The sequence below is a fragment of the Saccoglossus kowalevskii genome, chromosome 15 (genome assembly GCF_978046115.1).
Source record: "Saccoglossus kowalevskii chromosome 15, keSacKowa6.1, whole genome shotgun sequence".
Lineage (NCBI taxonomy): Eukaryota > Metazoa > Hemichordata > Enteropneusta > Harrimaniidae > Saccoglossus > Saccoglossus kowalevskii.
The window spans coordinates 10,877,352-11,002,579 of record NC_140655.1 but is presented as its reverse complement, the minus strand read 5'-3'; the positions used below and the strand labels follow the sequence as shown (position 1 = coordinate 11,002,579).

Below are 125,228 nucleotides of genomic sequence, written 5' to 3'. Positions count from 1 at the left end.
CTGCTATGGGGGTCAATCATTATCATTCGGACAGGCCGGTGATTAAAACAAAAAACATTGGGAAAAAAAAACGCTCTTCAAGCATAAACGATAAATATTTATGTCTACAGGTCACAACCACGGCTCACTGATTGTTCAAATCCTCGTAAAAAGAAAGTGGCCTGCTTTTACAATGTCTAAAAGTGACGGGTCAAGTAATTCAAACTTCAGTATTGACATGGATCTACAGTAACTTCTGTAAATTACGTACTAAAAATCAATAAAAAATATTTGTCAATGAATAGCAATCATTATTAAGGCGGTAAAACCTTTCACAAAATACAATACCAAAAAAGGTGGGCTGGAAATATGACCAGCTTGTAGACTTTAGAACAAGTCTTCAGAATAATTGTACTGGTTGTTGCTAATAAATTGTTATCCCGAGATTTAAATGACTATATTTCGATGAATAAATTATTCTATTTAAACTCACCAAAAAAATTAAACATGACAACTACTATATATGACGTAATTTTAACACGAGATTAAGATAATGATAACTCATGCAAAAAAAAAATTGTATATTACGTTTCGAGTATTCCGTTTATAAATTGAGACGTATTTGTTGATTTGTGAGATATTGACAAAGTATGCAAATCATTTTATTATGAATTATTTTATTCAGAACGTGTGGATTTCAGTCGCAGTTACACAAACAAGTAGAACTTGTAGAGATAATAAAATTGTACTAAGTACCCAAGTTAAGAAATGTTACATAATATTAACAAGATTCATATTAAACAATCCACATTGTGTCTTGTTTAGCAGAACATAATCATTACATTTCTAAATTCTAAATCTAATTAGAAACGTCATATTACGAGCTTAGCACGCAACACAGATTGAATGTTGTACTTGTCTCATTGGACGCACATGGAATCACATTTAACCACATGGATATTTAGATCATTATCCCCAAATAACCGCACGTTTACTAACACAACTAATAAGTAGGTGAATACTTATACAAAATATTTGGAATTAGAAATAACAATAACTGACTTTTTAAATGTTTCTGAAATTATTAAAATACGTGATTACAGGTGATATGCATAACATAATATGAGGTCATTACGAGAATACCTCAAACTATGCGTGAAGACGCGCACGCGCAGCGGAGATCGATGCGACGGCGTACTGTCCGAGTGCATACTTTGAGGTATCCTCGTAATAACTTTATTATTATACATCTTTTCCTTCCAAGGATACATCGTGGGAATGCCGAAATCCAAAAAGTTTAAACAGAATCCGCGAACTTCTTTGTGTGAGTCCGGTCAAACCCTGGTGGCAGCCATGTCTGTTTTTATTATAAGAGGACTCTTACGCGCGTAATCATTCCATATTTGGAATTCGCATTTCCTTATATGGTAGGATGAAAATACTCAGTAAACTACCGCAAAATTACGGCACGCTGTAACTTATGGCGTTACGGTGACAGATGTATAATAATAAAAAGCATGTACAGCAAGGTAAAATATAAAGTCATTTACTTTATATTTGTACTCATTTACTTAAAACACTAGGGTCAATCAAGATTGTACTTTGAGTCCAACTCTTCAATTTATTCATAAATGTTTTGCCTAATGCTTTCGATCTACGCACTTGCAGTCCCCAACACTAAGTAATAGTAAAGTCAGTTGCCTTTATGTGCAGACGAGATTGTAATCCTGTCTGAAACAAAACTAGGGATACAAAATTGTTCAGATCATCTCTCAATATATACACAACGATGGAAGCTAACTGTTAACACAGAAAAAACTTAAATAAACAAACAACAAAACTAATCGAAAACATATTTTTCTATGAAATAAAAAAATTAATATAAAGAAATAAATATAGCCAGGCACTTTAAATTCAATAAGGCGATAAATGAACAGAAATGAGCAAAAACTTTTGTTTCACTGAAATCAACCTTTAAAAACAATGTTGTCTCTTTTCGATAAATTAACTAGACCAATACTAGTATACGGTAGTGATATTTGGGGAGATGAGTGCTCTAAAATATCTGACATAAAAGAAAAGATGTACATTCACACTTTTTACGATTCATCATAGTCGCGAAGAAAAAAACTCCAATAATGAGAATAGATATTTTTATGTTATGGTATTGCGTAATAATATCCCAGCTAGACAAGATTAATGGAACGCAATTTAAACGACACAAATACTACAATTACAAGCTCGGGGAAAACAAACGGTCTCGGTTAGTAGTAGTAGTAACCACGGCCTCGTAATCGAAACAGGGGAGCATAGTAAATAGATATTACCAACAGAAAACAAAATCTTTGCTCAAAGAATTATACGAGGAATTCGGAAAGCTAATAAATGATTTCACAAATTTGACAGAAGAAAACAAATTTAATAATGATAATGGGAAATAAAAACATTGCAATGAATATTGCATTGAACAAATTTATAAAAAACTTGATTATGAGACGGCAACATCTCTTGTCCACTTGGCATAAACCACAAATCTTTTTAAACATTTCACAAAATAAGACCACAGAACCACATATATAATTATATTCATATATGTATTGTAATGTTTTTTCGTATGTTAATGGACAGGGAAACGTAATTTTGTGACTTGTATGTACTTTTTATTTTTTACTTTTAATCACTTTTCTTATTGTTTTGTAGTTTTAGTGACCTCACTGTTGTACTTTCTAGAGACAGTGTTGTGTAAATAAATAAATTCTAAGTATAAGTACAGATACAGAGTATTGTATTGTATACTGCGAATGTAATATGTAAATATAACATTGTTATGTTATGTAATGGGATTTCATCCGTTCACTCGGCACGCGCCGACTTGGTCCCGACATGTGCCGAGATCCCTAATCTGGCAGTGAATGACTTTGTTGTTTGTTCGAGGTATTATAATGCTGAAAATACATAAATGCATGCTCTGCAGTGAAAGGCCAGAGAACAAATTTACCACAAATACGTTGTTTCCTAATATATCAACAGTATTTCAGATATATTAAGAATCATTGTTGATCATTGTATTTCCTCCTAGCCAGGAAATGACCTACGAAATATTTTACTTGTATAAATTACTGTAAAACATGTTGAAAAAGCGACATGCAATTTTAGCGAATTGTGGTAAAATGACGTAATAGCAAAATGTTGATTTAGCGAATCTCTCTTGTCTATCGCGCGCCAAAACAAATGCGCAGTTATCACCTCCATAAAAACAAAGAAAAACTGTCCAGTGTAATTAGGAAGTGCCCCAGATTTTTATGTTTACTGTATACAAATCCCCCAAGCGTTGGCCATTTTGAATTTATAATAAAGTCATTAGCGACATCTTGAATTAGCGAATCAGTTCTCTAGCTAAATTCGCTAAAAATACATGCTCACAAATAAATATGACTCGGATTAGGGGGTTGTCCAGAAAAAAACTTGAGGTACGATGGTAGAAGTGAAAAATAAAAAATGCACAGAAAAAAATCACGGAAAAAGAAATCTACAGGGTTAAATAACAAGAAAAAATAAAATCTACAACAGTAAATGTATATAAAAAAATATTTCATCCAGCTCAATAATAAATAAAAACTAATAATAATAAACAAAAACAAATTATCACAAAAAAAACAGGTTGTACAGTTTTTCTGCCTTCTGCCCACCCAAAGTTCAAATGGTTCGTTCCTTTGTAGACGATAGGAACGGTTGAATTTTATATTCCCATTTTGCTTAGTAACATGGCTTGCACAGTGTTTAATTATTAAGGAAAATCACAAAAATAAACACAAAGCTGTATTAAAATTTAGGTCAAACCCTGTATGCAAACAAAGCAAGAGGGTCCATAACCTTGCTGGGAACAACCATTATCGATTTCAGGGGTGCTTTTGCAATGATGGGCCATTGATGTGGAGGGGACGCCATTGGATAGTGGGAGTGCCGCTAACTGCCGCTTCATCGACGTTCCTGTCTAATATAGAATCACCTTTGAATTGCCATTTGGTGGTCATCTATTATATAGTAAGCAACATGGCCGGTCGCTGTCTCGTTCTTGCTGTCGGTGTTGTGTCACTATTTTATAGTGTCCGTGGACAGGTCATATCACGTGGACCGTGTCCAACTGTTGTGGTACAACCAGACTTCAACGTTGACAAATATACTGGTTCGTGGTACGAGATTGAAAGATTTCCAGCCTCGTTTGAATCTGGTCTGAAATGCAATAATGCTACGTACTGGTTGAAACAAGACGGCACTATTGGGGTAATCAACAGTGGAATAGACATCGTGACCGGTGAACGAACCTCGGTTGAAGGCAATGCCTGGGTGCCAGACCCTAACGTGCCGGCTAAGCTGAAAGTGAAATTCCGATGGTGTAAGACTATATCAATCATTTATCAGTATTTGAGTATCAGTATCAGCGGAGTTGTATTTGAATACTGAATTTTAGTTTTTATGTGACTATTAAAATGGACTTTTTGTTTGTGTTAGAGCATAACCTCATGCCCGAGGACGAATATCACCATGCCTGTACCTGTATACAATTTTGTTAATTGGCTGCTGGCTTGGAGACTTGCTCCACAAACGTGCGCCAAATTGCATCGCAAATAAAAATCGATAAATGCAGAATATTTTCTCTAACGCCAATCAGTAATGTTCATTAAACATTAACCAAAACCGTGACAAATTACTTTGATGTCCTTTTCCCCGGAATTTAGTGCGCAGAACCTCACGCAACTCCGGTGGCAGCCATTTTCGCTAAGGACAATATGACGTCACGGAGAAGGTATTCCCGATAACTTGTTGGATACTCCCGTAAAGCGAGCGAACTCGTCGGTGTCTACTTAGTTGCATGCATACACTGCCTACATTTTTTGAGAGAATATTACAAATAAGTTTTCCCATGTATATATGATGCATATAATACATTAAATACTACGAAGTACATACTAAAAGCAGCAGACGACCATTTCCCGGCATTTTAGCCATTTCAAGGTTTGCTGTTCGAGCTTTTGGCGTTTAGCATTTTCATTGCTTATAACTCGCACAATGGCATTTGGGGTTGGAACACAATGTGAACATAGAACATCAATGCTGGGATAAGCTGATATAAAAAAATAGGTTCTGAATCTGAAACACTTGCAAGGGTTGATGCCAGCATGGTGGTACTATGCTAATAATTTTGGTGACACAGTTGTATGAGAACAGGATGTAGTAACGGATTGTAGCGGAAGTGTCGTTATGTTAGCCACAGTAACGTTACCATTGAGTGTATACTAGTAACCAATATTAAAGAGAAATGTGTGTATTATTTTTATAGGGGTGCCGGCGGGTGACTACTGGGTTCTGAGGACCGATTACAACACTTATTCTGTAGTGTACTCTTGTGACGATTTCATGTTCGGATTCATCAAAATGGAATTTGCTTGGATTCTTAGCCGTGATCGTATCCTAAATACTGGTACCCTGACAGACATCAAACGAGATATACAAGATCGTGGTATTGATATCAGTAACTTCCTATCCACTGACCAAATTGGTTGTGATGCTAAAGATAACACTTTGAAATATAAACCATTGGGCGAGGGTCAGTCAGTCATCTATACATAGAAGCCCGAAATTGTAGATTTCATAAGTCACATTATTTTACGTCGAAAGAAATACAGTGACGTCACGGTTAAGTTAGACGTTCCCTCCAATCTGTCTGTCATTGCCGTTCTGTCGTTTTCAGTGTTACTTTTTATTATACCCGAGAGCTTAGTAGCAGAGCAGCAAGAGATTGAAGTAGGCTCATTAATATATCATACACAAACTAAAACAGCATAAAACGTGGACTTGAAATTATCTGCGCAAGTTTTATATTCGGCTATAATAGTTATTCAAGTACAATGTCATTTTTTTTATAGAATTGTATTTGTTGATTCTCAATAAATCTATTGTTGATTCCTCGGTCTTTCACAATTACAATTACAAAGACTTGATTTTGCATTTCCCACATGCATTGTTGACTTTTTGTATTTTTTAATAATAAAAGAAATAATAAAAACTTCATCTTTTTTTGGAAAAGTTGTGTTACTAAGTTATTTATAACGCAGTAAGATGAATGGTGCAGAGTAGTTAGGTTGACATGAAATTTTATACTCAACGATGGCAGATTTACTATAGTGCCAACTTGCGCGATAGTGAACCCCCCCCCTTACCCCAGTTGATCATTCCACAATGTGCTTCATCGTAGTGACGGCGCGTTTGGTGGTCATAAGATTGGCTATACGATATTGATCAATTAGTTTTGCTTTTAATTCGCACTATGATCATCGGCCGGTAAAATAGAATATATATACGATTAAATATAAATACATTACTGATCGTTGAGAAATAAACACAAATCAAGAGAACTCGTACATGCCTCGAAAATTACTATTTTTGCAGGAATATCCATACTTGTCGTGTTAGTTTGTAATGATTGGCCTCTGTTGTGGGAATAGAACAGTATGTGGAGATAATTTTAACTCTCACATTGTTGTATTTTAGACTGAGTAGTGTATAATGCAACTCTTCCTTCCAGTCTTGCCATCGCAAACCTTTTTTTATGTTAGCCCATTACCCTGTAGCTACCATATAGTTAATTGTAATATTCAGGGTATTAGTACGGCAAGAAACTTAAAGCGAGGCAGTCGTCACCTGCGCATGCGCCAGATGGCCATAACCTGTCATTGTTTACAAACAAGCGTCTACACATGAGCCTCTGCGTTTTTAGTGCGTGTTGTTATCGTCGCTTGGAGACTCAATTCCCACGCGTGTGCAGGAGACGACCCTTCCGCTTTAATGCAAATGTGTGGAGATCTACAAAGGTTACACAAATTGAGAGGCAATACGTAACCTGAAATAATTTCATTGTGTTTAAATATTCGTTGAATTGTATGCTGCATCATGAGGAACATGGATCAATTAAAAAAATAATTCATTTTGAATTTAAATTTAAAACGGCTTACTTTTATCATATAAAATCAATACGATTCAAATAGTACTCAAATACAAAATAAAATAACGACACTACAGTCACGAATTTTGATGAACTTTATCTCCTGTGCGTATAGTTTTTTTATTAGAATTTTTATTGCGTGGTCTATTCATTTGGGTACAGCAACGCCGTTTTTTCAATGTACGTTGCATGCATACAAACATATTAGCAACATTTTAACTAAATTCTGGGCTTGTTCTATCAGCGGTCTTCAGCCACGTTAACAGTACATCGGCAAGCAGTAGTATTTAGGGTTGAATAAGAATGTTCTATAATGGAGTGTATTTTAACACGAGGTTCAATAAAAAGATGCAAGCCTCGACGCACAAGTCTGTAATCTCACTATGCGTTGCAGTGTTAACATTTATCGCATAACAATCGCAATTTCTTCAACATATGGGCTGCCCATTCGAAAATAGCTGGGTCACTTGGCAAAATTGAAAAACATGCTCAAGTATTTGGAGAGAAAAAAATTCACCCAGTTCAAAAATAAAATAAATTAGCAAAAAAGTGTTGCATAGTTTTTCGGTCACCTCTTTGTAGACAAAGGGAACGGTTGTAGTTTATAGTCCATAGTCAGACGACACTTGCATAGAATCTTTTGTTTGTTATTCAATAAAATTTTATGGGAATGTCAATGGCGAAAGCCGGGTTACCGCGAAACGCGCCGTTTTCTCCGTAGTCGATAACCTGGCTTTCGTGATAACCCGTCTCTCGCATAACATATTTTTAATTATGGAAAAAATAATGACTAAAAATGCAGGCATGACATTGCATACAGAGTCTGACTTCGTCTTCTTTACAAATACATGTATATCTCATATGAGAAGAAAAAAAGGCGGGGGTTCTTAACCTCGCTGGAAACAACCACTATCTTGTTAGGGGTGTTTTTGCACTGGTGGGCCATTGATATGGAGGGGACGCCAATGTGATGTCGCTAACCGCCGCTTCCTCTGCGTTCCTGTCTAACTTGGAATCGCCTTAAGCATTGCCCTCTTGGCTTTTAATGCAGAAACCCCTTGGAGTTGGCGGTTATCTATTACATGGTAAACACCATGGCTGGTCGCTGTCTTATTCTCGCTATCAGTGTTGTGTCACTATTTAATAGTGTCCGTGGACAGGTAATATCACGTGGGTCGTGTCCAACTGTCGTGGTACAACCAGACTTCAACGTTGACAAATATACCGGTTGGTGGTACGAGATTGAACGATTTCCAGCCTCGTTTGAAACTGGTCTGAAATGCATTAATGCAAAGTACTGGCTGAAACAAGACGGCACTATTGGGGTAATTAACAGTGGGACAGACATCGAGACCGGTAAACAAACCTCGACCGAAGGCGATGCATGGGCGCCAGACCCAAACGTGCCGGCTAAGTTGAAAGTGAAATTCAGTTCGTGTAAGATTATATCAATCATTTACTAGCAGTGCATTTTCATATTTCATTGTAATTTAGGTAGTTCATCTGTCGTATCGTGTCATGTTTGTGGCGCATTTTTATATGTCTGGCTTCACTGTCATCACAAATGAAAAGTTGAGTTGTTCATATACTAGTAGTCCTTTTGTCGACGTCGTCGTCTTGCGTCATATTTTCTTTAAGCGACTTTTTTGGATATCGCCAATTCTATTATTTTGTACCTTGTAAAAATGGTACACATTGGATGGAACTACGTTTGATTTAAATGTTTCTAGACGATATCTCCAATTTTGCAATTTCAGCGAGTGTTTTTTTCATTTTGGGTACAGACCCTTTATTAGTCCCCGTTCGGACGCAGTCCGAAAACGGGGACTTATGTTTTGCCCTGTGTGCGTCCGTGCGTCCGTGCGTCCGTGATCACCTGTATCTCGAACATGCATGGACCGATTAAGTTCAAACTTCACTCATGCATCACACATCACACATTATATGGGACATATGCACATGCATTTTTTTCATGATCCGATTAACGATAGCCGAATAGCGGCCATTTTAAGGCCGAAAATGCATCAAAATCGCACATTTTCACCATTCCGGACCCGGATCTCAGTTATGCATGGACGGATTTTGTTCAAATTTGGTACATACATTAAACATAATAGGACCTTGATGCACGTCATTTTTTTTTTGGATCGGGTTCGAAATGGCCGACTGGCGGCCATTTTGTTTTAAAGAATTCAGTTCTGGATCCGTATCTGAGACATGCTTGGATTGATCGAGTTCAAACTTCACACACACAAGGTACATCATGTCACAAATATGCATGTGCATTTGTTTCATGATCTCATTAACGATAGCCAAAAGGCGGCCGCTTTAAGGCCGAAAATGCATTGAAATCGCACATTTTCACCATTCCGGACCCGGATCTCAGTTATGCATGGACAGATTTCATTCAAATTTGGTACATACATTAAACATAATAGGACCTTGATGCACGTCATTTTTTTTTCGGATCAAGTTCGAAATAGCCGACTGGCGGTCATTTTGTTTTAAAGAATTCAGTTCTGGATCCGTATCTGAGACATGTCTGGATTGATCAAGTTCAAACTTCACACACACAAGGTACATCATGTCACAAATATGTATGTGCATTTGTTTCATGATCTCATTAACGATAGCCAAATGGGAGCCGCTTTAAGGCCGAAAATGCATTGAAATCGCACATTTTCACCATTCCGGACCCGTATCTCAGTTATGCATGGATGGATTGTGTTCAAATTTGGTACATACATTAAACATAATAGGACCTTGATGCACGTCTTTTTTTTTCGGATCAAATTCGAAATGGCCGACTGGCGGCCATTTTGTTAAAGAATTCAGTTCTGGATCCGTATCCAAGACATGTCTGGATTGATCAAGTTCAAACTTCACACACACATGGTACATCATGTCACAAATAGATATGTGCATTTGTTTCATGATCTGCTTAACAATAGCGGAATGATGGCCATTTTAAGGCCGAAAATGCATCAAAATCACGTATTTTCACAATTCCAGAACCGGATCTCAGTCATGCATGGATGGATTTTGTTCAGATTTAGCACAATGTGTTGTACATATGCAGGTGCATTTCGGTCATGATCTGCTTTGAATGTATATGTCACTCAAATATGAACGGAACGGGGACGTGTCATTGACAATGACTTGTTGGACAGTTAGATTGATTTAATACTTCGAGTACATGTACCATGGTTGGGCCTCCATTAGATTATTTCTTTTTGTGACATTAATAAAAAATCATGTCATATAACTGAAGTTGATGAATCCCAAACTGTGTTACTATTAAAGACGATGTTCAGCATGTTAATACATGTGAAGAAACAATCGAAGTCAGTCAACTACACGCACTGTGGTTTATGCTGCACACAACCCCAAATATAACTTACTGAATCAACCAATACGCAGCAGTAGTGGGTGAAATATTATCAGATAGAATAAAAAAGTATAGCATCATGGGTAATATTTCGTAATATTTTTTACTTGCACCATATTTTGAAAATGAGATGTACAAATTTGAAATGTGCACGTATGAAAACAAAATCGAAATTTGTGCAAGGATTAATACCAGCATGGGGGTACTATGTTGTCAGTGACTTTGAGTGACCAAATTATAAGGAGAGAATTGCAGTGAATGTGACGTAATTTAATCCATGCCCACATGTTCTGTTTGTAAATAACCATTATATTACAAATTTGAAAAGAAATGTATAGAGAAATATATGTATTATTATTTACAGGGATGCCGGCAGGTGACTACTGGGTTCTGAAGACTGACTACGATACTTACTCTGTTGTGTACTCGTGTGACGATTTCATATTCGGATTCGTCAAAATGGAATATGCTTGGATTCTAAGCCGTGATCGCACCCTAAATGCTCGTACCCTGACAAAAATAAAAAAAGATGTACAAGATCGTGGTATTGATATCAGTAACTTCCTATTCACTAACCAAACTGGTTGTGATGCTAAAGATAACACCTTGAAATATAAGCCCTTGGACGAGGGTCAGTCTGTCACCAATACCTAGAAGCCCGAAGTTGTAGATTTCAGAACACTTTCATTATTTCGCACTCGAAGGAGATCTCTTGACGTCACGGCTGAGTTAGACCCCCCGTCCAGTCTGTCAATTACGTTTGCTACACTGCTTATTACTTATTATGCACAGCGGCAAGAGACTGGAATTAAGTAAGCGCCACCATTGAGTTTTACAAGCGGAATGCTATTTATTTGTTTTTGTTTTTTTAGTAATGTATGTGTTGATTTTCAGTAAATATTATGGATTCCACAGTCGATCACAATTAAAAAAGAACGGATATCCCAATTACCTTTTTATCATTTATATGTTAAGGTAAAAGAGATTTATGATTGTGCATTTCCATTTTATTGTTATGACGTAGTTTGTATTTTTAAATAATAATAAAAATTAATAATAATAACTTCACCATCTCTTGTTTAAATTACACTGTAAATTTTCGAAATACTTTTTAAATTGAAAACGTGTGTATTATAATATTTCGCATTTGGTGAATGGTGGTTGTAGTTCAAATCACATCTGAGCATTCTCACATTTAATTTAAACATTTTTCTCGAAAACTTTTCAATTCAGAAAGCTGAATCGCCAACGATGTTTCAACTGAAAACACCAGGCTATAAACAAAGTGTATGTATAAGGCACATTTGTGTTAAACGGGGATATAACACTTCACTTTACAAATTGCTTTATCTTGAAACATTTCATAAACACACATGCAATGTTTTGAAGTAACACCCCTGACTATTCATGTTTCACAAGTGTTTCTGCATACGGCATGTATACAAAAGTACCTCAAACCTGTTTTATTTTGAAGCACTTCAGAAAACGCGCATGCAATTTGTTACGCTAAAACACCCAGCTATGTAAGTGTTCATATACAAAGGGTTTGTATACTGTCTATAATAGACACAATACTTATTATCTACTGAATGTAGCATATTTATTAGAATATATATTATTGTTACAAGTTAATAACCGATGAAATTAAACATGGACGGTGTTGTCACTGGATTACGCAGCGCTAGACAGACGTCAATACCTTATAATCTAATTGTTAGATTTTCTTATTATTCTAGCTATTATTTTTTTTGGAGGATCCTCAATGTTGAATCCCACCTAATATGGTGATTACCACACACCTGTGCAAATAATTATAATTATAATGCGTATAATTAAGTCTATAATAATAAATAACAATTTAACTGTTATTTAACAATATTTTTGCTACATCTTTGCAAATATTTTGAGACACCTTCAGTTTTGTTAACGAAGGTGTTCGCGACTAACTTATAAACACTTTAAATGGTTTACCCCAAGACAATAAAAATGTTTTATTTAAAAAAAATAGGTGTAATAGGTTGTTTAAAACGTAGCAAGTTATAAAAATGGTGCAAACCCAGTTTCACAGTACTCGACAATAATGACTGTTATTCATTGATACACGCTTTTTATTGATACGGTACTGCCGTACCAGTAGTTTGCTGAAGATAGATCCCTGTCAATACTTTTGTATGAATTAGTTGACACGGCACTTTTAATCATTAAAAAAAATGAACCCCTTTAGTGACGCACCCTTTTCAAATGTCGTTTTTACGACGATTTGAACAATCAGTGGTTATGACAAATACACAGAAATAGTTTTCGTTTAAAAGAAGTTTTTTTATCACCTAATTATTAAGTTAAAATGAATGGGCATCTTTTCAATTGAAGTGCTCGCTGTGTTGCTTTGATTGTGTGAACAATGACTGTCTGTGGTTGTGACATGTGTTTGCATCTCCATTGAGCTGTGTTAGCTACATAAAATGCAAACTCATCGCTCATATTATTCTCATTCACATATTGTCAAAATCTTGAAAATCTAATGAACCACGTCTTAGTAAAAACTGTTCAACAAGTTGACACAATATTATATGAAATATAAATTATATAACAGAAATTATTATATCTTTTTAATTATGATTTATTGGATTATCATTATTTAGTAAAAAATTACTGAAATGATTTATTATTATAAATATCTGCATTTTAGTATGTGAATAATCATATAATCAATAATATTTATTCAAAATTGTAGACAATAAGCGTATGAAAATTGTTGATAGTATGAAATACAAAATAAATATTTGTGAATACAAAATTGGTAACCAAAGATGAAAAAAATACAAAAATAACAACAAAACTGTTTTAAACTAACTGAAATACAGCAACAGCGAAACGGCGCGTAACACATCATGGTACAAATCTGAGTTAGTTACAATATTATTAACAAAATGATAATTTATTTTCATTTGAAGCAGGGCGGTCGTTAATGCGCACGCGGAAGATTTGAGTTCCAAGTGACGATAACAACGCATGTAAAAATCGTTAAAGCGGGGAGTCGTCACTTGCGCATGCGTCAGATGGCCATAGCGTGTCATTGTTTATAAACAAGCGTCTACCCATGAGCCTTTGCGTTGGTAGTGTGTGTTTTTATCGTCGCTTGGGACTCAATTCCCGCGCGTGCGCAGGTGACGACCATCCCGCTTTAAAGCGCGGTGGTCGTCGCGCAGCGCGTGTTCGAATTTCATGTAAATAAACAATGTGTTTTACACGCGTTGTATATGTCGCTATGAGTCACATATCAAGCAGGACGCAGTACGACGACTGCCGCCCTTTAAGGCTCCTATAGGTAGCCGCTTGTTTGTAAACAATCGAACGATAATGGCAGTTCGCCACATGCGAGGTTGACAACTCCGAGTCCACTTTGGTATTGTATTATTGTTTTCCTACCCGAATAATGATTGCTATTTCTTGATTGATACTTTTTATTGATTTTAGTGCCTTATTTTCAGCAGTGGGTACTGAACATAGGACAATACTGAAGTTTCAAATATTTGTCCCGGCCCTTAAAAAGCGGACCATTTTCCGCGACGCACCCTTCTATGCCTTTTCAAATGTCGTTTTTTTACGAGGATTTGAACAATCAGTGAGTCGTGGTTGTGACAAGTAGACAGCAATAGTTATATCGTTTTTTTTTATTATTATTATTTTCAATGTTTTTTTTTAATCGCTGGCCTTTCTGAATACTAATTGTTGACCCCGATAGTAGACCCCGTTAAAAGCTAAAAGGAAAATGGTGGCCACGATTGTATTCCTTTTCAATTGAAGTGCTCCCCGTGTAGAATTGCTTAGATTATGTAAACTGTCCGTGGTTGCGACATTTGTTTTATCTCCATTGAGCATTGGTAGCTAAAGGAAATGCAAACTCATCGCTCACATGATCGACTCATAATCGACAATAACAACGGGTAAAAACGCTATAAGGCTTCTAAGTAAACAACTATACGCTATGGTCGCTTGCCACATGACTACTGCCCTGGTTGCCTTTACCGAAATAGGACTAGTGTCATACTCTGCCCGAGAAGTACTTCAGATGTGTCTCAAACATTTCCAGACACTTTATCTACTAGTTTAAAACTAGTCTAATTTTGGACGACTTAAGCGAACACTTTCAGGAACATCAATGCGTTCGCTGCAAAAACACAGTTAGAGCATGTTTGGGACATGTTTGAAGCTTCACTGAAAAATTGTATGTAAACTTAACTAAAAAATGTAATATAATATGTTTCATACACACTTCGGCACAAGATGTGCCCACACACGAATTGATGACATCACAAATTACACGCTTCTCAGCCGGGTCGTTTGTTCGGTATATATGAATTGGTGTATAAATGGATCTTAGAAAACATAGTACTAGTATGTCGAAGCGCGTGATTTGCGGAAATGGAGGTGTTCACCGCTGATAAAAATGACTCGGACCATCATTCAAAGTTAAAAGTTGTTCATTCCGTAACTAGGAAACAATTATTTTATTATTCTGAATATGTGTTATCATGAACGAACTGTTTCGCTCCCATAATTTCCGGAAGTGCACAGTTTTCAAACTCTTAAGGAATCACTAGGGAACCGGTGAAATTCACATAGTAATTGTAAATAATTGTTAAGTCCCCCTAGGTGCATATTAAAAATTTGGCTGCCCCCCTTAGAAAAAGTACAAAAAAGATTTACACTAATCATGAAACAGTGTATGCTTTCACGTTCCAGCTCTTCTCCTACAGTTTCAGGCGCTAATTCATCAGGCTCTATCTCCTCCGAACTGCTGCTGGAACCTATCTCGCAATCAACAAGATCAACATCAAAATATTGAAATCTAGACCCTCTGAAATGCATTTTGAGGGACACATTTTGCTGACATACTAAATTGAAAGTGACCCGAGAAGTCAAATAATTGTAAACTGTCAGTCTATTTGTAAATGAAATCTCTTAAGTGAAAGGAAAGCACGAGCAAAAGTCCAAAGGTTGGAAACAATCATTGGATGTTTTGCAATGATGGGAGAATTGATACCGAGGGGATACCATACTTGATCATCTGATAGGTGATCGGAGATTAACTGTTGCAAACACCACGTGACAGAGGTTTATTGTTAGGGCGATTCCACGTGGTATTAGCTTCTCATACACGGGATGCTTTAATTGAATTTCAAGTACTAAAGTAGGTCAGCATACTTTCTCCAAACCATTCTCTTATTTACATTATATTGTATTTTGACGCAGATCATTCAGAAGTTTGTCGACTGTCTACAAAAATTCCCAAACAATATCACGTTCAGGCATAGATAGACCTTAAAAGACATGTCTTTTAAGGTCTATGGTTCAGGCCAGTGAAAGAATCGCAGTACCAACTGCGACGCGGTCGCTGATTGGCTGCTTTACTGTCAATTACTCAACAATACAAGACAGATACCGGTCGTCTCTCGGGCCTCATCCTGAGTGAGTTGAGTAACTATCACGTACTAGTCACGACATGGCGGGTCACTGTCTTGTCATTCTTACTGTCGGTGTTGTGTCACTATTTTACAACGTATGTGGACAAGTTATATCACGCGGTCCGTGTCCGAGTGTTTCGCTGCAACGAGACTTCAACATTGACAAATATACTGGTTCGTGGTACGAGATTGAAAGATTTCGAGCCTGGTTTGAATCTGGTCTGAAATGCATAAATGCGAAATACTGGCTGAAACAAGATGGCACTATTGGGGTAATCAACAGTGGGACAAACATCGAGACCGGTGAACGAACTTCGACTCAGGGGGATGCTTTTGTGCCAGACCCAAACGTGCCGGCTAAGTTGAAAGTGAGATTCCGGTGGTGTAAGTTTATATTAATCGATATCAATGTGATCAATTTGTAGTGTAGTGTTGTCAGGGTTTCTGTCATCAAGTGTTGTCAGGGTTTCTACCGAGTTTGGGGAACTCAGCAATCGTAGATTAGCTCAATAAGTTGGTAGACTAGAGGTACGTACGGGGATCGTTACCAGGCGGTAAGGGCGTACACAGAGAAGAGATACAGATACATGTAGTCTAGTATGTAACACTTAGTAGGTTTATTCTTAATACACAGTGAAAAAAATCACTAACTATAAACGAGTCTAGGGCGATGACTTTATCATAGTAGTAAGATTGGACTGTTTGCTGACAGCTCCCCTCGTCACCAATCGAGCTGATATTAATGTCGACTCACTGGTTGATGCTTTCATCTTCTTCTCCAAAACAGTTCTTATTCGTTATACACATAAGCAAACAAATTGCGTAGTTTCTATTCACTTCGTCATGAACTGTTCTGATTAAACAGTAAATAACAATAGCTCAAGGACTGTTAAATTAATTGAACAGTAAATAACAATAGCTCAAGGACTGTTAAATTAATTGAACAATAAATAACAATAGCTCAAGGACTGTTTTGATTGTACAGTAAATAACTAAGGTCCCTACTTATAAGGTAGCAGAATTCAATAAGCAATGGGGAACGACAATCATATTGCTGTCGTTGGGGGAAGTACACACGTGACGTAGACGTTTAGTTCTAAATACTAGTATAAAAATACGTAATTTTCCAGGTTTACAGTATCTTTCACGTAAACACTTTGAAAGAATTGGATTGTAACATGGAGCATGCACCAGTCAAAAGTGAAATTCCGAACATGTAAGAATATATTAATCATTAATTAGTTACATTTTTACATTCCAGAACGAGCAATGTGGACCCCTCCCGGCGTTCCCGATATAAATGTGACTAATTTATAGAGAGTATCTAAAAACGTGGTATAATTCCAGAAGACATACCTACACTTTATGCATTTTTAAAAATTATGCAATGTAGTTTCAGTGCTCATGAATATTCATTAATTTCTAGTTCGATAGTTCCCAAAGGGGATATATAAATTGGGGGGGGGGGTACTAGAGGATATTAGCAGCCCATTTAGAGAGCTTCAATGATTATCTCGTTATGTAACCATGCTCGTAGTTTGGCTTGCTTTCGTGAAAGTGGGATTTGAACCGAGGCCTTTATGATCACTAAACAGTACGTAGATTCACAAGACTATGTGGGAACCGCCAACAGTTTGGTTCAGTTGGTAAAACTTATATATCTTATCTGTTTATGTAAAGATTTACTCATAAATTTATTTATTTAGTGCAAGTGCACCGGTGCATACAATACCGCCAATTTGGTGTTTCTTGTTACGTAGTGAAATCTGGGCAAGCGATATTATTAATATGCACTCAACAGACTTGTTTAAACAATTCTTGCCTATGGAAAAATTACATCACAAAATGTGTAAGTACCTACTACAAGTAAACTGTAAAGCCACAAACTTGGCCAATCTGCCTAGGGCGGAATTTAAAAAAAATCAAAGTAAAATAATAAAATAAAAAGGCATTAATAACAAAAGTAATAAAACATAAAATTAAAATAAGTTTATAGCCAAAATAATTAAAGCCTGTACACTACATCAGATTTTAATCAGATTGAAACTTGGCATGTTTACTTGAACTGGGAAGATATCCACTTTTTATCTCAAGCATCAAACGTATGATTAACTACTGGCTGAAAATGAAACATATAGATAAAAACACTCTGATCTCTGAGGCTTATAAACTTGACACCAATTTGGACAAAGAAAACATCAGTAATTGGACCACAGGCATAACAAAATTACTGAACCTTTTAGAAATTAGTGATGTTTGCGAAAAGACCAGTATTATCCCATTAGCTACAAAAAAACTAACAAAATATGTTTGAAAAACACTGCACAGAAACAATACATAATGACAATAAAGGCACTAATCACAAAAATAAACTTCGTACCTACAGACAGCTGAAAACTGATTTTGCACTTGAAAAATACCTTGAAATTATTAAAAACCCCATCTACAGATCATCTATGACTAAACTTAGGATAAGTGCCCACATACTTCAGATTGAAGTTGGGCGATATCACAACATAGATATCTTAAATAGAACATGCTCTGTCTGTGACTCCAATGAAACTGAAGACGAAGAACACTTCCTCTTCAATTGTAACCTGTACAAATTTGAAAGAGATGCTTTGTTTGAAAACTTAAACTTATCCGGCAATCTGAAAGCACTTCTCAATAACAAAAATTCTGAAACTGTCCAATGCAATTGCCAAGTTTATCAGCGACTGTTTCACTAAAAGAGAGAACTTCATGAAAAGCAATTTACCAGCTGCCTCAAAATAACACCAAAAAAATATTTATATAATAATATTTTCACAGTATTACTATTTATTTATTTCCTTTTTTATTATTATTACTTATGTATTTTATTGTTCCTTATATCCTTGTTGTATTCTAATCTAGATCCCAGTAGGGATACGATATCAATAAAGGTTGTTATTATTATTATTACGTAAACTCTACCAGCACCCGATCCTAATGCCAAGACACGTTCATGATCACGTAAATCTCGAGACAGACTTTACCGCTAATTTGGTGTTTGTTGGTTTCGTAAACCCTACTTAAGCTAACTCAAAACATTTCAAAACACGTGTACCAGCATCTCAGGTGCAAAGCGTTAGCACCAATAAGGTTGTCGGTTGCGTTCACTATAGTACAGTATCTCAGTGGTTTGTGCATTCTTCATCGCTGTCTGCTAGTACTTATTCACTGAATTCCCCAAGTTACTTTGCAAGTTGTTAAAGCGAGAAAATAAATATCTCAACAAATATTGGCCATTGAGAGTAAAAAAACAAACTATTCTTTAATAATTATTTTTGACCATTACACGTTGTTAAATTGTGATCATAAATTTCTTGACAAATACTTTATACTTATTTCAATTAATCTCCTTCATCATTGCAAGTGTAAAATTAAAAAAAAAGTATTTGAGACTCGTTTTAAATACATTTCGTTTAATTAATTTCGCTGTATATGTTTTATTATTTGTAGGGCTACCGGCAGGTGACTACTGGGTTCTGAAGACTGACTACGACACTTACTCTGTAGTGTACTCGTGTGATGATTTCCTATTCGGATTCGTCAAAATGGAATATGCTTGGATTCTAAGCCGTGATCGCACTCTCAATACTCGCACTCTGACAAACATCAAGCGAGATGTACAAGATCGTGGTATCGATATCAGTAACTTCCTATTCTCTGACCAGACTGGTTGTGATGCTTAAGATAACACTTTGAATTATTAACCCTTGGACGAGGTTTAGTCTGCCATCTTCGCCTAGGAGCTTTGAGTTGTAGATTTTAAAATGTTGGAATAGTTACATTACAAGAACTGGACAGGGTTTTCCTAACGTTACTGTTAAGTTATACTTGATTTGGCGAGTCTCTTTCTTTTCTGCCTGTTATACTGCCCTCATGGCATGCATGGGGACACAGTCACACAGAGAGAAAAGAGGCCAGAATCGAAATACTAACACGGTAGTATATACCAAGGCTACCACTGAGGGCAATATTTACAAATAGACAAAACAGCACAAATAAAGATTTTGTATTCGATTCTCGGTAATTCTATATGTTGAGGTTAGATTTTGAAATAAAAATAGTAAAAATTATAGCTACAAAGCAACATTTAACAGCTTTCAAGAATAAAAGCAAAGGCTTTGCATATTGCATATTATCACAAATAATCAAAAGTTTTCCATAATAACAAAGTCACATGACCATTTAAGGTAATCTGATATTTTAGTCGTATTTTTATTAATGTCTTTATTATATTGGTTGCACACATATTTGAGCAATATTCTCGAGGTATGAAAGTTTGCATATTAATGAGATTACATGACCGTATCAGCGAGTCACGTCTTGTCCAATGTACCCATTATTGTGCTCCAGATATTAGTTATGCATGTTAAATACCACATACGCAGCCACATCTCTTGTCAATGCCTTTATTAATGTACTGGTTGTATTTTGCCGCAAATATTTCAAATATGTACCCATGTGCTAGAGTGCATAGGATGTTACTGAATATGCATATTAGTTAGGTCACATGACATCGTATGGTCGTTGGTATATCTTGCCAGTTGACATCATTATGGAACTAGTTGCAACAAGGTAGATATTGCAGATATGCATATTAATGAGATTACGTGAGATATTGCAGATATGCATATTAATGAGGTTACGTGACCATATATGGTCATATGTTATATTAGTTATATCTTTTGACCTTTCCATCATTTTGTCAATGGTTGCGTACCATGATAATTTGAAGTGGAATGATTCAGGAAATAACCTATGACCTTCCAATAGTGCGCATGACAGTCCCTACTGTAAATAAAGTTTAGGAGTCTCCTTGTCTCTTGTTGGAGATACTGAATCGTTCGAGTTACGTATATCGAGTTACGCAAACATCGAGTTCCAAAAAATACCACGCCCATATTTCAGAAACCACGCCCACTTTTTCGATCGATACTTTCTGAGGTGAATAACTTATTCTTAACAATTGTTGGTGGTCAACTGTTGTGTTATGATAACTAGATTCAAGTTGCCTTGGCAAAGTCTTCAACTTTTCTAAAATAAAATATTAGAACGCAAAATCTACTGCTAACAACAATGGCCCAATTCAACACCGGGAAGCCAGTATTCCGAGTTAATAGTTGTACAATGAGGCTTCATTCAATTCAAAACACCACGAGGCGACCCGATCAGAGCAGACCGACAATAGTAGGACAATTAAGTTTCCTAGTCCAACCACAATTTCAGAATGATTATGACATACAAATACAAATATCGCAACGCTGACTCCTATAGCTAAAGCCCAATTACAGTATTTAATATATGCCGATGTGTCACCTACATAAGTACTCCAAGACGGTCACTAAATATGCATGTGAACCCACAATACCTTACTAAAGAAGACAATATGGGATTCAAACTTTAATGTTTATCATACTTTTAAAATTTTGATCAATTTTCACAGAATCATATCGCTGGAACAATCTCAGTATATTTAACAAAATATACGACAATAATAGCAAGTAAACTAGTTCTACATCTCACATTATTAAGCAGAGCTAATTACACAAATAATAAATACATATCTTTTGTTTTACTTGGACGACTCTCGACACTTACCTCTAGGTACATCCATGGAGGTAAAAGAACACTTTTACCTCTATGGTACATCTTACAAAGCATCTGGTTCAGGTTCCCAAGCCTTTCCACCTAATAAGAGTTTTATTTCTGTTTTTCCTTGGCAGTGAATGTACTGATTGGAAGAATAATTTGCTTTTATTCGGAAAACCGTGTAGCTTTTTGTATCTTACCATATCTGTGATGTAGTCACTAAATGTAATTTTATCTTGGACTATCGTTGCATGTTGTAAATGCGTCTGGTACAGCAAATGTCACCAGGCCATGATAAAGCATGCCCAATGCAATAATTAACTTAGAGTATCAAAAAAAATAAAAGTTACAATAAATAACAGTTTTCATCCGTACTGTTTCTTCAAAGCAGCTCGTCCTAAAGTTTAAATTTGTTGAGTTATTTAAGCAGCGAAGTCGCAGAGCATATATCGAGGCAGTGCTGCTGAGAGGCCGGCAATAACAGAAGATGATAAAATATGAAATTGTTCGTTGCCCGGCATTTTGTGTGTTAAATTTGAAACACCCAGTGAATATTTGGATGGCAGCATGAGAAAACGTGATGCTGCCGCAACTAAACCGGAGTTTGTAGACACAGAATATAACATCAATTATTTTTGGGAATATCCGAAAACTAAAGTTAGAATACTCAGACTTACTTAATTACGTCGTTCTAGTCTGACATGAAATTATTTCTTAACTTTATGCCAAGTTAAATGGAAATTAGTTAAAATTAATTATTATAATAGTCGGGTCAAAGAACGATGGAAAATACAAATTTTGTCAATATAGTTTTTCAACAAAAATGAGGATAACCGAGGAGTCAAATATATGCGAAGTATACGTCAGTCAATATGCAAATTTATCGATTGTTTGAATAGGAACAAAAGACTAGAGCTGTCCAACCTCATTGAAACAACCATTCAAGTTGTCTGTTTTGATGGGCTATTGATAGCGAGAGGATAACATTGGTGGACGAGTACTTTATAACCAGAAACCAATTGAAGTTGCAGTTGAGTTAAAGCATCTATACAAGGCAGAATTTGATAGGTCGAAAAAAAACTGTCAACAAACAAGCTGCTCTCTGATTGGTCTGACAGTCAGGTGTTGAGTAGCCAATAAGGCACAACCTTGTTAATAGCTGAACATTGACTCCGTTGTTGGCGGTTATCTTTTCCACAGGCATCAGAATGGAAGTTCGTGGTTTTATCATTCTCGCAGTCAGTGCCTTGTCATTATTTTACAGCGTCTGTGGACAGGTTATATCACGTGGTTCGTGTCCAACTCTTCTGGTACAACATGACTTCAAACTTGAAAACTATACCGGCTCGTGGAATGAGATTGAGAGATTTCCGGCCGGGTTCGAATCGGGTCTGAAATGCCTTAATGACAAGTACTGGCTGAAACAAGATGGCGTAATTGGAATAATAGGCAGTTGGATGGACGCCAAGACTGGTGAACAAGCCTCGATTGAAAGCGTTGCCCGGGTGCCAGACCCAAACGTGCCTGCTAAGTTGAAAGTGAAATTGCGATGGTGTAAGATTATATTAATAATTTATTCGTTGTACATTTTACATTTCAGTGCGACTCGTGTTGGCTACTGATCCTTCTGAAACATTCAAGTTGTTGCTTTGTGATATTACGATTTAGACAGTGCGACAGTCGTAACATGTTTTTAGGATTTTCTTTTAACTAGCACATTTTGCAGTTTTTGTTCCGACATTTACATTTTAAATTGGGAAATCTGTCAATAAATGCGAGATGTTCCACGGCCACAATCAGGTGTCCATATATAAAAAAGTTGTATATGTATTATTTACAGGGATGCCAGAAGTCAACTACTGGGTTCTCATGACTGACTACGATACTTACTCTATAGTGTACTCCTGTGACGACTTCATATTCGGATTCTTCAAGATGGAACTTGCTTGGATTCTAAGCCGTGATCGCACCCTAAACACTGGTACCCTGACAGACATCAAGCGAGATGTACAAGACCGTGGTATCGATATCAGTAACTTCCAATCTTCTGACCAAACTGGTTGTGAAGCTAAAGATAACTCCGTGAAATATAAGCCCTTGAACGAGGATCCGTATGTCAAATTCACGTAAAAGCTCAGTAGATTTCAAAATGTTGAAGGTAGCATTTCACAATAACTTTTTTGACGTCGCTGCTAAGTGGCGCATTCGATAGTATATGCTATGACTGCCGTTGAGGGCAGTATACAAAACAAGATGCGGTTTATGCGCTAATTTGTGGATATACCAACCTGATTTTTTTGAGGGAACAATTTAACTTTTGAGAAATTTATTTATTTATGTTTTAGCAATTCTATATTTGATGTTACAACTTTTCAATAAAATAAAGATTTTCATTGAATTTAATGTTTTTATTTCCTTTTTGTTCTGAACTGATAAGAAAAGTTTGATCCATAGTTTGGATTGTGCGCGCATTGTTTCGACTGTAAAATGAATCTGAAGCACCCAGTGTATGGCTGGGTAACAACACAACACAACACAGCATGGTGTTACGAAAATCATCATTCCCTAAACTTTTAAGGATTTGGCGATTCTAGCCTGAAACTCCTTTGGTGGTTCATGTTTAACGGCTTCACTAGTTAAAATAACTTCTCAACAATACATTTTCAGGCCTGCTGCTTTAAAGATCAGTGGGGAATTGTGGCCGGTAACATTCGTGTCTCTCATTGACGCGAAGAATGACCAGCTGCAACGTGGTCTGTGATTGGCTACTCTCATTGGTTGTCGGAAACATGACCGGTGTGTAAGGCAGGCAGGCAGGCAGGCAGGCAGCTGCCGCCGCCCTGGATTGACTTGGAATCAAAATTAGTTGTGTAGCACTTAGGAAATGCTAAATTGTTAGTTATGGGCATAGTTACAACAATGACCATGCCCATCGTTTTGAAACCCCGCCCTATTTTGTAAAAACAAATAACTGGATGTTTAATTAAAAGTTATCTGAACTTGAGTTACGTGAACAAAACAGCACAGCGAATTTCATGTACAGGTAAACAATCTTTTTTTCACGTGTTGTGTTACACCGCTAGGAACGTGAAGAAAAAATGGAACGATGATTTTTGAGTCTCCCATGTTTATACTTCACCGACTCGGACTTTTTATTAAAAAGTCGTGGAATTTTATTTATGACATCACGCGATTGTTGATATAGTAAGTTGAGGGGGATGGTGCAAAATCATTAGATTAACATTGAATATATTTCGCTTATGAATTTCAAAATGATAGATTCATCGACGGACGTTTAAAGGAAATGAAATCAATTTGTGGCAACGCATTATATGATGTCAGAATCAATCAAGATGGCGGACTACATAAATTGATGAAAAGTTGAATATCTAGAGAATGAAGTGATATAAAAAAAACTGTAAATTGCATGTTCTTACATTTGCCGAGCTCTTTTATCTGGGAGTAGTAAGTTAGCCTTGGCTTTCCCTTTAAAATTCAAGGCCCAATTCTTTCAATAGTGAATTGCCCCCACCCCTCCCCCCTCAATGTTCTCCATGTTAATGAGTTGAAAGATTCACACTGCCGGTGATTACGTATAATCCCGAGTGATTTGTACATTCAGATTCGGGTTGGTAATGATTTGGTTAAACCCCAGAATTGTGGGAAATAGCGCAGTTTTATAGTCGTGTAAATTACAATTAACATAGTTAGTCCTCTGTTTAATATCTATATCAATGACCTATATGAAAGTCCAGTACAAACTGAACCTGTCAGGCTGCATGACATGTCATTTAACTGTCTACTCTTTGCGGATGACCTTGTCATATTGTCAAAGTCAGGTTCTGGGCTACAAGGTAGCGGGACTATTATTTGCATACTTGTTTTCATCTTCTAATTGTGACCAAACGACTACAAATAGACCCAGGAAAGTATATATTTTTGGAATCGCCAGACTTCAAGCATTTCAAAGGTGTGTTTGCCATGCCCGTATCTGAATTCTACGGTGCGTTACTCAATCAAAAGTGAAAAAATACTTTTTTTGTAAAAAAAATAATTACGCATTTATGCTGGTGATAAGAAGTTTTTTTTTCACTTTTCCTAGTTGTTCAATAGTCTGGTAAATTGAATGTGTCTGGTCAGTTTTATTCAAGCAGCGCGTTTTGAAAAATAGTGTCCTGAATTTTAATTTCTGTTTTAGTCGCATTGACCGCAACTCAAACCACAACACATTGGTAAATAATCCATGAAATAGTTTGTCTGGACACATTCAAGTTCCTCTCATTGTCACCTTAAAGCTGTGAAAATTTGGTGTTAATCCGACGACAATAAGTATACGTTATTTTTTGTTAAAGACCTTGTATTTTGAAAAACATAAACTCCTAGAAAACGTCCATGAAGTAACAGCAAAGATTTTCAAGCTTGTTTATCGACACAAACGATTTGTTTTTCCTTCAAGGTCTGTTTTACCATGTGTAGGGGCATCCAAATGTGTAAGGCTATTGGAAACAAAAAAATAAAGGAATGGGATAGCTATAATTCGATAAAATCGGCAGATGAAAACGCCAAAATCAATGATTTTTTTCAGTGGCTGTGTGACCTTGTGTCTGATACATTCATATGCATATGACTAATCTGTGAAATAAACAGGGGCGGAGACAAACCACTCAAATGTTTGGAAACACTCATTGTGTGTCAGATAGCTACTGATAACACATCCTAACATTGCTTTGTCTTGAGTTAATCTTTGAAACTTATAGGCACACAGATTAAACCTGTGTTGTTGATTTTGGAAAACACTACTGAAACCAGGGGGGATTGGCACGAGAGGGCGCCATCCGACCTGAATGGAACGTTTCGACGTCAGTCGTCCGTAGCCCACCGTCAAAGCAACAACGTCCCGTTTACGAACAGATGAAATAATTTAAGCAATTTCTTTACAGAATAATCCTCAACAAAACTTAGAAACATTTCATAGACAAAAATAGGCTCCAAAATTATGTCTATTGCAAAACAATTCAACCGACAACCAGTTTGACGCCACAATTTCTTGCTGGAGCCCGAGTTCTACGCGTGATTTTATTGCGTTCAAATCTGTTCCATTTCAAACTGCGCATGCACACACATTGTGGTTTCTCGAAATGCATACTAATTAGGTAACTTGTCACTGATAAAAGTCACCGAAAACATTTTGAGCAATTTTGAGCAATAGTACTAGAGTGAAATATAAACGTGCCTCTGCATTCTCCATGAATTTCATAACTTGCTATGATCATGGTAAAGAGAAAACCTGTGTTTTCTTTCAATAGTTAGCTGGAGTCTGATCGAAAACGTGTCTCAAAAATTACATTTACATCATTTTTCCGATTATTTTTTCAGCTCGTAACGATAGAATCAATCAATTTAGAACTAACATGTATGCTATCGGAAAGCATTTTGGCACAATTTTACTGAAAAGACGAGTTTTTCATTGCTCATGAATATTAATTTATGCAAATGAGACGAGTATTTCAACCAATCGTGTCATGCAACTCCCCCCCTGACTGAAACTGCCTTGCTTCCCTTCAGAAAATCGACATTTTAACCAACTTACATGACATTCTAGGTTACGTTGACTTTATCAGATGCAAGTTTATAGTGCATTTCATCAATTAATAAATAAATGTGAAAATCGTAATTTTCAACACAAATAATAGTCTCGCTACCTTAATGACTACTGCAAAAAGTGGAAACTGACTGTCAACATCAAAAAAACCAAAGTTATTATTTTCAACAAAAGAGGGGGGGATTAATGATATGATGAACAAATACAAGTATCTTCCTATACAAACTGAGGGATCACCTTTCAGAATAGTGGCAATTTTACAGTCGATGTTAACAACCTTGTAAAGAAAGCACAGCGAGCACTAGGGGTCCCAAAACAAACTCTGCTATTAAACAACATTATTGCCTCACCAATTAATGCAATTAAACTATTGCGTAGTTCTGTTTTGCCTATTCTACTATACGGTTCGGAAGTTTGGACAGCTTTTAGTTTTAAGCCTAATATCACTCCTGAATTATTTATTCAGAAATTATTCAGTGATAGCTCAAACATTGAATCAATCCACATCAAATTCTACAAACAACTACTTGGTGTTCACAAAAGGGCAAGTAATATTGCTGTTAGAGCAGAGCTTGGTAGTTATACCCTAATTACTGAGATTTGTACACAAATTTACAAGTTTTGGTTAAGAGTAAAAAAATAAAGAATGCAGTCACTGTGCGGGGTACAGTCACTTCGCCCGAAATCCACTTCGCCCGAACTCCTTCGCCTGATTACCGGTTCGCCCGTTTTCCTTTTCGCCCGATTTACCGATGTTACACAGTAGGCCTACTGGGGGTTTCGATTCGAAATGTACATCTGGTAAAATGCATAAAATCTACCATATGATCGCATTTTAGTCAGGGTTTTCTTGCCGATGCAAACACTGCAACTGATGTCCGCCAATGCGGGTAGTCATCCCCATTCACAATGGAGGGGTGGCCGACAGGCAATGGGACAGGTATGCATCGGCCGTCATACACAGATTTTTCACTTGTTTCACCATCGGTGTTTGAATAAAATACTTTCACAGTGGTGTCGTTGGCAGAATAATTTCAATCCGCGCATTTTATGCAAAGATTGACCATTGACGGAACCTTTGTACGCCCTCCGGTGTTGGGAACTTGGAACACTAAGTAGTACCTAAAGCCAACCTCGGCGTTTATCAATCTAATAAAACTCGCAAATCACGACGTCGTTACCGTATTTTTAAAGTTTTAAATACAATTTATATAGTACCAATAATATATTATTTCCTCTTTTTTTACAGTCAGATTTTACAGTCGATTCACGCTAATTTATTTTAAATTTCGACCATACTTTTAAATTGAAATAGAAACACAACATTGTATATAATTAATATAGTATTAGGGCCCGATTTACGCTAATTTATTTTAAATTTCGACCATACTTTGAAATTTCGACTTCTGCGTTATCTTGTTTTGACTACACGTAAATACCAAACATACGAGGAATCAGGCGAACTGGGCGGAACCGTTCGGGCGAAGTGGTAATTGGGCGAAATGCCCCCAATTCCACTGTGCTTATCAGAGTGTACAATCAATGGTAATTCATGGGCAAACTTTGTTAGCAAACTACTTGAAATAACTCGATTAAATGACGCGTATCATAATGCTAACATTTTTAGAAACTGTCTTAAAAGAATTTACTATGAAAAAATATGGTTACCAACTCTATTCAAAATGGAACATAATAAACTACGTATTTACAATAAATACAAATCAGATTATGAACCATATCTGAATAAAATTAATAATTTAAATCAGAGTAAGTGTAACCAAATTTAGAATTTCATTACATAAATTACCAATTGAAAAATTAAGATACCAAAAAATACCGTCAGAGCAAAGATTTTGCACACTGTGTTCTGATCAGTCTGTTGGTGATGAAATGCATGCTCATTCTTGACTGCAAATACTATTTTAAAATTACCAAAAGAAGATATGTTTGTGCATATTATGGGAATAAAAGATTCATTGCCAACAGTCTAGGAAAGTTTATCAACATAATTTTACAGTTGCTAGTGTAATCCGTTTTAACATTTTATTTTTTATATCTGTATTTCGTGTTATTGTGTTTTTTGTGTATGATTATTGACCATGGTTAATGTATTTCCAATTCATTAATTTGAGTCAAATAAAATAAAATATACTAGTATAACCACTTACATTTGCTTCATTAATTTTAGTCAAATGCATAGCTTATTAATAAATAATTGTTTGTTAATGCTAATCATGTATCAATATCATGTCTTTATAAATACAATCTAGCAATATTTACTAGAATCTGTGGTTTGATATGCCATGGAAAGAGGGAACCAACTTTACAAAATTGGTTGTTTACGATAGCAAAATCAGCAATATACTATTTTCGATGTTTATTTGCCAGGAATGTCGTACGACTGGTTCCGTGAAGTTGTATATATTAGCACTTCATTTTGTATTCATGCATGGAGCACTGCGGTTTCAGTTTACAAATCAGGTCGTGACTGGCGCCACGAAACTTCAGATCCACTTTTATTCTGTCCAAAGAAATTATCTAAAAATTTTATTTTAAATGTTGTGTAACCAGAAGTTTTTGCGTTCTACTTTCAGTCATCACATTTAAAGTCAAATACATGTAGTTATATTATAGCGGGCAGAATTTAGAACCAACCCTGCATAGATGACAATGTCGTTTCAAAACTACATCTTATTGAGCTGGATTATACGCATTTGTCTTTAATTTGTCCTCAAAATAAAAGTATTAGAACAGGTCATTGTGTGCCTGGTGTCACTTACTTGATTTTTGGGGTTGTAATTGTTCAGAATATCTGCTCAGTAGAATTGATTATGCATCCACATAGCTCGAAAAAAGGTGGTTTTAAAAAACAAACTATACTTTCAATAGTAGTTTTGTTTAAAACAAAAACAAACATAGTTGAACTCTGGTGACCTTGCCTTTTGTTATATAATATAATTCCCTTTATCATAGTTTGTTTCAATATAAATATGCATTGTCATAATTAATTTTGAATACAAACAAGTTTTGGGGTTGAACCAACAGTGGGGAATCAGTCTACCGAATGTCCTTAAAAGATGTAAATATCTTACAAAAACATTGGTGCCTTATTTGTTTAATTATTCTAAGGAACATAATTTCCAGCTTTATTCAAAGTAATTCAGATATTTTAGAATAAAAACAAATGTCTCATTGCAAAAACAAAGTGCTGCATTTAGATGTGAATAGATTCATAAAACATGCAAGATAACAGAAAAATTTAGCTGGCTTTAGTCCAAGTATTTTGGACAGGTGTCTGCCAAAAATTAATGATTCACTGAGACAAATATGAACTGCCTCATTGTGCGACTACTGTATTATATGAAAAGTAAAAAAAAACACTCTTTATGAATAGCTATCATGTTGCAAGCTCTGCTTTGTATGCAAATCAACTTAAATAGTTGGTGTCCAGTGGAGGGAGAAGTCAACAGTACTGTTGCCTCCTGAGAATCTACATCTTCAAACACTGCAATCTTTGAAGTGCGTTTTTAAACTAGTATTATAAAAACTATCATTCTGTTCTAATAGCTGAAACATATTCCTGTGAGTTTTCATTTGTCGAATGAACTGTTTGTCAAATACAGAATACATATATTTTAGAATAATTTTCTTTTTAAAATGTCGATGAAATGTTTTGCTTTTAATGTATTGTTTTTGATTTGATAACTTTGAACTAAACAGATTTTCTATTAGCTTCAGATCTTGATCAAAGTTAGGCACCCAGTTCACAGGAGTGCTTATATTGATTTTCTGACATCTTGTTTTCTGTAAAGATTTTATTGGTAGGTTTGCAAATGTGTATCAGACTGTGCAATCTCTCCATGAGTTGGTTTTGAAACCCAGTATGAGATTCTGAGATACATTACCATAGATATTATTACAAGATAAATCATTTGCTTCATTGAACACATACAACAATGCATATTTCCACTGAGATCAGTGACCTTTGATGTGTATCACCAGTGATCAGTCAAGCAGAAACAGTCAAAATATTTTATCAGATTTTCTCAATTTTTGCATGATATTTTCATACAGGACATCTGTTGTTCAAACTCAGGGAAGACTTTATACTGATGAATAAGGTGACCAAGTTTGATAAAGTTTGGAATAGAATTAGTAAAGTTATTATGCACACAATAACAATTATTAACGACGACGACGACAACAACGACAACAACGCCGGACAAAATTTTTCCCTTAATATACCTTTCCCTTCCATCTTTGATGGTACGGGCAAGGTAAAAACTAGTAAATGTTTTGAACAATGCAAGATCCTCGTAAATGCAAACAAGGATGCTGAACTAAAATAGTTAACTAATTTGTTGGCTTGTCGCTATTGTTTTGATAATGCCTTTATCTGGTGACTAATACTTTTTTTCAAAATTAACCAGTTCCTTCATTGGTTTACTTGTGAATCAGATAGTATGTTACGGTTACTGGTTAATCAGGCAGTTTCACATAGAAATTGTCCTCTCGCAACAAACATGCATGACAGTGCAACTTTCTGTCTACATTTTACTTTTTTCTTGTGATCAGAGTTGGCATCACACTTAAAAACGAAGCAAAGAATAACATTACTCAAAAAAAGGGTCATTTCAAATGAACTTGTTTTATTGTTTTTAGTGTTTACATAATAATGTTGCACACTAATTTGTAAAATTAAATATGAAAATAGTAAACACTGTTTCAATAATCTTGGAACATTTTTTTTTTCCATGTATTGATCATCCATTTCAGAAATGAATAATTACATCACCTTTATATTTTAGAAAGCCTGACATGATAAAATAGATAAAAAGAACTATTACAACTGCCTATTCTACCATCACCTCACCAGTTATCTTGGCAGATCATCATCAACCGATGTGTATTGATGTGCGCCCTCTTTTGTAATTTGACATCTTCACATTTTGTTTCAGGTCTATTGCTACATTGATGCTGCAGGTCGGCGTCTTCTACACCGATCTGACGCATATCACGCAAGGTGTGCCGGGAGTGTGTTTGAAACTTTGAACATTTTCTAAGTCAGTCGTCGGTTGGCACGCAATTCACAGAAATATTAAATCGTGTCATGGGCTTGTTTACTAAATGATAATTGAAACTTAGAAAACTTGTTGGAACAAACTGGGCCCAAATTTGCAATAAGTTTACGCTGCTAGTGTCTGTTTCGGAAGGCGTTCTACGCATGATTTTATCGCGTTCAAGGACGTTCTATTTTCGAACTAGTTGAAACCGGAAATTACGCAAGTACTTTCAAACTTCAAACACAAATTTGATTATCGTTATTATGTGTTAATTTCTGTTATAAAGATTGAATTATGTATGACATTAATATTTCACTCACTAAACAATATTTTACAAAAATACGTGATTAAAAAGCAAAAAAAAAAAATTATCAAGTTCCTTGTATAAACACTAGTGTAAAGAGGCGGTGTAGCGCTATTTTAGCCCTAATCGGCTAGTTAAGCGTCATATGCCACAGGTCTGTGCTGGGTCAGCGCTTCCTGTGACAACACAACTCTATTGCTATGATTAACTGACCTTTCTAATTAGATCATGTATTTTACCAAGGTGAAATGTACAGTCACTCATACAGTCTTCATAGAAGAGTTTGCTTAAATAGAGAATGTGAAACCATACAACTGCTTATGATCTCTTTACAGCCTTTTTTTTGAGTGTTTTGAACTTATCTCGTTAAAATAGTAAACGCCCCTCCACACTTAACACATTGCTTAAATTCCTCGAGTGATAAACTGTCACAGGTGAAGGAAAATTGTAAAACCTTGTTTTCAGTTAGCGAATAATGTATTTTTTCCCAAAACACAAAGGATCCACCATAATCAAAAGGCTAATGTAAGTCTAATTCAGAAGAAAATCTTATTTTGACAACCGAACAACATGCAATTTATGAGATGTGTGTGCATTTACCCGGTAGTGCATCCTAGTGCAAAATCTACACTCATTTTCAAGGTGGGTTGCCAAAAACATTCTCCTTTGTTTTGTTTCTATACAGGAAAAAATGATAATATATACTAATGAGAAAAATATCCACTGATTTCCATGCTGTCACATCAACATTTTGGGGAAATTATGAACATTTTTGCAGCGAAAATTTTGCAGTACAACAGAAGCTAAGAAACAAATACAAACGAACAAATAAAAAATTCAAAATTATCCCTGCCCTCAACATAAATACAAATAAACTCTATATAAACTTCAACTTCTTATTATGTAAAGTAGTAAGGTTTTTTGACATTGATTCCATATTCTGATAACGCCGGCGTCAAATCTTCCATTGTTAATGTGTATCGTTTATCCTGCATAAAAAAACAACAACAATAAATTATCTCAGAAGTAATTGTAACAAAAATGTCAGTTTTAACCATATTTCATTAAAGGATGGTGATCATTGCTATCATGTTGTTTGACATGATATTTTACACTATATGTAGCAACATATTGGGTTTTGATTACTTATTTTACTTCCCATTTAAGCGACAACTATGAGTTTCCAAATATTACACAGTACTATTAGCTGTTAAGACTGCACGGTTACTTTCATCATCTGTAGATGGCCAGTGGCGAGGAGAAACTGTGTCATCTGTACCTAGGAGATTTGGTAGTGCACTTATTCATTGGTTCAAGTCGTGCACACACAATACATGTTTACTTTGATTTGACATAGTATTTACCCTATCATGTATTCAGTCTTATCAACTTGCAGTACATACACAGTACAGTTATACACGTGTGGGTCCAATGTAATATTTATGCACCTGTGACAACCCCCCTCCACCTCCACCCCCCTATAAAACATGTATGCGAGCAACCCTCATCATACATGACCAAGACTTGTTAACTTATAACATACATTAATAATTAAATAATGTTCTCTGATGAATTTTGTACATGTAATATGTTCTCTCAATTTTTTTTAAGGAATAAGCCACAATAAATAAAATTCAGTAAAAGTAAAGTGGCAATAACATCAAAAATATAATACTTACTTTACCAACTTTTCTTGAACTTTGACCTGACCCCCTCATTTTGCAGTGCTGTAAGGCATCATTTGCAATGTCTGATATGAACTTTTGAGCAGCCAATGAAATCATCCGTACCCTGCAATAGAGAAATTCACTTGAATTGCAATAACGATTTACATACTGTCTGAATTTACTGTGCAGGGTCTGTGGGAAAACAGGCAAGATTTTTATCATTATCTTCACTGTGGAAAGTTTTCAATCATACGCAAACTCTTGATGCAAAACAATGTCCTTTGACCTCACAGATCAAGTCTTTCAATAACTAATCAGTTATCGATGATGTCATTTTTTTAACGCAACATGGAAGTGGATTACCGCAATGATTTTTTAGCACTCATATTGACGAAAAAAAGGTGATTTACCCCTAAAAACTGGTAATTTACAATTTTCGAAAGGTGGACTCAATGTGGAGGAAATATTTAAACACCTTTTAAGGTCGCCAATAAGTCACAACGAAGAATAAAACTATGGAATGGATACTTACACTCTGGGATCAGATGCGTCAAATCCAGTTCTGTTCAAGTAGTAGCCAGTTACTGTGTCTGGTATCTGCAAAAGTAAAACGACAAAATGCTATGCTGCAAATAAGAATCTAGGACCCAGTAACACATTATTTGTATTTAAAACAAAGATGGACATGTGAAGCAAATAATTGTTTACGTCTAATGATGACACATTACATGGTAGTTCAATAGGACTGCTTCATTTCAGTCACTTTGACATTGCTGACAACTGTATAATGATAAACGACAAAACATTTACAGAAACAACAAATTGTTTTAACATCACAAATTATTTCTTGGTTTCTATCAACACTGAATATTTTCTAGGTTAACATAGCAGCATTTTATTGAGGCTTAACACCCCACTTATTAACAGAAGATTATTTCTTGCTGTGTTTAAATGGTCGTGGCCGAAAGTGGTCTTAATTTTGATCCAGTTCATTTAGAGTCGATGCAGAACAGTGTCCTTGACTAGGGTTTCTCATTTAGACAGTAGACAATGCCAGGACTCAGTTCTATCAGAAAACCCTGAGGAAAATTATTGGAGCCGAATTTCCCTTGTCATTTTTGCTGGCCAAAGGTGGCTCAAGCTGTTCAGCTCCAATAATGTGCCGTCAAGTAAACAATTATATATACTATGGCAGTGTTCTGCCAAAAATGTTTTAGGGAAGCAGGCCGCTAATCTGTGATTTACAAAAATTCTCTGACATGAAAGTTTTATTGGCAACCTGTTTTCTTTTAAAAATAAATATGTTGATTAGTATGCAAATTATATGCAAATCAGTATCCGATTTAGCGACAACACTAAGACAATTTTCTGGGGAAATGACTACTTACTATGGGCCAATAATTTTCAACTCTGCATGCTTTCAGGTAGTGGCAAACACTTGGTATACACATGCACACACATGTAAATAACATGTCATCAGATATGGTGAATTGCTCACTGTGATTTGATTCGTTATTTTCCTTTCTTTCATACATGTATTTCTTCACTCAACTCACAGGTTTTCAAAAATTCAACAAATATAAAAGTTGGGTTATATACAGTTGCAGAAATAGAATAGTTATAGAAAGTCATGTCAAATTTTTCAAGTAAAAATAAGTGAGCAATTTCTGGCGAGGTCAATAAATTACAAAAACTCGCCAAATAATTAGGTGGTTGAATTTATAGTGCAGGTAAAATTTCACGGTATTTCTAAGTTTTCTCCATCAGCCTTTTATAAAGTACAGTAGTTTTATCATGTTTAACCACCAAGATGCAATGCTTAAACTATTGAGAAACGACAGAGGTTATTGACAAAAGACATGCATATAATAAACAGAAATAAACTATATTTGCAGCACGGAAGTATCCTGGAGGAAACACTAAACCAACATGATTGGGTGTATTCTGCAGACATTAGTACAAGTTACAATTCAGTTGGAATGGTTCGGTAATAAATACAAAAGAATAACAAAGACAGGTTGGTAATTGTCCCGGTATTATAACAATAGCATTTTGATTGTTTGTTAAAATTTAATTTTCTAACTTTTTGCTTTCTTACCGTAGGTGTGTAATCCTCTAACTGTTGCAAGAATTCTGCCAATGGTGTACCTGCTGGTGGTACATCAGAGCCATTTGTCAAACTCGGTGTCGTTGTACCACTGGATGTCGATGAATATATGGAATTATTAGCATTTGATGAAGTCATGGCGCTCTGAAGGAAAATCAGAATAAGTTTGGTTTCGTTTAACATGATTAATATTAATTGTGCAGGTTAGTATAGACGTACCAGCATAATATGCAACACCTATCGTTAAAATAAAACTTTTAAGAATGAAACTGTTTTAGAAGGGTACTACACGACTAGTCAAAACAAAAATCCACGTCTGTCCAGCCATATAACATTTTGAGTAATGAGTGGTTATGCAATCCTTGCTTTAAACTGAGCATTTATTAATATATATTTCTAACAATTTGAGATACCCGTTAACTATTCATAAATGGGGTCAATTTTTGTAGTTTTCTTGATTTATTCTGCAGATATTGGTAAAATATAGGTATGGCTTTGACGAAATTTGAAAGAGCAACTAATATTCTTCAAGCTGGTATTTTTTTTAGATTTTATTTTTCATTCTGTTTGACTGTTTTTCGAGTTTTTTTGAAAAAATGTGAGCTGTCTGGAGCCTTCATCCCTTGTCTTTCTTACACTAGATACCAGCCGATATCCCCCCGCTCATATGGACTGCGTACAGTTGATTATAGTTCCTGGGCTCCCTGTGTTATTACATTGATTTCTGTTTGTTTTCTTATTTCTGAAGTAATTTCAGAGATCCCATAAAACAGGCAATCCCACTTCCATATAAATTGGACGTGGGCGTGTGCTTAAAGTCATCGGTTTCAGCCATATCCAAACATATCCACATTGGTTTAGTAATGTAGAAAGTCAGTTACTCGCTGCAGATTTGGCAGCTCTATGATCCGACATGTTACCAGCTACTCAGCAGGGAAGCTTGACCAACTTCGCAAAAAAAACAACACATGTTTTACCACATCAACGAATATGTCACATTTGCGAAATTAACAGAACCTTTATGCAACATGTTTAGGGTAGCTTGTCGACCAAAACCTTCATTATTCCAGATTTAACAGCCACAAATGAACGAGACATGTAAGCGCAAACTTACCTTTGTAAAAAACAACAACACGCAACTGCTAAGAGCTTTTAATCGTATCATTTCTAGCCTGCGATTCGTCCATACATCATTGTGACAAAACGATGTTCTAAATTATATTAATATTATTATATTAAGAGTATGTACACCTAATTTTGATATAATATTGCTCTCATATGAATTATTCATTTCATTAATGATAAATATATTTGATAATTTAGCGACGAAAAAGGGGTTAATAATATTGCACTATAATTAACTTTGATGACATTAGCGGCAGGTCGTAGCACCAGGTAAAACATTGCTTATTCGGTCTTCATCATCACAGGAACCGCGACCCAAATAAGAATAGGCGTTCGAATTTAGTAAATCATTATGCCATTGTTTACTTTACGTAACTTAGTTGTCACCCATTCGGAATCCCTATAGTAGTCTTACCTAGAACATGCCTTACGATCACAGTCACTTGGGGGCTGAAAATCAATAAATACTAATTTTTTTTTTAAAAATCATCCGCTATACGTATATAAATATTTATAATATTTAATATTTATAAATATTTATATACGTATAGCGGATGATTTTTTTTTTTAAATTAGTATTTATTGATTTTCAGCCCCCAAGTGACTGTGCTTACGATCTATTTGTGTGGTTGGTTAATACTGAAGTCTAGTACCTGGTCGACTACGGGGCGGAACGACTATGTCCTGGTATAGTGCCTTATTCTTGCTCAAAATTATATAGTTATATAGTATTAAATCATATAGTCGAAATTATATAGTCGAAAAAAGTTCGGTAATGTAATCATAGATCTATGATGTAATGCAATTAATCCTCTACGCTCCCCCCCCCCCCCCATCACTAATGTTTCTAACTTTCCGGCCGAACAACCTGTACTTACCGATCAGATTAGTATAGACTTCCATGTATTTACTTCAGCAACCAACCACGCAAATATATCGTCACGTCACAGCGCTTCTTTCTAAATTTTCTTTCTAAATTTTGAAAACTTGGTCATGTGCATTATGATAATATAATAAAAACGATATAAGGAATAGGGTATATTTACAGAAGTTTTATATAAATCTAGGGATATTTTAATTTACAAAAAGGTCTATCAATGACTTTATAGACGTTTGAACTTTCCATGAAGTTGACTAGAAGTTTCATGCAAGTTTTATAATATTTTTGCCGATCGTCTGTAAAATATTATGGACATCAAAAACAAAACATACCATACTTTCCTGATCATAAGCCCCTCCCCGAGTATAAGCCCACCCCTCTGTTTTTAGATATGCACATTACCAAGTTTACAAACAATATCTGACCATAATGAGATATAACTAGCAGCGTAGCCAGGGATATATCAACCAATAATCAAGTTCAATAATCAGTCAATATCTGACTATGTTACATCACAGCTAGTAAATAAACGCTACTCGGACCGATGAATATGATACATGTATATACTGATAGTACAGGCCCGTAGCCAGCACTTTTGAATAGGGGGTTAAAAAAAAAAAAATAATATATTTGACATGAAACGTGTGAATTTTATAATATTAAAAAAGTGTCTGAGCTCTGTTACAGACATTTTTATATTCTCGTTTTTAAATTCAATTGGTTTACTTTGTGTTACGTTGGTAAGTTATTTCACATAATGTCTTTGAACTATTTTACCATATGATTTTAGAGAAGGGGTCCTGAGCCATTCCCCACCCACAGACAAACGCATCCACACCCTAGATCCACTACGGCGAAATGTTGTACACAAAAAAGACAAGACTATACTTATCTTAGCATTATTGTCTAAGCATTTGCTACTCACGAGTTTTTTCGCTCTTCGCAGATGTTAGTGCACATAAAAGTGACACGATTTCATGTCGAAATCTGTCTACAATTATTACCAAACGCTTCAGCGTGGTATTAAGAATTTGTTTTCAGGGTTGGGTGATACCAAGATGGAAAATGGTTGCACATATGGGGGTAATTCCTGGAATTGCAATAGAGAGGTTTCAGGCCAAAATACAATATATAGTGTTTTCATGTTTCGGCTGATATTTTTGTGATATTCTGCTGCTGTAACTAATGCAAGATTTGTTCCGAAATTCAGTGTATTGTGTGCACTCAAGGGTTATTCGTTTTTTGCTGACAAGACCCCTATTTTTTAATGGCAGATTCGAACTAGGTTCACTCCCACTGGGAAATATACATTGTCGCTTGAATGAGAGCTAATTAAACACATTTTCCAGACCGGCGAAAGAGTATGTAACAGCCAATAGACCATTTTCCGTTCACTGCGTGAATCACGCGTTATGCGTGAAATCGAACGTAAAAACAGGACAAACAAAGGTCATAGCATCGTAGTCACGTCAAACATCGCGTGGGATTTGACAAACGCGAAAGTATTTCGGGGACATTTCCATGCTTAATAATGTGCTGTCCACATTTGATGATAGGCATTTTCGATTAAGTAAGGGTATTTGGAAGCAATATTCCTCTGTCGAAGATCGGCCGGTCAATGTAAGCTGCGAAATAAAGAAATTCTAGTTCAAAATCAAATCGTTTGATTTTTGCGGCAGACGTTCGACGCGCGTCTTTCATGCATCTCGCGAGATCTCGCAATTGTACGGAAAATCACCTATTGTAACAGCCTATCACGTGATTTTACTCAGAATGTCAACATGGAAAGAGGCTATTCCATTTTACTCAGGAATAATTGGGAGTAGAATATGTGAAGGATTGTATAAACAGAGATGTGTATACTGAAAAGTAATATCTATCCATCTTTTGCATCGCTGAGCATTTCTTTTTTAGTATACTTGTTTAAAAATGCTATATTTGCATGATTTGCAATGTTTTTTTTTATTAAAACGACCCCAATGGTTGAATCCCGGGTTTGAAGGAGAATGTAACAGCACATTACATGGTTCGTTTGAATACAATGGTGAAGGGATGGCACGATAGGGCACCATCCGATCTCGATGGAATGTTTCGAATCAGTCATACATAGTTTAAATTAAGTTAAAAGTTCCTACACAGAATTGTGCATTGGCAAACATGCTGTCACAACTGCGGTACTCTACTGACGGAATGACTTTCGTCGACAGCGGTCGTTGATGAGCTGCACGCTACAACTTCGCTTGTGATGTTGCTTGCTAGCCGTAGATTGAATGAATCTTGATTTCCGGTAAAAATGTTGCTCATTTGGCGTTGGTATCTCTATTTGGAACTGGGTAACGCCGCAACTTCGCCAGCAGAAACCTCCTGGTACTTTGATGTTGATGTTCTATGATAAAGCTCATTCAACATACATCAAATCGTAGTATTCCATGTGGTGTACAGCTAATAGTAGGGATTTCAGTCACTTGGTTAAAGGGGAACCGCTCAATCCCTTGGATTGCACCAAGTGCTCATGGGTAATTAACTCCGCCTCGGAAGAAGTGGGTGTGGGCAGCTACCCTTTCAAAAACTACAAAATACGTGAGCAAAACTAAAAGCAAAAAAAAAATAAAAATTACCATAAATTCTAGCTATATATCTTATGGTCATTTTCTGAAAATTGCAACCCATTGCGAGTAGCCGTTTTGACAACACGGTAGAATAAATATTGAAACATTTGAAAATCCTGGCAAGCGCCGTGAACGCGAGCGTGAGCGTGACCTCCAAATTTAACCCGGTGTTCTAAATCCAGAGAAGTTTGCTGCGTTTTCCCCGCGTTGGAATGGACCATACGATTTTGAAAATGCCACTAAAATCAAGTAGGGGATGACAGCTATAGAATGAGAGGTGATAGGTGAGAATCGGCCGAAAATTGGCGAAACGGCAATAAAAACAAAAGTTAAACGGCAATTTTCGTATCGACTTACAACTTTCTGGCATATCTGTCACTCATAATTTGAAAAAATATATATTTTAATAGACAAAAATCTAGGTTTTGTGAGTGTGACATCAATTTAAAGAGTGCGACAAGCCCATTTTAAAAGTGGTACCTCCAACCCGATACTTTGTTTACATGGACTCCATTTTCATGTACGAAGAGAATGTTTCACTCCTTCACTTTTATATACGGCAAAATACGTTTATTTTGTTTTTAACATGTCGAAAATGCAGAGTAAATGCAAAGTAAAACGAATTGTACATGTTAGAGCATTCACAGCTGTAGAATTGAGATGATTCATTGGTTATTTTGATCATTTGAACACTGCTATTACAAGACTGGTAGGAAGTAATAAATTTGGGACGAAAGTATTCAAAAAAAACAGATTTTGGCTGTTGCCATGGTAGTGGTGGGTCAGGATTGTTTTTCCAATTAGTGATGGTACGACCTACCTGTCAAGTATGAACAAAATCAGCCAAGCCACACAAAAAAAATCACAGAAGAGTTAGTTAAAAAGCCATACCTGGTAAACAGTTACTCTAACTTCGGGGTCAACTTTCTCATTGATGAAAAAAGATATCAAAAATTCAAATAGTATCATTGTGCCCCTACTCAAGCCGAGTACAATGAGCTATGTCTGAGGTGTTGTATCCTAAATTTGTATGAGATACATTTAGCTCGAAGCTATCCAAAAATAATTTTTTTTACTGTTGCTATGGCAACGATGGACCAACATTTTTTTGCAGATTTTTCCTAATAACTAGGGTGAAGGTGTGACCCACCTTCCATGTTTTAGCGAAATCGGCCAAGCCAAAAAAATCACAGAAGAACTAATACGTGAAAACACTGGAAATCACATACACAAATGATTTGAGGGGCAATCCTATTGGAGCGGATCGCCAATACCATGTTCATTAGCATATTGACCTTGAAAATACCGAAAACATTATTGCATGGGTGATATCCAAATTAGTTTTAGTCAAAAAAAGTGACTGCCATTACTGTTGTTCAAATTTCATTTCACTCGGCAAGTATATTCATGTACCCCAAAAGTAAAATATCGCACTTCTAAATATTGTTTATTTCTGCTATGTTTCGAAAACGCTACTCTTGAAAGGACTACTTTATTTGCATATGGGGTGTGGAAATACCGATTTCATAGACAAATCAAAATAAACTGCAGTACATATGTAATAATGTGGTATACTTCATTTTCACTGAAAACATTTTTCCCCTGAAATAAATTCCAGTGAAAATGCCATTTACCTCATACTCTATTGAGACACAGCACAGGGAAAATCGGATTCACATGTAATGCTTGAAAACATTTCAGCGAAAATAAATTAAGTGAAATTCTATGTGACTTCATAAGAGTTGGAAATGAACAAATTATGTGACGCCCGACCCTACCACTTCATACACAATGTAGACTATACCCCCAAGACATCCTTTCACTCACGGTTTCACCAGTGCATTCTATTTGACTTCAGAAGAAATTGAAATAAACAAATTATATGACAACGCACTTAATTATAATTTCAGCCTCTAGTTCAGCACTGATTAAATAAACTACCTCATCTTCATGCCAACTTGAAGTTATCATTCATTGCCTACATCAGTGACTTCAAAATACATGTTTTCAATCCCAGGAATTTCACTTGCTATTAATTGCATGGGACTGCCAGTCTTTCATGATTTTCTATTGTAGTATCAATTTTGCGATTACTCTGACCATGAAGCTGTAACCACAGATCGTCTAGGTGATGTAATTAAATCCTTGTATAAGCACCCTGACCGGTTAGGCAGGCTTAAACTATGCACGTGAAGCCAGCCGAGAGGTATATTCAATCCTATAGATTTCTCATTGTTTGGTAACTATTTGCTGCAAATGCAACAAAAATCAATATAAAAATATTACCCACACAGCATTCTACAGGTTACTTGTTCATTTTAGTATTAGGCAATTTTGTATTATGTAATTTTATTTCTGTATAGGGCCCCAGCCCATCGTAGAAAATGTAATGAGTAGAAAAGTGCATAGCACGTTTTAAAAACAATACAACGTCCATGTAAACATATGGTACTAAGTTAAGCTGGATTAATATTCATCTCGTCGCTTGAAAACTTTTAAAAGATACAGAACTAGTTGATATATAGTGTGGCAGTTTGTGTAGCGACGAAGTAAGCCCAGACTTTCAGTATTTGCAATATTGCATAATTTGACAAAAGATCAACCCTTAGATCATTTAAAATGGACTTATAAAAACAAAGTGAATTTCATTTTCTACCATGCTAAACTAAAAATTTATTGATCTAACTATATTTTTGTGTGTCTACCTAATTCAACATTATGTTTATGGCCAAAACAGCGAAAACTCATCAGTATATATTTTAGTCTATAATTGCTTGCTAATAAATCTCCCAGGTTATAATACTACCTTGATTTTTCCTAAAGCACACAGCCTGGATGATTGTGAAATTGAGGCATGCCATTCTTGCTGACAAATTGTTTTTATTCTTTGAGTAAATATCTCTAAGAAATTTGCAGTATCTCCAACTTGTTTTTCAAACTAGACAATGCCGAAACCATATTTGAACAGGCGATTTTTATGTGGGTATCCCAAGTAAGTCTGCCGGTTTTGTCTAATCGTTTAAGCATGATATAACATGTTTTGGGGTTCCAGCTATTTTTTACTTCAACTAATTTTAACCAATATGAGATACAACACTTAAAATAACCACAGCATAATGGCAGCCTTTCACATTCATCCAACATCGCTACATTGTTAGTACAAGTATTAACGCTAAGTAGATATCTGCAAAATGTGGAACTGTGGGGGTAAATTGTTGGCTGCATGGAGCTCTTCGACCTATACAACTCGTGATGATAAAATCTTCGGCATTTTTTTAATGATCTGTTGAATCCGTAGCTATACACTATTGTCCAATAACACAGGCTACACGTAGTAATACAATAAGTTGACTACATTTGGCTGATACACTTGGAACAAAACAGTATACATGCCATCATTTAAGAATACAAAACTAATGAACCAAACTAGGAAAGTACAGTGTCGTGTTGTGTCAATCCCGTTCGATCCCCACCGTGACACTTTACTAACTGAGCGAACACTCGCGCAAGACAACGGCCCTATTCAGGACCACCACATCATTCAGAGAGTGACCACCATTACATTTTTGTTTCAATGTTGTTTTAATATTTAACATCAGCTGCTGAATCTGATAGTTACCTCACTGAGTCAAGTGATTTAAACGATGATAATTATTTTAATTAATACTGTTTGTTTTATTATGTTCTAATCTACGATAATAAATCCATTCACTTCCAAGATTTAGGGGTTTCGACCGAACCCCCCGAACCCCCCCAAGTAACTGAGGACCATGTGTGAGATAAGCCTGTGGCTTAACATGTTTTTATCCTCTATAAATAAAGTCTATTATTATTATTATTATTATTATTATTATTATTATAACTACCGGGTATTCAAAATACCTCTAGCAATGGATCTTTATTGATTACCAAATGTTATTTACTATATATATATAGTATACATCATAGCTAGGAGTATAGAAATGTTGCATACTTGTACATCTGGTCTATCAAGTGATAGAGTTTAGCTACAATTTACTATAGTCAAGATTTGGACATGTTCAACAATGACAACATAAGGTGAATTATGGTCATTCTTACAGTATGCTTTAGACACGTGTGACTGATTTTCTTTATCTTTTCATTTGCTTAGATTGTTATAATAATGGCTTATGTTATTGCTAAAAAGAAGAATACTGATGAAAAGCCATTTGATTATTTACCAAAATTTCATACTTTAAGAGATGGAACTGAAGTTATTTTGGATTACTATGACAACCAAGATGAAGAAGAAACTTACCGAATATTGAAAGACATTGTAGATGATGGACAATCATATCCACAAGAAACCATGGAAACGATTCAAGAATTTAAAGACTATTATCTCTCACACGACGCGTTTGTTGTACGTCAAGCTCAAACTGCTGAAGTACTTGGTGCCTTTTATATCAAACCAAATTTTCCCGGAAGATGTTCTCATTTAAGTAATGCCGGATTTATTGTAAAGCCCTCGGCCAGGAGGAAGGGTATTGCAAGATTTATGGCACAGAATTACCTGTACATGGCTAGAGATTTAGGTTATAAGGCTTCCATGTTTAATCTTGTATTCGTCAATAACGAAGGTTCTTTGAAATTATGGAGAGATCTGGGATTTGTTGAAATAGGAAGAATACCAAATGCTGGAAACTTGAAGGGTGTTGGGTTCACTGATGCAGTACAATTTTATTATGACTTTGCAACATTGCCACAGAAGCAATAAATTTGGAAAAAACACTAATTCCTAAAATTCTCATTTAAAATTTGAATATTGTGGGATTAATTTTTTGAAATCAGATTTGTGAAATACAATTAATATAAATGAATTAATATACATGTATTGTCTAAAAACAAATTATTAGTATGGAGATTCAAATTTTTAGGATGGAAAAATCAAATTACGAAAATGGAATTCAAATTTTCAGAACCAGGACACAAATTTTTACAATGAGAATATTGTGGGATTATCGCATTTTCGTATACGAGTGTGAAATCAAATCTGATTGGATTTTAGAATGTGTAATAACCTGACATAAAATATATTTTTTTAACTTGTGTGTAGGAAACTTTTTACAACTAATACCATGAATTATAATATTAAAAGTGTATATATTTTATATTAAACATTTTTCGTGTCAAGTAATATGCAAAATATAATAAATGTAACGATATTTACATGGTGTCTGTCTCTGCATCAGGTATTTTCCAATAACCGAAAATTACCAAGAAATACTGTAGATATATTTTGAATGTGTTATCAGCATCATAAGGTGTTGTCAAGCATAGACCTTTTTATTAGCTCCGCTGTCGACTTTGTCGAGTGCAGCTTATCATATGAGTGATTGTCAGTCAGCATCTGTCGTCGTCTGTGTCAACTTTTCAGCTCCGCTGTCAACTTTGTCAAGCAGAGCTTATCATATGAGTGATTGTCCGTCACCGTCGTCGTCTGTGTCAATGTTTTACTTTTTCGACTTCTTCTTGAAAACTACAAGCCTGAATGCTTTGATACTTCGTGTATATGTACCTTGGGTAGACCTCTCTCAGATTTGTTCATTTCATGATCATATCTTCAATTCTCTAATTTTGGTGAATATTTTTGTCATTTTTGGTAAAAAGTGATATTTTCGACTTCTTGTTAAAAACCGCAAGTCCAATTGCTTTGATATTATATATATTGGTACTATATGTGGACCTCTCTCAGATTTGTTCATTTTGTAATGTTATCTTTAATTCTCTAATTTTGGTGAATATTTTTGTCATTTTTGGTAAAAAATGATATTTGCGACTTCTTGTTAAAAACCGCAAGTCCAATTGCTTTTATATTACATATATAGGTACTACATGTGGGACCTCTCTCAGATTTGTTCATTTTGTAATGATATCTTTAATTCTCTAATTTTGGTGAATATTTTTGTAATTTTTGGTAAAAAATGATATTTTCGAGTTCTTGTTAAAAACAACCGCAAGTCCAATTGCTTTTATATTACATATATAGGTACTACATGTGGACCTCTCTCAGATTTGTTCATTTTGTAATGATATCTTCAATTCTCTAATTTTGGTGAATATTTTTGTCATTTTGGGTAAAAAGTGATATTTTCAACTTCTTGTTAAAAACCTCAAGTCCAATTGCTTTGATATTACATATATAGGTACTACATGTGGACCGCTCTCAGATTTGTTCATTTTGTAATAATATCTTCAATTCTCTAATTTTGGTGAATATATTATTTTTGTCATTTTTGGTAAAAAGTGATATTTTTGACTTCTTGTTAAAAACCACAAGTCCAATTGCTTTTATATTACATATATAGGTACTACATGTGGGACCTCTCTCAGATTTGTTCATTTTGTAATGATATCTTTAATTCTCTAATTTTGGTGAATATTTTTGTCATTTTTGGTAAAAAATGATATTTGCGACTTCTTGTAAAAAACCACAAGTCCAATTGCTTTTATATTACATATATAGGTACTACATGTGGGACCTCTCTCAGATTTGTTCATTTTGTAATGATATCTTTAATTCTCTAATTTTGGTGAATATTTTTGTCATTTTGGGTAAAAAGTGATATTTTCAACTTCTTGTTAAAAACCACAAGTCCAATTGCTTTGATATTACATATATAGGTACTACATGTGTACCTCTCTCAGATTTGTTCATTTTGTAATGATATCTTTAATTTTCTAATTTTGGTGAATATTTTTGTCATTTTTGGTAAAAAGTGATATTTTCGACTTCTTGTTAAAAACCACAATCATTTATGGTGAAAAATGATATTTTTGAATTCTTGCTGAAAACAGCAAGTCCCATTGCATTGATACTATGCATATTGTTCATTTTCTAATGATATCTTCTGTTCTTTAATTGAAATGCACAGTGCTAACAGCGGAGCTATCTCAGCCGAGAGGCTGCTTGTTACTTTTTCAACTTCTTCTTGAAAACTACAAGCCTGAATTAATTGCCACACATGTTTGTCTACATGTACATTTTTGAGCCTTACTGACAATCTCTGATCAAGCTTATTAAGTGGTCTGTGTGACAATTTACTAGTATTCAAGTCTGACATGTGGGTTATTAGTTTGTATTTTTTATGCCAGTCTGCCACTCCCTGAGGCATTCCCTTTATCTTTCATTATTTATAAATTTGGATTGCAGTTGAATTTAACCATCAAATCAATCAACTAACACAGTTGGCAATAACGTAATTTAAAAAAAGAACATTCCAATGTTATATAGTCAGCCAATAGAAACCTCTCATATAAGTTTTAATTGTGAAATTTATAAATGAAGATGAAGGGAATGTCTTTATTTCGCTGAGAGAATTTAATCACAGTCCCTCTATAGACTATGAAGACTGTGATTTAATATAATAGGGTTTTCCTGTGATGGTTTGCCAAGCTGCCATGCATCGCATAGATATTCCCTGTATTCTGTGTTACTGTGAACAGCATTTGCGTAACAATCAAACCAGTTATAAGGCTTTGTTTGCTTGTGAAGGTCCCCTACATCAGGTATGATTGGTCAAGAGATGAGAGCCTCCAGGACTCTCAAAATAAAATGAAAATAAAGTGAGAACAGAAGATCTGTGTGAAATATTATTTCGAACAAAAGTTATTGCAATTATTTCCGATAGAGGGCGCACCACATAAAAATTTTATTCAATCGCACGCACCAAGGCAGTGAAAGTTGCTTCACACGCTTTCTATGCCAAGTACTAGTAACAATCAAACGCTTTCTCAAAATCAATTGGCAGTAAGATGCACCCTATATTATTCTCTCATCTCATCTAAGAGTCTCGCGTAATCATTAATATTACGGAGTACCCTATGACGCTCTCTCATGCTCTGTTTTTAATTAATGTTGACATAAAATGTCTAACCCTTACTCCACCTAGAGCACAGTGATTTGGTATATGGTAAAGTTATGTTGGAAACGGCGATGGAGTTTCACCAGAGCAATGCACAAATACACTCTGAATAAATACGAAATGAAAACATAGGCTATTAAAATGTCACAGGAAAAAAAGTTGATTAAGTAATAGTTGCCATACACAATGTATACAAATACCCCGAAGTAGGAGAACAACTTATTCGTTATAGTGCGTGCAAAACGACATAATATATATCTTTATTTCGTACTGTGGCCATTGGCCTTATGTACAGATACAAATAAATACATAATAAATTAGATTGGAATGGTCGCAGAAACAAGTAAAGAAAAACAAATATAAAATCATAATACATAACATTTGCATAATTAAGTGTTCTCTCCAAGCATAAGTTGACGTACTTGAAAACTATAAAATATAAATTTACCAAGGTTTAATTGTATATATGGGGTTTGATTCTGAAATAATGAAATAAACTTTATCTCTGTAGGTGGGGAGTAGTAATACTGTGCAATAAACTTCAACCTTAGGGAGTTATATTTGGGACAAACTAATGTAAAGTGGTATTCGTCCTCAATTACACTACAGCTAAAAGGACACAACCTCTGGTTACGTGGAGTACCACTGGCCCTACCCTTTTCAATTTGTAGTACATGAGACGAGATCCTTAATCTACATAAAGCATTTCTGTATATTGCATAAGACTGACCAATATTTGTAAGATATTTCTCACATGTTAATTATTGTTTCACCTTACAATAAGTTACTAGTTTGAGACTTCTATTAATTTCAGAGCTCCAATCTTGTCTGGAAATATCAAAGCACCTCTGTTTAAATAGTTCCAGGAATGCAATAGAATTACTTACATATTGGTCAATCCAAATATGTCCAAAACCATATTTATAGAGAAGATTTTTAACTGTCAAAGCCCAGCAGATAGTACCTGCTCCTGCCATATTAAGTTGAAATTTATACGATTCTTTTAAAATATGTGGAGAAACATCACGTATTAGTTTTAACCAAAAACGAATAATTTCAACATTTACATACACTCTAAGATAATGCCGACCCAATTCTCCCCTAACAGCGGAATTAGTGGCAACAAAACTAACACTTAGTAAAAATTTGCAAAATTTATTGTGTACTCTCTCCACATCATTAATATCAGAATGTGTGCCCCAAATAGCACTACCGTAGAAGAGAATTGGGAGGATTTTACAATCAAATATACGAAAAGCAACATCAGGCGGCACACCACCCAGATGCTGTAACTTTTTTTCCAAACAAAAACGGGCTTTACTAGCCTGTTGAGAAACATATTTTTGTGCCTGGTACCACTTTCCAGAACTGGAAAGTATAACCCCCAAATAATTATATTTTGAAACAGTTTCAATGCTTTTACCCTTCCAAAACCATTTTTCACTGTTTTTTAAACGACCCCCTTTCCGAAAAACAATAATTTTAGTTTTCTTAAGGTTCACTGTAAGTCTCCACTTTGAACAATAGTCTGCCAAATTATTCAATAATCGTTGTAAACGAATATGTGTACTACTAAACAGAACCAGGTCATCTGCATACAATAGGTAACATAATTTCAAAGCACACAGGTAAACTACAGTTTCATGACCTCGTTGAAAAGTTTTATGAAGATCATTAATGTAGAAACAAAATAAAAGAGGTGAAATCACAGAGCCCTGTTGCAAACCCATACTAATATTAAAGTAGTTAGTTACCCCCCAGGGAGTTTTCACTGCTGCCTTTACATGCTGGTACATTGAATATAAGGAATTAAATAATTTGCCTTTGAGACCGGTCTTCGATAATTTGTAAAACAATGAGCAATGATGTACCCTATCGAAAGTCTTCTCATAGTCTACAAATGCACAATAGAAACGACCTTTTAACTGAAAGACATATTTTTCCACAAGAGTACGTAAAATGAAAACATTATCTAATGTGCTTCTATGTTTCTGGAAACCACTTTGTTCTTCTACAATTTCATTATAATGTTTTAACCAGGTATTTAACCTATTACTTAATATACTTGTATAAATTTTACTTATGACGTTTAATAACATAATACTCCTATAATTACCGGGGTCATCCTTGTTTCCCTTCTTGTATACAGGCGATATTAATCCCCTACCCCATTCATCAGGAAAGATTCCCTCAAATACCTTGTTGTATAAAACAAATAACATTTCATGGATTTCTATGGGAGCATTTTTCCAAAATTCTGTGGGTATGCCATCTGGTCCTGGGGCTTTCTTTGTCTTTAATTTACTTAAATTTTCCCTAATTTTATCCAAAGAAATAGGTCTATCAAATTCAGAAACATTAATTCGTTATTTAACACCGCATTATCTTCTAAATCATCCATGTAGTTTTTGATTGATGCGAAAAACTCTTTTTGATTTTCGTCCTCCATCAAGGTTAGAGGGTTAAATAAATCATTAAAATAGTTAAACCATTCAACCTCTGATATACTGTCTGGCACATTGGGCCTATTAGATTTCAAACTCTTCCAAAATTGTTTTGAATTAGGTTGTATCGCCATTTTTAAAAATTCATCACGTTTTTTTCTTTGATAATTATTTTTCTTATCACGAACTAGTTGCCTGTATGAGTATTTAGACTGCAAATAATAGTCTAAGGTAGCCTGACTTCTACAATTTCTGAAACGATTCAATGCTTGATTTACTTCTCTTTTAGTAGTACAACATTCCTTGTCAAACCAGGAGTTAAAATATGACCTGCCAATATAATTAGGTTTGTGCATCATATGTGTGTTACAAGCATATATAATATCAACTAAATTATTTGCAGCTTTACTTACATTTCCCTGCCTAATATTATCATGAAAATCATGGCGCATCCCCTCAACGTGTTGTAAATTAATATTATTATAATACTTTGGTTTTCCCTTGGTGTCCCACCTTAGTTTAGGAGTAGAATAATTGACACTATGTTGGAAGTCATTGACATTCGCAGAATTGGAAACATAAGCAAGTGATATAGCAAATTCAAGTGGCATATGTTCAGAATCAACCCGAGCTCCAACTGTAAATACATTTAACAATGGAAACACATTTGGAAATGACAAAACATAGTCAACAACACTTGTCCCAACCTCTGAAATAAAAGTAAAATTTCCACTACCAGTGTTTTTATAAACCCTACCATTCACAATTCTGAGGCCAGTGCTAATGCAAAAGTCCAGATTTCACTACCAAAAAACGACATAGACATTTACATATATGTGCCCAAAATAAAATAGCGATACATAAAAAAAGTGAACAAAATTAAATTACATTTGCGTATGTTATTAGTTGATACATATGTCACCTGTTTTAATGACCCAATTCAAATTCCTGGTCGGTATCAAACAATTCTGCATTTGCTTATTACCATAAAATATAACGTATGGGACTCGATTAAAATAGCAGTTGAGTCGAAGCATATACATAAGGCTGATTTTGATACATCGAAAACACCATGTCAACAAACAAGCTTTCTGATTGGTCTAACTGTTTGGTGTCAAGGTTGGGTAGCCAATCAGGTACAATCTTGTAAGTAGCTTCGCAATGACTTGAAAAGTACTGGTGTTCCCGTGGATGATTAGCACCGATTTTACACTCGTTCATTGCAAGTAGATTGACTTTCCAGATAACGCCCTCCTTACTCGTGCGTAATATACCACGCGTTTTTACGCAGTATCAGGTACACATTGCAAAAAATTAATATTGTTTCAATCTGCGTACTTTAAAATATCGACGTTGCGTTGCTATCTTTACGAAGTGGTTTTTTTCCACATGTTGACGTCTGTTTAACTGATTTGCAACATTTAAAAATATTCTGAACATACAAACGTGTAATGAGTTTTACCATATGATAACCCTCTAGGCACGCGCTCGCCGATATTGGATATAATGAGAGTTCTGTTCTACGTGTTCGTGGTTGTGGTTGCATTCTACGAAGATACGCTGTCGCAAGACACGGGTGAGTGTTAAGTCAAATATTTCACACTTAGTGACGCACGTCACTGTCTCTTAGCCCTACCGAGTACCACGAGGTGCAGCAATGTAAAAAAACTTCGTGGAAATATCGTGTCAATTTTATTTGGACGACCTTCGCCTCGCAGTGCAATTCCATAGAAAGCAACGCCAGAAATGAGTGGACAAGATGGCCGACTTCCGCCCTGGCCAGTGTACTACAGTCAAATAAACATCACATAATGTGCCATAGAAAATGCATTGCATAAACATATATTAAAACAAAATTTAATTTTGAGTTTATATTTTTCATTTTTTAACTTTTGTGTGCTTCGTAATAGACAGGTGACGTTCCAAGCTTTCGATATGTTATAGATGTTTCCATTAAAACTCCACCATTAAATGCCCAACTTGCCGTAAAACCTGATGATAAATTTTACACTGGCCCAGTGTATTACCAATGGACGATGTGTATTTGTGTGCCAGACTCTATTTTTACAAATAAGAAAATGCAGTAACGCAGGTGACTGTTAAAGTTTGTTTGCTTCGTTCTGGATACTCTCTGATTCAATGAACATTGCGACGCAGCTGGCGCAGTTGTAGACGCAGTATTCGCTGCCCAAATTAGAGTTCAAATTCATGCATTTTTTACACAGATGTACGATCCAGTTGTGGACAAATATAACTGTTTTAATCCAATTAACAACAGGAAGTAACCTAAAACAAGATTTATTTTATGTCGTTATTCCATGTTAAATCACCCTATTTTTCGAACGCGAACCACTATCGCCATACTGCTTTTGATGCTGAAGGTCTGACCACAAGATCAATATATTGTATCGGCCGTTTTTCCTCTTAATAAAAGAGGGGTTTCAGCATACTGTCTGTCCGGGAGTTGTGTATTGTTTCACGACAGTCGCGACTTTTGTTTTGTAATAAGTGAGACAAACGTAATTTGCATACCAATCGTCATTGATGTCCACAATGATATTTACAAGATTAGTCTGTTCACATATTTTTGTATTATGTATATAACAGGTGACTGTCTTCAATGCCATCATAAGAGTGTACCTAATGGTATCTCGTTCTTTGGCAACCAACACCATTTATTACATGGCTTCATATGATCAGCTAACAAATACAAGTGGGCACAGAACAAAGAAAACAAAAGATTACCTCACTTACTATTGTTTCCAACCCCAAGATGTGAACTACTTAACATAACAATAGACTCTCAACCTTTAAAGTCTATGACATCTTGAATCATTTTGCATGTAATTATAGTCACTGCAATGGGATAGACGGGAAATCCCTACTTGACCAGATTCTATTGTCCATTTCTGGCAATAAAGTTTATTTCACGAACTTAATGTGATTTTAATCACATTCGCAGCCAATGGTCCCTCAGTCTTTTCTCGCTTGGAATTGGATAAAATTTAACACTGTTGAATCATTGTCGCAGCCAACGGCGGAACACCTCACCATATTGTTTATACACGTTGTAATCGATACAAGAACTTTTTATATTACTGTCGACTCGGAGCTCATAAACGCAGCACTATCAATAGTTTCTGGCGTACTTCCAATTGACCAATCAGGGTGGTTCATTAACAACGTCACTGAAACAATGGACCCCCAGCAGCGGCTATCCGTAAGAAACGGGGCAAATGTCGTCTGCTTTGCGTGTCTTTTTAAATCGTTATAAAAAAATAGGCTCGTAGGATAGTTCAAATTTTTATTCAGACTTTATTAAAATCACATTAAGTTTGTGAAATAAACCCTAAAATCCATAGTACATCAGTTTGTCCAGAGATTTCCCATTCAATCTTGTATAGATATATAGACGTAACGATCGAAGCAGTCGTAATTTGTGCGTTGATAAAGCAAATTTATTGCCTAATTATTCAACGTCTAAATTGTAACCAAGCTATGTTGTGGAAGTCGATATTGTTCACCCGTTGAGAAAACCGCAAATCAAAAATAAGCAACAAATTTGGTTGAAAAACAAATGGAGAATTGTAATATTATTCTTTTCATGTAGTCATGGTGATCCACAAAGGAAGATCACATACAGTTTCAATCCAAGAAAAAGCACAACACCGCGTCGTGTTCGATATGGGACCTATAGCAACGTATGCAACGCATGTAAAGTACTTTGTTTATTAACACGAAATTAAACCACGCGCTGCGTGACGACCGTGTCGCTTTAACCAAGTCTGATTGTTTATCTATCTGTCAAACATTCTGATTTGGCATGACGCAATACTATATATTCTGAGATGTTTATTCTGATTGTTTTCGAGTGTTCTTTCTGCCAAATTTGCAATAGAAATTCTTGTTCCCAATTTCGACGCGCTGGAAGCTAGCAAGTCGTCCTCGTGTTTCCAAGCAACATGAATTTTTGGTTGACTCATGTGTAACACTAAACCCAATCCTTGAATAATTATAACACGTATGTATATCATTTCGATGAAATACACATTCAATTACACTCGCGACAATAATAGGTGCTTTGTTGTGTTAGTGTAAGTGTAGAGTTACGCACGGCAGATGCGATTAATTAAAGTATGCTCTTGAGAACCGGATGACTTGCCATCTGGCGAAATAGCACAGTTTCGTTTGCATTATGTGTGTACATGTATACAATCGTTACTACGTCTCGTTAATATTTGTGTGCGGTATTGTATATCGACACACACATTAATTGTAAAGTAAGCCCACTATTTTTGCAGCATGGTATTCATCGAAAACTTAATAATGCACTGCGCATGCCCATATGCGTACGCATAAAAGTATTTGATTTCCGATACGTCCTAACTTTGGGTAATAAAACACAAATACTCAAAATTACCGATACTCGCGTTCAAACTAGTTTTTTTTTTACACTGGACGAGGCAATGCGCAATTTATTCCACAGACCTCAGACAATAGAACGTTGTAACTCAGAATATTTCGTACATATAGTAAACTTAGTTATAATCCCCTACCTGATTCAAATGCCGACCACCGACGTTTCGGCCGCTGATTTTTGGGCGTTCCTCATACAAACATTTGAATAACCGCTTGTTCGTATTTATTTATTTATTCAATCCAGAATAAAGATTATTATTTTGCAAGGGTTATTGTTGTGCAAGTTTATTTTACCCACCCTGAATTTAAAATGTGTAAATATTTGTCATTTACACTTTCATAGAAAAAAAGAAACATGATTATATGTCTTGAAACTTATACAACCACTTTGTGATCATTGTAGTCATTAATTAATTAACGGAGGGTATAATTAGGGCAAAATGACAGTTGCATCATGACGAGATGCTACGGAAAATGTGATTGTTACGGTGTTTTGTTTTCAGGCCAAACTGACCAAAATATCTTGAATGGACTACGAAATATGCCAGTGTGCGCAGTCTGTTGGGCATTTGGTATTTCTATGTCTAAACAAACCATGGCACGTGAAACACTCTTTTTTTCAAATAGCAGGTGACGTATTCCAAAAATGCTCAATCAGTTTGAGTAAACTAAATGCGAGGTCAATCTACGAAGCTTGGCGGTTTTACAAACGACACTGTAAACGCAATAATAATTCACGGATATTTAATTTTGCAATTCTCACAGATAATATAAGTAAAATCCGCTAATTTAAATGCATGTGAATATATAAAATACGATAGCTCTCATTGTTTTCTCCCAGTGAAATTGATCAAAACTTCAAAATAGTGCTGTAATTCAGTCTCTGAGGACAGTAATTGTAAAACGTGTGTCATGCTCATTTTGTGTTTTGAAACGTAGGCGTCAAACAACGAATCAAAATGTTCGATAAATCAGTAAACGAGATATTATGTTTTCATCGCTATGTGTCTGAATCAATACACATTGCCCAGTAAATATAACTTTGTTATTCGCTGTAAACTCATTTAATTAAACAGATGACACTTATCTTTCTCTTTTACAGACATATTCTACAGTTGTCCGTCAGGGATACCGTTACTATCAACAGATGGCAATCCAGTAGCCTGCAGTAGAAGTGGTTGCGGCGCATGGTCCGCAGACCATTTCTGTTCCAGTGGTGTATGCTGCCCTCTATGTAGCAACGGCAAAAGACCATATTCGTTTTGTGATCAGGCGATATGCGCAGATTTTGTATGCGCGGGATATCCTAGTGCCGTGTGCAAAGCCGATAAGTGCGTGTCATGTGAAATAGTCGTATTTGACTCGGTAACCCTCGAGGGCATACGGTGTCCAGGTAATCTGATCCTTCTCCATCCACATTATTCAAGTCCTCTCGCACCGTTTTTCCTTGAATTCGTCGCACTGGACCCATCTAACTCATTTCTAATCCACGGAAGCACTTAGTCGCTAGAGGGCGCGCAAAGTGTATTGCATGTTTTTGTAACGTACTAGTACCTTTTCTACAACTATTACTCTCTAACTAACTACGCCTGTGACAATACTGGTGTAGTCAGTTAGGGTACCATCGGAATTGATTTATTATCCCAGTTTTGCACATTTTTCTTGCTGTATCTTGAAAACTATTTTTTTTTCAAAATCGCCAACATTTTTTTGACAAGGTGTGGTGATCTGGTTGGCGATCCGTTGGGAATGCAAACAATCATGTTGTTGGCCCGTGACCGTACCAGCCTATCAAGATCGAAATCGGTCCAAACAATAGTAGACCGGTAGAATAAACAGCTCGTTGCCAAGCTTAACGTTACTCAGATCACAGTCCCTCTATCTGATAGAGGGACCGTGCTTAGATTGAACTGACTTCAACACTTTCTCCACGAACTTTAAGACTTAGTAAATTTGAATGATTTATGGACTTGAACTTTTGAACGCTTTTGGCATTCGGAAATTCTGTGCCCTTGACTCAAAAACAACATTTTAACTTTGAGCACAGACACTCAAGCAGGGTAGAATGAGATATGTGCGAAATGTTGCCATGGTGATTATGGTAGGGCAGGAATTGTTGTTCAATTTTACCACTTAACTGCTGGTGTGACCCGGCTGTGAAGATTGAACAAAATCGCCCCCCCCCCCGCGACGAAAAAGCTACCAGAATTTCCAGGTGAAATTTCTCGACAACGAAGAAAGATATCAAATAATAATACGTTAGGTACACTCAAGTTAAGTAGAATGAGATATGTTGCTACATTTGGCACGAAGGTAGGAAACATGGTTTTGAGTTGTTGTCATGGCAACAGGTTTTCATAACGTAATCTGCACAAAGAAAAAACAAAGAAAATCAGAAGAGTTGATACGTACATGAAGACAGACATACAGACAAATGTAATCCCAGTAGTGCTGGTCGCCAATAAACAACTCAGTGAACAGTGGTGAACAAACCCGTACAATCGAGTCCTCGAAAATCTTACGTTGTCATTTTTGTGGCCAAAATAAAAACACTTGCTATTTAGTGACAGAATGGCGGTAGCACGAGTAGCAAATGTGTAATGATTATTTAGTGAGTTACGTGTGTCGGTTTGTTTGTTTGTTTGTTTGTTTGTTTAACGCGCGGAACATCCTAATCTCGTGCCATTATTAGCACGTTAACACATTTCTAATCTACCGCTCGTCACTACCGTCTCTGTATTATAAACGTTTTTCTCTCACAATTGTCAGATATGCATGATTTTACGGCTTTTATTAACGATACACATATGTGATTGTAGCAAAACGAGAATTATTAGCATTTGGTTGCTATGGATTTCTATCTAATACAAATATGGTTCGTAAACTTTGACTCATAATTACCTAAAAGAACCCTATAAAATATACACGACTGTTTTCCGTTGCCATGGAAGCGACTTTTATATTATTTTATATTATTTTATATTATTTTATATTTTATATTATTTTATATTATTTTATATTATTTTATATTATTTTATATTATTATAACATAATAATAATTCTTTTTAATTTCTAAATTGCCCAAATTTGGAATGATTTGCTTTATCTGAAGATGAAATACTCATTTTGTCAAAAAATGTTAATTACTGCTTATTAGGATCGTACGGCCATTACGACCGACCGTCCGAATGTTGTTAATTTATGGTTAACCTATACTTGCGAATAAGACCCGGCACATTTTCATAACCTCGTAATCACACGAAGAGTGTCATTTGATAACACGAGGTGTTACATCACGTGGCCATGGAACGGAACTTCCGTTTTTAAACGTTCAGCCTATGAATATGAAACGAAAACATTTATGATTAGACTCCCTCACAAATTACATGAAAAATGACAAATGCACATATGTTTATTTAAATACAGAAAACTACTGTGTATTAGAAGATGGAGAGATTGCTTTTGATGGGGAGCAGTGGATGGACGGATGTCTCAGCTGGTAAGTAGTCTTATTGTCACAATTATTGATGCACCTGTGTCTCGAGGTATACACAAGTGAACCCAGAATAAATACATCTTATTGTTATTGTTCATAAGTTCATAATAAAAACTACTTACTAATTATGGTTTCGATAATTTGTAAGTATCCTAAGCTATGTTACAATATACTCTACGCTACTTTGTCGGCTTTTGTCTTCATAAATTTATCTCCCAGACTGAATTAGACCATGTAGTTCTCGTTATTCTCGAGTTGTTAATTGTCTTATGTATATTCAATATATTAAAGAATGGTGGACTTCGCGTAACGCACGCGCGAGAAATTGTCTCATATGAACAAAGATGGCGACTTTGTCTGTTGCGCAGACCAATGACTACAAACTGAGATGTTATCGAGCTTCTTCTGTGATTGGAAGGTATCGAAGGAGTCGGCGGAGGTAATTAGTGCACGTCGCGCACAGGTCGAACTCGTGATTTCCCTTAGAAGAGCGCATTGAAGTATGGGAAAATCAGTGTTTATCAAGAACACGAATGACGCGCATGCGCCCTTTATCGCCCTTTAACGGAGAGTTTAATGTGCGTTTGTTAACATGTCTTTTTAGTCAGCATGGTATGTAGCTAATAGACTTTATAGAAATACATGGTCGACGAAATTTCGTTGAAAGTGAGAAAACTACGCAATATTTTCTTGGCACTCAATCCATAAATAAATGTCACATCTTTGTTACAGCCAGTGTGAAGTGGGGGTACTGACTTGTACTGATGAACGTTGTCGTAAGTACCGCACGCCATTGTACTATTGTCAAGTGCTTACTTTTTATCCTGTGTTCGATATTGAATCTCTGCAAAATTTGAAACTATACAAAACTAGATTATTGCTGAAAACAAACCTTAAAGAGTAGGTAAGAAAGAAGACCTAACATTGTTGCTGCTGGACGAAGTGCTCAATGTTTCAAGAACGGCTGTATCTTTTGATATTATTTATGGTTAACAACGTTCAGTTCGCAGTATGCGAGGCAGACATTTTCCGATTAAGTTGCCATGACAACATTATAATTCATATAATTTCAATTTTGCACTTGTATATTATTCACGTAGTAAATGCTTTTGAATTGACGAAAATAGCGTATGAATTATTTGACAAATCTGCAATTCAAAATGTGTGTGTACTTATATTACAGTATTAACAACTTCAGGACCAGAAAGATGTAAAAAGTATTATTAGTATACAATAATTTTATATCTATATTACAAATTTAGCCAAAATTATTAACAACATTAATGAATTAACATCAGGTACTGTGATAACAAAAACAGTCACTCTAGTTCATGTTAAGGTAGAAGCCTACACATAAATTAAAATACCCACAATTTATTCATTTTGTAATAAAATGTACTCCAAGGCAATACAAGGATATTGACCTAAAAAAGTTGGGGTCACCATCCTTTTTTTTTCGAGAAAATGGTGGTTGTGTTTTAGTCGCCAGTCGCCATTTTGTCACTATTATAACACTTTTACCATAGGTTCCTGTGGCAGAGATATTATGCAATATCTCAAAATTTAGCCTGGGGACATAGGCTGAAAAAAATCATATATTGTTAATGATGGAGTACCATTTGTTGTTCTGAATTATTTAAACAATCTGGGTTTTAAAAAGTGTCAACAATTTTTCTTTAACATTGTGTTCCATGGAATTGTTCTAAAATAGCACTTTTCAAGAAATATTAGGACACATTTCTCAAAAAGCTCAACTGTAACACACAAAATAATGCCATTTCATTGTACCATGGGACATCAGCTTTATGACTGTACATAATAAACTAATAAACATTGTCATGCGATTTATGACCAATTTTGTCAAAAATTATGACGAGGCTTCTACCTTAAAACTCCTTTCCAATAAATAGCGCCCTCCAGCGACAACGTGTTCCTATGACGTAACTAGGTAACACGGAGGCCGTTCAGAGCGTCGATATCGTTTTATACTGTAGTCGTCAAATTAAAGAAAATCCGAGACGACGAACGTTCATACAACCAAACAAGCACAATGGTCGATTAGAACGACATTGCTCTTACATCAGTAAACGTAATTTTTGACGTCATTGCAAGAGGGCGCAATTTATAGAAATGTTGTATTACTAGTATATGCTCATGCTCATGTTTCCCTTTGTTTCTTTACTCTGTAGCTGTCGACGAGTGTAGTACTGGGACACATACATGTGATGTAAATGCAAACTGTACTGACACTCCCTCAACGTTCGAATGCCGCTGCAATCAAGGCTTCACGGGAGATGGCCACCAATGCCAAGGTAACCCGTTGCATGGGGTCCGTTGAAGACGATGACGTAGAAAACCGTAAAGTGCAATCACTATTTTCTCACCGCGTCTCACGTCGCCCGTTTAGTCGCACGCGACATGTTGCATTGACGGATCAAATTATTCAGTTAGTTGATTTCGTAGAAAAAAAAACTATTTTTGAATAGTGCGTAACGACCATCAACCTAATTGTTTTGATGAGTTGATGGTAATTACCTTTGCAGAAGTATTTTGCCATTGTTCTAATCAATGTTAATTATACACACTGTACGAGTTTTTCATTTGCCTAACAGATGAATTTCGCGAGATTGTTATTCAAAGATTTGTTTATCAGTCTGGCAATTATCTACTTCATATTGTGCCTGTGTTCTTGCTTGTGAGTGTTTCAGTTGATTGCCAGGCTAAGTTGCTTCATAACCGTCTATCTCGACCGCAAACTCGCTTGTTGAATTAAATTGTTTCAGTTTTACCAATATAATTTTATTGCCAAGAGGTCGCATATGCGATGTTGTCAAATCTATTTACAAACCAAATGATATATCTTTTCATAGCATGGACATGATATGTACATTTCATCTTATTGTTTTCAGATATTGACGAATGTTTATCGGTTCAATGTGGCGATAATTCCCATTGTACTAATTTACCTGGTTGGTATCAATGCGAATGTAATAACGGATTTTCATGGGACGGACAGACATGCCAAGGTAACGCAACGCAACGTTTTACGCAGTAATGCGTTTTGAGACATAACATTCCTCAATATTACAAAAGCAGACGCTCTGATTTTTCATGTACTTCTTACCATTCCAAATTGCCACTGAAATGATCACTGTTGTACTGTTTTGAGAGTGAAACATTCCTCATATTTAGCTCAACGACATAAGTATCGGTATATGTATTATTATTGATAATATATTATTAAAACATTTTTTTTAATTATTTGACTTTTAATTAAGTGAGCTTCAGGTATTATAATAAGTTTTTTATAAATACAGTGGAAAGTTTTCTGCATTAGCATATGTTCAGTAGTGAAACATTTGAACTCCACTCGGACTTCTTCAGTATTTTAAAGTTATTGAATTCCATGTCATTATCTGATTGTAGATGTCGACGAATGCGAGTCTGGTATCCATGCTTGTGACGTCAATGCTTTATGTATTAATATACCAGGTTCTTTCATGTGTCAATGCATCGATGGATTTACGGGAACAGGTCTCATATGCGAGGGTGAGGTATTTTTTGCAGTCGTTACTTCCATTGAAGAAATGAATTAGTTAGACGATACCCTGACAATTAAAACATGTACATTGAGATGGCAGTATGCAGAGGTGTACAGTTCTATAACGACAGCAATGATATACTGTATTTCAAATTACAGATATAGACGAGTGTTTGGGGTCAAATGACTGCGGCACTGATGCATTATGCATCAATTTACCTGGTTCTTACTCGTGTAGCTGCGTTCAAGGGTTTTATGGCGACGGGATCACGTGTCAGGGCAAGTCAAATAAATATTTGTTATATGTAGACATTAGTTAACGAAATGTTGCCTGAATAAGGCCAGTCACTATTTACAGCTGTCATACACCATCGCTGTAGTCATTTAAATGCAGTTCTAATAATACTAAAACAACTAAAACGCACGTTTCCTAGCAACACGTACTTATCCTGCCCACATGGCCAGCCATGTGACGTGTTATTTATTCATTCTGCACAAAACAGTCACCTATTTCATCCTTGCATATAAAGCATTTGACTTGAATGACATACCTCGACTTTTGTTAATAGTCTCACGGTATCCATATTTACAGATATTGACGAATGTGAGCTTGATGTCCATGACTGTGACCTCAATGCCCTTTGTATTAATAGACCAGGTTCTTTCACGTGTCAGTGCAAAGCTGGCTATATTGTTGATGGTTTTACCTGTGTGGGTAAGTGTGGTGGGATGGGCAGGATGCGTAGATCTGTGACCAAATTGACGTATAATTGTTATTTTTAAACGTATACTAATGAACAACTCGCGGATTTACACACGGAGACCCTTTTGAGATCAACAAAAAACACGGTAATCGATTACGCAGACATGTATCAGCAGACAAATAAATCAACCCAAACCCAGCTGTTGATTATTTTTTATGTAAATTCATATTTACTACTTGCATGTTTTACTTATGACTTGTTCGTTCAAATGATGTTGTTGTTTCGGAGCAAATTACATGAAAACCTGTTTAAATATTTTAGTGATTCTGTAAACATATTTATTTCAAGACTCAATTGTAGTGAACACGTGTTAAAACAAAATGTATAAATATATAGCTATACATTTACAGGTGGGGTTCAGTATATTTGAGAAGTATTTCATAGGTATTATCTGTTCTACTTTAGACATCAACGAATGTGTGACTGGCGAACACAATTGTGACGCTAATGCTTATTGCACAAACACCATGGGCTCGTTTAACTGCACATGCGCAAATGAATATATCGGTGATGGCATCAATTGTAGAGGTATGATGAAATCAATATCTTTTAATGAAATAATTTACAATTAAATCTAAGTGTGGTATAATCCTTACTGATATACTGTCTCATGGCTGGGCTCCCATTCTTTACCTATGTTATCACGAAATTAGAACGTTTCCAGACAATTACTGTACTATGCTGGCTGCCAAATATTATTCCTAGTAGTTCAACCTGATTTACCTGCACAAACACAAAATATAAACATATTTCTGAATATTATCAACTACTGATTCATTCACAATTGCTTCATAGCTCACTTAAAACTATTTATACAAACTTCTATGTTATAGCAATGGCCACCATTGACAGGTGTCCCTACGACTTCCCACTTCTCGTGTCCAGTGATGACAGAATTATGAGCTGTTCCAGGACCAGGAGATGCACCGTGAAGAATCCAATGACTTATTGTTACAGGGGTCCATCCGGTAGTGGTTGTTGCCCGGTGTGTCCGGATACCGGTAAAACCCCAGGTACCTGCGAATCTGATGTATGTGACGGATTTGAATGCAATGGATATCCCTACGCTGTATGCAAAGCCAATCCCTGTGCGGACTGTCAACCAACAGCGTATGATCCGTTGACTTTGAAAGAGGTTCATTGTTCTTGTACGTATCTCCATTAAATCCTCGTTTTTTCAAGCTTTTCGAGACATTAAATTCAAGATTAGCATCACTGCTGTTAGTATTTATTGTACAGTACTATAATAGACAGTGTACTTCCTGTTGATTACAATTGTTTCAAATAACAAAAATTACAATTTAGTTGTTTCACTTCAACAATACTATTCTGCGCACGTAAAGCTGCCAAAAAGGCAACTGCCAAAAGTTGCAACTGCATTGTGATTTCCATATAGGGTATACAGACGTGCTGTTGATGATGGAGTACTTTTTGTTCTGAATTTTTTTAAAAATCTGGGTTTTAAAAAGTGTCAACAATTTTTCTTTAACATTGTGTTCTATGGAATTGTTCTAAAAATAGCACTTTTCAAGAAATGTTAGGACACATTTCTCAAAAAGCTCAACTGTAACACACAAATAATGCCATTTCATTGTACCATGGGACATCAGCTTTATGACTGTACATAATAAACTAATAAACATTGTCATGCGATTTATGACCAATTTTGTCAAAAATTATGACTCGGCTTCTACCTTAAAACGCCTTTCCAATAAATAGCGCCCTCCAGCGACAACGCGTTCCTGTGACGTAACTAGGTAACACGGAGGCCGTTCAGAGCGTCGATATCGTTTTATACTGTAGTCGTCAAATTAAAAAAAAACCGAGACGACGAACGTTCATACAACCAAACAAGCACAATGGTCGATTAGAACGACATCGCTCTTACATCAGTAAGACGTCATTTTGACGTCATTGCAAGAGGGCGCAATTTATAGAAATGTTGTATTACTAGTATATGCTCACGTTTCCCTTTGTTTCTTTACTCTGTAGCTGTCGACGAGTGTAGTACTGGGACACATACATGTGATGTAAATGCAAACTGTACTGACACTCCCTCATCGTTCGAATGCCGCTGCAATCAAGGCTTCACGGGAGATGGCCACCAATGCCAAGGTAACCCGTTGCATGGGGTCCGTTGAAGACGATGACGTAGAAAACCGTACAGTGCAATCACTGTTTTCTCACGTCGCCCGTTTAGTCGCGCGCGACATGTTGCATTGACGGATCAAATTATTCAGTTAGTTGATTTCGTAGAAAAAAACAAACTATTTTTGAATAGTTCGTGACGACCATCAACCTAATTGTTTTGATGAGTTGATGGTAATTACCTTTGCAGAAGTATTTTGCCATTGTTCTAATCAATGTTAATTATAAACACTGTACGAGTTTTTCATTTGCCTAACAGATGAATTTCGCGAGATTGTTATTCAAAGATTTATTTATTAGTCTGGCAATTATCTACTTCATATTGTGTCTGTGTTCTTACTTGTGAGTGTTTCAGTTGATTGCCAGGCTAAGTTGCTTCATAACCGTCTATCTCGACCGCAAACTCGCTTGTTGAATTAAATTGTTTCAGTTTTACCAATGTAATTTTATTGCCAAGAGGTCACATATGCGATGTTGTCAAATCTAATTACAAACCAAATGATATATCACTTCATAGCATGGACATGATTTGTACATTTCATCTCATTGTTTTCAGATATTGACGAATGTTTATCGGTTCAATGTGGCGATAATTTCCATTGTACTAATTTACCTGGTTCGTATCAATGCGAATGTAATAACGGATTTTCATGGGACGGACAGACTTGCCAAGGTAACGCAACGCAACGCAACAATTTACGCAGTAATGCGTTTTGAGACATAACATGCCTCAATATTCTGAAAGCAGACGCTCTGATTTTTTCATGTACTTTTGATCTTCTTACAATTCCAAATTGCCACTGAAATGATCACTGTTGCACTGTTTTAAGAGTGAAACATTCCTCATATTTAGCTCAACGACATAAGTACATGTATTATTGATAATATATTGTTAAAACATTTTTTTAATTATTTGACCTTTAATTAAGTGAACTTCAGGTATTATAATAGGTTTTCTATAAATACAGTGGAATGTTTTCTCCATTAACATATGTTCAGTAGTGAAACATTTGAACTCCACTCGGACTTCTTCAGTATGTTAAAGTTATTGAATTCCATGTAATTATCTGATTGTAGATGTCGACGAATGCGAGTCTGGTATCCATGCTTGTGACGTCAATGCTTTATGTATTAATATACCAGGTTCTTTCATGTGTCAATGCATCGATGGATTTACGGGAACAGGTCTCGTATGCGAGGGTGAGGTATTCGTTGTAGTTATTCGTAATTGCTTCTATTGCAGAAATGAATTAGTTGGACGATATTCTGATTATTGCTACCATAAATCTTAGATAATGAGACACTGTTTTATAAAAAAATATATATCAATTCATAAAAGAATTTAAGATGTTCTTAATATAGTCAAACAATATATTTATTGTATCACCTAACTACAGCTCTGGAATTCAAATCTTTGTCAATGTTTTGACTGTGTGACACAAAAATAAAATGTTATATTTCTGGCAATTTTTTACTACATATTGGTTCGATGTTATTGCCTGAGAGTGTACAGTGGTTGATTGCCAAGCAATGTGACAGTCTCAGTATAGCCTAACTTGACAGCCTTATTCGATTGCGAACTTGCGAATCATTTGCAACACTTAATTTCACATGAACGGCCATTTTAGTACACATTAACACATACACATGTCCTACGCAGTACAGGTAAAGTATATGTACATTTCATCTCATTGTTTTTCAGATATTGACGAATGTCTATCGGTTCACTGTGGTGATAATTCCCATTGTACAAATTCACCTGGTTCGTATCAATGCGAATGTAATAACGGATTTTCATGGAACGGACAGACATGCCAAGGTAAATCATTTTAAAATGATGTTCATTCAATTAAGTGAGCTTCCAGTATTATAATAGATATCCTATAAATACAGTGGAAAATGAATCTATGCACATATGTCCAGTAGTGAAACATTTAAACTCGGCTCGAACTGCCTCAGTATGTCAACGTTATTGAATTCCATGTTATTATCTGATTGTAGATGTCGACGAATGCGAGTCTGGTATCCATGCTTGTGACGTCAATGCTATGTGTACTAATATACCCGGTTCTTTCATGTGTCAATGCATCGATGGATTTACAGGGACAGGTCTCATATGCGAGGGTGAGGTATTCTTTGCAGTCGTTACTTCAATTGAAGAAATGAATTAATTAGACGATACCCTGACAATTGAAACATGTACATTGAGATGGCAGTATGCAGAGGTGTACAGTTCTATAACGACAGCAATGATATACTGTATTTCAAATTACAGATATAGACGAGTGTTTGGGGTCAAATGACTGCGACACTGATGCATTATGCATCAATTTACCTGGTTCTTACTCGTGTAGCTGCGTTCAAGGGTTTTATGGCGACGGGATCACGTGTCAGGGCAAGTCAAACAAATATTTGTTATATGTAGACATTAGTTAACGAAATATTGCCTGAATAAGACCAGTCACTATTTACAGCTGTCATACACCATGGCTGTAGTCATTTAAATGCAGTTCTAATAATACTAACACAACTAAAACGCACGTTTCCTAGCAACACGTACTTATCCTGCCCACATGGTCAGCCATGTGACGTGTTATTTATTCATTCTGCACAAAACAGTCACCTATTTCATCCTTGCATATAAAGCATTTGACTGAATGACATACCTCGCCTTTTGTTAATAGTCTCACGGTATCCATATTTACAGATATTGACGAATGTGAGCTTGATGTCCATGACTGTGACCTCAATGCCCTTTGTATTAATAGACCAGGTTCTTTCACGTGTCAGTGCAAAGCTGGCTATATTGTTGATGGTTTCACCTGTGTGGGTAAGTGTGGTGGGATGGGCAGGATGCGTAGATCTGTGACCAAATTGACGTATAATTGTTATTTTTAAACGTATACCAATGAACAACTCGCGGATTTACACACGGAGACCCTTTTGAGATCAACACAAACACGGTAATCGATTACGCAGACATGTATCAGCAGACAAATAAATCAACATAAACCCAGCTGTTGATTATTTTTTATGTAAATTCATATTTACTACTTGCATGTTTTACTTATGACTTGTTCGTTCAAATGATGTTGTTGTTTCGGAGCAAATTACATGAAAACCTGTTTAAATATTTTAGTGATTCTGTAAACATATTTATTTCAAGACTCAATTGTCGTGAACATGTGTTAAAACAAAATGTATAAATATATAGCTATACATTTACAGGTGGGGTTCAGTATATTTGAGAAGTACTTCATAGGTATTATCTGTTCTACTTTAGACATCAACGAATGTGTGACTGGCGAACACAATTGTGACGCTAATGCTTATTGCACAAACACCATGGGCTTGTTTAACTGCACATGCGCAAATGAATATATCGGTGATGGCATCAATTGTAGAGGTATGATGAAATCAATATCTTTTAATGAAATAATTTACAATTAAATCTAAGTGTGGTATAATTCTTACTGATATACTGTCTCATGGCTGGGCTCCCATTCTTTACCTATGTTATCACGAAATTAGGACGTTTCCAGACAATTACTGTGCTATGCTGGCTGCCAAATATTATTCCTAGTAGTTCAACCTGATTTACCTGCACAAACACAAAATATAAACATATTTCTGAATATTATCAACTACTGATTCATTCACAATTGCTTCATAGCTCACTTAAAACTATTTATACAAACTTCTATGTTATAGCAATGGCCACCATTGACAGGTGTCCCTACGACTTCCCACTTCTCATGTCCAGTGATGAGAGAATTATAAGCTGTTCCAGGACCAGGAAATGCACCATGAAGAATCCACTGACTTATTGTTACAGGGGTCCATCCGGTAGTGGTTGTTGCCCGGTGTGTCCGGATACCGGTAAAAGACCAGGTACCTGCGAATCTGATGTATGTGACGGATTTGAATGCAATGGATATCCCAACGCTGTATGCAAAGCCAATCCCTGTGCGGACTGTCAACCAACAGCGTATGATCCGTTGACTTTGAAAGAGGTTCATTGTTCTTGTACGTATCTCCATTAAATCCTCGTTTTTTCAAGCTTTTCGAGACATTAAATTCAAGATTAGCATCACTGCTGTTAGTATTTATTGTACAGTACTATAATAGACAGTGTACTTCCTGTTGATTACAATTGTTTCAAATAACAATAATTACAATTTAGTTGTTTCACTTCAACAATACTATTCTGCGTACGTAAAGCTGCCAAAAAGGCAACTGCCAAAAGTTGCAACTGCATTGTGATTTCCATATAGGGTATACAGACGTGTATAAAAAAAAGTAGAATACATAAAAAACAGAAGTAAAAGGAACAAATAAAACATGACAAATACATTAAGTTTATAAATTATTACACAATGAATTCAAACCACTAAGATATACGTTAGTTGAACTAAACACTTTCCCATATTTGCATCACGTTAATGTAAACTTACGTTAATTGGAAATTACGCTATATGTAAAGCAGTTCCACTTGAATATTGCAATAATTGAAGTTACCTAACAGTGCGGAGTATTTATCACTGTTTAGCAATATGTCATGTAATGTAAATTTTTGTATATCCGTACAATCTTTTTTATGTCCAGAACAAATTAATTCAATCGCATTCATAAACGATATTGATCGATGTTTCCAACCCTGATTCGCATGATTTGCACAGCACGAATTCCGTTTTTCGCATTCAATTAAACCACTGTTCGTCGCTAAAAACTTAATTACTTTTATTTAAAACCTAGTTTTATACTGTGATTGACTTGTAAAAGCAAAGCAAATAGTAAACGTCGTTCACCTTTTGACTCACTTAAAATTAGTTCCCATTTATGCCTGTTTTTACACGACGGTTACTTACTAAATAGTTTTAATAATTTTTTGAAGTAGGTAGAAAATGTAATTGTTTTTCTTGATAAGGTTTCCCTACCTACACTGTTCTAATTTCAAATCACGTCACATGTCATTGTTATCCAGTGAACTGCAACTCAACAAATGGTATTGAATACAGACATGGTGATAAATGGATAGACAGTTGTCTAATATGGTAAGCATAACCACATCTTTCGCCGTTCATTATTCGTTTAATCATAGTCCCTCTATCCCCGGTCTGGAAACATCGTCAGTGCTATGTTTCTTTTTAACTTAGTTGTTTATTCCAGAATTCAAGCTTTTTCACATAATCTTTTAATCAGGATATCTGTATAAGGTCATATTTTAGCCGGCGAGTAGTTCTTTAATTCATCTATTTTACCAGCAACGAAACAAAGTTTCATACCTTTATACCCAGAAACATTTCGTGTTTAATTTTTGGGTGATTGAAATGAAATTTTATTTACCCTACTTCTCAACGCAAAACCAATATTTGTCTTCGATTTGGACATTTTATAGTCGAAACATATTAAAAATTGGTGGACTGATTTGTTATGTGTCACACCGCATTTTATTTACGTTAAATTGAGCGATTTTTATGGATGCTATTCCGATAGTAAATGCAAATGGCGACGTTTTGAAATGACAATGTACGCTATTCAGTGCTAAAACATCATTTATATACAACATACTTTACATCGTTGTTGTATAGTTGACTTAAACTGTTATGAACCCCCAAGAATCAGAAATATCATAGGTTTTTCGATCGACCACGTTAACATGATGAACGACGCCATTTTGACAAGATTTGTTTAGCGATGTCAGCATGATGTTACGCGAAGTTTTTTCCCTATTAAACTAGAAGATGAACATAATTCCCGATATTAATCGTTACATGGCAGGAACTAGATGTTTATGAGTTGGTAGGCTGGTTTTGATACATATCAGGGTTCAAAACCCCCTAATTTCATAGTGCTAATTCTGTTTACGTTGTGGTTGCCCGAATTTGAAGTCAAAGTGAAGTCGTACAATAAGATATCGCTTTGCATGACGGTAAATTTGCCGATTTTAATGAATATTCTGACGGTATTGTATTCTGTCTGACTTCCCGACTCCCTCGGCCCGGATTTGAGCCGTTTGTTTACCCGCATCGCGGTTCGAGACAAAAGAACGCTAGTTGTTTCCAGACCGGGCATAGAGAGACTTATAATACAAATACATTGCATAATTCATATGATATCTGCTTTCATTTCAGCGAGTGTAACGATGGTAACGCCGTTTGCTCTGACCATCTGTGTGGTAAGATCTTCTCAAATTACATGTAAACATGATGAACGTATGACTCACAATTATTAGTTCTAAGGTGCAAAGGAAATCGAAACTTAACTGATATCATCCCATAAGCCGTACATGAACAAGCGATTGCCTTCTACACTTATTAATAGTCTAGGTGAAACACACAAAGCGCATTTTCAATACAATTTCTGGATTAGATATCGTCATTGATATATATCGTGATTAATATTTAATCAGCAACACTTTTTCACTTTAGAATCCAGTGGAGGTATACTTTGCCCTGACTCAGATCCATTGCATTATGACGGAATTGTATTCAACTGTTCGTCACATGATTGCCCAGCTGGTCATTATTGTAGACATATTGCACCCAGCCAAGGAGTATGTTGCCCAGCTGGTAATTATTATATTAGTAATGACATTGAACTTTTATTTCAATAATTATATTTGCAAGTACTTTTTTCAACGTATTTTAGCAACGTAATATTCACTCAAAAACGGGAAATGTGATTAGTTTAAGCATTGTTATTTGCCAACAAGATGAATGGGAGTATGTATCTGAATTAGTATATCATTTCATGGTTATGCCAATAAAATAATAACAACATGACACATGATTTATTTTTCTTCTCAAACAGTAAATACGACAGTTGAATGTATCTATGATTGGACGGAATGGTTCGATATAACGACACCCGTTGATTCACTTGGCGATTTTGAAACACTATTTATGTTATGCAAGAGTGGGATTAACCCTATGTGTGACAACACGACAGTCATCGATGTTCGCACCGTTGAAGGCAACCGTCCTGCCCAGACCACGGGAGAAGTGTTCTACAGTAACGATGCAATTAACGGGTTTATTTGCCGTAATCAAGACCAATTTGATGGGCAATGTGAAAATTATGAAGTGCGTTTCTGCTTCGTAGGTATGACGGAAGCGCATAAAACTTGTCCCCTCTATAATCTAGGCTTTGTAGATTATTAAGTATGAATGGAAAAAACATTCATGCTTCTAGTGAGATCTCGCGAGGGGCGCGTTTAGAACGCTTCTGTCATTGCTGGCAGCGCGTCGTTTTCACTATTTCTTTCTGATTTCCCATTTCAAACAAATAACAAAAAATAGTTTCGGATTTTAGTATTTTTGCTTTGAAAAATGTGATAGTATACTCGATTTTGTAAACATAATATAATAATACATCTCCCTTTGCAGTCGTGACTTACAGTAATGGTGAATATTAGCTTATATAATTCACTACGATCATGCATCTCTGTTTAAACAATCTAACAATCTTTTTAGGTTCTGAAACAGTAATTAAACCCGTATATTGCCAAACCAATAGCACGGCATACGTGGAAGGAGAGGAATGGTTAACAGGATGTACATTATGGTAATTAAGATATGACATTACGCACGTTATGAATATTATTATATGCAGGAATATGTTTGGTTTGTTCTCGTATGTACCATGTTATAACGTGTGTCAGATCAACCACTACATTCGACAAATTTCATTTTAAACATTACTTGATTAACATGAAATTGCATTCTGTATGAATTTAGAATGTTCCCATTCAAGTGGCCTGTAATCATACAGTCACTCGAGGCACGTAACTGTAGCCATGACATTCTCTGGTGACGTGGCTGCAGAGATGTAATCATTCGAATGAAGTCGGGATCTACATACTTGCAGTGCTACTGCAAACATATGTTTTGGGTGTACGAACCATCTAAAACAGTTACTAATCTGTAGTAGACTACTAATGTCCAATCGGTTTATATTTCAGTCGATGTACAAATGGAAGCATAAACTGTACGGATCAGTATTGCGGTGAGACATTTATTTCTTCTATGGTTTTTTCCCCACATCCCACGTGCATTGAAAATAAGCTTAAAATCGTTCACTGCAATCACCCGTTTTAAAAGTGTTACATAGTTCCTGATTTAAATATGAGTCATCGACATTTTAGTATGAAATATTAATAAGAATTTCCCAATTATTTGGAACAAACTTTTTAGAACTATACCTGATTTTTTTCTCTATAAGAAAAACGAAACGAGTTTTGACGAAACATTGTTATCATTGGAACAAATAAGAAATGGTTGTAAATAGCTATTCATAGATGATTGACACATTTTATGGTCAGTTAACATTTCCTTTCTAGTGGGTCAGCAAAAATAAAACCGTATGTCAAAACTCAATGAAATATGGCATTACGGTTTAATTTGTAACCAATTACCTTAACACGTGCAACATATCTCTGTGACATGTTGTTACGTGTGAAGCATGCGTGCCCCGGGATTCATTCAAACGCAACGGAGAGGTGTTGCACAAAAGCCAAATCATTTCACAGGACCGTTAGATCGATAAATGGATTTATGCCCTGGTGAAACACACAGCTCGGTTTGTCATTTCGCAAAATATCAAACGGCTACTAAGTACATTTTTTTTCTCAAAACTATAATAGCATAAAACAAAACTTTTCTTGTTTTAGGGGATTTGTACAATATGTGCGATAGGGGGACACCACTCATCGCTGATCATGTGACTAATTCCCTGGTATTTTGTAAATTGGAGATTATTCATGATTGCCCCGCTACTCATCTTTGCCAAGCAGTTAATATCAGTCAGATTCAAACAGGAATATGCTGTCCAATTTGTAAGTATGACGTCATTATTACATAATGTATTACATAATATGAGTTTCTTGCATATTATTTCAAATATACCTAGAACGCGTTATTTGCTGCACACAACGTACTCGTATGTGTTCCAGCTATGAATAATTCATCAGTATACTATTAGATATGCACATAATCAGAAATTATTATCGTAATTTTAAATAATGTCCACATTTGGACTGTGCTCGAAGCGCTAAAGTCCTGTCGCGACCTTCGTTCGAATATTGTGTAAACAATCTATGTTACATGCGTTGCGTGCATTGCATTGCATTAGACCCACATCAAATGCGAACTCTGGCGCTTTAAGTTAGATGTATTTTTTTTAATTTGAATGGAATAATAAATCATTTAATTCCGTTGCAGCGACATATGATCAGAATTGTGTAAATGGTACATGGACGGATTGGTACGATCTTGACAAATCCTACAATGAATCAGTGATTCCTGGTGACTTGGAAGTATTACAATACCTTATCTCGTCATCTGGGCATGTTTGCAAGAATCCTTTGTCAATTGACGTGCAGACTGACGAAGGTATCCCAGCGTACAACACGGGCCAGACATTCTATTCTTTCGACGTCGTCACTGGGTTTGTTTGTCGAAATGCCGACCAGAATGGTGAACCGTGTCTCAACTATCGTGTACGACTCTGTTGTCCAGGTATCTACACTATAATACAGGGGCAGGAATTAATTTGTAGCATTATGTTTACGTGATATGAACAATCGGAGACTTCAAGTTGTTCGTAACTCCCCACCCACAATGGTCTCCCCTCAGCCAATGGTCACTAATACACCCCCGCCTGCTACTACTCCCAATTACGCCTCTGTCTAACTGTTCCTATTTCCCACCCCGCAATGCAGACTTTATTGCCTTACCACCCCGCATTGCAGACTTTATTGCCTTACCACTTGAAGATACAGATTTAAATTGTATACCACCCACTTGCTATGATACCTACGTACATCATTGGAAAAAAAAATGTTCTGTGACTTAAAAAATGAAATATGACGAAATAGCATTTTGTGGCATATGTCTTTCTTGCTAGCATTTTATTTCAGCTAATCCATAATTTTGCTAGTTCACGATTTTTTTAAAAGATTCTATATATACATTATCAGTTAAATTTTATTATTTCATACCTTGGGCCAATTTCTTTAAACATGCGTGTAGTTATTGCTATGCGTTCTACAGTATATAGAGGCTGTAATCTGGAACACTATACTTTGTAAATTTGTAGATGACTGTGTCACAGAACGCCCTCACTGACTGACTTTTTAAAACTAAAAGTCTAGAATTCCCTCCAGCGAGTTGATGATTATGAACTACCGCTCATTCTTTTAACCAAGCAATAACGCAGAGTCGTTGCTGCCTGCCCACATACACATACACCTCCCAGTGAAATTGTTTTCATTAAATGCAAGTTTCCTTAAAAAGTTTTTCCTTTGATATTTAACTTTTTCTGTACAAAGTCTGATCTTGTGACTTACCACTGGGGCAGTACGTTTTACTCCTCCCCCTCCCGCTGATTAAATTTAAATTTGCCTGCACACTGAAAAAAAGTCTACAAAGACTTTTCGCGCAAACAGATTTGTTATCAGTACATGATAATACTCGTCACGTTGAGGCGAAGTGTGAGCGATTCTGTGGCGAGAGACGCACTGTGCGACAGGATTGACGTGTTTTAAAGCGCGGCTCCGCAATCCCAGGGATTGCACCAGTGCGTCATTGGAAATGTAATGACGTAGCAATGTTTAGACAGATGCAACATCATTTACGTTTCTAATAAATTTAATTTATTCCGTAGAACCATCTTTCTGTGACGAGGACATGCTCACGCCATGGTTTGATTTGGACAATCCGTGTGGGATGGACACGCACGATATCGGTGACGTAGAATTATTGTCCGTCATACGGGATGAATACCCTCTCGAATCATGTGACTTCCCGACGGCAATTCAAGTGCACACCGTAGATGGCGTTCCAGCTGAGCAGACGGGTCAAGTCTTTAGATACATGGACGTAAAGCACGGGTTCATTTGTCGTGACAAGGACCAGGAGGGTTTCGATGATTGTCTGGACTACAAGATAAGATTCTGTTGCAATTATGCTCCCGGTGAGTATTTGCAGGTTGACGGTATATTGTCTCAGTATCTCGCCTCAGTATCTCGCAAGTTATGTGAACTCTCTTGCTGGGAAAAGTGAAAGAAATTGTGTATGATTTGTATTCGCGTATCTGAAACAAACGTAACGTTACAGCGTGCTTCAAACGAATTCTTTTTACTCGGATAGTAATCTCAATTTTGTTGCGCAATTTATTTCACCGGAAATGCAAATGCCGTCTACTTTTCAAGATTCTGAACAATTGTCATTTCTATTCTACCAGTAACCAAGGAGCTAAGCTATGAATATTCAAAAACTGCGACTCACGAATCCATGTAGACCCTAAAATGTACTTAGCGAGTACAATTACGCGAGGGAAAATAAAACCCAAGGGCAAAACAGAATATACATTTGACCGTTATAATGATTTTTTTTCAAACCACTGGATATTAAATAGTTGAAAACATGATTTCGGTGTATTTTTTGCCTTCTTAAAATTGAAGCATTGTTGTCGTTCGTGTCCGTGTGATAGCAAAAGTGATACTTAAATCACAGTCCCTCTATCACTATATAGGGACTGTGCTTAAATGCACTGTATGACCAACGGCGCAATATTGTTACGGTCCTCTTTTTCGCTGCTAATCTAAATGCACCGTGGTTTTGCAATCAACCCTGGAAGGTGAAATGATTTTCTTTTGCGTGGCAATTCATTGCCCATAGACAGAATGCGTCGCAAATAAAGCTTACACACGTACATGTTTTGATATGTACATGACGTTCGTTTCAGTCATGAAATGTGTTGTAAGTTTTAACTGGTCTTTTTTTGTTTTTCAGCAGAATCGTTACATTTTTTGTGTGAATAATAACTAATTGTTGACCTGTAGTTGATCTGAAGTGCAACATTTTTGCGTTACTCATTCGTACGAAGTATATTTCAATTTATGGACGACTTCCTTTAAAGCATACAATTGAATAGAGAAAAACACGAATAATGAGAGATTAATTTAGTGTATACGTGCTGTTTTGAGACTCAATTCATTCAAGAATATAAGATTTGCCTTAACGAGCGTAAAGGTGGTTCTTTTCTTCAGTTGATTGACGTTTATTCCCTATTTAATACTTACAATTTCTCAGCTGGTTGTACAGGAGAACTCATTGATAGTAAAAACTGCTCCTTGTATCTCGACTTTATTATTTGACTGTATTATTAACAAACTACACACAACACGATTTACACACACAGCACTTGTTAAGGTTGGTAAATACAGTACTCTCGACACAGTAACACTGACCCTTCATCTTTTTATGTGTTTATGAAGTTTAATAATGTATACGATTTAAAAAATACTATGCATTAAAAAATGTTAATACATTCTCCTGAAGTCTGTATTACGCTACATTCGTAACCTTTTCACCTAGTCCTGTTTAAAGTCTGCACTGTTCTTCAGAAAACTGGAACAAAAATAGCCATGAAAATTTACTCAAAATTTGTCAGTTGACCCCGAAATTAGGGTTTATTCTCAGGAATATTAAGAATATAAGAAAACGTTAATGTGACCCAAAGTGAGTGAATTTTTTTTTCTCTAACAAAATATAGTGAGTGAGTACAACGTATCGAAGATAATTAAAAAAGGTCAGTGCCCACTGGTTATCAGAACAACGTTTAAGCAAATACGAGACACGGACGGCGAATTTGCATATTTTGGTTGTCAAGACGACAGAGACTGCGCAGAGACTCAGAAATGCTGCCCCAGCGGTGAATTTGGTACATTATGTATGGATGCGATATCCCCATGCCGCCATGACGGAATTGATTATCCACCAGGCTCATACAGACAACATTCATGTAACTTTTGGTAAGTGGGAAAATGCGTATAGGAATGGAAATCCAAGTAGATTAAATATCTTCTATTTTTTGGCATTATTAATGATTTGACTACGTGAAATGTAGAATTATGTTTATTTTATTCATCAACCCTAATCTTGTCAAATCCATGTACTTTTTGTTAAAACAGTTCTGCTTTTATGCTGATGATATTTCAAAGTTCCATCATAAATAGAAACATACTAAAAACAAAGTACAACACATTTATTTACCGGTACTTTCGAAGACTTTGCTTGATTTTCCGAGGGTTTCTGTTTTGGTATAAACTTGGAGTCTCCATTAAATTTACCATAAATTTTAACATTTTCACCACATACCTGTTCTGTTTTATACGATTTATCTCCTACTCAATTATTTGACACTTTGGGTATCATTACGTGAGAATATCTATATGCATCTACTATATTAATTAGTAATGATAGTAGGCATAAATCTCTTTTTCGGAGTCTGCATTGAAATTCTCTTCGTCGCGCGGTACATGAATAACATTATGTATTTCAATTAACGAAAAAGACTTACATCCATGAACACTTCCAATGTCTATATTATGAGGGCGCTTTACATCCATATATCGCCTGCAATCTCCACGCGTTTGCTATGTGATAGCATTTACGAGAAGAGTGGAATCAGTTAATGTTGTACCTACTCTAAGCATTGGATAATAACTGATCATATTCTTATTTTATGTGATTTTCAGTGGTTGTGAGGATGGTGTCTGGGAGTGTACGCAAGAACAGTGTGACGGGTATTGAATCGGCGAATCCTTCAAGAAATTTCACATTTTCTCTATTTACACTAGATCACATTTACCTCTATTATTAGCCTCAACCCTGCCATTTGATAGTCTATAGTCTATGGGTTATAATCTTCTTTACTGTTCTATTTTTTGACAGACTCACATAATGTTGCGTGTTTATATATATATCACAAAACCAAACATAAATTGTAGAGATATGTTTTTGATCGGACATTGTTAATGACAGAGTGACCAGAGTAAATAAAGGAAATTGTATCCCATTGATAGCATGGGAATTGCAAAGACAAAACCTAATCTTATTGTTTTCAAGCGTCTATCAGATTTCAAGTAAATGTTACACAATTTAGACACAACGCGGGCATTAATCTCTGGTTCTTGACCAGGAAAGCCTTCATGTGCCACACTTTAGTATATAATGTACACCCAGTGTTATTTTACAAGTTTGGTACAAGCTTGCACGCGCCAATTTAGTTTCTTTCAAACAAAATATCTTGTATGAATATATTGTACAAAAACTCCATAGCGCAATATTAGTATTTTTGTAAAAGCGTCTTATACGAATTCATACAGAATTCATGTTTAAAAGTCAATACAAATAAATTACTGGCGACTCTCCGCACATCTTTGTTTGATTTTAACGCGAGAGAATTACAAGTGTATTCAAACTGTTATATCTTCAATTAAAATAAACTGTGCCGTCTATCCTATTTTGAAATGTTATGTATGTGTTATCGAAGATTGGAACTGTAAATCCAAGATGGGATTTTTGAAAACTGGTGTTACGGTATGACAATTGGATACGATGCGACGTCTGCGAAAATACTTACTACAATGAGAAGTACCTTATCAGTGTGCCATAGTTTTTGTTTATTTTGCCAAAAAATAACATCTCAATATGAAATTACTATCATCGGTTGGATGTTCATAATTTTTGTATAAAACCGTCAACAAGAAATGATATTAGGAAACAATCTATCCAAATTAGAAGCCAACAGAGTGTAGACGTTGTTAAAACGAGATAGATCACTGGATCATATGCAACGTTACACCATCTGATATTAGATGTCATAGTGATGACGTCACTATACTGCTTGTTCTTATCGTGATATACCTTATGTATTGTTTTCATTGTGAACGTTGAGCAGAAGAAGAAAGAAGTAATAATCAATGGTGGTAGTCTTTTTAGAGGAGACTGTAATATTAAATACGCCCACACTTGGTGCATTCTGATTAGAATATATGCGTATAAAACAAATTTAAATAGACTAAAAGCACTGATATCCGCGCAAACACACTTGCCGTATCCAGAATTGATGCCTGATATCTCGTACCAGCGTATTGACCGTTTAACGCTTTGCAATATATCGCGAGATCCCGCGGGATTCCGAGTTGTGCGTGAAATGGAACGTAAAACAGGACAAACAAAGATCATAGCGTCGCAATGTTATTAAGACATCGAGCGCGATTCGACAAACGCGAAAGTATTTCGGTGACATTTTTACGCTACTAATGTGCTATACACATTTAATGAAGTAAGTGTATCTTAATTGAGCGTATGGTAAAATCCGGGGGCAGTACATAGAACTTGCCTAATGGGGACGTGCCCCTGAAATGGGCCTCTTTTTTTGGATTTTAGGTGTAAGTATCGGTCTTGATTTTGGTCAAGATAGGTAGAAATATCAGTAATATTGTTCCGATTAGTACTGTTTCTCATTCAACAACCTAAATTACCTGTGTTAATAATGTGTTTTATGTAAGTGACAGAGGTGTTTCTATGGTCAAAATACATATTTTAATAAATCAATATACAATGCAACTGTTTGCTTACATTTGCATATATTGGAGATGCGCTTCTAATAGAGCAGTGGGTAAAGGTTTTATTTGGAATAAACAGTGGTGACAGAAATTGTACTTTAATATAAAGATGGGTATAAGTTTTGCCACTATCCAGGTATACTTTTGAGCTTTTGAGCACTCGGGAGTACCCAGCTTATGTATCAACTGCCCCCGCGGGGTAACATGCAAAGTCCCATCTCGCATACGAAACTATGCTATGCCCCTACGTATCAAAAAACGTAGGATTATAGACTATAGCACATATGCGTGGCTTTAGAACGCCAAACAATCAACCAACCAAAAATAAAATGAAATGAAACGATAAACCGGTTACTTGATTTAACTGACATATACGAAATCTTATCGGATTAGGCACCATTGTCACGGTTTGCACGTCAACTAGAGTCTCCATTGTCGTTGGCATTTCATACTCACACATTCCTGTTATTAGGAACAAACTTGTCTTCAAATGCTTGGGGCACTATTAATATGAAATCTAGGATTAATCCCACGTGAATGCTGAAGATGATAAAATACAAGACATGAATGTCAGCTCAAGGAAAAAAAACGCTCCTTCACGCAAGTTTCCCAAAATAAGAATATATTTAACAGATGAGGAAAACCACTTTCTTTCAATAAATATTGATGTCTCATCATTATTTCATTTTCACCGTGTTGTCGTTGTAAGGCTGTCCACGCATTTATTTTAAGGGAACAATTTTCTGTTTCACTTTTGTCAATCCAATTTGACATAGTTTTGTCCCACTTTAAATTACTATTTATTATTCACAAGTATTTTGAAATTTGACGTAAAATGCATATTACAAATGTTTACTACCATTGTACTGAATATTCAGACGTACGTGCTTGTAACAGACACATTTAAGTGTTTCCAGTAATTGATAACATGATTACATTATCCATATACTAGTACCTGCGTGTGGGGCAAAAGCATTTTCACCTGGAAATATATTTTAGAAAGTGTTTATGAGCAAAACATCAAATGATGCAATTCAAACCTTTCGCGAACCTGTAGAACAAACCTAATAAATGTAACAGAGTAATACATTCAAACTAACAATAACAATTTGAAATCATTTACTTTTTGATATAATGAACGTGCCCGATATGCTGTACTGTGCTATTGTCTCGAATGCAATCTTTTCAAACACATTAGATTCCTGGAAAAAGAAAAACAGTAAAAAAAAGACATGTACGTCACAACAATGTCAGTCGCCAGATACTGGTCTTTAAAAATGCCATAAAGACTGACTCTATGCAATAAGCGACTATTTATCAATTTAAAAACTATGACAGTCGACTGTATGGTGTATTCCATCATCCGAACACATAATGTCACGTTGCAATTACGACCTAATATGTTAATATTCCCAAACTGTTTCAAATTTAATTCACTTGAATTGAACACAGTACCGTAATAATACACCATCATATAAGCTGTTCTCCTTCATACGGGTTCAACTGCTACTCCATGGCAATGACAATTGACCGTCAAAAACGACAAATGATCAGCAGCGAAACGGTAACAAAGGTGGAGGAGGAGCCGCAACGGTAAAGACGAATGACTTGCATGCCTCATCAGTCAATCATCTGAAAAAATAATCGCATTAGATCACTTCTCGTTCCTCGGCAACAACTTCTCCTGCGTTCGTTAGTATCACAAGGAATCGAAGTTGATTTGCGATACAGTCTGAGTTATGGAATTCCATTTCACGTTATATACTGCGTCGCTGGTCGTTTTTCTTCTAAATATCTGCATGTCGTGTTTTATCTATGAAGTTTCTGCTGATCCACCTCACCTGTACATTGGTTGCATTTTACCTCTCAGTGGTGGATATTGGAACGAGCTCGGACACGAGAGCTTGCGTAGCGCCCAGCAGGCCGTACGTGACATCAATAATAACACAGACATACTGAGTGCATATGAATTACATTTAGTATGCAATGATTCAAGGGTAAGTGTTTTATTTCATATGGAGATGGTATTATCCCGATGCTATCGATACTAGCCAGGCATTTGATTTGATGATGACGTTGATGACAACACACAAAGCTGAAATTGGTTTTCTGTCTGTTTGCGTACTTGACACGAAATTAGGACTAGTTTTTTTGGGAGGGCGGTTATTGTAGCGTAGCTGAGTGATATGGCTGATATTGATGTTGATGCTAAACAACTTTGAGGTTTTCCGTAAGTTTGCGTACTTGACACGTACTCGGGTTCGCCGTTTTGAGGGCCGTTACCGTAACGCAGCTATGTATGTATGGAGTGCAATGACTGTCTTATCATACTCATTGTCATTACGTGGTAGGCATTCGCCATCACATGATAAGCATTCACAGTTACATGATAGACATTCACCATTACATGGTAGGCATTCAACAGGACATGATAGGCATTCGCAATCACATGATAAGCATTCACAATTGCATAGTAGGCATTCAACAGGACCTGATATGCATTTGTCACAGCATGATATGCATTCACGACAAGATAGGTATTCGTTAAAGCGTGATAGGCATTCACCATTACATAATAGAATCACCATTACATGATAGGCATTCAACATTACATAATAAGCATTCACCATTACATAATAAGCATTCACCATTACATGGTGGGCATTCACCATTACATGGTGGGCATTCACTATCACATAAGCATTCACCATTACATAATAAGCATTTACATTACATGACATGCATTCACGACAAGATAGGTATTCGTCACAACGTGATAGGCATTCACAATTACATGATAGGCATGCGCTTCATCATGATAGGCATTCACCATTACATCATAGACATTCATCATTACATGACAGGGATTCACCATTACATGATAGGCATTCACCGTTTATATGGAAACTATATACTATTTATGAAACACATTTTTTCACCATTCAGCCGATTACTGCAAAGAATTATATTATTTTCAATGACGAAAACAAACGTGTATCATATTTTATATTGGATTATTATTCATAGAAGAATATAAATTGACGCATTCAACACAAAGCAAATAAAGCGACTTTTTAATGCTTTGAAATAGCAATGGACAATATACCAATATATAGTATATTATACGCAACTACATAAATGAACCACACAATATTCACGTTTTTATATTAAAATAGTCACGTGTTCTCAGTTTGTTTCTGTAATTGCGTCATTTTCATTATATATGAGAACAATGCCCTACGTCAGAGAATAGTTAATATTTTGAAAGCCCAATATAGCTACATCGATTTTGTGACAATCAGGTGACAATCATAAAACGTGAATAAATGAAGCGAACCACCTTGTTTAAAGAATTCCTGCCAGATTATTTCTTTCACAAGTTTTTATTACAATTTTCCAATGTACTTTCTGCACAATGGTGGCTAAAGGTTTGAATACGAGCACTGTTTGATATTTTCCATTCTAAAACAAAACAAAACAATGTAATTATATTGATTACAGAAAACGTTCGAATCCGCCGAATTGCTGTGAACTAGTCAACGAACTATGTTTCTTGCTATCCCCTTCCCCTCACGGTAATGCGGTCTGCAGAACACCGGTTTCTAGATTGTGAGCTAAAATTAACATTTCAGTACACGTCGGACGTAAATTTGATATGCGGAAAATTCTGCGTTTTGGAGTGTTTTTGCTGCATTGTCCGAAGGTATAACGAAATCCGCGCTAGTCCGGATTTCCGGCTAGTCTGCATCATGAAGAATCTTGAGGCCACGAATGACACAACTCACATTTGTTAAATCAGTACTTTATATTGTTTCGCCTTGCACGTTGAAAATATAGCTACCTTTAGTTTGTTAGTATTTATATTACAGCTGCTAAACACAAATGTCATAATTAGGTAATGAAATTAACATGCCATCATGATGTCTTTAATAATATGACGTCTTATTTGCATGCCAAATTAAAATTGTTATAAACCTCCTTTTGGCATTTATAATTATATTGACAACATTGTTTTTTTTATTCATATATAGTGTTAATATAACTATGATTTTCTGTTGTGCACGTATACACTCTAATGTATTTTAAAAACTTAACCTCTCTTTCGAAAAAAACAACTTTTTAGCTGCTATGATATATATGTAAAATGTAATTTATAATTCATTTCTTACAAGGAATGTGCTTATCTAACATCGTAGTGTTACGTAGTTTTCGACAAAAATTCCAAATAAGTTTTCCAATAATAAAACAAGAAAGCTACTGTAATTTATACAGAATTGGTTTCTATTTCGCTTTTTAATTTGTTTAAAATATCCAAGTCAGATGACCGACTGGCAGTAGATATGTTTTGCTTTTAAAAACATAAATACATGTTGAATTTTAGTAAATATGTTCTAACATGGTGTCTAACAGTAAATATGTCATTATATCGATAACATTACTTACTTATACTTACGGTTAGTAATATATATACTATCACCATAACAATATAACTAATAGTGTGACACATTTTATCAGGCAGCAGCAATTTCCGCTGCTTTGAATAGAAATAGTTTATAAATACTTATGATACACGGCGTAATATGATACAAAAAATTGTCTACACCTCTGCATCATGGTACCAATATATTGGAGTATGCACTCTCTATGTAAAGTGGAGCTTTCCGCACACGTCGCCTGCACCACGTGACTTATGCATTATGAAGTGTGAACTATGAAGTGCAAAGACCTTCCCGGTTTTCCACATGACATCAAAATTTCATGGTTTATCGTTTTTAATTTTTTTATTTGTTTATATACTATCATAAAGTTAAACACTTGCGCAATAGATTTCTTTTTCAAATCATTGATTGAAGTAATTGTATTATTTATGTTCGGTCTCGTGGACCTTCGGTCTCGTGAACCTTCGGACAACCGGCGTAAATCAGGTAAATTCGGGAGGAAGGTACCCGGATGTGGGCAGACATACAAAAATGTCAGGCGGTCGACATAGGAATATGTCTACCTGTAATGTGCGAATTTGGCTGTCATGGTCATGAGGAATAATAAAATATGTTGTTCTATTAATAAATATCCAACGTTAAATATAGAATTTTTGTTTCTTCATTCAAAATAATTCAACTCAATGCAGTGAATGAATGATGTGTTTCATAAATAGTATAATAGTTTCCATATGCTTTCAAAAACAGAAATGTTTAATTTTATTTCAAAATTATAAAGCATAGATTTAGCTATACCTAATATTAGTAAGTAAATTTTCAAATTATGTTTTTTACTGATATGTACTTCAACCAGCCATTCATCGTGTTTTTCAACTATAAATGTCACCTATAAATATGAATTTAATTATTCAAAGCATCGAAACTTCCAAAGAAACTAATTACTATAATGACAGCTTCTTTGTGTTCATTACACTACAATGTTATTCAACATATTACGGATGTCAACATTCAACTAATTCGATTGGCGTTTCAATTAATTAATATTTGTCACACTCATTAATCACTTACAATCCTGTATTGAATACAAGTGATTAATATACATAATAAAACAGATGGAAAGTTTATATTCTAGACAATATTAGCAGTTATTAGCAAAGCATAATAAATATTGGCATTTGAAGGCCAGCTGCTACATCATTCCAAATACAGGGGAAATCGTCGTTCAAAAACCTTGTGTTTGTTATTAGCTGTATATTAGTTCAGATGCCGTGTGTATATATTCCGGATATTCATTTCATAATCTCAAACTTTAGGTTTTTGTTTCTCAATTTCGGTCTCGTGGCCCTTCCGTTTCCTGGAACTTCCGACAACTGTAATTGTGAATTCCTAACACGTGGTTTCTAGACTAATCATTCTTTCGTATGTTAAAAATTACCATCGAGCGCCTGTTATGTCGTGGTGAATGCCTATTATGTAACGGTGAATGCCTTTCATGTAATGATGAATGTCTATGATGTAATGGTGAATGCCTATCATGTGATGGTGAATGCCTATCATGTAATGTTGAATGCCTATCATGTTATGGTGAATGCCTATCATGTGATGGTGAATGCATATCATGTAATGGTGAATGCCTATCATGTGATGGTGAATGCATATCATGTAATGTTAAATGCCTATCACGTAATGGTGAATGCCTATCATGTAATGTTGAATGCCTATCATGTTATGGTGAATGCCTATCATGTGATGGTGAATGCATATCATGTAATGGTGAATGCCTATCATGTGATGGTGAATGCATATCATGTAATGTTGAATGCCTACAATGTGATGGTGAATGCATATCATGTAATGGTGAATGCCTATCATATGATGGTGAATGCCTACCATGTAATGATGAATGCCTATCATGTAATGGTGAATGCCTATCATGTAATGGTGAATTCCTATCATGTAATGGCGAATGCCTACAATGTGATGGTGAATGCCTATCATGTAATGGTGAATGCCTATCTTGTAATGGTGAATGCATATCATGTAATGTTTAATGCCTAACATGTTATGGTGAATGCCTATCATGTAATGTTAAATGACTGTCATGTAATGTTGAATGCATATCATCTAATGTCGAATGCCTATCATGTAATGTTGAATGCCTATCATGTTATGTTGAATGTCTGTCTTGTAATGGTGAATGCCTATCATGTAATGTTAAATGCCTATCATGTAATGTTAAATGCCTATCATGTAATGTTAAATGCCTATCATGTAATGTTAAATGCCTATCTTGTAATGGTGAATGGCTATCATGTAATGGTGAATGCCTATCATGTAATGTTAAATGCCTATCATGTAATGTTAAATGCCTATCTTGTAATGGTGAATGGCTATCATGTTATGTTGAATGCATGTCATGTAATGTTGAATGCATATCATCTAATGTTGAATGCCTATCATGTAATGTAGAATGCCTATCATTTATGTTGAATGCCTATCTTGTAATGATGAATGCATATCATGTAATGGTGGATGCATATCATGTAATGTTAAATGCCTATCATGTTATGTTGAATGCCTATCATGTTATGTTGAATGCCTGTCATGTAATGATGAATGCCTATCATGTAATGTTGAATGCCTATCATGTAATGTTGAATGCCTATCGTGTAATGTTGAATGCCTATCATGTAATGGTGAATGCCTATCATGAAATTGTGAATGCCTATCATGTAATGTTAAATGCCTATCATGTTATGTTGAATGCATATCATGTAATGTTGAATGCCTATCATGTAATGTTGAATGCCTATCATGTAATGTTGAATGCCTATCGTGTAATGTTGAATGCCTATCATGTAATGGTGAATGCCTATCATGAAATTGTGAATGCCTATCATGTAATGTAGAATGCCTATCATTTATGTTGAATGCCTATCTTGTAATGGTGAATGCATGATATCATGTAATGGTGAATGCATATCATGTTATGTTGAATGCCTGTCATGTAATGTTCAATGCATATCATCTAATGTTGAATGGCTATCATGTAATGTTGAATGCCTATCGTGTAATGTTGAATGCCTATCATGTAATGTTGAATGTCTATCATGTAATGTTGAATGCCTATCATGTAATGTTGAATGCCTATCGTGTAATGTTGAATGCCTATCATGTAATGGTGAATGCCTATCATGAAATTGTGAATGCCTATCATGTAATGTAGAATGCCTATCATTTATGTTGAATGCCTATCTTGTAATGGTGAATGCATGATATCATGTAATGGTGAATGCATATCATGTTATGTTGAATGCCTGTCATGTAATGTTCAATGCATATCATCTAATGTTGAATGGCTATCATGTAATGTTGAATGCCTATCGTGTAATGTTGAATGCCTATCATGTAATGTTGAATGCCTATCATGTAATGTTGAATGCCTATCATGTAATGTTGAATGCCTATCGTGTAATGTTGAATGCCTATCATGTAATGGTGAATGCCTATCATGAAATTGTGAATGCCTATCATGTAATGTAGAATGCCTATCATTTATGTTGAATGCCTATCTTGTAATGGTGAATGCATGATATCATGTAATGGTGAATGCATATCATGTTATGTTGAATGCCTGTCATGTAATGTTCAATGCATATCATCTAATGTTGAATGGCTATCATGTAATGTTGAATGCCTATCGTGTAATGTTGAATGCCTATCATGTAATGGTGAATGCCTATCATGAAATTGTGAATGCCTATCATGTAATGTTAAATGCCTATCATGTTATGTTGAATGCCTGTCATGTAATGATGAATGCCTATCATGTAATGTTGAATGCCTATCATGTAATGTTGAATGCCTATCGTGTAATGTTGAATGCCTATCATGTAATGGTGAATGCCTATCATGAAATTGTGAATGCCTATCATGTAATGTTAAATGCCTATCATGTTATGTTGAATGCATATCATGTAATGTTGAATGCCTATCATGAAATGTTGAATGCCTATCATGTAATGTTGAATGCCTATCGTGTAATGTTGAATGCCTATCATGTAATGGTGAATGCCTATCATGAAATTGTGAATGCCTATCATGTAATGTAGAATGCCTATCATTTATGTTGAATGCCTATCTTGTAATGGTGAATGCATGATATCATGTAATGGTGAATGCATATCATGTTATGTTGAATGCCTGTCATGTAATGTTCAATGCATATCATCTAATGTTGAATGGCTATCATGTAATGTTGAATGCCTATCGTGTAATGTTGAATGCCTATCATGTAATGTTGAATGCCTATCATGTAATGTTGAATGCCTATCATGTAATGTTGAATGCCTATCGTGTAATGTTGAATGCCTATCATGTAATGGTGAATGCCTATCATGAAATTGTGAATGCCTATCATGTAATGTAGAATGCATATCATTTATGTTGAATGCCTATCTTGTAATGGTGAATGCATGATATCATCTAATGGTGAATGCATATCATGTTATGTTGAATGCCTGTCATGTAATGTTCAATGCATATCATCTAATGTTGAATGGCTATCATGTAATGTTGAATGCCTATCGTGTAATGTTGAATGCCTATCATGTAATGTTGAATGCCTATCATGTAATGTTGAATGCCTATCATGTAATGTTGAATGCCTATCGTGTAATGTTGAATGCCTATCATGTAATGGTGAATGCCTATCATGAAATTGTGAATGCCTATCATGTAATGTAGAATGCCTATCATTTATGTTGAATGCCTATCTTGTAATGGTGAATGCATGATATCATGTAATGGTGAATGCATATCATGTTATGTTGAATGCCTGTCATGTAATGTTCAATGCATATCATCTAATGTTGAATGGCTATCATGTAATGTTGAATGCCTATCGTGTAATGTTGAATGCCTATCATGTAATGGTGAATGCCTATCATGAAATTGTGAATGCCTATCATGTAATGTTAAATGCCTATCATGTTATGTTGAATGCATATCATGTAATGTTGAATGCCTATCATGTAATGTTGAATGCCTATCATGTAATGTTGAATGCCTATCATGTAATGTTGAATGCCTATCGTGTAATGTTGAATGCCTATCATGTAATGGTGAATGCCTATCATGAAATTGTGAATGCCTATCATGTTATGTAGAATGCCTATCATTTATGTTGAATGCCTATCTTGTAATGGTGAATGCATGATATCATGTAATGTTGAATGCCTATCATGTAATGTTGAATGCCTATCATGTAATGTTGAATGCCTATCGTGTAATGTTGAATGCCTATCATGTAATGGTGAATGCCTATCATGAAATTGTGAATGCCTATCATGAAATGTAGAATGCCTATCATTTATGTTGAATGCCTATCTTGTAATGGTGAATGCATGATATCATGTAATGGTGAATGCATATCATGTTATGTTGAATGCCTGTCATGTAATGTTCAATGCATATCATCTAATGTTGAATGGCTATCATGTAATGTTGAATGCCTATCGTGTAATGTTGAATGCCTATCATGTAATGGTGAATGCCTATCATGAAATTGTGAATGCCTATCATGTAATGTTAAATGCCTATCATGTTATGTTGAATGCATATCATGTAATGTTGAATGCCTATCATGTAATGTTGAATGCCTATCATGTAATGTTGAATGCCTATCATGTAATGTTGAATGCCTATCGTGTAATGTTGAATGCCTATCGTGTAATGTTGAATGCCTATCATGTAATGGTGAATGCCTATCATGAAATTGTGAATGCCTATCATGTAATGTAGAATGCCTATCATTTATGTTGAATGCCTATCTTGTAATGGTGAATGCATGATATCATGTAATGTTGAATGCCTATCATGTAATGTTGAATGCCTATCATGTAATGTTGAATGCCTATCGTGTAATGTTGAATGCCTATCATGTAATGGTGAATGCCTATCATGAAATTGTGAATGCCTATCATGAAATGTAGAATGCCTATCATTTATGTTGAATGCCTATCTTGTAATGGTGAATGCATGATATCATGTAATGGTGAATGCATATCATGTTATGTTGAATGCCTGTCATGTAATGTTCAATGCATATCGTCTAATGTTGAATGGCTATCATGTACTGTTGAATGCCTATCATGTAATGCTGAATGTATATCATGAAATTGTGAATGCCTATCATGTAATGGTGAATGCCTATCATGTGATGGTGAATGCCTATCATGTAATGGTGAATGCCTATCATGTAATGGTGAATGCCTATCATGTAATGGTGAATGCCTATCATGTAATGGTGAATGCCTATCATGTAATGGTGAATGCCTATCATGTTATGTTGAATGCCTATCATGTGATGGTGAATGCCTATCATGTGATGGTGAATGCCTATCATATAATGGTGAATGCCTATCACGTTGTAGTGAATGCCTATCACGTTGTGGTGAATGCCTGTCATGTAATGGTGAATGCCTATCATGTAATGGTGAATACCTATCACGTTGTGGTGAATGCCTATCATCTAGTGAAAACGACTAGAATAGGACAGTCATGGCTTTCCATAAATATGTGTCTATATACAGTAACTTTTGTGAGAGTCCAATCTCATGATAGACTCTCGTTCTATACATGCTGTCCCTTGTTCATCCAGTATAGGCAGGTTTAGACACGAACTGATGATGATGATAAAAATCATTTAGCCGAACATAGAGAAAAATATCAACACAACTCTGGTTGTCTGGTGTCATGTTGTTACAGAATCTTAAATTCGAATTCAAACATGGTATTATAAGCATATGTAAATTGCGTTATGGAAGAGAAATTCCTTTTAGATATTCGAAACCTACTAAATTACTCTAGTTGTATATATATATATTTGTGTGATTTTTTTTTTTGCATTTTTATATTTCACCGAACAAAATGTATGGAGGAAACACTTTTGACAGAGACTCCAATGTAATCGCAAATATATTCTAGCTTCTTGAAGGGATGAACAAAATTTCGCTCCCACATATATACACCATGGCATAATGGCCTGTTGTTAAGAAGGAGGATTGGCCCCACAGCGACCAAGATCGAGACCAACATTATTACATCTTAGCAACCATTGAGACATGTTTAGTGAATGATAGCTCTAAAAGGAGAAATAGAGTTGAAGAGTACATACGAAGCCTTTGGAGAGATGCACATATTCATTGAGACTCAATTAATTCACTGAGAAACATACTCACTGATTTAAATTACCTGCACAAACAAATCCTTAGCTTTCATGAGAGCTAGTTATTACACAATTTCTAAATATGCCTTGATCGATGAAATGTTATCTTACTCTTCTGCACATTAATAATCATTATTTTGCCTTAACATTGTTACCCAGGACTATGAGATATTGCAATCTTTGTAGCAACATAATGAGAGGATGTATTGTGTTGAAAACCATTACAACTGACTATTAGCTCCGGTTTGATTGTGCCATGTACTTATTAGTTTTGTTAGATCGTCGTAATCAAGTTTGTTTGCCAGGAAGAACACAATTACCATGCAACTACGGAGCCCGATGAGCATCCCTAAATTAATTCTAAATTATGTTTAAATTTTGACACCGCTTTCATAATACTTACAATGATTGGCAATATTCACTCGTGATTGGCAAAAGTCACGTGCGATTGCTAGTTCTGATCGCTAATTACATGAATGTCATGGCCAACCAACAAGCTCACATGAATGAACAGTTCATCAAACTGATTTTCAGCAAAATTCTGATTTGGGAATATTCATATAGACTATTAGTGCTAACAGCGTGCAATAGATGAACGATAGAAATACAAAGCATGAGTGAAAGTCATGTGATAATGACGTCAAGCGCGTCGAAATAAGTGGAACTTGCTATATACGCCGTGTAAAGTACTCATCGGAAATCACAGTGTACTATTGGCAGTCGTGTCCATTAGTGACACTGATACGAATTATATGTTTATCGATAAATTCCTGTCCTATACTTCTATGTAGAGTACAGTGTGGGAGGGGGGATTAATACCGCATTGACCTGTGTCGATGATAACATTAAAATTGTCGCTTTTTCGCATAAGTCTAAGATGAGTTGTTACATTGGGAGGAAATGATTAATTTTCCCAGTTGGAATTTAATGGGAAAGTACGTTAATTACGTTTTCTATGTGTTTATAGCTTACGATTTTAAACAATTTTCAAAAAAATGGAAATGGTTGTATCTGTGATATTGGCACGCAAATTACTACTCGAGCTTAATACGTCCTATATTATGCGGTCACACATTTGATATTCCATTTCTCTCATAAATCCGTTTTGCAGCTTACAACGGTTAAAAATTAACACAGTAATCGTAATTTATGAACGCGTATTCAACTTGAAGGACAGCGTCGAGGCTCTTTCGCATAAAAGACCGCCTTTCATACACACCCAATACCGTCAGTTTATAAAACTGCGATTAAGGATTATACAATTTATTTTTAGAGTCATTTACTTTATGTAAGGTTTTCATTGGTAACGTAATTACTATTTATACAGTCAAATAAAACGATGATCTTTTCGTAATCTGTTAAATGTTGCCACTATACAGACACGATTCTGCGTTGAGTATTGGGAAAATTTGAAATAAAGTCTCCCGTATATGAGGCGTTATCAAATATAATGTAAAACGGCTAAATAACTTATTGAAATATTGGTGTTTGTTGTCATAGCAACAAATAGATTTATATTACATAGATTGGATATATAGAAAATTATCATTTTACACTGCTTAATTACTCTGTCACAGAATATGTGAAACATATCAGCTTGGAGACTACTCGCATACAGTCTAGATCGCTTATTTTGTGTATCACTGTAATACAGCTCAATGTTGTTTTCATGCTCTAAAAACGACTTAACGTTAAATAAATCTATGTGAACGCTTTATAACAGACTAACTCTGACGTAAATTAAATCGCTTAAAACTGTTGTTTAGCGGAGTTCGGTCGCCATAACTGCGGGTGTATGTGAACGCATAAACGCACTCAAGTAATTGGAAGCGTTGTACACGAAGGACCTGACCGTGAGCATAAGTTCCCTTGGAATGAATCGGAGCTTTCTACCTGTAACGATTTGAACATCAAGACGACTATGAATGGTTCTTACAAAAAAGTTTCAGTTGTGTTCAGGAAAATGTCGAACGAGTTGTCAAAACTTGGTATTACCCGGGGTACATATTTAACGATCACCAGATCAGTACAAACACGAGGTGAAAATAATAGGATCAACCTACAAATAAACCGTAGACAAAAATTGCGGTGGTCAAAACAGGAAAAGTTGTCTATTTCATTCAACGCTTCTAGGAAACTATGATGGCGCTTATTTGCAAACCAACCTGCAAAGCAGTATCATTGCTCATCAGCGTGCTAATCGTAACGCCGCGCTTATATTTAATTACGTGTAGAACTTGGTAATAGTCATATTAATCTATTATTAACTTTTTAGAGGAGAAATAGAATTATACTAGTACTTCATTGTTAGCTTATAGACTTATAGACGGGTTGGGTTACCCCTTTGCTGTGAAAAGACGTCATAAATGAATGTTGGTGGGTCAGCATTTCCACTTTCACTAAATTACGCGTGTGTGTAAGTCTGACAATATCGTCGCTGAGCGATGCACCCAGGCATCAATTCATCTATTCTCTCGATAACTTTGTATAGACGTAATCAAATAATAAACATATCGTTCATCTTATAGTAGTAATGCAAGTCACTGTATTGCCAACAGAGACGTAAATGTGGTATAACATGTAGTAAAGAAACGCGTTCAATTCATTAGTATTCATTGGTACGCATGCGCCAGGTAGTGAATGATGCAACATAGTCACGTAGTGTATCGAATTGAATATATTCACTTTTCCGATGCTGTATGTCATGGGTATGACTACAGGGAATGGAATGCATTTATGATATTTGTGAAGAGAGTAGTTTTTAATTATTCAGATTTTCACTTGCATCGTGAGTAGAAGACGCGTAGTTTACCTGAGAAGTAAATTATTAAAAAAACATCCCAAAAATGAAATTATTCTGATTATTTTTGTCAATCTCTCTCGTCTTACAATGTAAATCAAGTTACTAATACGATATCGTGTACGCAATAACCATTATATGCAAATCACAGCAATACCCTTTTATTTATTCATTCAGTCTAGTCAGTCTAGTTGCAGTATAACCATGCTACGACATGGAATTACAATTACGTAACTGAACTATGATCCATTTCTACAAATAGGTTATATACACTTGCAAATATACAGATATTCTTAGATGTGTCAGTACTGTGGTTTTCGAGAGTGTATTTGACTTCTATTATGTTAAAAAACAATATTGTGAATCAGTCTTTAAAACATAATATTATTATTTTAAAAATATTTTTAATATTACAATGCGTTTATCAGTTTCTGTTATTTCTATGTCTACCCTACATAGTTTTTATGGAATAAAGAACGACGCAAAGTGTATTAATGTTTAATATCGGGGCAAAGACGAGGATGTGCGCAATAATGGGTGAGACGGAGTCGAGCTCATTATTTTAGCAAATATTCCCGTCCGCACATTATCTAGATGAATATGATTTCTTCAACTGGATAAATAATGATGGGTTTGTTGTTCAAATTATCCATAAATTTGAAGAAACATTGAGTGTTGGCGAGTCGCACGCACATAAGCTTATTTGTGTGTGTGTGTGCATTGTCCTCAAGCACTGCCTTGATATCGTCTAAAAATCAGGGCTGCACGTGGTACTTACTGACCAATGATAATGCGGCGTTTCATAATGAGCAGTCCATTATTACTTTCATTATCTTTATGAACGTAGAAAACATGACAAATTAAGTGAAAAGGCCGCTTAAAAATTAAGGAATTATATCTGTTCGAAGAAGATAGAGGGTTTATAATTGTCTCAGTACTTGTGTAGGTATGATTGTTATACCATTTACACAATCATTGGAAGTGAATCAAATACTTCATTCATATTACCGTTTAAATTTAACGCTAAATTTCAAATGCCTTCACCATCTTTAGGGGGATATTAACGTTGCCTTGGAAGCAGTGGTGTCTCAAGTTTTCGATCCACCCCATCCGAAGCTCATGTTATTTGGAGGAGTTATGTCTACTGTGACTATAACTATGGCACGAGTTTTGGCACTATGGCATGTCATCGTGGTGAGTATTACTATATGACCACCTCATTTTCCCGCAATATCTTTGCGTCAATACAAAACGTAAGGTGAATTTAGTAGTCTACGTGTATCTACGTACTGTATTTAACTTTTTGTATGACATTATCTTTCTTGTCAAAGTGTTTTTTTTATTTTATGCGTTTTCTATAATTTATGCATGCCTCTATGTTATAGTTTTCAACCAAATGAACATAACTTCCTTTGGGCTACACGTCTTGATCAACATTTTGAAAACAGAAATCTGAAAAAAAATATGTCGGTGTTATTCTGTGTTATGTGTCATGCAAGTTACATTTAGTCTGACTGAGAAAATACGAATATTGTGAAAACGATGTATCACATTGTTGCGTAATGGAAATGCACTAAATTAAACGACTGTGTTCTTTACCCTTTAGGTATCACCTCTGGCTACGGCACCGACTCTGTCAAATCGTGATGAATTCCCCGGATTCTTTCGAACACATCCGAGTCAGTACATCTACAATGATGCTAGATTGGAAATGTGTAAAGCTTTCGGGTGGACAACTGTTGCTACACTGTATCAAACGCATGAGAAATTTATAGTGGCACGTATATATCTGTTTGTCGTATAAGTTTTGATCAAATGCACGATATACGAGTGAAGACGACGTCAATATTATGATATGTTTTATCGTCAATTGAGAAAAAAACTTAAAGGGCGGCAGTCGTCGCGCCGCGCCCTATTCGATATGGGACTCATAGCGACGTATACAACGCGTGTAAAATACATTGTTTGTTTACATGAAATTCGAACACGCGCTGCGCGACGACCACCGCGCACAATTGTCGCGTGACTTCTACTACTGTAACACCCATTAGCGGACCCACTACTGATATTATGACTGAGACGGCGACTACTCGGTCTCAACATCACATTGTGTTAATTAGCTTATAGTCTGCCGTTCATTTATGTGAATACCAGAATGTCCTAGTGAATAATTCGTGGGCTCGGAGCAATTTATCACATCTGACTTCATTTTGGATAGTTTGGCGATCAAAATAAGTTGTTACCAACGTTGAAATTGCACAATGTTTGAAGGGCGGCAGTCGTCACACTGCGCATATGCGACGTTTGTGTTGATAAACATCGTTTATCCAATGCGCTCTTCTAATGGAAATATGATATAAGTATGATATTTAACCTGGGCATGTCTTGCACTAATTAACGCCGGTGACCTTCTATCACCTAAAAAATATCTAATTAAAGCTTGGCATTGCCTCAGTTTGTACTGGTTGATCTGCGCTACAGTCAAAGTCGCCATCTTTGTTGATATGAGACCCACATATCTCGCGCAGGCGTGGCACGACAACTACCGCCCTTTAAAGTTATATTTAATCACTTACAATTGCGTCATTTCATTATTTGCATTCATCAGGCCATGGACGCGTTTCACAAGCAACTCACTGAACGAAATATGAGTTTGTTAGTAACGGCAAGTTTTGATATTGATCCCAAAGAACAGTTAGCGAGACTTAAAGTAAGTTGAACTTATCTTCACATTTACCTAGTATCATCGTATAAATCACCTTCACCCCGAAGTTTTAAATTAAAAAAAAACGAATAATACGCATCACAAGTTTGTTTCCCTGATCTAGACACTTCGAAATCCATGTACCATATTACGAAATCAAGTAAGTCATGATTTGCAGACTATCACATATAACAATTGTTATTTGTTTTTCTTTAACCCCATTTCTATAATTGTGGCTTCTACAGGGTGCTGATGCTAGAATTATTGCAGCTGCCTTTTATCAAGACAGAGCATTGGAAGTTTTCTGCGAGGTGAGAGTTTTTTCATTTCGCGATTATCTATGAAGATTCTAGCTAAAGTCACAGTATTTCGCGCACTGAATTGATGTTTCGTTATTTTCTTTACTTTTAATACAACATGCACGATTTTTTTGGAACTGAATTATGTTGATGATATTTTATGATCAAAATAGAATTCACACCTTAAAAGATGTAATTACCTATTTTACGACGATTTATGTCGTTTCATTCCTTAGACTGTGTATACACCGTGAGTTTTCATACCATTTTCATTAAAATGAGTCACTAAGCGGCAGGTAATGCAAGCTCTAATGTTTATTGCATACTAGATCGGCCTCAGCCAACAAGTTTTAAACCCCAAGTTGGCAAATGAGTTGTTGCGTCCAGACATAGGCGATAACGTAACTGCACCCAGTCGGCTCGAGCAAAGATCGTACCCTCGGTCGATGCCCTTTTCATAATTAACTCAATGTTTCACAAACTGCTTTTTTCATTTCATTCAAACATGTATTGCAGTTTTGTTAAATTTTACAATTGCAGATAATTAGTAGTCCCGGCAACCAATTTGATAAAGTTTTATGTTTGTTCAATGTCAGTGGTTCAGGTGGTTTATGATCTAAAAAGAATCTCTGAGTGAATCCGAGAGAATCCAGGAGAATCCGATATTGAGTTGTACATGTCTGATAATTCGTCATAAAAGGCATTGATAAAGTGAAAAGCTACAAGGAGTATCGTATTATTCAAAAGAAGTAAAAGAGAATATTCGCCAACCTTTTGACGCCGGCCTCTGAATGAGGACAACGGTATAACCTGTTGTTTTACGATGGTAATTGATTGAAGTTTGTAAACACAGTTAGGATTTTAGTCAAGTTTATATACAATTCGTTCAACAACTTGGCCGATCCGAGTCGAGAGTTCAGATGAGCATAAGTCGGCACATAGTCAAAATCTTCCAAGGTGGGGCCCAGACAGGTTTCTTTACGGTCCGTGCAAGAGCGTTGAGTCAAAGTTGTTGGTATGCGCCGACTAGCACATGCGAAGAGTATTCATCTGAATGCAGTCTTCAAATTATAACCATTAATGTTGTCTGATGGAAGGATAAAGTAGTTGCTCGATGCGGTCTCCACAGCAAGCGGTCAGTCTAAGCGCTTTCCGCAGAGATAATTAGTACCGCATGCTGATCATCGGTCCTCGATAATGGTCAATTACTTACTTACCTGCTGTTCGCAATACATATTGCATTGCTTCAACTTCCTGTTCTTTCTCCGTGTCGACTGAACAATTGCTCTAGTTGTCTATAGTCAATCAATCAAATAATAATTAATAGTTAACAGAAGGTGTATTGCTTTCCTAGGCCAACGGTCCATATATAAACACTTCAAAACAATGCTTAAAATGTAATGTAGTCTTTGAAATTTATCAACGGTTGGTTAGAACGAATAATGTTGAGGGATTAACTCTCGTCTTAATGCGTTATAGGCTGGACAAATCAACACAAAATGATATTCATCCTCAACAAAATTAGCACGACATACTTTACAGACTCTTTCCGTATAAATTCTATGGGGTTAAACCCTGCAACAAAAACAAAAAATGCGGACGAGTTTCAGACTGCGATTTAAAAATAAATATTTCTCCAGTTGTAAGGCACTCTTGAATTCAATGTAACTTGTGTTCATTTTAAAATTATGTATATTTGTCTTATTCTTCCAACTCTTTTTTACTATTTTATCAGTGATCCCTGACGTAGTCAATGCGGTGTTTATCTCATCGGATTACAAATCTCAACTTGATGCAAATTTTAATCCTTGATTACACATCATAACTAACTAGCGAAACTAAAGTAATAAGTAAATTTGTAAACTTTTGATAACGAATCTTGTTTATGTAAAAACTCCGTGGTCACGATATGGGGTGTGCAGAAATAATTTCACCCGATGTATTCCAACTTCTTGTGACGAGCCTCTGTACTCTGTCTAAGTCTGGTCTGAATTGAGATGCTTGCTCCAAATGTTACATTTGCATAATACAGAGCTACTGCTGATTTTAGAACAAAGCTGTCAATAACCCCAAAACAGATACGATTTAAAAATCAAAGGAAAAGGTTGGGCTTGATGATGATGCTGCATGGATTTAGACAATTATTGATCATTTAAACTTGAATCAATGTTAATACTTCGCCAAAAAACTACACTTTCTGTCAGTGGCATGTATAGGAAAGAAATTTGTGAGTAAATGTGTATAGCATCGACACAATTTGCCGGGAATTTTTTTTTTCATCCGATCCAATTTCTTCCTAGTAACAACTTGAAGGGGAAAAATGCCGAGATTATTCCATCAACGATATACTATAAAAATGTTATATCATTTTGCGTTTAGTATGGCAAGATTTTTCTATTCAGTTCAGACAATGTTTGAGATGGTAATATTTTACTTTTAACGCGCGACGACCATATTTCACATGGCCCCAACAATTTTATTATAAAGCCGATTTTTAGCGCAAGATTCTTATTTTGTGTTCGAACTATATATATCTGTTGAGTTCTTGGGGCATGTTTCACGGCTGCTACGTTACTGAGCGCGCCCGCGACAAAAAGAGGAGGGGTCGATTTCAAAACCAGTTATTCATGAACTGTACTGTATGATGTCCTTAGGAAATATATTACAAATGTACATACAGAAAACAAGATGTTTTAAATTGTATTTGTGTAGAACTGCATTGTGTTTATATGAATGAAAACTACATAGATGCCTGCAATTGATAATCAAAAAATAAAGGTTGGGCTTGATAATGCTGCGTGGATTGATTATTGACACTTAAACTGCATCGATATTGATACTGCCATAAAATACGTCATTTCCTGTCAGTGGCATGTATATGACAGATCTGCGTTCCTGACATTCTGGGGAAAATATCATACAAGTACATACAAGTACACAAGTTAGATGCATGCTTTTCCATTGTGATATGGAACATAATGAAACAGAGAATGAAAGAATGAATAGAAAATATATACTATTTTCCCTAGGTTTATACAGTTTACCATGTTTAAATTAAATACTATACGTGTTCCTAAATATAAATGCACCGATCGATTCAATTCGAGCTAACAAGATGTTTATACGGCCTAGTAGCAAATGAGAAAATTATATTTGAAACTTTATTTATAATTTTACGTTTACATTTGAATGATTGCCATCTATATTCAGATTGCCGCGGTCGCTAATTTAGCATCGTTTTAAGCATAATGTATAATCCTAATAATGATTGAAATTAACAATACTGATTCTACTCAATGGACATGAGCATTTGCCAGAACAAAAAAAATCAGAAAGCAGACACTAAAAGATACTGGTTTTGTTTTTTGTTTATAGGCGTACAAAATTGGTCTGTTTGGCCCGAAGTACGTGTGGCTCGTTCCATCTAGATGGCTGAAACAAGGCTGGTGGTTAGGTACTGACGAAGACTCGGTAGATTGTACAGTTAATGAACTACTCGCTGCAAACAACGGAATGTTTGGACTCGATGTAAACGCATGGGATATCAGCAATGAACCCACAGTCAGTGGAATGGTATGCTCTTACTCGTTTATATTTATTTGACAAAAAATCAGTAAATTCGGGGAAGTGAGTGTTCGGTCTTATTCGGTGACACGTCGAGTATTAATCGAGTACGCCCTAAGCGTTATAAGTACATTAAAATCATTAAAATATGTCTCCGTATAGAGATAATAAACACATAAATGTTTTATAGCATCGATGCAATTTGCCGGGAAAACTTATTTTTCTTCATCCGATCCAATTTCTTCGCAGTAATAAAAGACAAATGCCGAGATTTTTTCCGAAACTAGTTCCGAGATTATTCTATCAACCATATACTATACAAATGTTATAGTAATTTGCGTTTAGTATGGCAAGATTTTTCTATTCAGTTCAGACAATGTTTGAGGTGGTAATATTTTATTTTTAACGCGCGATTACCGTTTTTACATGGCCCCAACAATTTTATTCTAAAGCCGATTTTTAGCGCAAGGCTCCTATTTTGTGCTCGAACTATACATATATCTTGTGAGTTCTTAGGGCATGTTTCACGGCCGCTACGTTACTGAGCGCGCTCACGACAGAAAGGGGAGTGGTCGATTTCAAAACCAGTTATTCATATACTGTACTGTATGATGTCCTGAGGAAATATATTACAAATGTACATACAAATAGCAAAATGTTTTAAATTATATTTGTAGTACAAATATATTGTGTGTTTATGAATGAAAACGTCGGCAATGGATAATCAACGTGCGCGACACAAAACTAAAAGTTGCAATTGCATAGTTACATATCTGCCTAAAACTACGCTTCCCTGATGAAAGTGAATTATCATCAAACCTCTCCCTCCCTAACGCTTCTTTTCAAACAATTGTTAGCAGAATTATCTGTGACCTGTACTGCAATAATGTTGATTTTATTAATCAGTATCACTTCAATGATTTAAATATGTAAATTAGAAATTATGTCACATTTAATCGATATCCAAACTCACATTTAACAATACAGGGATTTCAGTTTATAAATATGTGACATTTACAGACTTCTCAGCAAATTAAATCGGTGTACGAGGCAGAACAGCAGGAGGTAAATCTCTACGGGTCCCTGTCGTATGATGCCATTTGGTCGATGGCTTTGGCGTTAGACAAGTCAGAAGAAAGGTTTCAGAATGGCGAAGCAGGTATTTTGTAATATATTTCTTTACGTTACATGTTTGAGTACTGCCAATGACGCGTAACAAAAGTATATTGTACAAATAGCGGAACACTTGAACCACAATGGCGGAACCGAAATAGTTGAACCGGGACCAGCATGGAGAAACTGACATTTCAGATAATAATTATTTAGTTATTTATTATTGTTGTTAAACAATTAGAAAATAAGAAGTAAGCTCTACAAGAGGGATACAATTTGGATGTATGTTCGTAGAATTGTATGTATCCACATATTGAACACATTACATATTAGGCTGTTGTAAAATTTAATAGTAGATTCGAATCCGATATATCCACGTTACTGTGTAGATTTAAATTGTTGATAAAATTGGTTTAAATCTATTGTAGTGTATATTTAAACCATTAATAAAGATCACTATTGTTGTGGATACAGTGTCCAGGTTTTGGTATAGTTAATATTGTCTTGAGGTTGTCTCATCTGTTTTTCGGTACCACTACTCATTTAACTGAACAAAGGCAATCAAGTCTATTTATTTTTTGGTTTTTATTATTTTATTCTAATTGTACTTTTCAGCATTTGCACATTCCATGCTAATGGTATGACAACTTACACTGAATGTAAACACGATGCAGACTACGCATGACTGCTGCGATCGCCAGGAATTGCTAAACTAACGCTGATTGATATCCTCTTTTATAGGTTACCATGACAATGGTATACCCAAACAACTTCTAGATTACGATTTTTCTGACAATAATATGCTAAGAATCATGGAAGAAGAAATGCAAAATACATTTTTCAGAGGCGTATCAGTAAGTAGAAGTATGTTTTTTAAGAGGCTTGTATCGATTGGCTGAACAACCAAAACATCTAACCGACACGCCAATCATGTTTAGTGTTATATAGGAATATTGATCATGTGTATTCGTGTACGATAGACCATTCTCATTCACCGTGTGATCCCGCGTTGTGCGTGAAATCAAACGTAACAACAGAACAAAAAAGGTCATGGCGACGTCAAACGTGCGACGTGCGCCTCGACAAACGCGAAACCATTATAAGAGATCTCGCAGTGAACGTGAAATCGCATATCATATATCTGACGTTTGCAAAAAGGGTTTGGATGGCAACTTGTTCCATTTCATCATGGAAAGTAAATTTCGAATAGTATGTTTGTTCGTCAGATAAACTGTGCCCGCGATCAAGATATACATTTCCGTTTTATTTTTGTTCAAGACGTTTATCGTTTAATTACATTAAAAACAAATTTTACCAAATGCATTGCACAAAGAATATTTGGCAACCTTTAACCTGATTTGAATATTACGTTACCGTCCATGTGAAATTTATTTATTTTCACAAAATGGCCGGGACGTATTTTGTTACGTATCAAGACGCCATTCACACATGAACTGCCGACACCCAGAACACCTGAACACACATAAGTGTTCCGTGTGTGTTTGTTATTCTATAACACAAAGTCTTATAAAATAAACAACAAATTCGTTTGGAGAAGCTCGAGCACGAAAAAAATGGCTTGTGCATATAATATTATAACTTGAATAATTCCCAAATGTTTGTATTGGTTCAGCTGGCTGATGGAAAATACTCGTGACGTAAAGTCGTATCACGACTCGTCAAATACTCGCAACGTTAGAGTAGTTTCATCTCCCGTCAAATACTCGTGACGTGAGAGTTGTGTCACTACTCGTCTTTGAATCGCAGTAATGCAGTTCACATGTCACTCGTCCTCCTTTAACTGAACGAAGATATTTGATGTGCATTCGAATGTGGATTACGATTACGATTGCACGTTTATAAATACATGTACATATTCCCTCGCGATGATTGCCATTACTACCAATTTCGCTCAAACAAAGAAATATTAATAATTTCAAAAACACAACTTCGTACCATTAGGGTACAAAACATTAACAAAAATCAAAGGAAGTTTTTTTCGAGATTTATTTATTCTTGGATTTGGTTTGGTCTGTCGTCTTGTCTTGTTTCATTCGCTGATTGAATATTCTGATATTTCCCAACTGCCTCAGATATCTTGAAATATTTTCATTTCATTGCCGTTTTCTACCAATATTCAATGGACATTATATTGTGAATGAATAAATGAATGAATGAACGTACAGATACATAATTCAACTTTTCTAGCTTGAATTAATTTACTCTGATTATCGTTTGTCTGCAGGGTATAGTACACTTCGACGAGAATGGTGAGCGGGAAACGTTAGTTCACATTGAACAGAATTTAGGTGAGTTGAATGCCACAATTAACGTTACACTTACTCATAAATGAAAATAAACAAAAATGTATTCATTTTTTGCGATAAAAATATAACGGTATTAAACAGTTTGAGGTCTATTTGAGCATGTTATAATTGTAATAATTTAGTGAATGGCGGCCATTTTGTTAGATTGAGATTGGTTTCTATGGTGGAGTAATTATGCTGTATTACGAACTGTAGGCTGATGTCATACTGTCAATATATATACCGTGACTGATTAGAAACTTGATGTTATGGTCCTGAATTATTTAAAATGTCCATCAAAACTATTATTTTTTTAAACAATGTGTACTGTAGAGTTGCTCTAAAAACAGCAATTTGTGAATAATATCGCTCTAATTTTCTCAAAAATGTAACGCACAACAATTCTCTTCCATGTATACCTCGATGAATGTGCATAAAAAAAATAATAACATTGTCATGCGATGTATAACCAATTTTCTCAAAACATATATTCTACACAACAAACGTCGATATTAATATATAAGCTTATGCATATTATCATACATAAGTTACAGCGTGCCGTATTTAACGGGGTATTTTCATCCGACCATATAAGGAAATGCGAATTCCAAATATGGAATGATTACGCGTGTAAACCTCCTCCTCTAATAAAAACAAACATGGCTGCCACCAGAGTTTGACCGGACTCTACACAAAGAAGTCCGCTGATTCTGTTCTAAACTTTTTTGATTTCGGCATTCCTATGATGTATCCTTGGAAGGAAAAGGTGTATATTAATAACTGTTATTACGAGGATACCTCAAAGTATGCACTCAGACAGTACGCCGTCGCATCGACCTCCGCTTCGCGTCGGTCGATACTTCCGTGTACTGTATTCGTGCATACTTTGGGGGTATCCTCTTAATAATCTCATATTATTTGATTTCAATGTTAATACGCAAGTGTAAATTCACATTGAAAGAAGCTATACAAAGATTTATAACGATGCATTCCTACTTTTGTATGATCTGCGGAAATAATTTTACAGTCTCCTGTAAATAACATAAAGGATTTGGATTTTGTACAATTCATGAAAAATCATGTACAACGGAATCCTTGAATTGAATTTAGAAGCCCTCTTAAAGCCATAAAGAATTAAGAAACCATAACCTTGATTCAGTCAAGTGTAAGCTAGCTTCAGTACTCCGGAATTCTAGGATGTGTTGCCATACCAACTGATTTTATCATTTCTCATTGTGATCACAATCAATAGGAGTAGATATGGTCTGCACATAGTAAAAAGTAGGGATGCAAGTTTAAGGTGTATGTCCATGAAACTCATAGTTTATTTGCATTCCATATATATAGACTGTCTTGGCTTCACAATGTAACAACTAACCGCGAAAAGTGTTTTTTTTAAATGTTTTGTAGAATTTGCAAGGCTGTATATAAATAATGAAAAGTAGAATTTGGCTTTGAATTTGGCTTTTCAATTTAATTTCCTATTAATGACATTTTACAAAACAGTAATTAATCTGTTTATTTTAAATAAGTGTCTGTAAAATCGAAAATGGGTGAATTATTATGCAAATTAGTCATTCTCGCAACGTGTGTTTTGTAGTTGGTCAGGAAACCTCAAAGTTGAATAGTTATTTGGGTTGTTTTCCATGAAACTTTCCCACTATGCTTGAATTGAATTTTGTTTATCAACAAAAGAGCATCTTTGATTGTTGACAACGTGTTTTTATCACTTGTAGCAATGTATCAAACAGGGCGATAACCACGTAACCAGGAGCACCAACGTATTTAACAGTTCTTACATCAATGTTTGGGAAAAAACACAAAATAATAAAAAATACTGTCGCAATATACGAAAAAGCAAAAAACATAATTGCAGGGAGTCGAGCGCTCACGAACCTACATCTATACCTTAAGCTACATAAGATGTAAATTGTCTGTGAGCCATTGAATATTTAAATGAATTAAAGAAGAACTAAAACAAGTCAATAAATAATAAATTGTATTTTAACAACCGACTTTGCTTGTATACTGATCATACAATATTTTATTTCAAGCCAGAGACTTCATTCGACAGGGTAGATTAATTCACAGATTTCCATTTCATCTGTAGGCCTTCAGGCGTTTTACGATAATAATACATTTAATATTTTGCAAATCTATCGCCCACTCATAAAACTATAATTATAATGGCTTTATCTTTTGTATTCTTCAGATGGAGTCTATCGAACAATTGGGTACTATGACAGCTCAACCGAGAATATCAATTGGACTCTTGAAATAAAAGATATCTTCACCACCACAGGTAGTATTTCCTCCTTAAACAACATAATAAGGAACCATTCTCTGTACGGAAAATATGACCGGCGGAGTTAGCTTTGTAATAGAACACCCCTCCCCCACGTGATAGGTTACTGTGAATTAAAGCGTGACCAGATAACAATAACTGTTCTTTATCGTACTTGTTATCAATCAACTCTAGGGGGCAGTGTTCCTGTCGATGCAGTTAGTATCATCTACATTACAAATGTGATAACTACAATGAACGTTTTCGTTGTCATGGCAACATGTTCAGCAATCGGATTGCTCTGGTGCCTAGGGCTACTGACATTCAACCTATACCACAGAGAGAAAAGGTATGAAAAGTGTTATCCACAGTGCAAAATAGAAAATAAAAGGTTTACTTCACATGCATTTTTATATGGTGGCATAGTAATTATGACAGATATCAAAACTAATATTCCAACATGATTTTCGCCATTAAATTACTTCACCATAATCTAAAATAATCGTCAATAAACAACCGGAAATATGTCAATTTTAAATGAAATCGTTGTAGCTATTATACAGCTGATCTGCACGCCAATTTCAAATGAACATGTACATTGCACTATATCTGTTTAAAATGAATCTTTGGTGCGATTCATTTGTGTGGCTACTCAATAAATGCTCTATTTTTAAATAGTGAGGAAGTTTTAATCTACACTTGAATCATGTTTTTGAAAAAAACAGGTTATTTACCAGAACGCTTACTGTCTTTAAAATAATATCATCCCCCGAAAAATGGGCATTGATGAAATACAGACATAAGATTGTGAAATAAAATAAGCTCACCAGACTAGCGCTCCACCCTGACAGACCAGCCAATAGACTGGTTCCCTCGATAGACCAGCCACTGCCCAGTTCCCCAACAATACTCGTCTCCACTATACTATTTTAGTGTGTAAATCTCTATATAACTTGACACGTATTTAAGTTACCAGCATGAAATTGACCCACTAAAGTTACATTCTCCAATCACATTGAAAGGCCAGACTTTTTTTATTCCTTTTTTCTGGAGTCTTTATAAGGCATTTTTTTGAGCAGGGAGGAAAAAAATAAAATTTATTCTTTTTTTCCATTAAATTTGTGTGATTCTCAAAGAGTTGTAAGTTAGATCATTGATCGGAGAGAAGAAATGAAATAAAATGTTATTCCATGTATAACCTTGTTTCTCATCTGCGCGAGACTTCGGTACTTTGATCATGATACTCCCACGAAAATGCAACCTGGGTTCGTTATGCGGCGGGCAGAAAAAAAATGAAGAAGAAAATAAGTTTTTTTAGCAATTTTTTGCACTTACAAGTCGGCGGACGCGAGAAATTACGCTGAAATAAAATAAAATTTTATTTTTATTTCATTTCGGCTCCTGTTCGCGAAACAAGGGATAATAAAAGTCTAGCCTAATATTTCTCATATAACCCAGTGTATGAAGTTACTTCAAAATCGTTCTGTGGTACTGTTTAAATTAAATTACTATTATCGTAGAACTTTTAAATGGTTAAACACATGATGTTAACTTGTTATTAGAATGGCTCCAATTATACTTCGATATCATCGATTAAATCACTGCTTGCGTACCATGGCCATACCATTATCAGCACAAAAAAACACACTAAATGAACTTTGACACAGCGTGGGAGTTTGACTGTGGTGCCAAACAGTTTGGGTCAACCCTCGGTCCTCTGAAATACTGACATACTTTCTTTAAGACAAAAAGTAGTAAAATAAGTATTATTATATGTATATAGTGATATAAAAATATGCATTCTTTTTCAGAGTGATTAAAATGTCAAGTCCAAATCTTAATAACTTCATTATTCTTGGATGTTTGTTGTTGTACACTTTGGTTATCGTGCATGGATTGGACACATCTCAAATGCAAGGCCCACTGTGTCAGGTATGTCATTGTGTGCACGTGGTAATGGTTATGTAAGCGGCGAATCTGGCCGGTAATGTGAGGGCGCTTACACTGATGGAAAGTCTGTTGGGATTTCGCGGTCAAATGACTTTCGCGTTCACCCCTCGTTTACGCAATTTATATTTATTTTTCGAAAAATTTTCATTGGAATCGCAACAGACTGCAAGCAAGTCCACGGCGGACTGTCAACTGAATGACTATTTGAGGATGTATTAAAGGGACGGTTGTAGTCGCGCAGCGCGTGGTCGAATTTTGTGTCAACAAAAATTTTGTTTTACACGCGCTGTATACGTCACTATAGTGCCACATCGAACAGGGCGCGACGCGGCGACCACCGCCACTTAAAGGGGGAGTCGTTACCTGCGCATGCGTCAGATGACCATAGCTTGTCATTGTTTACAAACAAGCGTCCACCCATGAGTCTTTGCGTTTTTAACCTGTGTTGTTATCATCGCTTGGGACTCAATTCCCGCGCGTGCGCAGGTGACGACCCTCCCGCTTTAATAAATTGGGGTCTATGACTCTTCAATCTATCTCTTACTAATTTGTTGCTCTTGTAGATTTATTTGTTCTTCGACTTTCCCTATACAACTTACGTTAAAACGATCTATGGTTGAGTATGTTATTTCAACATGGGACCTGCCAATGATACCAGATGTTTTAGCCTAATTGACAATTGTTTCATTTCGGATTGGCCTGCCAGTGATCTTTCCATCATAGTGTCATTATGGATTTAATAGATAAAAAAAAGTTACAACGACAAGGAAACCCATATGTCAGCAGTACAGTTGGGCGTGGGTTTTTTTGGAATGAGAAGTGTCACAAGTCTGAATCCTGTAGTGTAACTTGAATAGTATCAATAGTAGTCTTTGACTGAAATATCACATTATTCTGAATAATGTTACATAGTTCAAGTTAGTTGTACATTATACCAAGTATAATGTGTTAAAGCGGGAAGGTCGTCACCTGCGCACGCGCGGGAATTGAGTCCTAAGCGACGATAACCACACACGCTAAAAACGCAAAGGCTCATGTGTAGACGCTTGCTTGTGAACAATGAAACGCTATGGCCATCTGACGCATGCGCACGTGATGACTTCCCCGCTTTAATCAATGTGTTAATGTGTTATTTTCAACCAGATGTGTGGCGAGGTATATAGTCTATATTATTGGGATGTTTTTTTTTTCATTTCAGATCGAAATGTGGTTAATATCCACTGGTTTTACGTTATCCTTTGGAGCTATGTTTTTAAAAACATGGAGAATTTTTAAAATATTCACAAATAAAACTGCCCAGAAAGTGGTGAGTATGCACCAATATTAATATACAAATAACAAGTAACCCTTTGTCAAAATTAGTTCATTACTATTATTATTGTACATAGTGCAGTATTTGTTCTCACGGGTAATCATAAACTGAGTGGTTCGTAGTGAATCATAAATACTAGGCTTTCTATGTGTCTTGTTAAAATATTATATGTTACTTGTATTGTCCGAAATTCAGCAAAGTTCTGTTGTGTACCCAAGGGGGAGAACGTTTTGGTGTCTATATATTTTGGAACCTTTTGACAGGGGCAGTTAGTCGATTACAGAAAAATATCAACACACAAGATTCAAGAACGTATTAAACTCATGCACATTGTTTTGTCCCAGATTGGCTTTGACTTCACCATTAGAAATGACATGCCTTATATACTTTCAATAGTCACAGGATAGCAATCATTTCAAGTGTTTAACCTTTAGTTCACCTCTTTGAAATGAACTTTTTCCAATTTACTCGATAATATGATCCATCATCGACTTGACAAATTATAACTTTCTAGAGCCATGTACCATATACCATATACCATATACCTACTAATATGTTTACAAATTCATGGGCAATCATAGCTGATTTACATTCACAGGTAATCAAAGATAACCGGCTGCTATGCATGCTGGGAGCTTTAGTTTTCGTTGACATCATTGTGCTCCTACTCTGGCTGTTTCTTGATCCTCCTCGTCCGACTGTATACAAGCTGGAAACTAAGGTATCGTCTTTGCGATTGTGAAATGAACACTTCATGTGGAATATTAAGTTGCACGGGGGAGTAATAACAACACAGTACTCACTTGATAACACAACAATTTATTTACTCAATTTTTATCTGTTATATACAGAGAGACGTCAGTCCCGAAAATGATGACGTAATCTTTCAGACAGAAAATTGTGTCTATATATGCAGTTCGAAGAATGCAACCTTTTGGATGACTGCATTAGCTGTTTATAAAGGAATCTTACTGGTGTTCGGTGTTTTCCTCACTTTCCAGACAAGGTAGATATTTGATATATTTGAATGGTCAATCAATCTTTGATAATATTATTCTTATTGATTTCCCACAATTCCTTGCTTTCTTGAATTTGCACAACTCGTATATCCCATAATATTAACAAATTCACATTTAATATATTAACAGTGAAATGATGCGATGACTCTCTATTGTTAATTTTTATACTAGTTTTACATATGTATTGTATATCTTCATTTGATTAGTTCTATTGTATCCGATGTTTTTTTTCCCAGGAAGGTCTACATACGAGCACTTAATGATAGTAAACATGTAGCTATAGCCATTTATAATGTCGTTGTGCTGTGTTTTATTGGCGTTCCAACATTTGTAATACTACAAGATAAACCAAAGGAATCCTACGTCATCAGTGGATTATTTATATTAATTTGTGCTACAGCGACGATGGGACTGATATTTGTCCCAAAGGTAGAGCGTTATTTGTTTATATTTGTACAATTACAGTGATTGTCATTTTACCAGCAGTTATAAATGTATATAATATTCATAATTTTGTAGTTGTGAAGTGTTTAATGTATTTGAATCGTCTATTGTATTTCTGTACATTCCAGTTATTATAAGAATTTGGAATTTGATATGAACATCCAGGGATATATAGAAACTAATATTCCATGCGCTAGAGGGGTCTGCCATTTCCCTATACCTCTTTTTGAACTAATGTATTTATGTTCGTTTTTCCTGTGCTGAACATGGAAAAAATGTTAGTATTTACAATTGTACAATGCTCCACCTATAATTTGTCTATAATATTTTCAAAACGGTGTAAACTCTATTTTCACTCACAGGTTGATTAAAAATATTCAAAAACACCACAAATAAACATCAACTTAAACTGCTAAATGTGTAGAATGTGAGTTGATAATTAATGTTATGATCTGCTGATGTGTTACGTCACAGTGTGATGATGTGTACGATTAGAATTTGTATGGAACGCTGATAGAAAGTCTGAATTTCTCACTATCGTGTATTCAGTAGACTAGATGCGTGAATAGGGAATTAACTATTACTATTGCGGCAACGAAGACAACCATACAACTGTCCTGTGTTGAATATTGTCCCGATATCGCTTCACAATCTTTCCACAATCAAATTTGTTTCTATAATTTTGATCTGTGCTTTGTATAAATAAGTGTTATTTTATATCTTGTTTTCATTACTATCACTTTTCTATGGAATCCTCTCAACAGAGATTTCCCTTCACTAACTTCAACTTTTGGATTTTGGTTTTGTGATCAAGATATAATATTTTGTTGAAGATTCTGTTTTTGTTTCTATTGTTATAATTCTATATTTCGGTGGTAGATGGTGCTAATGTATTTAAATAGGAGAACTGAGTGAAAGAAAGGAAATATTCTCTGATAAAGGGTTAGGTAATAGAGGTCTCAGACACATTGGTATTACCTTATAATTCATTTTACTCAATTCATGGGATGAACTTTGGATGTTTTTCATGCGAGAGTTGTCGGGACTAACCGACAGATATTAACAAACGTCTCATAAATATATACTAATGTTTATAAATAAATACAGAAATAATGTATTGTCATTACAGTGGCGTAAAACCGATTATGCATACAATAACAGGTTAATATATTGTTAAAATCATATGTTTGGTATCAACGTCATTTGTACAATGTAGAACTGAGTTTTCTAACTTAGCCCAGTTGATTGCGATTCAGAATTGAGTATGGTGGATTCCAGTTCTTGATTCGATTATATACTCACTTTTTTCGAAACACGTGACATCACTTCTTATTTACCATGAAGGCCATAGATTTTACACACACTGATTTGATTATGTACTGGGGTGTACTTCTCATTGTTTTTTGTTTGTTTTTTCATATCAAATGTTTGTCTGTTGTTTGTTTTAAAGGATTGTAGTATACTCTTTTGTGTTGTCTCTTCGACTTAATAAACTTTAATTTCGATATTGTGTTATAACATTAACAATAACAAATCAGGAAACCGTTTGGACATGTTGACACATAGCTCTTGACCTATATCATACTTTTAATATACATACATTCAACTATATTTGTATCTTAATTAACTCTTTCCTGTTGATTTATATTAAGATTATCTTGGTGTATCGTGGAAATGCTACAGTTGATGTGCAGACCAGTGAACTAACGGTATCTTCGATAGCGGAATGTCAAAAATGCCACGCTTTGAAACAAGAAATGAAATTGGTTAGTAACTTAATGTTTCATCACAGTAATACTTTCTAAGTTATAATAGACTTATTGCGGGTGCGCCTTGGGTGTTTTATATGCTAATTTATGTGCGTTACCTTATAAGGTAACATCAACATAAAACGCGTTGCACATTCGCAAATGTTTAAAGAATATTTTACACATTCTATAAAAGGAAATCTTATAGTGTGGAAGTTTGATATTGAAATATTAACTGGTCTGATCTATGTGAGGACGCCATACACGTTTCTTTGACGTATGTTAAAATGAAAGAACATCAGATAATCATTTGGGACTCGCACTCACTCTAAGACTGCTACTACTATAAGTATGTTTTTTTTTCCTAAGAAAAATATGCGTCTAGTGTATATGTTGTATTTTTATTATATTTTCAATTTTACAGTTACCGGTGATCACTGGACTGGGTAGCTGCGGAAATACATAATTAGAGCGGGAGGGTCGTCACCTGCGCACGCGCGGGAATTGAGTCCGAGGCGACAATAACAACACACACTAAAAACGCAAAGACTCATGGGTAGACTCTTGGTTGTAAACAATGACACGCTATGCCCATCTGGCATGCGCAGGTGACGACTCCCCCGCCTTAAATGTCTATGACAATTTCTGTACTAGTGTATATGTTGACACATTTTATGTGAACATTTGCTGTGTTTACATCGACCAGTTATCATATTGTGATTTGATCTAATCTATGTAACACGGGCTTACACAGTTGTTTTTAGGCTGGGGTTGCGTAATATAAAACGTCTTTATTTTGCTCACAGATTAAAAATAAACTGGTGAAAGCGGATATCAAAACATCAAATCGGTGTGAGCCTACTGTGTGAAGAACGGGGTGCAACGTGCCTGTAGGATATTCTACAGTTGATAACATATTTTGACAATTGTATCTACCGAAATATTAGTGTTATATTGGAAATACTCTCTGAGATGAGATTTTATCTTCAGTGCAGATATAATAAATAAATGGACTTCATTGAAAATATATTTTACCTATCGTCACTTCTTTTCGGTTAGCATGTTGTCAGCGTGTAGAAATCATACACCATGTACAATAACACGATAAACACTGTTTCACTTTCATTACTGATTCAGAAGTGATACTATTTGGCACTGGTCACTGACACTAGAACTAAGTGCTGAGCTGTGTCACAAAATACCCGTAGTTGTCACTCGTAGGACAACGTTGCTTTATTGAGCTGTCAGTTTATTCCCTTGTTCGTATTATTGGCAGAGATAACATTTCGTTTCTAGATCGCTTGAGGTCTCATAATTGTAGAAATGATTTTGACAATGTAGGGCAGTGTGACATACGGGGGTTGTCAAACTCATCTCATTACCAATATGACAACGCCGCGTGTAATTTCATGGATGTATCGGAGGGTATTTTGCTCACCAAAGTCAAGATTTATTGATCAAAAATAAGTGAAATAAATGAATATATAATGTAAAATAGGTAAAATGTGACGTTGTTTGACCTTCCAGTGACAGATTTCCAAACGATGCAAGAGAACACCGACTCTGTAATCTCAATTGGCGATTTCCGAAAGCGGTTGTTTAGCTGAACTTGTTTTCCGGTCGCAAAGTTTCAAATTGTTATAGAAGATGTATTTGTCTCGGACAATTCCCTCACTGTACAATCTACGTGGACAGAAAATATATTTTACATTAGATTTCTGATCGTCCCAACGTTTATTGTCTACAGTATATACTACACTAGACATAACATTGTACCTTTCATGAACAATACAAAAGCACTCTAGGTTTTTATGTTAACAAAGAATTCTTGATTGTTAATTGAACAAAAAGAAGTGTTGAATATGAGCCTGAGGAGAATAAGTTTTTGATCAGACAGTTACATTACCTTGACTACTGTCGCAAAATTTGACGTCGGCTTCCCTATTTTGTTCTTCTGATTTTTTAGTAATTGTGTTATGCATACTCGAGTAACTTGAATATACTGGTATTGGTCAATATAAACGTATTGTTATTACAGACATCCTATTTAGCGTGATTTCAATGTAGGTATGTATTAACAATGTATTTCCTGCATGTTTATACAATGTATTTCGACATTGATAAATTAAAGAATATTTTTTTTTACGGAATTAATTTTGTTTTGGCAGTATGTTTATACAGAAGCCTGGTGATCCCAGTCGAAAAGTGATATGGTCGCCGCATATTATTGGTTTCGTCTCTCTGGGGCCTTATCCCAAATGTGGTACTACTGGTATATTACAAGGCCATTGCTACCGGTGATGTAAAATAATAATAGATTTACTAGTAGTTTGTTGTGTTGCGCTTATATCGAACGATTTACACGCATGATGTCACCCGGAGCATTCGCCTGGTGTTCTAGTACCATCTTCGCCTATCTACCAAATAAAGCTCCAAAATGAGACCACTACAGTACAATTCGGAAAACTAAATGAGATCTATGATGTAGTATTACACGATACCTGAATGAGACATCACGTCAATAACGTCAATAAAATAGATACCATACACACTTATAAATATTGCATATTATTTATTAAACACATACCCCGTTTGGTTTTGGAGAAAGCCACCATATATCAATATTTCTCTAGCAGATACCCCGTTCACATGATCCTTTTTGGCGTAAATTCATACCCCGAACTCTAGAACGCAGCCAGGCCACCCAACTCACCGGGATATATTATAAACTTAGTTATTTGTTTTTCATTTGTATATATTTTTTGTACTGAATTTATACAGGATCCCCTAATGTCAGTGACTGGGAAATCAAAAAGACACACAGACACATTAGTACGCTGATGTCATGAAGTGTTTTATTTGTCATTTTTAAATAGAAATAGGACCAATACAGAGGTAAATCGATCAAGTCTTTGGATTTTAGTGTTCATCAAATAATGTTTTTTTTTGGTCCTATTTCCCATGTTAAAAGAAAGATATCCTTTGTCAAAATGCCACATTATTATGCCAAATAGCTAAATGAATACATAAATAAATAAATAAGTGAATAAATAAATTAGTGCTGCGCTATATCGTCATTGGAAGCCATTTTAGCGGTCATCTTGGATTGTTTATAATATTTGAACACATCTGAACATGACCATCATCCTGTCTTATCTAAAAGACATGAACCCGTATAGACTGCAGATTCTCAGTCATTTGATATTTAAAATATAAAAAAAATCCAACATATAAATTAGGTGGACCATAATTGTAGAGGGTCGGCAAGAGATATTTTCGTAAGCTGTAATAAATTGTTTTTATTTTCGTGATAATGTAATTTAAATAAATAATAAACGTAAATTCATAGACATGATGTAAAATGTAATTAGCTATTTTATTCGTCCGTAATTTGTACAAAGATCTTAATTTTTGTAAGCGTATAAAGCACTCTCCAAATTAAATGTCGTAGTTCGTACGCAATTTCCAATTTTGTTCTTAAACACAAAGTATCAAAAATATTATAAATTAAAAATGTAATTAGGAATTTGCCTTCGAAGTGTAAAAATCTATTTTTTACTGTAAATGGAACTGTAAAAACGTGAAACTGTAACTCGTACCAGCTCCCTCCATTGTAGGTTATGTGGTATGTGGTCTCTGTGGTGGTATGTGGTCTCTGGTCTATCAAAATACGCAGTGTTGTCTATTATTCAGTTCCAGTACATGCCGAAGCTTATTCAAGAAGGGCGCCGTTATCTCACATTCATATTTAAATCAACTTTATTTTCCCAAACATATAAGATAAAATTACATTTGAAACAATTCTAAAAATCCGCCGCATAGTGATATATTCCTAAAAAATAAGAAGACAAAATACAAAATGGCGACCATTTTGAATTTATTCAAATTACACAAAATGCAGGTGGAAACATTGTACCCCAAAATACTTAGGTCATTTGCATTTGCACTTTTCTACGGCAGTCGGGAAATTAAAATGCGTTGACAATATGAAAAATACTGATTAATTTTAGAAGGATAAAATAAAGAGTCCCACTAGTGTGATCAACAAATGGCAAACACAACATTTGTATATACAAATAGTCAATTCATTTGTTTTAACAATTTCTATCAAGTGTTTCAATAAGTGTGGCACATAAATAAATAAACTTGCTGGCTGTGTTTATTTTTGTATACCTAAACAGATTTTCATAGCTGGCTTACATCTTCATGTTTGTCTTGTGTCATTCATTTGACAGAATACATACAACTTGTCTTTGCGGCTGTTATGTGTAACATTGTTGGTAGTGTATTTTGAACTTTTAAAATTGTAGGAACGAATTGAATTTATATTTATAGCATGAGAGCATATTTATACATGAGAATCAGTTGATGCAATATTTTATGGAACTCTAAATTCGTGCTGAATGTATAATAGTTAATTGGCACATATGTACTATCTCGATAATGACATTTTCTGTATTGTCTTGATTAAATAAATTATTGCACTATTATTACTGCACTAACTTTTATAAAAACCCATGTTATATTATTATACAAGGGTCATTGACCTCAATACTGTATATTAATACTGTAGTATTTAATTATTAATTGAGGAACGCGTTGGCTAGTATTTTTCTTGCCACATTTTGTCTAAATATGTTGCTGTTCTACCAGTTTTAGAAGTTTTTATACAACTCAGAGCAGAATTGTTCATACCTAAATTGTATTTAATATTTTCGCGCAAAATCATCATTGGGCAAGGTTGTAATAGTAACGTTATGCTCAATTAAAGGCAGACGAGTTACGCCCTCATCTGGCAGCGTCTCTGGTGTGTGGTCGATGGCAGAGGGCGCAACAAGTTTTGTACCGCTTGAAGATTACTAGTATCATGCAGGCCATGGTAACCATAATTACAACCAAATGCTTCATGAATATTCGAATAGTCCGCTTTTGCCAATATATAAATAACAATTGTTCCTGGACTGGTTTGCAAATTGACGATATTTTTGGAAAATCTGAGGTACTAAGTTTTCAAACATATGCCTGGCGTGGAAAATAGTTGACAAGCCCCTGTGTGCTGTGGTGCCGCAAAGACTGTCAACACCATATCAGTACATGTCATTAGTGTTGGCAACTCTTCAGTTGGAGCAACGCCACTTTCCGATTGGTCAAGAAAGACACTATTTCTGGTACGCCGGTGAAGGGGAGATGCTTTGACGTTACCGGAAGTGAGGAAAGGCACCCAGGGGTACTCTGACTCAGATGTTCATTGGCCGCACAGAAGGGAAACAAACGTCAGCAAGGTGTACCACACTTTTCAGACACGTTTGCAGTCCGAACAGTGCTCTAGCTAACTACCATTACATTGTGTGACTATCTGCTGGCAATAGGGTACTGGAAATCACGCAACACATTCATTGATCTTCATTTGTCAAAACCTCTAATCCCTCTCTCCTAACAGCACTGATTATCAAAGATATAGTACGGTCATTGCTGTACAGAGAGTGACAAACTCGCGCATACAGTGACTCGCTGCCGGACTTTTGGTTGTGAAGTTGGGCTTACTTTTTACATTTGCAACGAAGCATCGTCATTCAAGTTATGCCTTCGGAATTATTTAAGGTGTAGGCATTTCTTTAAAATAACACATCTCATACCAACTTACCCTAGGGTGTATTAAGTGTTTGCATTGCATTGAATTTACACTGTCTTAATTGGGCCTGGAACGTCCGTGATGGCTACGGCTAACTGGAGAAGCCCCTCTAAAAGATATTCTCGGCGGTACATATATGCGACCTTATGACCCAAATTTTTGAATGAAAACAATGCCTCATATTTCACCCATAGCAGAACAAAGCAAGTGACATGAATATTGATATGTTTACAATTTTATTTCTATTTTTACAATTTCATTTATATTTGCTACTTTTTACAGATTCTTAGAGATTCTATTCTCAACACAACTACATGGTAGTACAAGCATTGACATGTAAATGATTGGCCAATTCTACCTTGCATCTGTCCACTGACCAATTGGCATGCTGTAAATTACTATGCAAATAATTTAATTAGCATATCCAGAACTGTCAGTTTCATTGAAACAAAGTATTTGTTATTGTTGCTACTGACCAATCAGAACGTCATAAATGCATATGCAAATCATCAAATTAACATATTCAGTACTACAGATACAGTGTTGAATGTCTACATACAAGATCAAACAGAGGTTTTCAAACAAACTGATATTTTCCACTCAGTGAATTTTTAGATACAGGTGATTCTTTTTTTACTCAAAATTTCTAAATTGAACCACTTGCAAGCACCTATAATATAAGTATGTAAGTAACCAATGAAATCATGGTACATATTGACTATATCCCTTCTTTCTGAATGATTACAATGGTTAGAATTATCACATAAATCACTGAGTTGCCTCAACGTCAACTGTAGATAATTATTAGATGGTTGATGGTATATGTCACTCATCATGAATAATAAATTTCAGTTTGGAGCATACAAGTGGATGCAATAAGGATTCTTTTTAAATAAATATACCACTCACAATAACATTCTAGAAAAAAAAAACTTGTTTGCATATTCATTCACCTCTGACAATTAATTTGCATCCAAAAGAAACATGTTCCAGCAACAATTGCAATAGTTATTTTTTCTCTCGGTGATGACAAATCAGAACAATTTTTTTTTCCAAACATGCTGCATCATCAGTTTATATTGGTTTCACTGTCTGATTGTACGCAGTTTAATGCAGTTATTTGTTGTGAAAATCAACAGAAATCAATTACAATAACTTATCCCTGATTGGGGACAAAAACAATACACACCAAAAATGCTGTTTTCAGCAAAATCAAATTAACAAGAGCTATTACAACAGTAAGAAGATAATATACTGGCTTCAGAATGGTACACAATTGTTGCCTAGCAACAACGTAGCCAGTTGGACTGGAATTATAACATGTCAGGTCTGAAAAGTAAAATTGTACTCACAGCTGGCAGAAAATGAATTGAAACAAAACACAAAACTGAACAAAGACATTGATTATCAAAATATAAATGAAAACATTAAATAAGAAAAAAAACCAAAAAAATATAATAAATACATGTTACACAATGAAAACATTAATAAGAAAAATAACAAAAAAAAATATAATAAATACATGTTACACAATAAACTGAGAATAAAGCATGTTGAGAGCTCCCCTGTACCAGCCTTGCCAAGTCTTGGTTGTAAATACATCCAAGATGGCTGCCAGTGTAAGTGAAAGATCCATTCATGAGACTTCTTGTCTCTTGAATAGTTTTCCATTCACACAGGTACAAAATAAATATTAGTACAATCACAGTATGACAAAAGAATGAATTACTGTCATTCATCCATAGACAAAGTACTGTCAAGATTTGCATATTTCTACAACACAAAGTAACAGAGTTTCTCATTGGCTAATGTATATACACAGAATTTCACAGTTTCAAAAGTTATTACAAACGTATCTCAATAGAAAAAATAGTAAAAAAAATACTGTAAATCAGTGATAACTTTGTTCAAAACAAGCACTCAAAATTGGAAGCAATGAACATCCATTAAATTTGTCAAATGAATTCTTTGCTCAACTGATGTGGTTCAATTGGCAAGTAATCTTCGTTAAAAAGAGCCATCATGCTATACAACCATTTCAAAACATCCCTGAGGGCGCTCTAACAATAATTTGTCAAACTGAACCATAGAGGGCGCCCACAGCAATATTTTTACTACTTCGACAGTTATTCAACAGGTGAACTTATGCAGACAATTAAGAAGCTAGTGAAGTATTAGTTCCTTTTTAAATACATTTCACACAAAAGTTTTTTTTCCATTTAAATTCTCAACTGGATGAGTGTGCATATACAACTACATAAAACCACAAACAGTATGGTTAAGGAAGAGCATATGTCTGTCTTCAAACCATTTTTTTTTTCCACAAATAAACATCATGCATTTCAATACTGCAATTTAAATATTACAAAACCATTTTTTTGGAAGTTTAATTATAAATTATTTTGAAAATTCAATAAAGCTATAAAGGTAGCAAAATATTCAGATTAAGAAAGCTGTCTTTTTTTCGTCCTGAAAAATAATAAATTATTCCTTATTTTTGTGCATAATAATGCAAGCATTAGGTCATGGACCAATAAAAAAAACACTGTTACAAAATCAATTTTAGAAATCAGGAAGTAGCCTACTCAAGTTAAAATACATTTCTTTATAACCCGTAACACATACTTTTTTTTTCACAACAGGCTTGTCTTGATTCAGAATTCTACAAAAATTCTATGAAAAAAACATACATATTTATTTTTTTAAGTTACTAAGGGAGTCAATTCGGCTGCCTGTAATTGTCATTTGCATGACAAAGTTGTTTCTGGGTGTACGTGACTAGAAAAATACTCACTCTAGGGAGCTTACACTAAAATCTAATCTATGTTTCAAACTTTTTTTGTTAAAAGATAACATTCATCTCAAACAAATGTAATGATTATGTCTGTTACTTCAACCCTGAGCATATTCACCTATGGTAAGATAACAACAAAGGGACGACATAATCGCATAGCTAATAGCGATAAAGGATTATTACACCATCGAATTTACATAAGTTTTAGATCTACTGACTGATCTGAACTGAGTACTGGTAAGTTTATTAAATACAGGTAGGGAAGTCCAGCGAAAAGTCATATCATAGAACTAGTACCTTTGTTGGTCATAAAGAAACTAGGAAAAGAATTGGATATTTCATACAGATGCATGAATCCCATACTTTTGTTATTGCAGTACTCAAATCATTAATAGTACTTTTACATTTACAATATTTTTGAATTAGTCAAATTTATTTTATTTTTGACTGACACTTAAGATTATAATCTGTCTAATACGAATATAATAACATTTTACAGGAGATTGCTTGCTCATATTTCAAACCATTTTAATTACAAACCAAGCCTTACCTTTATGGAATGCTTATAGGATAGGTGTACATTTATTCAAATATCTTTCTGGAAAAATCCGCAGAGTAAAGACATTACAGTCACAAGGATAGACAATTCCACAACAAACTGGCAGACTCAAACAACACAGTCTTAATATGAACTATAAAAACAAATATCACTTGTGGGTCATTTCAAATTTTGGATGCTGTTATTATACGATGTGGAAAAACTTCTCTTAAGATACCAGAGTATCATCAATTAAAAAATGTCAGCACACAGTATATTGAATAGTAAATACCAAAGCCAAAATCTTTGAATATACTTTTAACTGTCAGTTAAACAATTTTTTCAGTTAAATCAAAAGATTTGTGCCATGAGAGTTCAAAATTATAATCAAAAAAAAAAAAAAGTATTAAATTTGCACCAATAATTTGGAGGGAAACAATTCTGGCTGTGAAAGTATTAATTGGTTGTACGAAATACAAACCAGGGCATATCAGTTGAAAGTGCTCTTAAAAACTCATAGCACATATAACTGAGGATCGGAAACAACCCAATGTTTAGAAATGTTCAACAATATAATACAATAGTCATTCTGTGGTCCCGTCATAGGAAAATACAGTTATGTGTGCATTATGGAAGACAGACAATTTCAAAATGCAAAATACACTGCGTTAGTGGCAGTAGCTTTCGAATCAGGAGTAATTTTAGTGACATCGTCCAACATTCCACCAAACATGACCAACTCTCCTCTGCCAACCACCAACGAATACAAACTAGTCTCTGGAGGAGGTCCATGCTGGTTTGTAACGGCTGTGGTGATTGGTTGATTATTAGATAACCTAACAGGACCTGCACTGCTTCCTGGGATTTGTTGATGCAACGGAGAACCGGGTTGACTTGATCGGTTACTTCGGACAACCTGACAGTTTGACGAATCAGACGGCGACGAGAGAGGTGTCCTGACTGGTTGCCAAGCGATATACCTATTGTTCGCAACATTTGAAATGTCCAGTACATACATTTGCATAGTATTTCTCGGCCATGCGTTGAATTTAGTCCCTGAATTTGTGCGAAAGTTTTTACGACAAGGTGAACCAAAGGTTTGGGTGCTTTGACGGTGGCCAGGACTCCCTGATCTGTGACTGGGAGAAGTATGTCCATTTTCAGGAATGCCACCAACAGCACCATTCAACTGCAGCGACGGGGAGCTCCTACCAGAGTTAGATCGAGAATCAAATCTATCGTTATCTGGAAGTTCATTTCTAAACGAACAGGCACCAAGCGAATTTAAAGTGGCAGCAGCAGCGGCGGCAGCATCAGCAACAGTTAATGACCTTGTTGGTGAACCATTATTGCTATCTCGATCCTCATACCGACCTCTTGGTGGTCGGAGTACTGAATCGCTAAAACTTCTTGCAGTATTGTCCATTGCGTCACTTCTGGATCGCAAATGTCGAAGTTTAAAGATTCGTGTCCTGGCTGGCGATCCAAAAGACGATGACGAGCTGCTGGACACACATCTAGAGAAACTATTACTACTGCCAGATGCACTAGCTCCTTCCACAGGTGTGGAGCCAAGACTACATCTCCGTGACAATGTACGTTGTGGTGAAAAGTCTCGACTCTCAGAGTTAGCAACAGTTCTACTCGGCATTTCCCAATCTAATAGATTATTTTCTGGGTCTGAGAAAGTCCTAACAACAGGTCGGCGCCGGAGACTGCCATGTCTGGTATGTACTGGCGATTCACGTCCATCAGAAGGCATATTGACTCTCTGTGGAGAATGTTGTCTCCTAAAATCGTGATTTGCAGCATTGGCCCGTGGAGGGGAGGAATGATGTCTGTATGCATTAGCCCGTAGAACAAAATTATTGCCCGTATGAGATCGCTGATGCTGTGGTTTTAGTGGAATGGTAGGGATGCTTGATCTGTTCTTCATACTTTTACTGAACACAACTACACGCTCACCAATCTGATAGAAAGACAAGAATAAATCAAGTACAGTTTGTGATGTGGTGTGATTTGATATACAGTGAAAATACTCTGTTAAACAAACAACTGCCCCATATACATGTATGTATATATATATATTTCCCCTCAGACACGTGTAGCTCTTATTGATTACCC

General features: G+C 35.5%; 8 protein-coding genes across 11 annotated transcripts; 7 read left to right on the top strand and 1 right to left on the bottom strand.

Moving 5' to 3' along the window:
- Positions 1-4,007: 4,007 nt before the first annotated feature.
- On the top strand, positions 4,008-6,066 carry LOC100370584 (apolipoprotein D-like). The gene is made up of 2 exons (XM_002740495.3): positions 4,008-4,375; positions 5,321-6,066. Exons 1-2 carry the CDS (start codon positions 4,033-4,035, stop codon positions 5,608-5,610), a joined length of 633 nt encoding a protein of 210 aa, XP_002740541.1. The 5' UTR covers positions 4,008-4,032; the 3' UTR covers positions 5,611-6,066.
- A 1,945-nt stretch (positions 6,067-8,011) lies between these two features.
- Positions 8,012-11,433, top strand: LOC100370738 (apolipoprotein D-like). Its single transcript, XM_002740496.4, has 2 exons — positions 8,012-8,419; positions 10,735-11,433. The coding sequence occupies exons 1-2, from the start codon at positions 8,065-8,067 to the stop codon at positions 11,022-11,024; spliced, it is 645 nt and encodes a 214-aa protein (XP_002740542.2). The 5' UTR covers positions 8,012-8,064; the 3' UTR covers positions 11,025-11,433.
- Positions 11,434-15,825: 4,392 nt separating this feature from the next.
- Positions 15,826-20,259, top strand: LOC100370437 (apolipoprotein D-like). The gene is made up of 2 exons (XM_002740494.4): positions 15,826-16,222; positions 19,322-20,259. Exons 1-2 carry the CDS (start codon positions 15,877-15,879, stop codon positions 19,552-19,554), a joined length of 579 nt encoding a protein of 192 aa, XP_002740540.1. The 5' UTR covers positions 15,826-15,876; the 3' UTR covers positions 19,555-20,259.
- Positions 20,260-22,665: 2,406 nt separating this feature from the next.
- On the top strand, positions 22,666-24,319 carry LOC102805525 (apolipoprotein D-like). Its single transcript, XM_006823761.3, has 2 exons — positions 22,666-23,011; positions 23,298-24,319. The coding sequence occupies exons 1-2, from the start codon at positions 22,666-22,668 to the stop codon at positions 23,585-23,587; spliced, it is 636 nt and encodes a 211-aa protein (XP_006823824.1). The 3' UTR covers positions 23,588-24,319.
- A 7,369-nt stretch (positions 24,320-31,688) lies between these two features.
- On the bottom strand, positions 31,689-37,367 carry LOC100371033 (transcription initiation factor TFIID subunit 10-like). 4 transcript variants are annotated; one of them, XM_006823762.3, is made up of 5 exons: positions 37,315-37,367; positions 36,192-36,344; positions 34,626-34,690; positions 34,106-34,217; positions 31,689-33,415 (listed from the first exon to the last, which is right to left on the bottom strand). In XM_006823762.3, exons 1-5 carry the CDS (start codon positions 37,363-37,365, stop codon positions 33,326-33,328), a joined length of 471 nt encoding a protein of 156 aa, XP_006823825.1. In that variant the 5' UTR covers positions 37,366-37,367; the 3' UTR covers positions 31,689-33,325. The 4 variants fall into 4 exon arrangements, with proteins under 4 accessions (XP_006823825.1, XP_085346549.1, XP_085346547.1 ...); XM_085490423.1 differs by lacking the exon at positions 37,315-37,367 and adding an exon at positions 37,218-37,238; XM_085490421.1 differs by lacking the exon at positions 37,315-37,367 and adding an exon at positions 36,917-37,172.
- A 562-nt stretch (positions 37,368-37,929) lies between these two features.
- LOC144351280 (uncharacterized) lies at positions 37,930-46,004 on the top strand. The gene is made up of 2 exons (XM_085508284.1): positions 37,930-38,012; positions 44,947-46,004. The coding sequence occupies exon 2, from the start codon at positions 44,959-44,961 to the stop codon at positions 45,550-45,552; it is 594 nt and encodes a 197-aa protein (XP_085364410.1). The 5' UTR covers positions 37,930-38,012; positions 44,947-44,958; the 3' UTR covers positions 45,553-46,004.
- A 6,298-nt stretch (positions 46,005-52,302) lies between these two features.
- Positions 52,303-79,409, top strand: LOC100376785 (uncharacterized). Its single transcript, XM_006820397.3, has 32 exons — positions 52,303-52,441; positions 52,625-52,720; positions 56,666-56,956; positions 58,990-59,062; positions 59,792-59,835; positions 61,249-61,371; positions 61,969-62,085; positions 62,486-62,608; positions 62,760-62,879; positions 63,193-63,315; positions 63,770-63,892; positions 64,198-64,512; positions 65,357-65,479; positions 66,069-66,185; positions 66,590-66,712; positions 67,215-67,331; positions 67,514-67,636; positions 67,788-67,907; positions 68,220-68,342; positions 68,796-68,918; positions 69,224-69,538; positions 70,497-70,566; positions 71,647-71,690; positions 71,944-72,084; positions 72,326-72,616; positions 72,988-73,078; positions 73,476-73,519; positions 74,184-74,348; positions 74,734-75,030; positions 76,178-76,486; positions 78,071-78,329; positions 79,056-79,409. Exons 2-32 carry the CDS (start codon positions 52,651-52,653, stop codon positions 79,108-79,110), a joined length of 4,572 nt encoding a protein of 1,523 aa, XP_006820460.1. The 5' UTR covers positions 52,303-52,441; positions 52,625-52,650; the 3' UTR covers positions 79,111-79,409.
- Positions 79,410-82,729: 3,320 nt separating this feature from the next.
- LOC102801366 (gamma-aminobutyric acid type B receptor subunit 1-like) lies at positions 82,730-115,165 on the top strand. Its single transcript, XM_078012000.2, has 18 exons — positions 82,730-82,927; positions 96,451-96,591; positions 97,004-97,174; positions 98,006-98,107; positions 98,347-98,412; positions 101,776-101,973; positions 102,985-103,123; positions 103,819-103,931; positions 105,323-105,386; positions 107,596-107,685; positions 107,863-108,016; positions 109,479-109,599; positions 110,816-110,923; positions 111,528-111,650; positions 111,781-111,935; positions 112,185-112,377; positions 114,045-114,158; positions 114,947-115,165. The coding sequence occupies exons 1-18, from the start codon at positions 82,730-82,732 to the stop codon at positions 115,007-115,009; spliced, it is 2,313 nt and encodes a 770-aa protein (XP_077868126.2). The 3' UTR covers positions 115,010-115,165.
- The last annotated feature ends 10,063 nt before the right edge of the window (positions 115,166-125,228 follow it).

Excerpts from the sequence above, each read along its gene's own strand:
- LOC100370738 (XM_002740496.4), top strand. The coding sequence starts at position 8,065 with ATGGTAAACACCATGGCTGGTCGCTGTCTTATTCTCGCTATCAGTGTT. Across the intron at positions 8,420-10,734 it reads GAAAGTGAAATTCAGTTCGT|GGATGCCGGCAGGTGACTAC; the intron begins GTAAGATTATAT and ends TATTATTTACAG.
- LOC144351280 (XM_085508284.1), top strand. The coding sequence starts at position 44,959 with ATGGCTTATGTTATTGCTAAAAAGAAGAATACTGATGAAAAGCCATTT.
- LOC102801366 (XM_078012000.2), top strand. The coding sequence starts at position 82,730 with ATGTCGTGTTTTATCTATGAAGTTTCTGCTGATCCACCTCACCTGTAC. Across the intron at positions 98,413-101,775 it reads CATTGGAAGTTTTCTGCGAG|GCGTACAAAATTGGTCTGTT; the intron begins GTGAGAGTTTTT and ends TTTTGTTTATAG. Across the intron at positions 111,651-111,780 it reads TATACAAGCTGGAAACTAAG|AGAGACGTCAGTCCCGAAAA; the intron begins GTATCGTCTTTG and ends TGTTATATACAG.
- LOC100376785 (XM_006820397.3), top strand. The coding sequence starts at position 52,651 with ATGAGAGTTCTGTTCTACGTGTTCGTGGTTGTGGTTGCATTCTACGAA. Across the intron at positions 52,721-56,665 it reads TACGCTGTCGCAAGACACGG|ACATATTCTACAGTTGTCCG; the intron begins GTGAGTGTTAAG and ends TCTCTTTTACAG. Across the intron at positions 72,617-72,987 it reads AGTGCGTTTCTGCTTCGTAG|GTTCTGAAACAGTAATTAAA; the intron begins GTATGACGGAAG and ends CAATCTTTTTAG.
- LOC100370584 (XM_002740495.3), top strand. The coding sequence starts at position 4,033 with ATGGCCGGTCGCTGTCTCGTTCTTGCTGTCGGTGTTGTGTCACTATTT. Across the intron at positions 4,376-5,320 it reads GAAAGTGAAATTCCGATGGT|GGGTGCCGGCGGGTGACTAC; the intron begins GTAAGACTATAT and ends TTATTTTTATAG.
- LOC100370437 (XM_002740494.4), top strand. The coding sequence starts at position 15,877 with ATGGCGGGTCACTGTCTTGTCATTCTTACTGTCGGTGTTGTGTCACTA. Across the intron at positions 16,223-19,321 it reads GAAAGTGAGATTCCGGTGGT|GGCTACCGGCAGGTGACTAC; the intron begins GTAAGTTTATAT and ends TATTATTTGTAG.
- LOC102805525 (XM_006823761.3), top strand. The coding sequence starts at position 22,666 with ATGGAAGTTCGTGGTTTTATCATTCTCGCAGTCAGTGCCTTGTCATTA. Across the intron at positions 23,012-23,297 it reads GAAAGTGAAATTGCGATGGT|GGATGCCAGAAGTCAACTAC; the intron begins GTAAGATTATAT and ends TATTATTTACAG.
- LOC100371033 (XM_006823762.3), bottom strand. The coding sequence starts at position 37,365 with ATGATACGATTAAAAGCTCTTAGCAGTTGCGTGTTGTTGTTTTTTACA. Across the intron at positions 34,691-36,191 it reads TAGAGGATTACACACCTACG|ATACCAGACACAGTAACTGG; the intron begins GTAAGAAAGCAA and ends TTACTTTTGCAG. Across the intron at positions 33,416-34,105 it reads GTTCAAGAAAAGTTGGTAAA|GATAAACGATACACATTAAC; the intron begins GTAAGTATTATA and ends TTTTTTATGCAG.